The sequence below is a fragment of the Diadema setosum genome, chromosome 13, assembly GCF_964275005.1.
Source record: "Diadema setosum chromosome 13, eeDiaSeto1, whole genome shotgun sequence".
Taxonomy (NCBI): domain Eukaryota; kingdom Metazoa; phylum Echinodermata; class Echinoidea; order Diadematoida; family Diadematidae; genus Diadema; species Diadema setosum.
The window spans coordinates 29965251-30109429 of NC_092697.1; the positions used below are offsets into that span (position 1 = coordinate 29965251).

A 144179-nucleotide genomic window follows, 5' to 3' on the forward strand; every position below is an offset into this window, starting at 1 on the left:
AAATAATCATTGCTGAAAAGTCGACTGGCAGTCAGTTATCTGGGTTTAACTCGGTTTGACTGACGGTACAGTATGTATGACAATGGACAGTGAGGTGTGTAGGAAGTGGGAGCAAAAAAGCATATAGTACCAAAGTACAAATTGTACACTGTATAAGCTGTCATTTTCGCGAGGGTGTAATTTTTGTGAATTTTGCGAATCACAGTTGGATCGCGATTTTATCAACACGCAAAAATGTCTCCATGTGCTTGGGTGATAAGGCATTCACGTTAGCATCGCTGTCAATTTGCAAAAACAACATCCAGCGACAAATGTCTACGACCTCCTCCTCCGCAAAAATATCTATACACGAAAATAACAGTGTATACAGTATAATGTAAATCCGAGCACATATTTTGCAAATTAGTTATTGCAAGAAATTCTGCAAGTGCCAGAACTTCATGGTAAAAGACTGTCAGTGACAGAATGGGAAAATAAGTTTTTATCCCTTTTGAAGTAGTGAAATAAGCACTTTCCAACCTTGGAGATGATTATATATTGCATTTGTATTACGGGGAGGGGGGTAATTTTTTTGTAGTTGACTCACGGAATATATAACCACCACAAAATATATGGGGTATACAGTAGAATCATACATGTACGCCTACATGAGAAACGGGGTACAGGTACAAATTCTACATTCTCCCTGAGAAAGTTTTTATAGTCAAGGGGAACTGCTACATGAGATAGACAGATATATAGACAGATAGATAGATAGATAGATAGATAGATAGATAGATAGATAGATAGATAGATAGAGATTTGTCGTTGGACAGAGAGATAGATTGATATAAACAAAGAAAGAGACAGAGAGAGAGGGGTAAATTAATGTAGAAAGAGAAAACTGTGAACCACCGGGAACAGTCAAAGTGCATATATGGTGGCATACATTTTCCTTTGAAATTAGGACATTGATTTGGAACAATTTGGACATCTGCACATCTTTGATATCTAAAGTAGGACACTGACCCATCCTTTTGCTCTTCTTATACAGAATTTTATTTTCTCATTATCTATCTTTTTCACATTCTGATGTGAGATTTTCACGGCTAGAAATTCACAATGGAACTACCCTTCAACAGAAAAAAAATGCTGTTCTAGAGGCATCCACATTAGAATCTTCCTAGATAATACAATCCACAGAACATCTACCACGCAATTTAAGATGACATATTCTCGTGCATCAAAATTTTGTGTACTGGAACAAACAAGGGTAGTTAAAGTGTACAATCTCATTTAAAGGAACCACTGTTAAGAGGAATATCTGTGGCATAGTAGTCGTTTGTATTTGCAAAAAAGCAATACCAAAATACGTAACTTCACTTTATCACAAGTTGATCAGGAGTAGTGCTTATACCACTCGCATTTCCACGGCACGTTTGCTATGATGCTCGATACTCGGGATGAAATACAACTGTACATGGTGAGTCTCGCATATGTCATTCATTGGTCACATCTGGTGGGTGTTTCATAAAGCTGTTCTTAAAGTTACAAATGACTTACGACTGACTGCAACATGTTCTGATGTGCTATACTCATCATAATTTCAATAATTCAGCATAAGTATTGATCTTAAGTCGTTCGTAACTTTATGAAAAAGAACCGCTTTATGAAACAGCCCCCTGGTATGATTGTGCTGTGTATGCAATCATATTAACATTTTCTGCACACCATTATCATAATATGTGAGTCTGTTGCAAGAATTTAAATTTCTTGTATGGGAAGAATAACTGCTGAAATCATATCTATGACTTCCACAGTGTGAAAAAACACAATAAAATGCTACGCACTGAACTGCAAAGTAATACAGACATTTCTTTTCGCCGTACTGCAGAGACCGGGAATAAATTACGTGTGACGAGTGATTGCACTTAATACGCTATCTCGCTTGTCATCTTGGGGTACAAGTACATGTACGTTTCAATGGAATGCTAATCTATGTTTGGTACTTGTGGAACTGAATATGTCTTTCGAACGTGCCGAAAGGTCTACGGGATGAAATGTCGGGGACATATTACATCTCTGTATGGTTCTGTTGAAAAGAGACGTGAATTAGGAAATGGATTGATGACACAAACGGTAGGAGTTGATTTATTAATTTTTCCACATTTAACCAGGAATTTGCCATTCTTCCATCGAGAATGCATACAGATGGTGTGCAAATGAAAAGACTAGACATCACATGCAGCTACTGATGAGGACATGAACACTTCTGAGGGACCACCCACTCGATTGGTGGGTCGACCTAAAAAATTACCGACAACCATTTCAAAATTGATTGGCATTAGCACATACATGTACAATGTCATGACTCTGGAGCGTGAATGGTTTCGACGTTACACAAGCTGCAGTGATACACTGCAACAAATTAAAACAATACACACTTTTAGATATTCGACACTCCTCAAATTTCTCTCCACTCTCCTAAACGATGCGCTCCTCGAGTTAAATAAAATATACAATTCTGAGCAAGTAAAATCTTGAGGTATGCTATATTAACAATTCTTTTTTTTCTCTTTCTTTCCTTTTATTTAAACTGAACTAAATCTTGGCATGAAAATTGTATGGTGGGCAACATGGTTTTTAAAACATCTCTCCTTCTCACACACACAATCACACACACAACTGATATTTCCACCTGTACAGTGAAATAATACTGTACATCCACGAAAAATATAATTTGCCTGGTTAACGAATAGCAACCAAGGCGTGCGAGATGGGCAACCGCGAGATCAATAAAAAGGTAAAAATGCCATGATTTGATACGAGAATTCTGGGATACCTTGTACAGATCTAGGACTAAAAAAAGTACGCAAAGACAAAAGTTAAAGTTGAACTTCTCAACTCTGATCTACTAGACTGTACTGCCTTCGTCCAAGACGGACGAGGGTGAAAAAGTTAAGTGTAACCGTGAAAGTTTGACAAAAAGTATTGCAAACAACAAAAGTCTGTACATAAAACTTTACAAAATGAAACAAAAAAATATAGATATATATATATTTGTATTAAGTATATATTTTATCTGTGCAGTCCGAGAGAGTAAATTAACATAACGTGCTACATGATGATATTGCTGTCGAGGACACACAAATTATCTACAGTAACTGAAAAGTCCATTAAGTTGTGTTAAAAGAAAACATCCTACAAATATAAAGTTCTGTAACAGACAAGAAAATAAACATACTGTCTTCCACGTGTAAGAGTGTGGAAATGGTTTACTCCCCAGAAAAATTAGCAGCTGCGTGCACCCTTTTCTGCAAACAAGTACATATACGCATAGCATCATCATATTATGAAATTCCAGCAAGCCTGGAAAAAAAAGAAGAAAACAACCACCCACAAATGACAAACAAACATAAGAAACATAATGTTAACTAATCCATCAACCATATCTTCGCATCTTCGCACATAGACTAACACATAATACACACAACACCCAGACACATGCACACACACACACACACACACACACACAGATAAACATACATATTTCTCCATGTTCATGAATGTTCATTCACAACATATAATCAAACAGAACGGCAGTAGTTTCATGAGGAAAATAAAAAGAGGATATTATAAGAACATTACAGAATTTTGATGCTCGACAAGTTTTCAAACAGCGTTCATATTCCCCAAAAGGCCAAACAACCACAAATACGCAAATTCTGAGGAGACGATATCATCTCTTCCAAAGGCTCTCCCACTGACCCTCATCCAAGTCTTTACTGAATTGTTCCAAGTTTGAATTGAAATGAAAATGAAGAATGAATTGTACTACGGCATTACACCATTCTACAGATGTCTTTTAACTTGGCATCAATAACTTTGTAGGGGAGAGGTAATAAATGCTAAAGCTCTTCACAAACCCATGATTTTTTTTAAAAATCATTCTCCCCCCCCCCCCCAAAAAAAAAGAAATATTATGCCAGTGGGTGAGATGGTGGTGGTAGCACTACCTCATAAAATTTGCATATACGGTTGGTTGGCAAAAAAACAAAAACAAAAACAAAAGCAGAAAACACTGACGGTGAAAATATTCCTTTTAAGATTCCTGTAGTTTTCTTCCTTCATACCTGATTTTGAAAAATAAAAAAATCTGTGATTATTTTCACAAAACTTTATCTATGACACCTATTGTTTTAACTTCAAAATGCACTGTAAAAAAAAAAAATGCACTGTGACAAAAAATTGTGCCATTATTTTCACAAAACTTTATCTATGACACCCAACGTTTTAACTTCAAAATGCACTGTAAAAAAAAATAAAAAAATAAAAAAATAAAAACAAAACTGTGTACTGGTGGCTAAAAAACATACTGGTACCCTACTGAATCTATAAAAGTATTGAAAGTTCTTGTTATGAAAGTCCTTATGACAACTGACAGCTGTTATGACAACAACCAGGTGTTAAACAATCAGCAGTTCTTAGGACAAGCATCAATTGTTATGGCAGAATATTACAGCCAAATATTGGCCAGCCTGTACATGTGTGATACGCAGGTACTTCAAAATTGACTTGAACAGAATTCAAAATTTGACTTGGAAGTCATTTATACTTATACTAAAATGTCATTTCTTTTTCTTATAAAATGATAAGAATAGCATGGGGGGGGGGGGGAGGCTAAAAAACAACAAACAAACAAACCTGCCAGAGTTGTTACTGCGCACTGACAAGTGACCAATATTTGTTTTTCTGCCTTTCACAAGGCAGAAATGAAAGCTAGAGGTCGGGCTCCTTTAATAAAACTAGCAACTCTGATGATTATCGTCATCTTTGAGCAAATTGTTGTGAATGGTACAGAATTTGATGAACGAAGAATGTTAGAAATTCATGTCAAAGAACGATTCTCGAATGCAATTGACATTGTTGATTTGTAACCTGCGACTAACCTTCTCCAAAGGTCAGAAAAATAGGAAACAAAAATGCCATCAAATTTGCAAAAACCAGGACCTTAGTTAATCCTGTAATATTGCATGAAATTTGACACATACACATGCACACGCACAAACAAACAAACAAACGTAAACTACTCTTTCACCGGACTAAAACTTAATACGGACAAACATTTGTGAGCTACAAGGGCATGGCTCTATAGCTTGCAGGAGAACATACAAGCACATGTCCAATCAAAGCGGAACGAACACATACGTGTACAGGAGTCGTTTTTGCATATACGGTTAAGTAAACATGTCCTACACCTTCACCGGCCGCCTGGGCACCAGAAACAAGACTTACGTACTCACGGACACACTTTGTTCGTGGCTAAGCTGAATGTATATAGTACAATATCCTCTTTGTACAGGTCTGAAGCAATGCGAGGCAAAATTTAAGTCTCTTCTTCTCAAATTACAGTACGCAGTACGTGTAGATCTCACAAAGAAGAGAAATTGACATAGACAAAAATATTTTCATTCAAATAACAATGAAAATGTTTTCATTGTTACATTTACATTACTTTTTTTTTTTTAAACCTCCAACTCTTAATGAAGAGCCTGGCTCAAACATCTCAACACTACACACTGTCTCACAGACAATCAATAAAAATTTGTCTTGACACCATTTGAAGGAGTCGGTTTCAAAAAAACAGAAAGAGTTGCTTATTGCACATTAACGATTCGATGTCTGTTGGCACATTTTCTTCTCGCGGAGGAAAAAAAACGAACGGACCAACAAACCAGCAGAATCAGACACATTCAACGCGACAAACATTTTTCCCCCGCAGTGTCTCTGTACACGACATTGGTGATTAGCACATCGAGGAATTTTTCTGCTTCGTTTCCCACTTCAAAAATCGGCTCTCTTGGCGAATGTCACATGATTGGCTGAGGTCATCAAGGGATCAAAGGTCAGGGAATTGGGGGAGATCAAGGGTCAAGGGTCAGAGGTAAAAGGGGAGGGGCTCAGGTCTGGGCTTGTATCAGGAACCTGAAGAGCTGGATGGACTATCACTACTCTCTTCCAGACCCAAGATCCGCTCTGCCTCGTGGTGAAGCTGGGGTAGGGGAAGACAGACAAGACAAAGATGGAAATATCATTTAACTTCAAGGACAAGTTCAACCAAACATCTGAGGTGTAAAACAGTGTATGGTAGTAAGATTTCACACTCAGTGGAGGGTGAGAGACCCTACAAAACTTGGTTTTGCCCGGCTGAGTACAGCACCTCCTCTTTCATCTTCGGCAAAATCTGTTCTTCTTTGTATTCAAGTGGGCATTGATATTCACATATCATAAAGGGATTGTATAGTTTTGGTTGAGACCTAACTTCAGGTTTCTAACATTTTTTTGCGAGATAATGAAAAACCTCTTATAAAATGTGAAAGAGGATGTAATTAAAAGAGGGACTCAATGTTTACTGTATACCCCATATATTTTTCGAGTCTAAATTCTCGCGAATCGGGAATTCCCAATGATTTCGCGAGTGGTTAAATTCGGGATCGTGAAGTCCTGTACTGAACGGAGAAGTGTACATGTGTACGTCTCATTCACATCGGGATCAGAGTCAATATTTTCGCGTGTCTTTAATTTCGCGAATAGCACCTGACTCGCAAAATTCGCAAAAATAAAAACCTCACAATATATTCGGCGTATACAGTATTTGATGAAAATTGGTTTTGAAATGCCCGAGATATCCAAAATAGAGAGATCCTAATAAAAGGCGGGACCCACCTCTTATTACGATTGCTTTGATTTACTCTGTTTTTGAATGTTTCAACCATTCCAAAACTGATTTTCATCAAATAAACTTTGAAGCCCTCTAAGAATGGTATGCTCTGTCCTATTTCATAAGTGGTTTCTTGGTATCTTGCAAACAGTTAAAAGCCCCACCCTCATCTCTACCAATACTATATCATCCCTTTAAAACTGAGTACCCCGTGGATCAAGAATATGTGTAAGTCAATGTACTCACTTGCCCTGACCAACTATAACTTAATGTTGGGCAAGTACATATGAATGGCCACTTGCCCGTTTAACCCACTGTGGACTAGTCCAAAGTATGCTTTGGCAGGTGTCAGCAAAATTGGCTCGTCCTCAACAGGTTTATGTATGGCGCTGTTGCAAAAAATGATAAGTCACAATAGTGGGACAAACATTTCTTTTGCAAACAGTTAAAAGCCCCACCCTCATCTCTACCAATACTATATCATCCCTTTAAAACTGAGTACCCCGTGGCTCAAGAATATGTGTAAGTCAATGTACTCACTTGCCCTGACCAACTATAACTTAATGTTGGGCAAGTACATGTACATATGAATGGCCACTTGCCCGTTTAACCTATTGTGGACTAGTCCAAAGTATGCTTTGGCAGGTGTCAGCAAAATTGGCTCATCCTCAACAGGTTTATGTATGGCGCTGTTGCAAAAAATGATAAGTCACAATAGTGGGACAAACATTTCTTTTCATTCATCTATTTACCCCCTAATTGTTGTTTGATGAATTTGTGGTAAGGGAACCAAGCAAAGAAGCCAATGTTTCGTTTACTGTCAATTGGTCAAGCCCATCGAAATCGAGAAAGCGCCAGACCAGCTACATGTGTTTACTAGGGGTCTGTTGGTTGATGCAGCAAGTGTCTCACCTCGTGAAAGTGGACGTCCTGGAACAGCTCCTGGATGAATCGCCTCGCAGACAGCCGGTAACTGCTGGTGGCCAGCAGGTTGGCGATGTCAGAGAACAGGCACGTCCTCTCAAAAGCTCGCGGGAACTTTTCCCGCAACCTGTAACAGAGGCAAGAGAAAGACAGTGGACATTGATAAATGATAAATAAATATCAGATTAAACAGGATGGACAACAAATTTTCTGTGGCAATGTCTAGAAACCAACTTAATTTTCATTTCCTCATCACTTACAAATAGTCTGACAAATCAAAGGTATAAAAATATGACAACACAATATGATATACAATGCGATGCTTTACAATATATGAGTACCAAACACAGTGTACGTACATAGTGAGAATTGAAGAGACCTCAGCTACACCTACGCCTGTTAGAATGTATAAAGTTTTTTTTTAGTCTTTTGACAAATGAGGGACAACATCTATGATCTATATTAGTAATACCATTGAAGTAGATGACTTGCACAACACTCAACCTAGCAACCCCTCCTCTGGCAAAAACACTCACCCTAGCAACCCCTCCTCCTGGGCCTTGATGCCCACGGAGCTGCTCATCTTGATGACGAGGCGGATGACCTCCCGCCGGATCAGCTCCCGCCCCCGCAGGGTGTCGTCCCGCATCCGCACCACTTCCTGGCTGCCCTGCGAGAGGCTGGTCTCCGTGCTGGCCACGCTGGTGGGTGTGTTATTCTCCATGCTGCTCCCAAATGGGTTGTTGGCGCTGGCCGAGCTGTTGCCACGGGAACGCATCAGCAGGGGTTGGATGGGCTCCACCGGCTGGAAGATGACCAGGGAGGAGGGGTCATCCAGGTGCGGTCCAGAGCCGGTATCGCCTGCGCGGACAAAATGCATGGGGACATCGGCGCATGAAACAGAGGTTATCAAAACAAATTGACAACTGTAAATATAAGAACAAGCCATGTCATTAAGGTCTACGTGGTACTTAACCCCATCACAACTTGTTTTAGATCAATTTCTTTGGGAAGTTTGACATTTCTGTAGGCAGGACACCCAATACCAAGCTCATCTCATTTGGCACACCTGGTACATTGTACGATGTGCTTATTTTTGTGGGCCAACTCACATTCATGAAATTAATATGTAAAACTACTCTGACCTCGCCTGGGAGATTATGCTTCTGCCAGCATGGATGGCTCTTTTTTTCTTTTTTTTTTGTGGGGGGGGGGGGGGGGGGCTAAGTTGCCTGCCTGACTGTTGTCAGTGTTATTCTAAAACTGATAGCCAGATTTTGGTGACATTTACAGGGTAGATATGTGGTGGGAAAGGGAACAGGTGACTAGTTTTAGGTGGTGATTCAGATGATAATCTAAATCCAGGATATTTTTCTTGAAGGATGCTTGCACAGTTTAATGGGATTAGTGATCCTACCACTCTGGCAGGGGTCTGTGATCTCTGAGTATAGTATTTCTGGGTTATTGGATCGATTGGCTGAAGTTTGGCAAGGGTCCCTCACCTTCGGTACTGCCCATAGACCTGGTCCTGACTTTGGTACAGGCCAGGCAATGTTCTGGGCAGTGCATGTTGTTGTCTGCGTTTTCCTGGGTTGCTGCCGCAGCTGCCACCACCACCTCCTTCAGCTGCCCCTCCCTCAGGGCGGCTATCTCCTCCTCCCCATCCTCCACCTTGGACAGCGTGGAATAGCCCTGGTGGGCCTGGGCCCCTGCATCCTGGTGGGCCACTCCACTCTGCTCCGGAGGATGCGGGCCCGTGGTGTTGCCCTGGAGGGATGCCGAGACAAGTTGGCTGGTGGGGGCAGCCCCTGCTGCGCTGCTGGCCGAGGTTGACCCGGAATCCGGGCTGTAGACCTGGACTTGAGGTATGTGAATGTCGGACAAGACGCCCGGGGACACCGCCTGACTCGTGTGGTCGCTGTGTCCACCTTTGTATTGGTTCTCGTCGGACTGAAAAATCAACACAGGAGGCACGTACAGTATATGTTTAGGTTCAGCTCCTACACAGGCATACCAACAGAATACCAACACTCTGACACGAGTTTACGTAACACTTTGGAAGCAACGAGAAAGGAGTCTATACAAAGGTAAGTCACTGCAAGATACACTGTACCAGCAAAGTGATATACATTGTACTGATATCTTGCCAAGTTTATATATTTTGAAAAAACACAACAACAGAAAAGTTTTCAGTTTAAGATATTCGATAGAGATGACTGATTGAATCACCATGTTTTCTTTTGGCACATTTTACAATCATTTGTTATATCAGCATCACTGTCATTCTCATCAACATCACTGCCACCATAATCGTTGTCATTATCATTGTCATTCTTATCATCATTATCAATACCATCATTATCTCAAACTATGGCAGATGAAAGTGAAAGCTGAACGCTTGCAAAATCATTCAAGCAACATAAAATGCTGTCAGCTGCATGATTTTGTCACGTTACCAAAAAAAAAACAAAAAAAAACTCACATGAAATATGAGGGTGACGTCCACGGGCAGACAGAGGCCGATGAACTCCATCTTGGAGCTGGTTGAGGTGCTTGGATGGAGCGACTTCATCGAGGGGGCCTTAGATAAGACACTCGCTCTCTCCAGGCAGCTCATGCTCACACTCCTACAAGTGTGCAGAGGGGATTATAGTTACACAATGTCAATGCCCTTTTTAAAAGAATAAAAGTATGACCCTGACTATCTAGCTATTTCTTATCTGGACTCATTTATCATCTGGACTGTTTAAACACACATTGAAGATGCAAACAAAAGTAATTTCAAACTATTAAGTCCTACAAAACTCACACAAGTCATCTATAATATTCCCAACAGAAACATGTTGTGAACTATTTATGATATTTTATTTTCTGTAAAAAAAAAATGGACTACAATTTTAAGCAGGCTCTGGATAGCATAAATAACACCATTGTTGCAGTGTACACTGCCTACCTTGCTACCACTGGGTAGACAGCTATATTTTGAAATACATACACATGGTTTCTCCCATATCTGACCACAATCACTTATTTGGGATAGGTGCTGGTCCCGACATGGTCAGATATTAAACAAAGGGCGGACTGTAAGGAACGCTTGCATCAAGTCCTTTCTATTGGAAATGATTGACAGATTGCCCTTCCTCAAAGTAATAAGCACCGATTTTATTAGTAGCCATGATAAAAAATAAAATCATGGGCATACATACTTGGGATGGACTTGAACCAACAATCTCCTGATCAGGAGACAGATGTCTTATCCATTAGACTACCAAATATCCGCTGGACAGCCAATGCTGGTTCTAATTCTTAAATGTCAATGCCAGTTTTGTGGCGCTTGAACCACACGCTCACAAAAGCCCCTTTAGTAGACGATGTTTGCCACTCCCCCCTTTTTCAAACTTTCCTCCACTGCCTAACAATAACTGCTGCTTTTATGTTCATCTTCCAAGACTTTTCACTCTTGATGTTTCCAGCACATTTTAACACCATATTTGAAGAAATCAGAAGAGGAGTAAAATTACTATAACAAATTGCACATACATCAAAATAGGCACAACAGACCTTTTTCTCTGTGTACAGCAATACTTAACTTCAAACTTGATATGATGTCCAATAATCATTTGTGCATTCATTATTCTATTTGTTGCGATATTTTCAGTCAATAAAATAGCTACATTGTAGCAAAATATATCAGAAATTAAAAAGAACACGGTAAGTGCATGGGAAAAGACGGGTAAAAAGAAAGCACAAGGGTTTAGAATATATGACAATATGTTTGCTACTAATCCAGTTATGACCAACTACAAAGCTATTGTGCATATTCAAATGATGAATATGGACAGATATGAAATGTAGTTACATGTTGCAAAATATGCACAAAAGAATGCATACCACACAATACAAAATTCACAAGAAATAGATAGAATGTAATATTGCAAAATTAATTCATGCACTTATACCTTACGTGGCAATAAATGAGGGTGCCGATTTTCACACACGGAAACCCATCATGCAAATTCTGATGTACAAGTGATCTGCTCGTACAACCGATGCAACCGATGCAACTGCTGAAAGAATCAATTCTGCAAGTCTTAAACACCTCTTAAAATGATACAACACAACAACAAGAAGTACAATACACAAAATATGACAAAAGCCATCTTTCCACTTACTCCACCATTCCTGACGTCTTCCTAAACCTCGGGTCTCCTTGGTTACCAAAAGAAGACGCCCTCCGCATCAAACTGTCTGCCTCTCCCTGACTCAACTGTCTGTGCTGGAGCTTGAGGGCTTTCAGGGTGGCATAGCCGTGGGCGTCTCTCGCTGACGTGAAAGCCGCGTTGGTCTCAAAGAGGTTGGAATACGAGCTGAGGTTGGGGGAGAGCGTCTTGGATATCCTGCGCACAAAGCTGGGAGTCCTTTTCAGGTTGTGCCGCTTTCGCAGCGTGTCCGAGGAGTGGACGCTCTTGACGGTGTGCGAGCTCGTGACGGTGTTGACGCTGGACATGGAGGACTCCACTGGCGGGCTGGAGGGATTGGAATGCATCGACCCCACGCCACTCGTCTGTGAGGTGTCTGTGGCGAAGCTCTCGCTACGGCTCTTGGACCCCATGCTACTGTTGCCACTCTCGTTGCTGTCGCAGCGCCGCTTGAGGCTGTGGCTGCGGTCGCGGGACTGCGCCCGCGAGCGCTCGTGCACCTCCTGGTTGAAGCGCACCCCCTCGCCGCCGCCTTTGTCTTTGCACGTCCGTGAGCTCGCGTCGCTATTGCTGCGCAGTTTTGTGATGACCGAATCAAACGGAGGGGGCTCGTCATCGTCCTGCCCCTCTATCATCGGCATGGTTTGGGCCCGCCTCAGAAGCGGCGTCCGCGACACGCGGTCCAAAACCGTCCTCATGCCATCAGTCACTTCCGTGATGCCCGGCAGCTGCTCTGTGGCGGAGTTCACCCTATCCCGCTTGCTGAGTCGCGCCAGCGGACTCGGCGAGGGGGCCCTCTCCTCGCTACCCATTGGGATCTTCCCGTCAACACTGGTATTCACATCCCCGGTGACCTCCAGGAAAAAATTTGGCGGCGTTCCCATGGTCATCGGGCTCTGCACGGGACTGGGCTCTCCCGCAAAGAACTTGACGTTGGGGTCGATCTTTGGGCCAGCGTCTCCCGGCGTCTTGGGACTGTCCATGCTGTAGGAGCTGAAGTTGTGGAGACTGACAGGGGAGGACAGCTCGCGGTGATTGTGGTTGTATTCCTCCGTAACTGGCAGTGTCACCGTGCTGGTGTCTCGGTCCTCCTGGACGGGGAAGTAGTCTCCACGGCAGTGACGAATGCTCTCCCAACCTAGGGAGCTGAGGATGTCTGCACCTTGTCTTGTCTTACTGATCAGTCCCAGCACATAGAAACAAGTCCTGTTAACATGACAGAGAAACAACAGATCTTACAGCTCGTAACCTCACTGGCAAACCAATCACAAAATGTCAGTCACGGTGATACTGTTGTAGTGCATGATATTTCTCAAATCAGGACTTATGTGCCACTGTCACAATGATTGAATTCAACGGAATGACAAACAGGTTGTATTCCTTCCTAAGAAGCAAAACTCAGTATTTCCCACCTTGGTGATGATTCATACATTGCATTAATGATACAACAGGCAACAGTGTGGCGCATTACTACACTTTATAACATCACTTGACTTGAGGAATATGTGAAATACATATTGTACATAGCAGTCAGCACAAACTTGTATATGGCATGTCATGTACAACCATAGTCCTCGCAACCAACCACTGCCAAGAAATCTACATGACCTGTTTAAGTACAGTCTGACTTATACAATGTATATTGTATTTTGTCACCTGCCTTGCAGAAGGGCCCTACCATGATATTTCGACCACTCATTGAATTTTGGTTTGTGACATGATTCAACAGAGTTTGAAAGCTCTTTTCTATCAAGTAATCATCACCGATTTGTGATTTTTTCAGTGCGCAGGCGTTAGGGTCCTTCTGCCGGGCAGGCAACAATTATTTTCGTCTTATACCAACGTACCCTCTGATTGAGAAGACCTCGCACTCCTCGGCGAGTCTCAGCATGTCCGGAATGATCCCTTCTTGCTGTAACAGCCTCAGGCCCCACGTTGTGCTTCCTGTGTGACCCTGAGACATGGGACGGACAAACAGACAGGTGCACAGACAAAGAGAACAGTGACAAATTAAGAAACATACTTTGTAACTGCCTAAGTTGCAAGGGACCAGACTTGCCCAGCATTCAAGCTATTTTCTGGTTCCTATTATCATTGCTTTTCTATGTAAGTATGTTTTCATAAGTGTACAATGATAATTACTGCATTGGATTATAATTTCATTCGTTCGTTCATTTGTTCGTGCATTCATTCATACAACCATTCATTCATTCACATACAACAGACAGACAGACACATAAAGAAACAGACAACAACAGCAACAAATAAGCATGGATCTGTACAGGCATGGAAACATACAAACAGAGAGAATTAAAAAAAAAAGCAAAAACAAATACACACACTAAGGTCAAAGGAAATATTCTGTCAGACAGTTGAAAAACTGAACAAACAACAATACCCACGAAGTGGCGTACGATGTGAACATACACAAACACATACAGACATAGATGTAAACACATGGAAAAGCAGACATTTTCATTCAAAGGAAAAGTCCACACATGAAACATAGATATAAATTTCAGAGAAAAATATTTTCCATCTAAAAACACATCTCCCCTGTACATCTTTTGGATGACAACAAAATCAAACTTAATATAAGGAAAACATACAAGTTGGCAATTCTGTTGTATCTGCTTAATTTTTCTCTGCCTACAGCACTAAAAGCTTCATAATCTTGGGCTCAACATGAAGTCTGTATTATTAAGCAAGACTGCCTCTTTGTTTTGACTCACCACTGCCCACAGCGCCGCCTTCAAGTTGAGGATGTTGTCCATGCTGTCCACATCACTGAATCGTATCACTTCGCACATCTCTGGTATGTGACTCTAAAGAGAGATTTGTTTAACGAACATCGAGCAAAATTACCTCACTGACAATGTGTGTACATCAAAGACAATGTGACATCCACATTAACACATCTGTGTTCATGTTGGAAGGCTCTTTCAAAAGTTTGCATAGCATTATAGTTAACACTTGGATAAATGGAGCAGTATTCATCCTCAGAAGTTGGAGATAGACAGATATCAAAATCTATCATGCTGCAAAAGGAATAATAATTTTCTGTTTTATGCATGTACAATATATCCATATAAATGCAGTGGTACACTGCGCAAAATGACAACAGTAATTACGCTTCTTCTTCATCTTCATATGCTGGGTGATATCATTTGCTGACCATTGCTAGTCACCTGGGGCTTATCATCTGTTTCTGGCCTGGCTATGTGGGGCGGACCACTCCACTGGGTTAGCACCCTGCTCTTTGCGAGGAGGTGAGGTGGGATCTTTTGCGTGCGTGAGTCACGACTCTTATCACACAACGATCCTTCATCTAATGTCCTATCTGAGAGACTGAGTGTTTTGCCTTTTTCTAGTGGGGACGACGGCACGATAACACACAACATTGCTCACCTAGACTCAAGCTCTGGGCCTCGAACCCGAGCAATTTGATTGCAAGGCAGACATGGTATGATAGACTGAGCCATATCACTGCCCTATTCAGTATCTACCTGATAATACATATCATAATGGCTTCTATTGTAATTGACAAGGTTATTGAGGGAACTGAAGGGGAAAATCCCCAAAACTGCAACATCTATGTTTTGGCACAGAATGGCTAATGTTTCTACAAAATAGGCAAAAACTAATGGACTGTACTATATAGCTTACATTTGAAGGTCCCTGTTTCAAGGTAAGTGCAGTGAACGTACTAGCAGTCTCAACCATCCACACATAACGATTCAGGTCCTTGCCTCTGTACATGATACACACAAATGAGCAATCAATTTGACTCCAGGGCGGCAGTCTCACCTGCTTCTCTATAAGTTCGCAACCGCCACGATGCCTAACCAGCTGACCATACAGGTGGACGGGAACGTACACGTCCTTCTTGTGCCGCCGCTCGTCCTTTGACCGGCGCGTGAAGCCGCCCGAGGGACTGGGACGGTGGTAGCACGTGAACGCCTCGTTGATTTCGGTCTCCACCAGTGTCACATACTTGCGGTTGAAGTACGTGAACCAGCGCTCGAGCTCGTGGGCGACGTAGTTGACATCGTGGAGATACTTAAAGCCCTTGGTGGTGGACATGAACCTGTAAAGAAGAAAATCTCAGCATTAGTCTCATCATCTTCAGAAAAAAAGATAACAAAAATTGAACATTTCTACGGTCATGATCCAAAAAAGTGCAAGAACCTCTGAGGCCATATTCTTATGATATATGTAGCTAACTGTTAGACAATCTATCTACAAAAATTTGTTTCAGACACTAATGTCAGTATTTTTGACACTCTAATGACCATCAAGACTTTATTCATTGTCTTTTCTCAATGAATTTATTAGCCTCTTCCAAGACCTCTCTCTTTTTATTTTGCTAGTAAATCTATCCTCAATGTCTGTCTCCCTGCTTACTCATCATGACCCATTCCTCAGCTAACTACAGAGCAAACTGGATCATGAAAAAAATGTATGTTAGATCATTCTTGTGCGACTCTTTTTTGCAAGTCCCAATCACTCATCACATGAATTGTGTTACTGTAAACATAACAAATTTTAGAATGCAGAAAATCTCTTGCATTATTGGCAATGCAATACCAACATGTAAAATAAATGTGTACACACATGGTGTTTACTACTTTTTTGTTAATCTGAGAATTTTGACAATCATTGATGTACGTTAACAGCAAATCTGAGGGTATGCTAAAATCATCCCTCTGCACTGAGCATGAAAAATACTTGTGCAAAAATGTCCCCCTTCACAGCACATACTAGAGCTTGAACAAAAGAAAAAGACTGTTGTCATGACTACCATACCTTGTGAGGAGGAGGGCACCCTTGTCCCCCATGTGCAGCAGCGGGGGCCTCATGTGCACCAGGCTGTGGAGGTTGGCGTCGTCCTCGCACGCCTCGTCCAGCACGTCGATGGCCAGCGAGCTGATGGCCCGAGACTTGTCGCTCAGCTGCGTGATGAGCAGCTCCATGCCCCACGTGTGGAAGAACGGGGCCTGGGCCCGCAGCAGCACCCGCAGGTGGTTGGTGGCGTACAGCCGCATCGACTGGATGGCAAGGGGGTGGGAGTGGGGGTTGTGGGTAGAGAAAGAATCATTGATAAGATGCATGCAGATCCCATCACACACTAGGGGAAAATCAGATGCACCATGTTAAACCGTTGAGGACGAGTCCCGAGTATACTCAGGCAAGCGACTATGGGAAATACATGTTGTAGCAAAATCAAACCGTCCTCAACGGGTTAAGGTACAATACACATTGGAGTACACATTGTTCTTGCATGACACTTGCATATTCACAACCTGAAACTCTGAATGACAAAACTAAAAAAACATGGATCCCAAAGTCATCTACCTGTAGCTCTAACTGATTGCAAAAGTGTGAGCACACTTTTAAGCCACTAATGAGCATTCAAGAAATGTTTTTATCTTTGTGATTAGTCAAAGAGCTCTGGTAGTGATACAAAGGCATTTCTTCTGTCATGACACCAACTTCTGCAGTCCTTAGCCCATTATGTTGGGCACATTTTGCGACTTGATCTCCCTTCAGGGGGCCTGCAAAACCATGATAGCTCAACCTAAACGACGATGACGACACTCACCTCGGCTGCTCCAGCCAGCATCTTGCTGAGCACTGTCCTGGCCAAGCCATCCCTCTTGTAGTCTAGACAGGTTAGGACCAGCTTCTGTAAGGTCTCGTGGTGCGGCATGGAACACACATCCAGGAGGCTGAAAAATACAGGGGAAAAAAAAGATATATTTAGTGTGAACAGTATGCATCTGTGCATACATGTACATCTTATTGTACAATCATTGTCTGTTGTTTGCGCATGTTGTTGCATGCCTGTGCTTGATGTTGTTGTTTTTTTGTTTGCCTTTCTTTTCGATGTGTGTGTGTGTGTGTCTATGCGTGAGGACATCCATATTGGAATACTGACTAGCATTTTAAAGTATTTATGTCCAAGCCATGTGCCTGTGGTGGCAGAAACTGACTGGCATGACTATGATTTGGTGCAGAATCTATCAAAGACAGATAGTCAGAGGGATCCTCAATAGATATTCATGACAACCTCTATATGCACACACGCATTACACCATTACACAGTCTTGTGCAAAAGTACATTGACAACTCATCATCAGCCATGACTCAAAAACGCCAACCACGCCTCTGGCACCCCTGCAACTAGGAAATGAGGGGGGGGGGGGGGGGGGGAGGTACTTACTACTGAAAGACCCCGGCCTTCTCCAGTATCTTCTCCCCCTCGTGTGTCTGGGAGAGTTTGCCCACCAGGAGGAAGTAGTCCTGGCTCAGTGTTGTCTGGATGCTGGCGGGACTGAAAACAGCCTGGGGCGGGAGTTCATTGCGCGGTGCCATGCTGATCTCCAGCAGACAGTCACCGATGTCCACCGCCAGCTCCATCAGCAGCTTCTCAGCGTCCGCCTGATGAGGTTCGGAGAGGATTACCATCAGTATGTGGGCTGTCATCGTTGCCATCATCGTAATCATCATCACCATCATCCCCTTCTCCTCTTCATTATCATCACTGTCATCTCCATCATCAACATTATCAGCATTACCATTATCATCATCATCAACCTTATCAGCATTACCATTATCATCATCATCATCATCACCATCACCATCATCATCATTACCATCAGCACCATCATCATAATTATCATCTCTATCATCAGCATCATCACCATCATCATCACCATCAACACCATCATCACCGTTGTCATCGTCATGATCATCATGATGATGATCTCTATCACTATCATCATTATAATATTCATTAAGAACACTACCACCACCACCACAATTTCTATCATTCATGCTATCTCTTAACAACACTGAAAGCAAAACTGCCACTTCAGTCTCCATCAAAATGTGATACTACCTTATTTTCAACCGCCATTAGCATGATGGCAATTATAATTGTCGACATTATACCTTGACCTTTGCCATCATCAGTGGTGGGGACTCAACAAATTTTATCAACCTCAATATCTTTGCCATCATCACCAATCACCATCAACAGTTTCACTTTCATCTGCAATCATTAATATTCAGCCCTTAAAAGACTCCATCATCATCACTATCATACTTAGCATTATCACTTTCATCATCACCATCACCTTCACTACCACTAACATCACCACCCTCATACTAACCATAATTACCACTATCATATTGCACGCCCTGTTTTTATGCAAGGACTCAAAATAGGTGAAACAGGTCAACATAGTTAATCTTAAGTTTTTACATTTTCTGAAAGAGCAATTCTTATACTTAAGTTTGGATTCATAAAACGATCGGAAAATTGTGTCTTAAGCAGTTTTTCTAGAACAATTTTTTGTTGTTGTTGAAAGTAATGCGATTAGGCATGTCTTAGAGGCCCCCTTTCATTTCTTAGAAACCTTTTAATACCCACTCTTCATTTTCAACTCTAATACCTTTTGAAAGGATAATGCTACTGCTTTGAAACTTGGTATGGGTCAGTGATAGAATGTGTTAATAGGGCATGCTCAATTTCAGCCTAATCTCATAATCCCTTCATTGTTATTCCTACCCAGTTCTACATCCTGTTTTTTGTCCCATTCACTGAACAGAGCATGGCTTTAGAAATTAAGGGCTTGAATAGACCCTAAACATCAGAGCCTCTTTTCTCAGTACACTCTTTCCCAGAGTGTGTGCTTTCTTTCCAATATTGAGATAGGTAATATGAGAGTCTATTTGAACTGAGTTATACACCATTTTAAAGCTCTAAGTCTGCACTTTCAGAATATGCACTTTTACACTACAATTCCATGTCTGGCGACTCTTTGCCGGTTTTGTGGTGCAGGGTGACATATTAATCCTCGCTACCAACCCCACCATCACCATCACAGTCACCACCACTTCCATCATGTTCACCACCATCATCATCACCATCATTAAATACTACTCTTACTAGCATTGCAATCTTACTACATGTACCACCATTATCATCACCACCATCCCACTCACCATTACCATGGCAACTGTACAACACCAAAGCATTGTTGATGTGACCACTGCCAAATTAAAATTTGCAAATACTGACATTTCTCTCTGATATTATGGCATTATGCACACAAGAAATCCAAAGAATAGCTCAAGGTTGATCAGCTAGACTACAGCTTCACTCATTTTTTGGGATTGCCTCTATAAAGCCCTACAAGGTTAAAAATGCCCAACCATGACAGCATGGTTGCAGAGTCAATATGGTAACCACTGACATAAAATATCGATGAGGCAAATTTCTTGTCATGTTTGTACCCAAAATCAAATTGTGTCATACCTCGTCGCAGTTGAGAAGGAAGTTGAGGAGTTGGCAGCCAATGATGGTGTATGTCTGGAGTTCGCTGGTCCGCCCCACTTCACGGCCAAGACTGATCACAGAGTACTGCTTGCTCATCGGCTTGTAGAACTCCACCAGGCGACGGAAAAATCTAGGGGGGTGCAAATGTTTAGAAAATTTGCATAAGCTATTCTCTTATCAACATCATAACAGTGCTACTTCAATTCGCACATAAAAAGACCAAAACTATTTGTAAATTGTGAGTATTACAGTAGGATGCACTATTGGGTCATTTGATGATTATTTCATATTTCATATCTACTTCATTGTATTACCTGTATCATATTATGCTTTTTCACTTGCTTCTGCAAATGATCATTGTTACACTTACTTTGTAATAATTTTGTATTACTTGGATGTGGAAAATACAGTGGAACCCCGTTATAACGAGGTCCGTGGGACCGGCGATATTACCTCGCTATAACCGGTACCTCGTTATAACCGTACGCATCAAAAACAAAGAAAAACATAAGCACGACATCGGAATACTGGAGTATACCCATCAATGAAACTTAAGAACATCCGTTGCGTTGTTATTACACAATTATGGATCATTATTATTGAGATAATAAAGGGAAATTATTTGTGAATTAGACGAAAAAGTAGGGGTTGAAATGAGATAATTCTTTATTGTTATTCTTGTTTGTTAATTTTTCCTAACACCAGCGCAAATAGAGTAAAATACAGGCGTTGTCTACCATAACTTGCGAGGTATTTTTACGCTGTTGGTGCCCAGCGGGAATGCGATGATTTCATGAATCATTTCGGCTGTAATCTTGTACAATATGATCGTTGCGCTCGAAGGGATTAAAAATGCGTTCTTTATTTTCTTCCGAAAATCTCTTCGCGTTTTGTACATCCGTTCTTGAAAAATATGCGACAGGATTGAATGTGGAAGGTTAAGGTGTGATCCTTTTTACGCAAATCTGTACCTCTAGACCATTCTGAAAGAAAGAAAAATCTTCATTGTGAAATGCAGTGTTAAAATTGTGATAATGAACAAACCCAGATCTATTCAAACTAATAAATACGTTTGTTTCTTTTTCTGATTTAGGTTAACATGCGTTATTCAACTATTTTTTTTACGCTACTGTCACCTGGCGAGATCGCGATAATTTCAGAGTAACCTACATGCGTTGTTTATCGTTAACTTGAGAGGTATTTTACGCTGTTGAAGCCCAGCGGGAATTCGATAATTTCATGAATCATTTCGGCTGTAATTTTATACAATGTATGATCGTTGCGTCCGACGGGATTAAAAATGCGTTCTTTATTTTCTTTCGAAAATCTCTTCGCGTTTTGTACATCCTTAACTTTTAAATGCGTTTGTTTCTTTTTCCGAACACCGATTAAGTAGGTTAACATGCGTTATTCAACTATTTTTACGCTACTGTCACCCGGCGAGATCGCGATGATTTCATTAATTATTTCGGCTTTAATCATAAGTACACACTCATATTTAAATTATCATTTGTTAAATGATAATGAACAAATCCAGATCTATTCAAATTAATAATGCGTTTGTTTCTTTTTCTGAACACCGATTAAGTAGGTTAACATGCGTTATTCAACTAGGCCTACTTTTACGCTACTGTCACCCGACGAGATCGCGATGATTTCATTATTTCGGCTTTAATCATACACACTCATATCTAAATCATCATTTGTTAAATGATAATGAACAAATCCAGATCTATTCAAATTTATAAATACGTTTGTTTCTTTTTCTGAACACCGATTAAGTGCGGACGGGATCGCGATGATTTCATTAATTATTTCGGCTTTAATCATCCACACTCATATTTGCTAAGCAGCAAAAGAACTGGAAGTCGGAACTAAAAATGGAAAGGGTATAATAATGAGTTGCACACGCATTCCGATTGTCCCATCTTTGGCCACAAGTGTTGCTACATGAAAAGTTTTTGAATGCGTTATCTTTTTTTTTTTTTCTCTCGTTGCGGTGTGGTCTGCCCTAATATCACGCACGCGTATCTTGCGGAAAAGAAAATTGAATGATTATGTTTAATGATTTAGTAGGAACATCGGAAGGCATTCCTGTGTCTTATCGCGTGATTTAGAAGAAAACATGGAAGGAACGGTTCTCTGCAAAACGGAAAAAGACGTGGATAGCGTGAATTCGGTTTTCAGCGTTTCGTTTGTCGCGTGTTTGAAAGCGGCAATTTAGTCAAGAAACGGAACCTCGTTATATCCGATCAAATTGCTTATGTTTTTCTTTATCATGATGCACCGAAATTGTCCTCGTTATAACCGGAATCTCGTTATAACCGAACTCGTTATAACCGATTCGTTCTGCCATAGGTTTACACGCAAAGGAAAACGGGACCGACGCGATCACCTCGTTATAAGCGGTTCCTCGTTATAACCGAACTCGTTATAACGGGGTTTCACTGTAAATGAAATGAAATGAAATATCATCACTATTAAAAAAAAAACAACTGTAACAGAAGTAGGGTCCGAGAAGAAATAAACACAAAATCTATCGGAAAACAAGTGTCATTATATTCTGGCATAATAAAATACAATCTTTTGGCTAAATGAGCACTACAATAAGTAAATGTGAAAAGTTTCATAATCTCTTCCTATATGAAGTTTATATTTACTGTCAGTATGTCCCTTTCTTTTTCTTTTCTTTTCTTTTGTGTATCACAGTGCACAGTCAAAAGAGGGTGAGTAGTGAGTATGGAGTAGGCGCTATCCAAAAATTTGTCCAGTAATTCAAATCAGTTGGAGCAGTGCTTCAATAAATCATGGGAAAGTTTCTCAAGTTGGCAGTTGCTATTCCACAATGTACACTTTCAATTTGATATGCATTTGGCATCATGTCACAAGCATTATCATTTCAACTCAGCAGTCGGTGAAAACGAAACAAATTTGTGGTAATTTCAAAAGAGGGAGGTGTCGGCAACTTGAAACCCATCCCAGAGTTAAATTCTTCTGGCAAAGAGATTTGTTTACTTCATAAGGAGAGAACAGTGGGATGTGCCAAAGTAGAAATAGCCCTATATGACTCATGGTGAACAGATGGCATCGGAATTGGTGGCTATGACATGTTCATGTAGGAAATTACTCAGACCCTTAAAAGCAACTGAAAGACTTCTGATATGAATGTAGAATCCAAGAGAACCTGAAAAACATCGAGATGACACACCACATTGCAAATCTTGGAGGTAATTCCATCTGATTTTGACTCAGACTCTTATCTAGGCCCAAATGGCACCAGAACCGTAAGAAGCGATAAAAACGACTGCATCTTTGAGAGAGTGGTTACAAAGACGAGCTGCCAACAGATGGAGCCGACAGGACTAGATATGCTGGCAGAGTAGATTCAAAACAAGATTACAATGAATGCGCATAGGTCAGATTACTATCGCCATTGTGAAGAAAACACTGGAAGAAAAAAAAAAATCTGCACAAAAAAGAACACACCTCAATGTCGACAGAAATGCCAGTAAACAGGATGATGAGAGAGAAAAATAGGAAGATGGGACAACAGATACTGGCAAGACACTAATAAAGTCACATGATTTCAAACACACCTGTTGATGTTGGCATCCTCAAACTTCTTCAGGTTGGCCCCACCCTTCTGCAGAGGGATGGGTGTGGGAGGAGAGGGTCGGTTGGAGATGAAAAAAAAGACAAAACAAATAAGCCATCATCATCAGTCTTCATAGTACCAACATGCTACTTTGGGATTCCATCAAAGAGAAACAATTACCTCCGCCAAGGAGGTTACATGTTTTTGAAAGCATTTGTTTGTCTATCTGTTTGTTGTGTGTGTGTTTGTAAATAAATCAAAAAGTTGTGAATGGATTTTTTTTAGTAGATGAAACTTACAGGAAAGGTTGAGAATGACACAAGGAACAGATGATTAAGGTTTAGTTGTGATGCAGGAAGTTTTATGGATCTTATGAAGGATTTTCAATATTTTGGGAGTACAAGAATAATTCAATAGCATAAGAATAATATGCATCTGCAAATTTCATCAGCACAAAATTTTATCCTTCACAGGCCAGGCCAGAACAGGCCAGGCTTTTTTGGCTATGCTAAAGGGGCCTGTTTAAAATTGCCCAATGAAAGATCCAGCATGGCATTTCACAAAATATTTGCTGGTTCTAGGTTTTCTGTGCTGGAGAATGGGTACACACATTGGTCCCAATCGGACTCCTGGGTCCTGGTCTACCCTACCTTGATGGCCGCTCCAATCAGTTCCCAGTTCCAGACTTTGTGGTCCTTGGTCGTCAGAACCAGCGTCTCTTTGATCATGGTCTGTACTGCTGAATCCTCGTTCTCCTACCGAAGGGAAATCGGGCGAGGAGAACTTCAAAATAGAGATAAATCTGTCATATCACTATTGGTGTTGTACCACCATAGGTGCCATACCACCATTGGTGCCATATCGCCATTGGTGTCATACCACCACTCGTGTCACACCATCATTGGTGTCATATCACTATTGGTGTCGTACCACCATTGGTGCCATACCACCATTGGTGTCATACCACCACTGGTGTCATACCATCATTGGTGTCATAGGCACACTGTATATATCTGTAAAAATCTTCCCTCACATTGCTACAACTGTGTGTGTATTGCGGAAGGCAATGGGAGTATCCCTTTTCTCTGACGTTATCAAGAGCAGCAATCTCTCTTAAAAAATGAAATCCAATACCGTTTATTATACTCCCATGATTGCGTTCAGCCCAATGACCTTTGCCTATCATCGTCATCATCATCATCATCATCATATCATATCATAATCACCTTAGCCATTATCAATTACAACTTCTATGACATTTATTACAATAATCTTCAGTGACTAATGGGAGAGCCAGGCACAGGTCTAGTCTACAAAATTGAATGAATACATATTCTAGGTTTTCTTTTACAGTAGCAGAATGTAAATGGCCAGTTAAAGACCAGAGTACAAACACAGATATGGGCATGTGGGACTACTATAATTATCTGTCTTTTTGCCTGCATGTAAGATCTATTCTACAATGTACTTTTATGAATGGCACGCATTCTTGACAAATGTTTTTACATGTGTTCTATCTCCATCATTACACACACAATGAAGATTGGATACATTTTTGAAGGTGATTTGAGCAAACAATAATCAGGTTTTGTTCAGCAAATGCATTCTTTTCCCTCTCTAATCACTGATTTCTGTGTGATTTTACCCAAGTATCCACTTAACATTACTCAATATGCTAGGATGGATCAGTTTTCTTTCTTTCTCTGTTTCACGTGTACATGTATGCTAATTTATGATGATCTACTTTTGGTGACCTGTCTACAGTTAGTACATAAACCTACCCTGCCAAACAGTAAACTACCAGTACACCATTCCACACTCATTTAATCCAACTGCATTCAACTTTGATTTGAAAAAAAAAAAAAAAAAAAAAAAAAAAATCCTTAAATGATAGTGAACTACAACAAAGGGTTTCAAGACCATAAACTGCAAATGCAAAGCAAGATCACTGCAATATGTCCTTTTACAGAGTCATCACTCAAACTCCTGAAAGACGTTCACCTCCTGAAAATCTCAATTTCCCTGCAGCTTCAGCAAAGCAAGAATGTTTTGATTTGTGGGCCAAATCTACACAAGAGTTTTATAGGTTAATACATGTATGTGTAGTGTGTCAATGAGAAAGGCCATTTCTGAAGGTTAGCACAGCATCGTATTCTCTCAGTCCCCTGCATACAATTTGGCGTATGTGAGCATCATTGCACATTTTCCGGCACGTTAGCAATTAATGATGATACAGGAGTGTTTAGGATATAATGCAAGCGGACTAAATTTCATGCGAGGTGAAGCAAGCAATGAGCTAATGTTGAGCAAGCATGCATACAGTATTTAGAGAGAGGGAAAATATCTGAAATGCACTGCAAACATAACAAAAGATGTGCTCTGTCATAAATTATTAAGCAAAGCAAAAACACAACACACTACATATTTTACCCCAACTCATCAACCCCAATATATCATTAAATCCCATAGAAGAATTATCACAAAAATAGGTGTAAATTTGATTTAATTTTTTTTTCTTTCTTTCCTCCACACTTCATAAAAACCAGCCCCTAGAAATCATCAAACAAACAAACAAAAATCACACAAATAAAAAGCGAGAAGGAAAAAAAAATCATATTGGAAAAATTAGCACAGAAATAAATAGTTCTTGATAAGTTATATGAAAACCTAGACATGAAGGGGAAGGAAAAACTTATTGAGTTCACTGAGGAATTTCTCTGAGGAGCTTCTCCTGTATCAGTAGATGCAGTCTACAGGTAGAATGGGTCTTGTTTGCTTTTTGTTTGTTTGTCTGTTTGTTTGTTTGTTTTTTTGCTTGAGAGAGTTGCTAGCATAGCCATTTCAGAAAAGGACATTTTCACTGAATGTACAGTGAAACACAAATGACGGAGTTGCTGCAGCCATTTAAAATAAATAAATTGATAAGTCGATAAGTCGAAATATAGATTATGTGGATAATTGCACGTGTGACAGCAAAATATGAATTTCAGCACGAAATAAGAATCAAAGCATTTGGAAACATTCGGGAAGGTAATCTGTTTTGCTTATTTCATTTGTTTTTGCTTGTTTGGGTTTTGCTTGGGTTTTTTTTTTTCAGGGGAGAGGGGCAATTTTGAATTTTGAGATTGCTATGAACATGGTAAATGATAGATATGCAAATGAGAATGTTTCATGTTGCTTTTAAAGTGACAGGAAAATGGTACCATACAATGTACACATACAAATATTATTGTTGGCTGTTTTTGTTTTTTTATCCTCTGGGGAAACAAAATAAGGCAACATCACTTCGACAGGGGCCCAGTTTATTTGAATTGCATATTGGGCAGGTAAGAAAAACAAAACTGGGAGTCAGATTGCAGAATATAATGTATTCAAAGTATGTGTGTACATTATGAAAGACATTTTTGAACTGGAGGAAGAAAAAAAAAAAGGATAGTCCACAGCAAATCGTAATGAAAAACAAAAATTAAGAAAGAGAAAAATAAAACACCTGTGCTACTGCTACATTATTTTTTTTTAAACATTTGATGTATCTTGGGCGTGCTCCTAGTGGTGGCAACACGTCCCTGACTATATGATTTTAGATGTTTAGTTGTCACGCAAAGTTTCAACAGACCTGAGTTGACCGATTGGTAATCTTGTCCCAAGACGCAGACACGCCCAAAGCCGAGGAGAAAGACCTGCTTCTTGACTTAACATGTCATTGAGTTCAGAAGAGAAACAATTTGAATAAGGCTTGTTAGGTCTCCCGCAAACCCACAGGGGAGTGACGCTCCTTGCGCATCGAGAACGAGTCATTCACGTATGTATATGCAAGTCGTTCACAAACATTTCATACACAACTCAAGTCTACATTCCGAAGAAGCATACAGTATAAACAGAGCTCCAGGGGTCAGGGGTACATTCTGAGAAAAACTATATACAGGGGGAAAAAAAAAATAAAAGCACATTGTATATTAAAAGGGTATACTAGTTGTAATATCTACAACAGGTAGCACCTGACAATCAGTCTGTTAGTATGCAAAACGACAACACAGGTAGTGAGTGCTTAACTTGAAGTCACATGCATATTGGAAAAAAAAAAAGGCGTGCATGTTAGTCGTTCTGCCACATGAAGTGCCCAATTCACATCGCCTTCAATCAATGTTAGTGATGTTGTTTGTAATTGACTATTATTTCATTGGATGATTTCCCATTCACGCATGAATGAATCCTGGTAAATGACTAAGGAGCAAGGGGGGGGGGGGTGATAAGACAGGACCCTGATATAAGTTAACACGGATAGGGTACTTCGAAGAACCATTTGTTTGTTTTATGACAGGTACGTGTTCAAAGCATGAAGTAACCACCGGACTTGGGGATTCTATACACAAGGGCTACCCAAGCAACAAAACAGTGACTACGGCTACAGCAACAAAAGTAGCCACAGCTATGATGTAACGGACAGGAGGAGGGGGCATGGCATATCATAAACATACTGTTGTTGCTGCAGTGATTCACCACACAAGCAAATTCAGACCGAAGATTTAAAAAATTGCTTGGAAATAGGTCAGATATGATTGCACTGCTCCGAAAAAGTATAATCAAGTTTGAAAGGAGAGAAAAATCTTCAGAAAAGTGAATAACAAACCAATCATCAAGGCTGAATACTCTTCAGAATTCCTATTAGTTTGGTTTTAAAACCAATTTGTGAGATGTATTTCCACACACGGGTACAGAATAAAGAAAAAAATATTCAAATGAACATGTTACCTTTCATAATAAATCTGCCGCAGCCATCTTACAAAACATTCCACATGGAAGTGACCAAGAATATTTTGATTCATCTATATACCCAAGTCATGGGCATATAATCTTGAAAACTTTATTACCAACAGTATGCTCGAAGCGGACATTTGAAATTTGAATCTAAAACTACATCATGACAAGGGAACACTACCTAAAAGACAAACAAATCCTTCTACAAACTACATCAAATATCTGATACAATTTTCACATTTTCAACAATAAACACAAAAGAGCAGATAACCTTTGACTGACCAGACAAAATCACGTGTGATTTAAAGGCTTTGATGTTCAGGAAGCCTGACCATAATCGGACTATCAAGCTCACTATATATTCTCCTTGTGGTTTCTTGGTGTATGTTTGTTTATATCCCATAGGATAAAACTCTACCTAAAAAGAAACAAGTTCAGATGAAAAGAAAGAAAAAAATGTATGTTGGAAGCTGGGTAAAATTGATAGATGAAGTATGAACCCAATAACCTCTGTGCAATGATTAAAGCGCTGATAAAGCTCACAGCAAGTCTACGAATTGGCAATCTGTTCAGAAAAGCATATTCACACACCGAATCATAGAATACTATATACGCCACATATTTCACAGGCTTCGTATTTTGCAAATTTTGCGAATCGAGTGCTTTTCACGAATTTTACGCCACGCAAAAGTAATAACTTTGATCCCAACGTGAATGCAACATGCACGCATCCACTTCTCTGTGCACCACTGTACTCTACGACTGCGATTTCAGCCACTTGTGAAAATTGTCAGGAAGTCCCGATTCTTGAAAAATTGGACTGGCTAAACATATGGCGTATACAGTACTCTTTCATGTCTCTTTCTCTATCTCTCCTTCTCTTTCTCTCTCTCTCTCTCTTTCTTCCCCTTCCTCTCCCTCTCTCTCGCTTACCCTAGACACGACGGGTGTGTCTCTGCTCTTGTCGGCGACGACTCGCTGATGCGAGACGAACGTGTCCGTGTTGCTGAGGATGTGGTCCAGGTAGAGGCTGCACGGGATGACGCCCCGCTTCTTCAGCTCGTGGTGGCGCTCTAGGTTTGTGACAGCCGCGCTCGCACGACTGAGAAAAAAACATTTGAGAGCAAGGAGTGAAACACTGACATTCTGGTATTACAATTCATATAAATACATCTATAATAAGTAGCTGCAGTGGCAGTAGTGAAATAGTAGTATTGGTAGTGGAAGTCCTGTAAAACATTATATTTTACCAGCACGAAATTTTCGCAAATTGGAGCCGACGGCCTTTTTCACGGCATGAAATTTTCACAAAGTGCCTCTGGCATTCAATGCATATAGTGTAGACAAGAGCCTTCGCGTGCATTTTAATTTTGCGAATCTTGGCCCTCGCAAAATTTGTGAAATTAAAATGGACACGAACATTCTTCGTTTTAAAGTAATAGACTTTGTAGTAGTAGTAGTAGTAGTAGTAGTAGTAGTAGTAGTAGTAGTAGTAGTAGTAGTAGTAGTAGTAGTAGTAGTAGTAGTAGTAGTAGTAGTAGTAGTAGTAGTAGTAACAGTACTTGTGGTAGTAATAGCAGAAGCAGTAGTAGTAGTTGTGGTAGATGAACTAGTCGCAGTAGTAGTAGTAGTAGTAGCAGTACTAGTTGCAGCAACAGTGCCTAAAAAGTACCTTAAAACAACTACATACATTGTATGCCAATGATTAGCAGAGAGTAAAAAGGCACTGCTGCTATACACTACATTCTTTAGGAACTTGTGCCTTTCTGCTTCTAAAATAATGATATGACCCTGAAATTTAACTCACTGACAGAACTGCATGGGGGAAAGAAAAAGTTTCAGAGGGTATTAACATCATAGCTGGACATAAACTGCATACACGTAGAGACTACTTCCAACAATGGGTGTGGTCATAATACCTCAATACAGTTGCATGTCTGATCCTGGGAAAGCATGTCACCCTTTTTGTGTCCAAGCTTGGAACTCTCCCTCCCCCTTCCTCACCATGGGGTGTGGCAGATTGCTTACCCATAAATTGCCAATATCCCGTTATCACTACAAATGCTGGTAATTCAGTCACGATAGTCTTGTATCGCTACAAATGCTGGTAATTCAGTCACGATAGCAATGATGCCCAAATGAAATTGCCAATCTAAAATTGTATTACACAAATGAGTTCTTTTCAATTGAAATAGTTAGTGGAAATAAAAAGGATGCTCTAAACACAGCCAATCCCCTTAGGGTTCTGAGAGGAGTGCTAGAAGTATATCGTTGCTGAGGCGACAAGACCTCGTATCTACAAAATGTTGAATGTTCAGAAGAGCAAAAAAACATGGCAGCCAAAGCACTATATCATATGGGATAGCCTTTCCTTTGACATGCCATGGTAACTTCATTAAAGGGGTAAAACAGCTTGGGTTTGGACAGGACATTACTTAACTGATTATCTGACCATTAATCCAAAAAAGTAATTTTCACCAAAATTTGAGAGACAAGGTCTTGTTGCCCCAGTGACAACATGTAAGAACAGAAAGAGAGAAAGAGAGGAAAAGATGGAGACAGACAGACAGACATACAGACAGACAGACAGACAGATGAACAGCATGGACATACTTTCTCTGAAGCAGTGGTACGTCAAACGATGCGGCAAGGGTCATGAGCGTCGGCAGGCAGTGGTGGTGCTGTTCACACTCAGGGGGCAAGATCTTGTCTGCCTGTGAGCCAAATTCAACAAAAAAAGGGGGAAAAAAGAAGACCAAGATTAAATGTGCCCTACTCTACTTGCTCTTGAGCCAAAGGCTGAAGTAAACATATCAGATAGTGGCAAATTTGGTTGTACATCTATGAGTACTATAGGGTTTTGCTTCTTTCCAGTAAAGGAAGGTGATGCGAAAGTTTATGTCTGGTACACATAAACTCACAGAAGTTGTTGAGACATACTCTGTAACATTAACATGGACTTTTAATCCTCAAAGTAAGACGCAGGAACTGAAATCGACTCTACTGTGATTATCATCAAACAAGAGAAAAAAAAAAAGAGAAAAAGATTATATTCCAAGGTTCAATTCATTTCTCCTTACATCATTCTTTGAAACAAATTAGTGTTTTGTTACCTACGGATACATTCTGATTTGTTATCCTTTTTTTTTTTCTTTCTAACTGCCATGCTGACATGCGGAGTTGATCCAAAAATATAAAAGTCACCACATTAAACATAGTTATATGGGCTCGCAGGCTCATTTAGGGCTAAATGCACTGATTGATGTGACACTTACCATGTACAGTAATTCTCCAAGCAGAATGGTAGCTTGGATGGACAAATTCTCGTTGTCGGATGTTACCACTTCCACCAGACTCTGCCAATGGGACAACAAAAGTGGGTGGTGATAAAGAGAGGGTCATACACCATTCTATTGTGATCAAATCATTGCATGCAAGTTAAAATGATGATTGTTCCTCCTCCCCGTATGCAAAAACAAAAACCAACAACAACAACAAAAAAGCAAACAAACAAAAAACATTCCTGACAACTTTAAAAAATTCTCGAGACAACAAAAACATTAATTGAGCAGCCTGGCTGTCAAGAATGATCAACCAGCAACCCTGTATCAGGAGCTTTCATTTTGTTGCTGGACACAGTGCATCATATTCAAATTTGTGCTCATTTGCATAGATGACCGACCCAATTCGCTTAACAAACCAAAGTTCCTGTGATGTGTGTTCTGGTAGAACATGATCTGGGAATACACATTCTCAGTATTCCACATACACAGTGCTAAGAAGACATCAAACAAACTCCCATAAATCTCTGAAATAATTGGAAAATGGGGAGGGGGGGGGGGGAGAGAATGGGAGGTAGGGGAATGTTGGGTACCACCTTTTTATCTTTATAACGTTTGGTTAAAATAGGGGAGTGCATGAGGGATGGAGATGAGATGGAGATTGGGTTGAAGATCCCATTCCACTCTTAAGCCGCAGTCACACTGACAAAACATTACCAAGTTTCAGTTCTCAAAGGTCAAGTTCTCAAAGTTTTGACAGTGTGACCGCAAACTTCCCCCAAAACTTCTCACAAAACTTCCCACTCTAACTAAGCAAATTTCCTGAAACCCCCCCCCCCCCCGAAATCTTCTCGAACTTAGTGCAGTCTAGATCCACACAACTAAAACTTCTCAAAGTTTGTCACATGACCAGTCCACCACCTGTTTGCGGGCAGTGCCTCCGAAAAGCGCGATCATTGGGATGTACGTGTCCGCACTGTTATGTCACAATCATTAGCTGCCAAGACGGTGTGCACTTATTTCTATGTTACACCTGTGCACCAGTGATCCAAACTTAGAGAAGTTTGGCCGCCAGTGTGGATGGACGAGCAAACTTCGCAATGTTCTGCCAGAGTGACAGAAGCTTCAGAGACTCTGGGACTCTGCAGTGGACCTTACCTCAAGGAGTCCAGCATTGATAAAGGCTAGGAGCAGCAGGGCCAGGTGGTTCTCGGTGAGGTTGGGCCTCGTCACGGCCCGGTTGGGCAGTAAGTCTAGGGCCTCGGCTACTATGAACCCCTCCTGCAGTGACCAGCTGGATTTCATTTGGCAAGAGTCTAATCGTCCAGATGAATGCAAAGATGGAAAACAAAACCAGAATTTAAACTAGAAATATAGCGACTGGTATGCCTCCGCCATAATGCATGGTTCTCCGAATAGGTCTATAGCACAATGCCCTGACTAGTGTATGTGATGACAGTTTCACATAACTAGCAAAATATCAAAATGACAGGTTTGTCACAAATGCATTGAGTGTTCACTTTCCTTGAACTAGGTTTATTTGGATTAATGGCTATACTGTCTAAGAGTGCAGGTATTTGGGGATTTGAGGATTTGTACCCAACTTTTGACCCTTTTATAAGTTTAAAGAAGAAGTGAAATTAAGCACTTTCACTTGACCTTTTGGCAAGAAACTTCCAAGAGAATCTGTATTGGGTAATACATGCATACACTAAGTTTCAAGAAAAAATCCTGCAGGCATTGCAGAGATAAGAGAGAAATAATGGCATTTGGATGAGTTGACCTTGACCTTTGACCCATGACCTTTGACCCATGACCCTAAATCCCCTACATGATCACTGCCAGACAGTACATGCATATATATACTAAAGTTCCATGAAGATACCTTGAAATATTTGTGAGATATGGAGAAAAAAGTGAAATTTTAACATTTTCACTAGACTTTTGACCTTTGACCTCATGACCCAAAGCTCTCTCTGGGGAATCTTTATTTGGTATTTCATGTATACACCAAGTTTTAAGAAAATACCTCCAGGCATTGCATACACATAGGGGAAATAGTGAAATTTTGAGCATTTGACCATAACCTTTTGACCTTTGACCTTGAGCATGTGCGCCCAAAAGTTGATAGGCACAACTTCACCCACTCATACATATACATGCCAAGTTTCATTAGGATACCTCTAACAGTTTTTTAGATATGCTGTCCACAAAATTGATTACGGACGGAAGAAAGGACGAACGGATGGACGGACAACCCGAAAACATAATGCCTCCGGCGACACTTCGTGGCGGAGGCATAAAAAAAATACAGATAAACAAATACAGATCTCAGCATGTTTGCTTGCCTTCACCATGCCACTCATAACAAGGAAGCTGTTATCATCTGCCAATAGGATCAAACAAAACAGCCTATATACTATGTAGCTTGAGTAACCTTTGCAAGCTTAACTGTGGCTAATAACAAAAATACAACGCATCTCCCCCCCCCCCCCAAACAAACAAACACAGAAACTTGTGTATACAGAGGTTTATTAAGTATCTAAACCCTTGGCAATACAGCAAAATGCATTGTACCAAAGATGTCTACCAATGATATAGTTCCATAAGACTGTGGAACTATTTCATATTTGTAAGTCTAACACTCAGGAATCTCTGACATTGGACTCCTACTTTCATAACATTTATGTGAATTGCTGGACAATAACACTGAAACTACATGTACATTCTAATTAGACTGTTTACATTTGCCCACTACTAAAGCGAAATGTTCAATGTTCCTAAAAACACAATATGATGCCAAGTTATGAGTTGATGATAATTAAGCAATTTGAAGGTTTTTGATAATTTTGTAAGCCAAAAAAAGGCATGTGATCAAAACAGGGTTCAAGGAAAACATAAATTTGAATTCTACCTCTTGAAATATTACAAGCTTCTAATGATGGCTGGTAAAAATATTAATACAAATAATACAACATATAAATGAAAATGTGTTTTCGGGACTTGATTAATTCAATATCTTAAGAAAGCTTACCTATGCTTTGAAGGGCTTCTGGAAAGCTGCTTGTCCAATCAGGAATTGGCAAATAGAAAATGTCATAAAGTACTTCTAGGAGGTATCTCTGTAAGGATGATACAGAAATAAAGATAGAGAATGAAAATGCCAAAGGTATCATTATTATTATAATGAAAAATTGTCAAAAGGCATTCAATGCTTTTCACACCATTTAATTTGACAAAATACTGATGATAGGCTGGTTTTGCTAGAACACGCATATTCCATACCTGCCAACATATCAAGACGAAATATCTTACTCGTGGATTGCAAAAATCTTATTTTATATGCAAACTGAAGTTAAAAATCTTACTTTCGGTCAAATCTTCAGAAAATATACATGAAAGGTATATCTAAATATTTTTCAAAAATCGGATTTCTCTGACAGAAAATCTAATTTTGCTATTTTTAACGTTAAAAATCTTACTGAATCTGATGAAATCTTACTAGTTGGCAAGTATGATATTCCATTGAGACCTGCCTGAGTATGCTTGGGATTCGTCTTCAACAGGTTAAAGGGACTGAATAGTACTGGTTCTACTGAATCAAAAGTTAATTTGACGACAATTGGTTTTGAAATGACTAAAATACACTTGTATCTAAAAACAAGGTAAAACAAAGAGATCCTAATAAAAGTTGTGGCCTGTCAATTTTATTAGGATTACTTTTTTGGAAATCTCCGTTGAATCCTTCTTAAAATTACATTCTCTTTCATATTTTAGAAGAGGTTTTTCATTATCTTACCAAAAAATGTTATAAACCTAATGTTAGGTCTCGACCAAAACTATACGATCCCTCTAATACATGAAAGAGGATGTACATGTGATGGGTATTCTTTTCAGTCCATTATTTCTTAACAATATTGCTGAAACAGTAATAAACAGAGAGACAAATATTATGGCATGGCGTGTAATACATCAGACTAGTAGAGTTGTAGACTATATGAATTTAATGCAACCGTTTAAAAAGAAGCATCTAGCACATAACAATTCTCACTTATCATGTAGGCAGAGTTGTGCACAGCTACTCAAAACGAGGTTTTTTGTGGAAAGATTTGTTTTATATGCAAGTGCGAATGGGGAAACAAGATTAGAAATCCTTGAAAATGATTGCATTCACTTTTGATAGAGAACGTTTGTATTGTCTTTATCAGCTTGACGTCAGAGAAGGCCCTTAAGTCTTTGACGTAACATAGGTAGAGAATTTCAATTACAGTTGGTATGTGACAAACAGGCCTGAGATGGGTAAACTCACTCAGGATGCACCTGTGAAACTGGTGTTTACAGTTTTGCATGGTCTCTTGCTCTCTCGTTTTCATGGTTGCTCTTCCTCTTTCTGTGTGTGTGTGTGTCTGTGTGTGTGTGTGTGTGTGTGTGTGTGTGTCTCCTCTATATTGGTCTCTCATTCTGTTTCTCTCTCCATATATTCATCTTTCTCTGTATATCTGTTTCTCTCTTTCTCTATCTATCTATCTATCTATCAATCAATCTATCTATCTATCCATCTATCCATCTATCTATCTATCTATCCATCTATCTATCTATCTATCTATCCATCTATCTAGCTATCTATCTATCTATCTAACCATCTATCTGTCTATCTAACTATCTATCTATCTGTCTATCTATCTATCTATCTATCTACAATATTTATCTATCTATCTATCTATCTATCCATCTATCTAGCTATCTATCTATCTATCTATCTATCTAACCATCTATCTGTCTATCTATCTATCTATCTGTCTGTCTATCTATCTATCTATCTACAATATTTATCTATCTATCTATCTATCTATCTATCTATCTATCTATCTACAATATTTATCTATCTATCTATCTATACATTGTATGTATGTAAATGTATCTATATGGGCATTTACACAGTAAAAGGGTAAATTTCAGGGATGCCGCTTCATTTTCTGTTTCCAATGTGGATTACCCTCAATACAATGCCATGATGAAAGATAACTTCGCCCAGAATTGCTTCAAAGAAGCAAAGGTATTCAAATTTTTGCTATGATGAAAAATACAGGGGTAACATATGAAATGCTGGATACGGAGCTATATACTAACTTAACAGTACAAATGTCAAATAATGAATGTTCGATTAAATTTTGTTGTGTTTAAACTAAATGGCCTAATATTGATTACAAAACATAAAAACAGCTCTAAAATTCTCTTGAACATTTCTAGAGTTAGTGGTGAACGTACAACATGGACAGACAAGACTGTCACAGTTTTGTCGGTCCATGATACATACAAATGTACGTCCACGTTACAGTGCTTTTGATAGTTTTTGGATTGGCCATTTAATGCTATTTAAAGGACAAGTCCACCTTCACATACATATGGATTGAGTGAATGCAACATATTAGTAGAACTTATCAGTGAAAGTTTGGGTAAAATCCGACAATTCGTTCAGAAGTTATGAATTTTTAAAGCATCTGCGCAATCACTGCAGAATGAGGAGACTACTGCAGTGTATAATGTCACATGCGTACAACGGTATAAGGAAAATAAAAAGAGAATTTCACAAAACTTTGTTTTTTGAATAAAGTGCACATTTCTTCGACTCGTTACTGACATATGTTAAGGGAAATATTATTCCCCTTGCCTTCTGAAAGAGAGAAGTCAAGTGTTCTTTTTTTACGCGAGAAAAGTGAAAATATGTTGAATTTTCTTTATATCGTTGTACTCATGTGACATCACAAGCTATAGTAGTCTTCTTATCCAGCCGTGACTGAGTAGAAACTTCAAAAATTCATAACTTTTGAACGGATTGTCCAATTTTCCTCAAACTCTCAGTGATGTGCTCTACTAATATTGCTGCATTCACTCGACCCACATGTGTATGAAGGTGAACTTGTCCTTTAAGGACAATACATTTTCCTCCGCCGCGTGAAGACGAGATGGACAAATGACCAAAGATGACCGGGGTTGGGGTGACGGGACTTACTCTGTTTTCGTCGTTGTGAACACAGAGAATTCCGAGGAGGGATTGGAGACCTGTAGCATCTGACCTGCAGAGTCGAATCATACCTGGTGAGTGAAAGAGATGAGAACAGAACCGTTACAAGTCACTCCAGTAATCCACATCCTAGGCCCATTATATATACGAGACCATGCATCACAAAACGTCACATGAATCAAATGTCCATGTCGACCCGAAAATACAGTGGTTTTTGGTCGAGAATAGGACAACTTCATATAAGGATCAATCATCCTTGAATGTGAATCTTAATATTGAAATCACAAATCCGAAAGGAAGAAGAGTCTTTTTCACAATTTTTGAAGTAAACTGTCACTTATATTTACATATATATATATATATATATATATATATATATATATATATATATATATACCATATACACCATATATAATCTTTTCTCTTTTTCTTGCTATTCTGCTCCATCCAAGAGGCCCACATACATTAAGTCTAAAATTACCTGAAACCCCTGGCAATATAACTTTTTTTTTCCACCATGCAGCAGTACCTCTGATAATCATGACTGCAGAGTGCATAATGAACAAATAACATTCAGTCAAAGTTTCAGGATAATCTGATTATCCCTTCACAGTGGATGTTGCATGGAGTTAAAAATCCCTGTCTGCATATTTTTAACAGACTTTTATAACTTCAAAATTTTTTCTAATTTGTCAAATGTTACAAAAGATTGAATTTTCACTCTCTTTTGTACAGCAGTAAGGAACATCCAGGGGGCATTTCATGAAGGAACTTGTCGGATAAAATATCTGACAAGTCAATTATATCCGACAAGTTTTGAGAAATTTTTTAGTCTGATTGGCTGATTTCTCTGAACTTGTCGGATATAATTGACTTGTCGAACATTTTATCCGACAAGTTCCTTCATGATATGCCCCCCAGGTTTGGTGAGTTATATTGCATATGTCAACTTAAAACAGAAAATATGATCTCTTCTTTCAATTCATGAATCTTATTTCAAATTAATACAAATATATTGCACTGATGTTCAATACGAGCTGTCAATCATCACACATACATTGCAATTATGCAAAACATAATATTACAACATTTTTTGGTTAAAAAGTCAAATACCGGTCAATGATGAGATCGTACATGTATCAGATGATGGTCAACAATTGGTGATGTTTCCCTGAGGGCAGAAGAATCTTGAAAATGTTCACTCATGGGATAACTTTTCGTTGTTGATGTGGGTAAGCAGCGCATAATTAAATCAAGGCATGCCATTGGGTAAGGACTGCGCATACATCGTGTAAGAGGTGCAAACTACAAGCTGCACACAGTATAGATTTGTTTGTGGCCAGCTAGCCACGCACTTGTCGATGATGCTGCAAAAAACGGCTACCACAGATAATACAAGTTCAGGTAACAGTGTACACTGTATGTGTTACCCTCAAAGCACTCTGACTAATCCATATGTGACATAGCATATGGTGACTTTTGTTTAATTGGAACTACACAGACTGTTCTAACCTCAGGGTTGGGAATACTTTTTTGGGGGGGAAGACTTTAAAATAAAAAAAAAAAACCTCGATGAACTTATGACCCTCCTCAAAAGCAGATCAAATCCTTATGACAGATCATTCTGTAATTCCCTCCCACATCAGTCATCACCCACACAATGCCGTTAGTCAGACACACTAGTTGAAATGCAGGAGCACCTTTTCTTTGGAATTGTGTGATATACTCATCATCTTGAATCCTGACCATTCCATGTATGCATGTTCCCTCTCCATCACACAGTTATCATTTTGTGCAACACACTCACACAGAGGAAACTCAGAATGCACAAAATATCACTGAAACCATATCATTTCATATATCCTTCATGATTTTAATACAAAACTCTTTTAAGATCTGATTTCCTGCACCTGCTACACTCTACCATTTAGGATGGCCTCCACAATAAAACACGAGACGACTTTACTCACATCCATAGAGCAAAGATTTCATCCAACAAGAACACAGTTTTCATTTAGATGACAGATGTGAAACAGGCTATCCTTCATTCAGTATATCACAATAAAAGGTTTCATCCAACAAGAACACAGGTTTTATCAAGATGACAGATGTGAAATGGGCTAACCTTCATTCTTATATCAGAATAAAAGGTTTCATCCAACAAGAGCATAGGCTTCATTTAGATAACAGATGTGAAATGGGCTTTCCTTCATTCAGTATATCGGAATAAAAGTTGAAACTTTTTTTTTTTTTTTGCACCAAGTTAAATATTGTGAAATTCACTTGCATAAAATTTGCAACTGAGAGTTATCTTGTGCATGACTTGACATCCCCCAAAAATAACAGCGAGTTCTTTAAATATTGTGCTTCAACTGTGCTTCAGTAGAGCGTGAAATCAAGAAAATTTCAAAACCATGAAATTCTACATATTTGCCACAAACATTTTCATAATGGATGTCACTTAGTTTGATCTTGTCACAATGCACTAATCCAAGCATTCTTGTGTGTATTTTCTGACTTTCCTGTTTGGGCCATTACAACAGTCACAGTCATTTCCATTATTATAGAAAAAAGTAAGAAACAAGGAAGCGAGTCACATTTCGCGGGAACTGGGAGGGAGATGCTTTTCAGAGTGGACCACATCACCTCAAAGTTCCCAAAAGCCTCCCTCTTTGCCGACTCAGAGTTGAGGTTTCGGGAGTCACCACTGACTAACGTCGGGATGAGCTATAAATACTGTCACTGCCCGGCGTTTTGTGTAAAGCACAATTTTTAAGGTCTGACCCGATTGCGGATTTCAGGGGCTAGCTAAATATATGACGTCATCCCACCAAAACGCAGACACGTTTCACCACTGTGCACAATACCCTGGTCAAGTTCACCACAGCTATCTTCCACAATTTTAGCTGACATGATTCAAAAGCTTAGTCATTACTCTTATCTTCTTTCTTTTTTTCAGTGGAATGACTGGAAATTTGATAGGAGTCTGTAGAGACAGGTGGCCACTAAAAGCAAGTTTGAGTGTATATCATTTTCAACTTGGGGCATCTGAATACGGGCATCAGTATGATCTGATGCACATCATAGCATTGCTCTATTTTCTACTTCCATAGCGCCACCAGCAATAAAATTACCTGCAATACTGGAATAAAATGGTTATGATAATGATAAAATAATTTGTTGAGCGCAGAAATTACATCCACATATTCTCCTACACTGCTAGAGCTCCTTCATACTTGTTTTTTGCTGCACTTTACTAAATGACTTGAATATATAAATATCAAACAGATAGCAAATCCATAAAACATATCAATCTACTATATCATATAAATATCAAATCCATAAAACCTATCAATCTACAATGTACTATATACCATTAAAAGTATGGCAAAATGACGAAAAAAATATATCCTCATGGAATCCCATTTTCTCTGCTCATCTTTCCACGTATTATTCTAATGACCTACTGACTTTGATTTATAAAGAATGATCTGAAAGTGTGGCTTTGGATTATGTACTGTTCTAAAGGCAAAGGAATGAGGAGGGGAGGGGCATGCTCTGATCTACAGTCAGGGTGACAAGATCTGGGCCATTTTCTGATGGCTGCAACTTGCAATAATTCATGCATCAGGGATCAACCGATATACCTTTGGAGCATTATTACCATTGCCATGGTAACTGCGGGTAATTGGAATGGGCCCCTGATGTTCATCATGTTGCCATTAGAAGGCATACAAAATGTTGATATCATTGATCTCCCAGGGATCTAAAAATCCATGCTATAACTGAAAGGAGCTCACTCCAAGAGTTGCAGCAAAGAGTTGAGATCCCACGGGGCAATAAGATCACCACTGCCCCAAATAAAAGTAGTCAGTATCTGCTTTACATACCGAATACAATTGGAAAAAAATGTTACATTTACATTCAATATCTGTCACATGTGAGCATGTGTGTGTGTATAACATGTTACTACTCCTGGCTGGCATACCATTGGCTTGATGACATCGCTCAGTCAAGGTGGAGAAGGGGGAACCCCCTAGCTCGGCTCCTGGCCCACTTCACTAGTTGGCTCAGTTTCACTGGCACTGGTCCAGCAGAGAGCATGGGCTTTATACCCCCCCCCCCCCCCATCCTTGCCTTGCTACAAAACTGCGGGTAATTACTCTATCAACCAATACACTGTACTAAGTCAAATGAAAGCATCAGCCTACAAAGACAGGAATGATCTCCATATGATGTGCTCATTATGTAGAGCTGATGGGTACATCTGTGTGTCTGCAACCTTAAATGGATATAATTTAAATAGAAATAGGCTTGACTTGAGACTAAAGTTTGTGCAGACTGTCACTTTTATACATGGGGGGGGGGGGGGAGAGGGTACAAAATGGACTGCCTTTAAGGAAAAGCTGGTAATATGCCAAGGAGGGACCATAAGCAGTCAGTTGGACCGTCCAGTGTACTTCACATCAGGGTCCCCACTGCCTCATGGCTTAAATTTCAAAGATACTGTATGTATTGCTTTACTTTAAAACCTACAGGCACTGTACTGATAAATCCTGGACACAAGTGGCGTAGACTAATACCTCACAAAAAGCATCCCTACAAACTGTGACACAGTTTCATATTCTCGTAAACTATTCTTTCAGACACATGTATGCACTTGAAAACATTTTGCAACGACACATGACGGTAAGGTTCAACCGAGGTTTTGCAGACCCACTCTGGACTAGACCACTTGTATTATACTTCAGTTTGTCATCTTGATCTGAGATTTAGAATCATACGCTCAACGTCTTTTCCTCATGTGATGAGACCTTGGGACGAAACAAAATCCAACAGCTCTGATATCAAAACATCTCTCTCAGTTAACAACCGCAGTTTGTTTCGACTTGCTTGATGTGATGGTGATGAGAAAAGAATCGATAATGTTTGATGGCTGGTATGAAAGTGATCTTACTATATAAAGACATACCAATCAGATTCTAAAGACACAAGCAGTCTATTTCTAATTTACAGCCCTGTTGCATACATTTGGGCCCTGTTGCACACATTTGGGCCCTGTTTCATAAAGCTGTTCCTAAAGTTAGGAACGACTTACGAGCGACTGGTGATCAGTTCTGATGTGCTATACTTATCAAAATTTCCATAATTCAGCACAAGAACTAATCACCAGTCACTCGTAAGTCGTTCGTAACTATACAAACAGCTTTATGAAACACCCTCCTGATCCTGGGTATGACAGACTAAGATATACAATGTTGTGCCATGAGAAATCTTGGTAGAAAATCACTCTTTTGAGACTACTAATACAAAACTTTGTATCACTACGAGCTACCCTCAAAATTTCTTCAAAAAGAAATGAAACAGAAATTTCAGCTAATGTCTGCATAGTCTGGTATCTCAACTTTTACGGAAGCTCAAATCATATGGGGTTAAGGCATGATGAAAAAAAGATAAAATTTGTTACAATTTGCAAATTTTTTATTGCATATTCAGCATATCGCTTATATAAAGCATTTGGCTCAAATACACAATTTCCTGACTTGTTCTCTTCTATAGCAGTGGCATTTTGAAGGCAATGTCATTGAAATCGTGGAGTATAGCACTTTTGAGGTAATATAGTCATTTATACTTAATATGATACGAACTTTTTTGAGACTTCAACTCATGCTGGGCAGGTAGATGCAGCAGCATAAATATGGAGCTGCAAGAGACGGGTCTACTCGCTGTAATATTCAAATTCTATCCATCTCTCTACCACAGACAACAGAAACTCTGCCCCGTGACTGCCTGGCATACCAAAAAACTAAACGCATGCAGACTGGATTCCAAGCACTGAAATGCATTTGGTCTGCGCACTTTGACGGAATATAGAGAAGCTGGATATTTGTTGTTGTTGTTGTTGCTGCTGCTGTTGCAGAAAAAGGCCTGAAGTCACTCTGTCTGTATTGACTACGGTCTTGACATATTTTGAGCTCTCTTGACAATAGAGCCCCTTCTTAAAAGAAAAGTGCCCCTTTAAAGAAAAGTGAAGTTTGTTGGCACTTTAAATCTTTTTTAGTTTACAAAGAGCACATATTTCCTCAACTTGCTTCTGACATTTCTTAATTTTGAATGGATTGTCATATTATACTCAAATTTCACTAATATCCTCTACTAATATTTCTGCATTCATTGAATTCACAGAATCAGGCCTCGAATTAACCGACGGCCACCGACGGCCATGGCCGTCGGTGCCCCTCTCGTTGGCCGCAATGCCTTTTGTTTTTTGATCAAAGTTACGGCCAAAAAAATGTTCCCTTTTTCTTGGGGCCGTGGTGCCCTTTCAGAATGAAAGTTATTATTTATGACGTATGATATGCCCTTTCTCATAGTCTCTTTAATAAGCTTGAACAACTTTCCTGATCTCAAATATCATACCTTCAGTTCACTCGCGTCCCGATATATCTGATTCAAACTCAAAGTATCTTTCCGAGATACGAGACAACATGTACGTACATGTACGCCCGACCGGCTTTAACCGTCCCAACTGCCTCCGCAGAGCAGCGGCCGCGAGTATGTACTAGCTAGGCAGCGCATATTCAGATAGAGTAGTAAAGAGTGAACTCCAAGTTCACCAAGAAAAAAGAAAAATCCCACGATGCTAAGGTGTGCCAGACTGGGGAATGGGGAGGGGTGGAGAGAGAGAGACCAATCAACAGAAGAAACCGCGCGTACTGGCGCATTCTTGGAGGTCATGAACTGTCTGTCACAGGTAAATCATAGCAATCTACACGCGCGCAAATTCCTTTGCCTTGTGGTTTTGCCAGCCAGCTGTCGGAATGTGCTTTGAAGTTTCATGGCAGCCTGGCCTGGCTGGCCTGAAAGGTTGTCGAGTTTCAATCAATACCTAGTGTTGTTTTATTCCCGTTTTAAAAAATGTCATTTCACTTGATAGAAACGCGGAGATCGGGAGTGTGTTACAGCTGTAGGGAAGAGGTTTTTGTTGTGTGTTGCACTTTGTGTGTGTGTGTGTGTGTGTTTGTTTTTCTCGGTTTGTTTTTCTTCTTTCTTTTTTCATAAACACCAAACATGCCCTTTCCAATGTGGCCTTGGTGCCCCTCTGACTGACTAATACCCCTTTCATAAACTCAATAATGCGGATAATATCCGCAACATTTGGTCGTAAAATCGGAGCGGGGAAAGAATAATGCGCTTTATTTCGACCCTTCTATTATCCGCATAATAGCAGCATCGGGACCAGATTTGGAGTTTATGAACGCAAACCCAAACAATGTGGATAATTGCCGGGGTGCGGTCAAACGTCACCTGTCTTTCCTGCAGGAGGGACGTGTGCAGTCACCATGACGATTATCCGCCTTTTTCAGGACGGGCGCTCGTAAAAATAATGCGGATTATTTTCAGAGTTTGTGAACGCATTTTTTATTGAATTGTCCGCATTATTCTTATGCGGATAATAGGAGGATGAGTTTATGAAAGGGGTATGAGTGCCCTGGCCTCTTGGAAAAAGTGCCCTTTTCTAAATGGCCTTGCCCCTCCAAAATCCTATTTCGAGGCCTGCAGAATACATACTTGGCATAAATTCTCCTTTGAGTGAAGGCACTTTGACATGTCCCAGACTTCTACTTCTTAGAAAGATACGACGTTAGTAATAATTTCCTTCACAAAATTGACATTTGTTTGTTTTTGTTTTTTTGTTTTTTTTACTCAAGTGAACCAATTTTTGTATAATCAAGAATTCACTCTTTCAGGTACTTGTATAATATCATGACAGAAAGGCTTACAATGTATCTTGAGAGACAGTAGTGATATAATATCAACCGTGGTCATATTTCAACAAAACTTCTCTGATTCGCTCTTATAATTTCATGTCTTCGTATTCGGATATCACAATTTCTCATTAAAGTGGTAATAATATCCCATAAAAATATTGACAGGATTCACAGTAAAGAAAAAAAAAGGGAAAATACAGGGAAAAAAATAACAAGTGCATGGATTTACAACTTACATAAACTTGCACAACAGGAAATATATTATATGGCGTGAAATAAAGAAAGGAAATGAATATCGTTGACGCGGGAATGAACTTCAATAAAAATCCAGGTTGTGTTACAAGAGTATTGCGCTGCCGTCTCTCTATTACAGCATCACTCAGGAATCGTCTGCAGTCAATGCTGTTGCAGTTTTAACAGCTTTTTATTGATATGGCCTTGGTCTATCACCTTACATATTATTTTGCTCTATCCGTTTTGTTTTTAACTACCGCAAAAATTCTCAGAATCGTAAGGTGAGCAGTTGCATGTGACTGCAGCAAAGCTGGTTTGCCACGTGCGGCACTTTGCGAACTCCAATAATGTCTGCGAGGCAATGCTTATCGCTTTTCCTTTTCTACTATTGATGTTGTTTTGTTTTGTTCTGCTTTTTTTTTGAGGCTGCTGTCTAGCTTTGCTAGGCCTTCAAATGGATGTGGTGCAGTGTAGTCAAAGGATCAGCAGGTGAGATGCACCCGTATGATAGGGACTGTGACATCAGAGTTTTTGCCACAACCAGGAGATGTGCCCTAAAACACTGGATTGGCACGGCGTGGTATAGTGTAGCATGTTTCATCCGATTTAATAATTGCATTTGGCATTTGAAGAGTGTTGTCAAATTTCGCTACAGACTGCATCACGCGCGTAAGATTCACTAATCCCCATCTGGCTGTGAGAGCAGACTCGATGTCTTTCGATCTTGCTCCAGTCATTTACACAGATGCTGTGGCATCTTCTCAGTTTTATCACCATGACGACAGAACAATTATTTTTCTCTCAAAAATGCCATGGTCATGAATCCACTGACCTTACACAATTTATTTTCTACAGGAAAACATTTTTTTTTTTTTTCTGAAAACATTTCCTAAGCCCCCAATCCCACTCGATAGATCACATAAAAGTGAATGAAATGGAAAATCCATTTCTACGTGTACAGTGTACATTCATGGATCAATAATGTCCCTTCATTGTGTACATACAATCATAAAAAGCCTGGCACTGTACATTTACTCATGTCCACTTTGTAATTTGTATGACGATAATGGCACTGACCTATTACACTTACACACTGTACTATGGCTTCTACCTGTTCTTCTTTCATCATACGACTACGTGCTCATTAGCACACTTTCTCACCAGTACCAGTAATCTTTTATGATGATGATAGTGGCATATCCAACCACAGATTCCACTTATACGAGCAACAACATCCTTTCTCTGTACAACATAAACAGTGGTACCCTTTCACATAATCTTGCATGATGGATTTGGCATACGATGGGATGCCCAAGCCAACTTTAGCTTTCGAGTGGAATACAACACATCAAGCTAATCAAGGTTATATCGTATACTCCTTTATATTATTCTCTGTTTACGTACACATCACACACACACACACACACACACACACACACACACAAACACATATACACGTGGGCTAGCTATTTGTTTATGGGAAGGTTATAATTTGAATTTTTTTTTCCTCACTTGCATGCACAAGGCTATTGAAGGTCATTTATGATGAAGACAATTATTGCAAGTAACACACGAAGTAAAGGATACTTGTCTAGTCATGTGTAATCAATGGACAAGTGTGAGCTTTATATAGATACTTGGCAAATACATATATCAAATTAGATAAATATGAAATAGGGCAATTGGTAATGTTAGAGGTTTGAGAAAGGGATGGGGTTGTATGGGTATAGCAACTGATATATAAACAACACTTCTCAGTGGGGGGGGGGGGGGGGGGTATCTGAGAGATAAACTAACCTGGTCGAAATGGTTTCTAATGCTGATGTTCAAAATTAAAAAAAAAACATACACCCCAGTATAGTGTCTGTCATATGGTAAGTCACATAAAAGTGAAGCAATTTGTGAGGTAACCCATAAAAAATCTTGGAGTAATCTTACTGCAGATTGTCCTTTACTTATCCTATTGTCAACACTAAATTTTACTGAACATTCTACAAGGGTGAAAGATTTAAAAAAAAAAAAAAAAAACTTCTATGCATTTCAGTGGTTACTTAGCTAAGATCACAATATGGCAGCTTATTTCATGCACTTCTTTTTAATATGCACATGTGTCCATTTTAGAGCAAAAATCTTCAGTGTCTGCAGGTGCATGGAAACTACGTTCTACCTTTAAAATATCAATTTTGTTAATGCTATGATGTGCGAGATTTGGGGAAGATATCTGGTTATCTGGATCAGCCTGCGTCGAATGGGGATGCATAAAGTATGAACACGTCAGTAAATGGGTTAATTTCCTTCGTCAAAAAGATTATGACCAGAAGCTGGACTATACCTGTCTACATCTATAGGAAAAAATGGCAAAGAGCAGTGTTTCATCACGAACATCGCTCTCGTTGCTGTGCCGACCATCCTCGTGAGCTTTTTTTGCGGATGAATTAAAAAGGGGGGAAAATAAACAGCAACAGCTCCTGGGTAGCTGCAGTCTCCTGACTCATCATCAGATGACCACGCATAAACACTTTTCAATTACAGTCCCCCAGCAAACTACAATACAGTGTGTGTACCCCAATTTTTTATGACCCCTTCCCCTCACTACTACCCACAGATGCATAAATCACTACCAGTTTGATACCATGGTATACAACATGTAACTGCTACACATTAAAACTGTTCAAGTTACCATAGTTAGTATAGGATAAACTGACAAATGATGTTGTCACCTCATCCCTTCCCCTTTCTCTCTTTTATTCTGCCCCCCTTCCCCATCCCCCCCCCCCTCCTCACACACACACATTACCCTACGCCCAGTTTTGCCCAAATTAATCGCTTCCACTCCCCAGGTCAGGAAGCCCTGGCTCGCCCGCGGCTCCAGCTCTGGCTCCGGGCAATGCGATGGCGAAGCGGTCCACTGCCACTGAGTCACGCCACCCAAACAAACAAACAATTAAAGGGACACACCTGAGACCAAGAGATACAGACACAGACACACACAAACACATGCATACACACATGCACACACAACACACACACATGGGGGGGGGGGAGAAGAAACCCCATTTCCTGATACAATCAAATCTTTAAGTGGACACGCACGCAACGGCTCTGCACGACTTCACAGCACCAAGGCCAGTCACAGGACTTCCCTGCCACTGCACAGGGAGTGAGTAGTGCGATACCAAAAACTGGCCTACTGAAAACTTAACTCAAAGTTATTCTTTCTCTCCCACTGAACTGCATCCCTTATCATCTACAACAGAAAAACAACAAAGTGTACTGTTCTACTATTCCATGGTGACTGGTTTGAAGCCACAAATAAAAAGGATGATATTGAAAGTAAACCCTGATCCTACTTTCTCTTCGTTCTTACCATTTTGTAGCACTTTTTTTTATAAACCCTTTCAAGGAATTAAGAGGAATATCAAATGTAAATCAAAATGAGGACTCTCAAATTCGTCTCTATACACATCCATAAATGGCGGTATAAAGTATCTTCCTACATCCAACCTTTCATGCTGATGTGGTAATGCCAACAGGAATTATTAGTATTTCAGCCTTTGATATTTTTGGAGGCAAATTTGAGAGTTTGAGGGTTCATTCAATCATTCATTCATTCATTCGTTCAGCCCATCATTTTTTACCGTGTCACAGCCCATCACTAGTGAAGATTCTCGTCATGTGATCTTCCTACGCACAAAACCTACAAATGCATCTCGTTCCTTCTCCCTATCTCCAGACCACATGGCCATCGGTCAAGAGCAGCCATGGTAACAGACCAACTACACGAGTCACATCGTAGTCTCCCCCACCCCCGCCCCCTTGCTTCTCCACTGCCCTACGTTCTGCTATCTCGAAATGGCATGCGCACACAGCCTTACGTCATGAAATCATGAGACCAGAAGTGCGCCAGACTCTACATCATCAATCCGCCGTCCTCCCCCAGACCCCTATCACCAGTGGCCGGTCCCAAAGGATCCACTTCAAGTAAATGATATATTACAAACTTGAAAATCAGCTCTCGACACAACTCTAGTGTCACCAGACAACCATAAAAGTGCAACTACAGTCAAGTCAAGTTCAAAGTCCATAAAGCTTATAATGATTTTCTGGTTACATTCCAAAGAAAAAATAAATAAATAAAACCTCAGACAAACTAAAAAATCAAATGTTAAAGAAAGACTTATACAGGTTGTATATGTGTGCACATTCATGATTTGTGTTTGTCTATGTACACATGTCTGAAATGTAGAATAAATGATAATAACAATAAGGATAAAAGCAACAACAACAATAACAATAATAATAATAATAACAATAATGATAATAATAATAATATGCTAACGCAAGCAACAAAATTACATGGCAATATCCCTCTTAGTTGCTGTTGCTCATTTTTTTTGGGGGGGGGGGAAGAGGAGGAGCTGTACTATCAAAGTATAAGAATGTCTATCACCTTCATGATTTACATGTGCAAGTAATATTTCAAATCAACTGAATGTCATTCATTTCTTTTTTTCTCTCCCAAGGAGAGGGATAATGCTGCTTTAATATCCTTGCCACACGTCAAAGGTATTGAAACAAAACAGCTCCGACAAAAGGAGTGTGCATTACATACTTCACTCAACTTAATTATTGGCTGTTGGACAGCAGCCAAGCCACTATTCCACCTTTAATGACTGTGATTCAATGAACGCGATGCTCGCCATGAGCGGCCCTCAGACAAAATAAGGTGGATGACAGAGCGCTGGCTCGCGGCTTATCTTTTGTCTATGACGCCGAGTCATGCGGCCGGCCAGAGACAAAATGATGTGTATCTGTGACCTTTTGACAGTATTTTGTCTTTCACACCAATCTTGGCATGACTTTTGAAGCTTGGGTAGAAATATATATACAAAAACATTCAGTAGTACTCATACAGCGTAGTACTATGATACAGGTGTGTAATTCAAGTTTTGAATATATTTTTATATCTATGCAAAACAGCTCACCTTTTAATATTTGATTTTTATCATGGTACTCGTATGAGAACGGATATAACCATTGATACAACCTATACTTGATATGTACACTATAGTACAGGGAAGAAAGAGAATTGAAGAGAGAAAAGGGGAGAAAGAGAGAGAGAGAGAGAGAGAGAGAGAGAGAAGGAAACATATAAAAGCAGTTGATAATTTCTTCTCCTTGTATGTCCTGGTAGCCATAGAATGCTGGGAGATTGTAGCATGGAGCTTAGAAGTTGATGTCATAAGGGATGATGTCATAAGGGAGGGGTTGGAGAAAAAGAGAGAGAGAGAAAGAGAGAGAGAGAGAAGAAAACCGATCATCTGGCCAGAATGTATTGGACATACAATGTCTAATGAGCCTTCAAATGAATACCATCTAAAGATATCCGACACTGCGGTGCGCTCATGTCAGCTCCACACCACAAAACATGAGTGACCAAACTTGAATCACAGGTATGACAACATCGTTACAGAAGAAAGGAAACTCAATGGGGGGGGGGGGGGGGGGGGGTAAGGAGGGACAAAGAGAGAGAGAGAGAGGGGGAGAGACCAAGACAGAAAGAGTCAAATATCTCAAGGCAATGAAAATGAATGTGACTGAATTAAGTACATGCAAAATTCTCTGCTTTCTGTCAGGAAAACAACAGGAGGGATTATTTGGAGACGCTGTTCTCCAAAAGCTATTTGTACACCAAGCATCTTCTGCGCATGATATACCTCTGGGAAAATTCAGATACAGCTTTATGCACGAGAGAGGCCATGGCTGCTTCTCTTATAAGAGCTCAAGGAGGCCTTGTCCTCGGGGACCTTGGAAGCCGCAGGGGTACGCACTCTTCGAACGGAAGGGGGAAGCACCCTTCGAACACAGGGCGTCAGCAAAGGGGGATCTGAGAAGTGACTACCACGGTCTAGCAAGTTTGTTATTTTTTTTTTTCTGTTGCTCCTGTCTTCCTCCTCCTTTTTTGTTTCTTTAACAGCAATTGCACACAGGAATTATCAAGTTTTGCATTGCAATGCCCCCCCCAAAAAAAAATTATTTGCCACCCTTCACACACAGCAAAAAAAAAAAAAAAAAAAAAAGATGATTTCTTTGCATGTCCTTTACACATTCAATGCAACAAATTATCGTGAAAGTTTCTCCAAAAAGAAAAAAAAAAGAATCATGTTGGAATGGTTTACAAATCATGCGAGTTTATAGCCTTTGTTTTGTGTGTGTCCAAGCACAAGAAGTAGCAGTTTTTGCAAATGCGTCACAAAAATCTCTTTTCAAAAATCACTGAATTCTGGGTATGTGTGAACGGGACTTATATAAGCCTAATGTACTCTTGCTCATGGGAGTAGAACTAATCTAGTCATTAGTCATGATTCTTTATGTGTGAGCTCAAGGATTCTGACTCATCAAAAAAGGGTTTAATCAGTAAAGGAACCGCAGCCAATGCAGACTTCTCGGTATAAAGTAAACAAACAAATTAAAATAAAAGTAGAACCCCGAAACACAATGCAAATCTGTGCTCTTCTCTTCTGCTCAGGCAAAATAATCTAAGATTGCCGTCTGATAAAAAAAAAGAAGAAGACATGACAGTAGTAGTATATCTGTTGAGTTAAGCCCATCATGGTTCCAACGTGACATTACAGGGTGTCGTGCCATTCAGACTTTGACCAGATTAATCTCCTTTCAGTCCTACAAGCCGACAGGTACAATATCCAGCATACATTTTTCTTCTTTCTTTCTTTCTTTCTTTTCAAAATTACGATTTTGGAACACTTTGCAGATGCATGGTGTTCCAAACACATTTCAGATTTGGATGAATCTTTAAAATTCTGCTTTTATATGCAGTTTATCTGCTACACCTAACATTTTATGAAGTTTTCCTTTTGGGTCAATCTGGGTCTAAATAAATCTATTTTTTCCTCTTGAAATAATATTTTCACTTCTGAGGCTGTAGTGACGCTTGATGCATTAGGATTGAAAAATGGATTGCGAAGACGGATTGTAAAGACACTAAATATTAAAGTTTAAAGTCATTGTTTATTTGTTTTGTTTTGTTCTTTCTCTCTTTAATTTTGTTTAGCAAATATTTTTGTTTTTTGTATTTTGTTGAAACACTTTGAGTCTGTATAGAAAAGACGCTATATAAATATTAGTTATTTAAATATGACTCTTAAAAACCTTGTCTGACAACAACAACAAAATAATCATGCACTTTCAAAACTGACAATAATTCCTGAATTCATTGCAATCAAGCAAGTAACTACTACTCTTGTGAATGAATATAAGATAGCTACCTAATTCTCTATCCCTCTCTCTTTCTCTGTCTGGCGCTTGTCCACTCATCTACAAGAGGCTACAAACAACACTGTACTTGACTTGCAGTAGACACACGAGAGGACCACCATCAATACTGGGGTTGTAGATCATAAAGATGGGGGAGGTAAAGAGGAGAAGGGGTAGGGGAGTGGAAGGGGAGAGTAGGTGCGGGAGGTGGGGGGGGGGGGAGAAAAGGGTTTTGCTAGCTGATAGCAGAAATTTCAGAACACAATAGTCATCTTGCTGTCAAAAAGAGACATGATGTCATCCAGTCCCGAACATCGGATGGGATTTGCTGTCTCAGTAGGCGTCCTACATACGTCCAGACTGCAACAATGTCAGTTGTTAAGAGGATTTTGCCCATACGGTATTTTCAGTCACAATGTCAGTACTGTACGTGTCTCCGGTGCACACACACACACACACACTTTTTTTTTTTTTTCCGGCAAGGACAGGACCAAATCTTGCAAAGGTCATTACACATGAAAGCTACCAAAGCGTTCACATTCATTCACTCTACTTGACGTAAAATACCCCCCCCCCCAACAATGGACTGGGATCGTTTGCCCCCATTGAGTACTCACCCGGCCATGATCTTAGTAGAGTAATGATGGCCATGCGGCTTGCCTGGTACAGCGCCTCCTTCTCACTGCAAGTTGAGTGGAAATGGTAAATAAATAAGAACAGTGACAAGAGTAAGTATGGTGTGCTAGATCATGGCAATAATTACATGCTAAGAAAACAGTGTTGATTGATGTCACGCAATAAAAGTTAAGGAGCAAGGTAAAGACACTAATTTAAAATTTGAAATAGATCATTCATTTTCAGATAGCACACTTGCAAGAATTCCTAAAATGAAGACAATGAGATTTCTAGCAGCTTAAACAGATTTGTATGATATGACCTGCAGAGAATAGTATTACAAGGTAAGTACAGGCTAATACATAATGGGGAGGGGGGGGGGGAGGGGGGAGAGGAAGTATAAGATCTATGAATGGCAACATGCACTCCTATGGCCTTCTACAAGCTTCTGCAATAACTAAAAGGTGTTACAACTACGCAAGGGCAATCAGATGGAATGATGGAATGTGTGTGATCTGAAACTGACAGAGAGATTCTCACACTTTCAATGCCAGCTTGTTTATTTTGTATGCAATATCAGTCAGACAAGACATAACCCAGGGCTGCACACTAACCCTTTTTTTCTACTGGTCTGACCTGTCTGTCGGACCAGTAGGTACCCATTTTTTTCCCCATTTTTACTGGTCCATTCCTGAAAAAAAAAAAAAAAAAAATCACTGGTCCGACAGTGACTTTTACTGGTCAGGGACCATCGGACCAGTACCAGTGTGCAGTGTTGCATAACCAATCATGACTGCATTGTATGAAACTTTATAAAATCTCAAATTGGTTAGACACAGAGCATGATACACAGCTGCCCACTTTTGACGAATGAGTGTCCTGACTACACCCCAATAATGTCCAGGTTTAAGGCATCCCAGAGCACAAGAATATCTTGCAAAGGTACATCCTAGCTTTGCTACTGGGAGAAAGGTATTATAATGGAAAAGAAAGGAAAGAAAAGACAGACAGACAGATAGACAGACAGACAGACAAACAGAGATGGAAAAGGAGGGGAGGGAGAGAATTGAGAGGGGGTGGGGGATGTAGGGGGGGGGGGGGGGAGAGGGGTACCTCACCTGGCTTGAGATTCTGGGGATTCCCCGGTGTGTCTGTAGTTGAAGTCTGTGTAGGGAGCTATCACTTGCTGCATGGAGAAAAAAAGAGAAAGAGATGTGTAGTCACAAACCAAACTCAATACAGGCTGCGATTCTCTTGGATATGATAACCTACATGTACAACTATACACTAGGCTGCAATGTGAAATAAAAAATGAATGCTCACATCTGCAGACAGAGGCAAGGTATTGCATATTTGTTGCACACATCAAGAAATATGAACAGCTTTACTTATCATGTTTTCAACCACAAGCATTCTTCTCTTTAACTCCTACATGTAGCAACCAAAGCAGACCACACTATAAAAGCTGGAGAGGTTGGGATCATCAGCAAAGAATGCTTGGTAGCAATCATACAAACATGCTGATATGTTTTATGCAGGATCGACCAGTAGCATCAACCATGGGTGGGGACACAATGTACAGTAGGATTCCTCATGATTACGTCACATTACAATTTAATATTTTGTGAATGACTGCAATATTTGCACACATTTGATCACAGAAGAATTTCATGTAAACACATTAGAAAAAACTATGAACAACGTGTTTAAGTCTTATCAATTGATCTACTCAATGTAACCCATTCAGAAATGAATTCATACAGGGGAGAGGGTTACATTACAGGAGATGTACAAGTGTATTACTTACTGAAAAGGGATGGTTTATGAATACCCCCAAGCTGCATTGTATGTGGTGGTGACTGACAGGACTAATTTCTGACCTCTTACTGTGTACAACTTTCATATATTTTGTAAGATTTCATGGAAACTGTTACTACCCTGTTTTTTAAACTTCATTGTTAGAATTTTTCATTGTCAAATGTCAACTTATACACAGCGTGCAGCTTCCCTTTAACACTGTCTATTTCACAGTCAATTGCCGCCATTGAATGAGAAAGTCAGAATTCCGAGAAGAGGAGTGTTCTTCTCCGTAGGCCCAACAGACGATGACGGGGAAACGGCGCCCTCGTTCGGGTGCAGCGTTCCCCATCACTCACCTCGAGGTCGACCTTGAAGCGGATGAAGCGGCGGCTGGCGGGGTGGTTGAGGAGATGGAGCAGCGTGAGCATGACGGCCTCGTTGATCCGCAGCAGCTGCATGTCCAGGATGTTCCGCACGAGGGCGCCCAAGCCTCGGGCAGCAGCGAAGGCGGCGGGGTTCAACACGGCTATGGGCGGAAGGGACAAAAGTCGCAAGAAGAAGGGAGAAAAAGAATACACGATGGGGTTAACTCTTCCTGTGCCACAGACACTAGATAATGTGTACAATGCTATAGGTTTTTTTGTACCAATCATTACTCATATGTAGGGTTCTACCTTTTTGTTATAGGTAACCAAGTAAAAACAGACAAACCCTTTAAATCTCCTTATTCCTATAAAGCAAAGTACTATGTCTATGTATGTTACTGTTTGGTATTACTGTATTTGCCAGACCAGGGGCCCGTTTCATAAAACTTGTCATCAGTGACAACTGCCACATTTCTATGACAAATTTGCTCTCAGCCAATCAGATGCAAGGATTTCAGTAGCTTGTCACATCTATGATAACTTGTCACTGATGACAAGTTTTATGAAACGGGCCCCAGATCTACATCCATTTTACTCTACTGAAATCAAGAAAACTTTCTGGACTATTCTAACTCTTTGTTTCATTTAAATACCTGTTGTATACCTCAAATGCACTGGGGTGGTATTCTGAAGCTATTTTGTCTCTGTTTTAAAGTCTGTTGTAACAAATTGATATTCTGAACACCGTTTTAACTCTGTTGTAACTTCTGTTGTAACTGCGTTTTATCTTGCACTCTCTTTGCCTGCGCATATCATTGTTAGTTTGTGCACACACCACAGAACATGTGTTTGTTAAAATGCACATAGTTAAAGCAAGGTGCCTTTTAAAGAAGAGAGCAATCTTATTGGTTAGAATGCCTTTGTTGCTACTTCTAACAACATTTCCTATTGGATATGATTATTGATGTGGGCGTGGCTTTCAGGACTTACAACACTGTCAAAACAGTTCTCAGAATACTGATTTCAAACTGCTTTAGCAGTGTTGTAACTGGCAGACTCACAACAAAAGTTACGACAGAGTTATAACAGTGTTCAGAATACCACCCCTGTACTTCATTCAATGGCACACATGGACAGGATATTGTCCTAAATTATGAACTACAACTCTCTGTCAAAGCTATTGGGAATGTATTCATGGACATGTAAATATCCTGCACATAATAAAAGTCTCCTTCCTATTGAGCAATAATGGCAAATTGAAAGCAAGCATGATCTAACACTGACAGCATTTATCTTTTTCCATTGTTTCTCTACTTGAATAAATGGCCACAATGCCTATCAACATCTTTAGCTATAGAAAAAGGAACAGGATATATATATTTTTTTCATATTTTTCTTTGTTCCTGTCTCCATTTTATTTGGTGTGTTTTTTTTTTCTTCCTTCCAAAGAAATAGTTTTGATGAAAGTGAGATGAACATTAACGAGCATGTCAGTGAGTTTAGCAAGTTCTGATCAAGCAGTCCATAGGCAACTGCAGGGGATATCTCATGTAGTAGCCCTTGATGTCCAAAACTGGACTATTGGACATCATGATATCAAATGCTTAATTTCTCACTGACCTGATTTACATGAGACCACAAACCTACTAAAATATATACTCAGTGTCATTGTACATGTACAATGTGTATCATGACGATGCAAGAGAATATCAGAGCAAACACTTGCATACTACCAAAACACACTGAAACGTGCGGCGAGGCCCCAACATCTTCTCTGAATCATCAAAATGGAAGTCACGTTCTCTAGCTACATACACATACAGTGTAGATGTGGCAAACTCCCTGCTTCACCTCATCCCCGTATCTTGCCCTGAAATTTGGTCCTACCTTATACCTATCAGGACTGTGCAAGCATCAGAGCACCCTGGACTGCCGAAAGGCATGCACTGGTTAATGGCAGGAAAGACACCTAATTAAAGCTAATTACAGAGCCTGCTCCCCTTGTTCGGAGCAATCTGCGACGGGGACCGATTTGGCATATGTGGTTGATTAATTACGAAATATTTGATGGCTGCAAGCATGGGTTGACCAGAACTCAGTTAAATTTGATCTTAAAGGAACACCTTGGTTTAGAAACTGGATTGGGTAATGCTCTGCAGACAATCTTATTCTAGTACTCAAGTCATCAATGTACCTCAGCAATAATGATGATAATAATAATAATAATAATAATAATAGTAATAATAATAATAATAATAACAATAATAAACTATCCGATGAATAAAGACAATATTTGATATCTAGATAATCTTTATTCTATGTGCTACAAGAGCTAATCAATGCTACTTTGCTACACTGTCCTATAAATAATTCACATAAACAGATATCAGATGAAAAAGATAACACAAATATATAAATCTAACTGTATTAATTTGGTCAACAGAATAAATGAATAAATACCAAGGAAATAACTTTTTGTCAAAAAAATAATATCAATCTGCCTTCCCAACACAAAACACAAAAGAAAAGAACTGTGGAGTTTTATGATAGCAAATCTGACAGTGAAAACATCAGATAGAGAACAGAGATAATCAGAATGTCATCTACATGTAATGTTTACTATCTGGAGAATGACAAGAGCTCACTGTCTCAGTGAAAAAAAAAAAAAAAAAGATGATGGAGATGGACACAGACAGACAGACATGACAAGAAGACAAATTACAACTTACTGACCTCTCTCCCAATGTTAATTTGTTTTTTAAAGGTATAATTTACCATTTGCAAATGAAACAAAAACCCACATTAGTGCTTCAAAATAGTTCTAAAATGTGAGTTAGAATTTGAAACCACTGTAAAAATGTGTATATTTTACAACTATAGCAAACATATTACTCAGGGTATTGATATACTTTTTAAATCTCCCTGAATCTGGAAGTGTTTTGCCAAGTGAAATGCATGAATTATTAAGTATGAAGTATTGTTAAATACACAAAATATGAACAATAGTTGTAATAAAAAAATGTTTCCAGACTGAACCGTCTACAGTTATGGTTTATTGAGAAAAACAGTGATACCTCCTTATAATTTCAGGATTTATTGCAAAATTTTTATATGGTAGGAGGATGTTTTGTGATACAACTGACCTACACATGGTGATGCATCAAATGTGATATCTTGAACATTTTAAAAATCATTGCTCCCAAAGGTAAACAGGACCTTAATAGGATTACAGTTACTGTATTTCCATACCGTACCTCTATTGGATCTCTTTCCCTCAAAGATTTACATTGCACGAATGATTGAAATTTGTTACAGCCACACCCTGTATTTACCCATTCAAACATACTGAGAGTAGAGAATGTTTTCCCAAATTGATGGACCAACGAATGTTATCAAACTCCCGTCATCACTGTTGCCATGGCAACTTGGTGTGAAGTGTATGTACCGGCAGTACTGCAGCTTCTCAAAAAAGGAACATTTCTGCAGCTCCTCAAAAAAGGAACATTTCAACAGCTTGACGTTATTCTTAGAATACTTCCACTGCAATGGCCTGCGAAAAAAAATCATGTCAAAACATCTTGTTTTTGGTTACAAGAGCCAACTTGTGCTTTCTCAGCCTTTTATAATTAGTAGCTCTTAAAGCTCAAAATAACCCCTTGACACAAACAGTGTACATGTAGGGTACATGTACTCAGAAGAAAAGCTTAGCACAAATAACATGAATGAAGAGCAAACTTCCAATCTTGGTGGGGATATGGGCATTAAAGTTTTACTACGGAGATGCCGCTCATGAAAAAGAAAAAAACAAGGTAACCCCCGCATCCTGGCCTCCTAAAATGCCTTTCCGACAGTTTCTCAAAATACACTGAAGCGCCCTCATGACACACTTTTCGCTGATGGTTATCACTGTTACTCCTGTAGGCTCGTTCACGTACACGGCAAAAGTTTGAGTCATTTTCTTTCTCGATTTACCTATACTTCTGTTTTTAAAGATATAACCAGTTGGTTCTTGGAGACTAAACTTCATGTATCTCAGATGGTGTACTTTGAACACTTATCCATTCGAACCCACTGTGCACAGCCATAGCATGCAAAAGAAATTGTCAAGTGCTCACGATCAAGAAAAACCTGAAGGGGATCGTAATCGTTGTGTTTAATGAACAGCACTCTTGCACCAATTGTTTAATGAACAGCACTCTTGCACCAATGAACAAACTCACTCCTCAAGAAGCAAAGGATTTCCAGCTTGTCAGAATGCATGCAAAAAAAAAAAAGAAAAAAGAAGAAAGAAAGTGATGCACCACCATCTTTCACACTTGGAGAGAGATCTTTTCGACCATTTTTGCACACCTGTTCTTTATAGATAGCATCATGCATTCGACCATCACCCGAAACCTCGTTTCACGACTGAAATTGTAGGTTTGAATGGGCTTTGCATCACGAGATTGTGACAGACTGTTTGGCCTGCTTTCGAATTGTAACTTGATACCGTTTGTGAGTATGTGTGCCATAATGATCTGTTTACAATACATGTGCAAGTTGAGCATTCTATTTCTTTTTTTCTTTTTCTTTTTTCTCTTTCTGCAAATGACCTTGCCCCTTGCATAAGCTAGGAATCTGTTCAGAGCACTACATGCAACTTTGTAGCCATGGTTGCGCGATTCATTTTAATCTCGTAACTGTGCCATCCATTCATGTTTACTACAGCTCCCAAAATCATAAACACAGATCACACAGTCATAAAAGAATATCATTTTTCACAAATTAGATCACTTGAGAATCATTAAAAGATAAATCTGAACAGTTTCAGAAATGTCTCCAGCATTCCTTTCAATTTTAAAACACTTGGCTAGATTTTGTATGGTGAGCATGCTTGAAATACTACAAATGAAAAAGGATACCTTTTAGCAAATGTGGTCTTATTCATGAACAATAATACAACATCTACAGATGCATATTCTGCTCATAAACACCTGACTATTTCACTTATTTTTGCTCCCACCTCTTATCTCTTCAATCAAGTATCAGAGCCAAGAATATTGCATCATTTGAAAACTACCCATGAATATGACATTGTTACATCATGAAATCACATCCCAATTTATTGTTGTTGTTTCTTTCTGTTGATACCACAGCACCATATTTTTCTGTATATTCATCAATATGTCCAGTTTCCATGAAATCTAGATAAAGAATGAATGTATGAGCATAGATTACATGTGACCCGCTACAACAAAAGGATCCGAAAGTCGGGGGAGGAAAATTTTCTGAAAATGGAATGATCTTATTCCCGTACTCTTCTACTTTAATTTCATATGTCTATAGCACAACTCATAAAAATACTCGGTTGCGGAGATATCAATGATTTCATCAGCGCATCGAGTGGCTAAGGAAATCAGAGTTTCGAGAAAAATGCCTTCAAAGTTGTCCTTCCAATGCTATATGGTCATGGGGAGGCGAGACAGTTTTCGTCGCTGGACAATAGAAGGCCCGCTCCTAGCGACCTCCGCCATGTTCAGTCAAGCTTAGCACCAGCGGTCCACGCACGACCAATCGGTAATCAGGATGCCACGCACTGACCAATTCGATCACTCCTCGTTGCTAGGGGCGGAGTCTAGCTGCGGTGCTAGATCCAAACCTTCGGACACGTTTCCCTTACATTGAAAGTCGGAAAATCATGGCCCAGAAAAACGCTAATTTCTTGCCTTTCCTTTGATCATTTAGCTTCGAAATTTCGGCAGATGATGGATAAAACATTACACTACAAAATTATGCCAAAAACAGAAATCCGATTGTTTTAACCAATTTTGATGATATGACTTAAAACTCGATTGTCTCGGCTCGGCCATCAGCAACTTTAGGACCCTTTTGTTGTAGCGGGTCACATATACCAATTTGATATTGAATTTCTCACAAATGCTACTCTATACCACCTGAGCAGCCCCCTCACCCCCCTTCAATGGCCGGGCCATTCATCACACCATGGAAAGGGTGCAGGAAATGGTATGCGGTCTTTCAGTCTATGAGCAACATCCATTGGGCTGCCGTTTCTATTGTCGTTTAATAATTATAACTCTCTGGATGATGATGAAGGGTGTCATCTATTTTGGGAGTAATGCGATTTCCTCCCACCCCCACCCCCTTTTACCAGCAATTGCATGCCTCCCCCCCCCCCCCCCTTTGATGGCTACACACCGTAGTTATCTCCTCCCTTTTGCACATATCAGGAAACATGTGTAATAGGAGAGAGAGAGAGGGAGGGTATTGAAGCAAGAGCGACTGCATGTGCGTGTGTGTATGTGTGTGTGTTTGTGTGTTTACAAGAACCAGCCCCATGACGGGGAAGTCACTAAATTTAGAGTGCTGTGGCCGCCGAAAATAGAAAAGCAGGGTCTTGAATTGGCCAGCTGGGCTCACGTCCATAGTTGTGCTGGGCTGCGGAGACTATGTTTTATTCATATCTCTGCCTCCCCGAGCACCGGATGCCAAGCCACATGGTACCAGCAGCAAGTTTAATCTCCTTGCAACATTCATTTCATAATTCCTTCCTTCCGAAGAAAGGGACAGATTTCTGAGCAGGCATCACGAGGCCGACACAAATTACCGAGGGAGGTAAAAAACCAAAAATCATCTTGTGTTTCGCTGGCCATTTCGGAGAGTCATATTTCAAAGTATAAATCAATATGCTTTTCCGCAACCTTAGACATGTGGCCTGTGCCTACTGCAAAGGTGGAGGAATCTGCTGTCTCCATAGGGTGAACTTTGTCACAGTAAGTCATTTGATCTATAAAAATTGCACTTCATAAATCAGCACTGACGCACCGAGATTGTGCCACCTGTGTGCAGTACACCCTGTACACCGACTTGAAATCGATGCAAGAAAACAAGGGTTTGTGACTCTGACAAATCTCCACACGACATTAAGCACTAGATGTGTTTTCTTGCGCTATACAAAATGCACCCCAACGCTGATTTTGCTCTATCAGACAAATAAAGAGATGTTGCTTCGAGCTTTGATTTTTGAACATTCGCCTGTAATGGCTAAATTCAATACGATCTAATGCAGGCTAAGAACCTCAAGGATCAAGCATCTATCATCATCTAAAGATTGAATACCAAAGCCATTACAGTTCCTGTCTGTTGACAAAAGAGACAGTTAATGTTACTTCCCTTCCCTTTCAAACTGGTCCAGAGCAGCACGTTTACTGTACCGGTACACATCTATGTCTACATGAACACAACACTTTTTATGCAGACATGCACAACTGATGTATCATTTGCTACCCTAAAATTCTGCAATTCCCTACCCCCCCCCCCCCCCCCATTTCATGATTGGGGGGGGGGGGTTTAGCCTAGTTTTATGAGTTTGTTTTCTTTTCTTTTCCAGCAATTAACATTTCAATTAACTTCAACCCTTCTTCTATTAGGAATCACAAGGTAAAGCGGATGATTTTACAGACTTGTCGCTGCTCTTGGGAGACACGACGGTCACTCACATGTAAACTCCGTCAACTCTGTAACGAATATCACTGAAGACCTGCCAACAGCTTTACCTGTAATAATCCAAAGACCAATCTCTTTTGCTTCGCAGAAACAGTTTCCAAGCTGAAACATCTTTTCTTTTCTTTCTTTCTTTCTTTCTTTTTTTGTGGTTAATTCCTGTTATTGTAGTCTTGTCAATCTGTCACATTCTCATGTCTTCAGCTTTTCAGAGCTTCCTCCCCCCATGCCAACAAAATAAATTTGACCATGTCACATCAAAACGCAACAAGCGATGCGGAAATAACAGAGCCATTCCATAACAACATGTTTTGCGAGTCCAAAATATCCTTTTCGCTCATCACAAACCATTACATCACAGTGCTTTTATGAGTATCAAAATGAATTGAATCCAAGTTTCCATTGAACACTTCAGACCAGTTCTCTAGTGGGGTTTTCATTCAAAGGTCATGGGGTCACGTTGGAAGATCACATTTCCATAATTTGCCAGATGCTGGATGCAACTTGGCATCAGCCTTGCTTACACTCACTTTAGATTGGATCACAGAATATCTAGCTTTGGCTGCAAGTCACAAAAATGATGACACATACAATTTTGAAAAAAAAAACCCAAAACAAACACAAAATCTTATTACCTATTCACCCAGATTTTGGATCATTTGCTGAAACCGACACAAGAGGAAAAAACAGAAGCTTTTCTGGATCATGGCCGCACACAAAACGTTATGACACAGTGACTTAAACCTTTACGACTTTTTAATCCTCTCGTTGAAGCCGATATCCTCCTTTTGCAACAGTAATATCCTTCAGAAACTCTGTGTCGTTATGTATACCCTGCTTCCACATACATGTTGCCTTGAAATGTGTATTTATTGGCTCTTTTCGGCTCACACAAAAATCATTCAGTCAGAATTTCTTTTGGAGACCTTCCTCGGTTGGAGAATGCACAGGCTGCCAACATTCACCTACTGAAATCCAGGAGACTCCACAGAGCAATAAGGGAGAAACTTGCTCAATTCATGCATTTCACTTGGCAAAACACTTCCAGATTCAGGGAGATTTTAAAGTATATCAATACCCTGAGGAATATGTTTGCTATAGTTGTAAAATATACACTTGAGACATGCCCTCTGCCAAATATTATTTTTTTTGACACTCCAATTTTTTTTTTTTTTTTTTTTTTTTTTGGAGTGGAGTATTTTGACGATACTCACCAAGTTCACATAGTGTGGCCACACAGGCATTCCTCATCCGATCTCTCTCCTTCTCCCCATTGTTGCTAATGGCAACAAGAACATGGACCAGTGACAGTGGGCAGTATGCTGGTGCTACCGTCAGTATCTGAAGAATACAGGGCGGCACAAAATGAAACAGAACAAAGGTACTTTAAAGTAAAAACAAAACCATGTGAGAAAAAAAAATGGAGGCCTGAGATACACATGTATTTAATTATGTAGAGAATTCATGACTTCCCCTTTACACACAGTACCCAGCAACATCCTTCTTACAACATTCCCAAGTCAATCCTTTGTTTTGCTCTACTGATTCAGAATATTGAATGTAGACTTCATACACCTTCTCTCTGTGAAAGAAAAAAAAAGACAATAAAAGGGGCTTTTGGGGGGGGGGATGTGCATGAATTATTGTGATTAGAAGGAACCATATGCCATGTGGTACAATGAGAAATCAATCTTTCTTGTTTTTTCTTTTGATTAAAAAAAAAAAGCCTTTGTTATAGCTGGGTAAGATGCCATGAGGTACATTAACTGTTTTTTCCTTCCAGAACTTTCTTCAATCTTTCAAGAATTTCAAATGCATGAAAGATGAAAAAAAAGGCATAGGCAGGAAAAAGAAAAACTGATAACAATGTGCACAGCTTCATTATCACATTATCAAGAATCAGTTCACTTTATTAGTGAATGTCTTTCGATTTTCCTTTCCACCAGCATCATTGTCTAGAAATTTCAAGTCATTTCATGTGCCTTACCTTTAAAATCCTTTTAAAATGAACTATTCCACAATTGAATATTAAAAACAAAAAAAGGCCACAAAAAAAAAAAGAAACGAACCGAAAACAAAACATCTTTACAGTGCACTTAACACCCACTTATGGTGGGCGGAGCCACTATCGATACTTTGTAGTCTCTTGCTTTGCTCCTGAAGTGTTTTGGTGTAAAGTAGCCGGGGCTGTTTCAGCAAAGTTCATGGGCAAAATGGGTCAAATTTACTCGACTATCTGCCAGGTGCATGATCTATAGTAAACCAAGAAGTGTTTTTGATACACCAGTGAGAATGTGATCAAAGATGCTTGCAATGCACACATTATAAACAGATGGGCTTTTTAATTACACTTGTAGCAAGCTTTAAAACACTCATAGTGCACTGTTGTGATGTGTGTATTGGAAGGATGGGATGACATATCTCAAGATTCTTTGCTCCAGCTTTCACGCGCCATGACGCAAATCATCGCACTATTTCTCAAATCATCCGCACCCCCCACCTTTACCCTGCATGCACATACATGTACAATGTATCTCATCTGTAATATACTGACAGCTGTGCTGTGAATTTTTGAGTGTCATTCTGCATAGATTCTGGTTGAAAGCTTCTACTGTTTACAAATTTTAAAGGGATCCTATAGTTTTGGTCGAGATCTAATTTCAGGTTTCTAACATTTTTTTGGTGAGATAATGAGAAACCTTGTATGAAATATGAAAGAGCGTGCAATTCTATGAGGAATTCAACGTTTATTTGATGAAAATAGGTTTCACACTTTATTATGGTCGCTTTGTTTTACTTTCTTTTTGGATGTTTCAGTCATTCCAAACCCGATTTTCATCAAATAAACTTTGAATTCCTCTTAAATTGGTATGCTCTGTACTATATCATGAGTGTTTTCTTGGTATCTCGCAAAAAGTTAAAAACCCAATTCTCATCTCCACCAATACTGCACCAACCCTTTAATAGTCTTCAAGAAGCAGCAGCCCTTCATAAAGTAAATAATTTACTGAAAAATGGTAAATGGTTTCAGAGCAGTTGATTTGTAATACAATGGTTGAGAATCTGGTGAACATGATGCAACAAAAACTTTATCTTCTGAAACAGTTTTATGTATTTGTACAACGCACATTATATGGAAGGGCTGTGGACAGCACCAAGACATATTGGCACTGTTTCGTGAGACTGCAATGTTTATTTTTGGCAGCTGCAACATCCTGCTCATCAATTAACCAGTGTCTAGTTTTCATTCCACACGAGCCATTGTCACAGTGAACTGTGACGTGAAATTCGAGGAAGAAATCATGCACCATCCCCACACAAATCCCCTCCCCATCCGTGTTTGTCTAGTAGTTTCAATCTCAGGAAAACTTGGGGGAGGGGGGATGAAATAAATGGGTCAACAGATCCTCAACTTTGAGTTCACTGCCAGGTTAATGTTATTAATATCATCAAGCCATGCCAGAGTCCATGCTAAAACTGATGCCACATTATGTGTTGTTTGATATCCCATTTTAATACGGGGCATTTTTAGAGCACTCAAGGGGCCCATTTCATAAAACTTGTCATCAGTGACAAGTTGTCATAGATGTGACAAGCTACTGAAATCTTTGCATCTGGATTGGCTGAGAGCAAATTTGTCATAGAAATGTGGCAGTTGTCACTGATAACAAGTTTTATGAAACGGGCCCCAGGAGTACTCCTGAAGCGTTCCAAACACTGTATGAACAGATAATCGAGCCCTGAATTATTCTAAAGTAAGTTATGCCCCTCTGGAGGCTACGTTCAGGAGCGCTCCTGAAGCACTCTAAAACTCTGTATCGGTTGTCACCAACGTTTTGAGTGCTCTGGACATGGTATGCGGCACTCGCTATGCACACATCTTACATGTTACAACTGTAGTTCTTCAACACATGTAGGTCATTGTGACAAAAATCAAATGTATGTCCTTCTCAGCCACTATGCTTGTGGTCCGGGCTAACAGTGATTCTCGGGTATGAACAATCTCAGGGGGCCATAAGTCAAGGTGCTTCAGGAGCGCTCCTGTGCCCAACTTTGTGTATGAATGGGGGGGGGGGGGAGTTTGCGCCTTACACTCTCTTTCAGACCTAAAACATTTACCCCCACCTATGCGACAATTCCAAGAGTTGCCACACCTGCTAACATCTGCACAGAGTTCAGGGTGAAACTAGGAAAACAACAGCAAAGATCTGGGGCAGCACGTGACAAATAGCCCTCACTGACTTGCTTGGAAATAAGTTTCAGATTTGAGGCAAGTGCACACAAGATGAAGAAAAATAATCACAATACATCACACTTGTTGGGTGTGTGTGTTTGTGCGTGCGCGTGTGTGTGTGTTTACACTATTCAATAGATAGCCAGGCTTAAACTGCCCTCTATAAACTGTGAGAAACAACAATTTTCTCCATCGACATATATTTCTTCATAACAATGTATGATGGAGACCACTGATAACACAGTCATCTATCTAGAGAGGCAGCCATTAGTAAGACTCCTGTACAGCAAGAGCACATCAGACATGAAGCAAATGGGTTTATTCCTGAACAAATATTTACCTTTCTGTTTTGTCATCAATCCTGCCATGTTCTATGCACAGTAAGAGCAGTTCTTGTTCCCCCCCCCCCAAAAAAAAAAAACCAAAGGTGGTCCTGAAAAACTGCTAATATCTCAACTTCAGTATTGTTTAAGGGGAAATCCAGTCTAAATATACGTTTGTCTGATAAGAAAGAGCAAAATATTATGAGTTCAATGGTAAAATTTTGATCGAAATTGGGTGAAAAATAAGGAAATTATGACATTTTGAAGTGTCGCTAATTCTTCAGGAAACAGTTCTTGAATGGTCAATATGAATATAAAAATGGCATAGTGAGCATGTCATCCCCTAACAACTTGCCACATAGTTTGTACATAAAATTTTGAAATTTCCAGTTTTTCATTCAAATGAAATTATGCCCGAGGCTTAAATCCTTCTATCTGATCACTATTCTGAAGTTACTCAACCAGGAATAACATCATGATTCAGACTTCAATGACAGAAACATTGAATTGTCATTATCTTTTTTTGTTCACGATCAATGGAAACTTGTGAGGTTGTGACATGGTTTAGCTCACTCATTCATATCCACTGTACAAGAACTGTTTTGCAGAAATTAGCAAAACTTCATAATGTCATAACTTCCTTATTTTTCATCCGATTTCAGTCAAATTTTTACCGTTGAACTTGTCAGATTTTATGATTTTTTTATCAGACCAACTCATATTTGCACTGGATATCCCCATTAAAGCCATCAAATTTTGACAGATAGTTAGAAAAAATATCACTCTCCAAGATGAGACAAACTTTAAAAATTTGAGTGGCACAACCAAAATGTCATATTTGGTCCCATTACAGAGAATCCTAATCTGCAACTTTTTGCAGGCTTTGAGCTGGGCAGCCACAAATGGCTTTACAGTATTTTAACCCAGGATCCCTTTCTCTGTACTTTTATAAGCATAAAAAGGGGAAAAAGAATGGAGAAAGTTTTTCTTTTCCTTCACGATTTGATTTGAACTCACCCGCCGGATGAATCGCAGGGCCTGGATACGCTCCACGTCGTTCTGCTGGCAGATGTCCAGGGAGCGCACCAGGAGGCGGTCCACGTGCAGCGCCACCATCGCCTGCACCGCCGACTCGTCCTGGATCAGGTGGCGAAGGGCCCGCACCCCGGCCCCGCGCACCTCCTTGGACGGGTGCACCAGTGCCAGTCGCAAACTATTTTGAGGGTAAGAATTGGGGAGAAGGAGTGGAGGAGTTTTAGAACAAATTCAGACATGGACACAGTGATTATGAATTGTTTGACCCATTGAGAACGGACTGATTTTGCAGCAACACGCATTTCCCATTGAAATTGCCCGAGTATACTCAGGACTCGTTTGAGAGGCTCTGTTGTACAAATAGTGTAGTACTATCTGCTGAAAATTGGTGACTTCAATCAGCAAAGTATTAAAAAGGACATTAAAGCTAATTTACCTCATATGCTGAAGGCCTTTGTACATGTAAATATGTTTGTGGGCGTGTATGTGTTTGTGTGAGTGTGTGTGTGTGTGTGTGTGTGTGTGTGCTTTTGTGTGGTTGAAAGAAAGGCAGAAAAAGGGAGAAAATGAATTTCTTTACCATGAGGTAGAGCAATTCATAGCATGTAATTCTCTGATCTACAGCATCAAAGTTCACATAATTTACATCTTTTTACAGCTCAAGTTAAAGACCATAATATATAGAAATAGATAATACTTTTAAATTGTTCGGGTGTTTTTTAATCTTTAAATATATTAATATTCCAGACTGATGATTGCACAGAGAACTGTGACAATTGTTTCCCACTTTAATAAATCTGAACATTGTTGGTCAAGTTGGCCCCAGAATTCGAAGGTGGTGAAGCAATATCCTACAAGTAAGCTTGGTATAATTCATTACGACAAATGACCAGTTAATTTCACCACACATAGCTGGTGCAATAGTACCATCAACACCCAAAACATTTACAACAAGGAAAAGTAGAAATTACGCGGTGCGTAATATATGTCCCCGCCGGAAGTAGCATTTAGTAGCAAAATGTACAATATAGGTAAAAAGATCAAGGTCAAAGGTCAAAGAAGTCAAAGGTCAAAATTCTATGTAGAAGTTTTGAAGCCCTCACCTAGTGCCATCACATAAAGCAAACGGAATCGAAATCGGGTTAGAAATGGCGAAGGAGTAGCATTTTGTAGCCAATGTACAATATAGGTAAAAAATCAAGGTCAAAGGTCAAAGAAGTCAAAGGACAAAATTCTGTGTAGAAGTTTTGAAGCCCTCACCTAGTGCCATCACATAAAGCAAACGGAATCGAAATCGGGTTAGAAATGGCGAAGGAGTAGCATTTAATAGCAAAATGTACAATACAGGTCAAAAATCAAGGTCAGAGGTCAAAGAAGTCAAAGGTCAAAATTCTGTGTAGAAGTTTTGAAGCCCTCACCAAGTGCCATCACTTAAAGCAAACAGAATTGAAATCGGGTTACAAATGGCGAAGGAGTAGCATTTTGTAGCAAAATGTACAATTTAGGTCAAAAATCAAGGTCAAAGGTCAAAGAAGTCAAAGGTCAAAATTCTGTGTAGAAGTTTTGAAGCCCTCACCTAGTGCCATCATATAAAGCAAACGGAATCGAAATCGGGTTAGAAATGGCGAAGGAGTAGCATTTTGTAGCCAATGTACAATATAGGCAAAAAATCAAGGTCAAAGGTCAAAGAAGTCAAAGGTCAAAATTCTGTGTAGAAGTTTTGAAGCCCTCACCTAGTGCCATCATATAAAGCAAACGGAATCAAAATCGGGTTAGAAATGGCGAAGGAGTAGCATTTTGAAGCAAAATGTACAATATAGGTCAAAGGTCAAGGTCAAAGGTCACAACTGAAATTCTTTATAGAAGTTTCAAAGCTCCCATGTAGTGCTATCATATAAAGCAAACAGAATCAAAATCGGGTTAGAAATGGCGAAGGAGTAGCATTTTGAACATTTTGATCACACACGGACGCACGGACAGACGCACGGACGGACACACGGACGCACGGACGCACGGACGGACACACGGACACACGGACACACACACGTACGGAGCCCGTTTCATAGTCCCCTGCTCGAACTCGTTCGGCGGGGACAAAAAGTACTTTTATGTGAGATATAAGCTACAACAGGAAAATGAGAATCAAGGAACATATTAAATACTTTCAGCAACATTTATCCACCTAACCACAGTTCACTCGAAGACATCACACTGAGCTCACTATGTTCTTATCAATCGACATTAACTACAACATCAAATCTTTGTCAAGTTGGCAAATAGGACTTCAATCCTAAATTAAACCACCCAAAGTTCTACATAGACTTTGGATTGAAAATTCAGAGATCATTTACAAAGGACTTGGAACAGTTACAATTATCCTGTGTCTGTATTCCAATGAGAGTGACATGTGACCTCATTTTAAAACAGAATTCAACTCCAATAAAAGAATCAAATAATAAAAAAGGAATGCAGGATTTTTGTTAAAAACCAGATAAAGGAAAACAGACAGCCATAAAATACACATAGTACAGTTTCGTATGTTTTCATGAATCATGAATGTGTTTGCACTGTGCAGCTAAACGGCAATGCACATTGTACACAATCATTTCTATTTACAGCAGCGACAAAACAGATAATGTTTAAAGAAGTCACACACCTGTGCTACAACTTTATCTTCTATGAGAATCTCTCTGAAGATGACATTCAAACTAATTATAAAAAATCCATCAATTCAATAAAAGAACAGCAGATGAGTAAGAAAAACCACAGAATAACAATGCAAGACCAACTGAAGAAACCTATCAAATGTCAATTACTGAGACTTCACACAGATAAATGCAAAACAACTCTCAGCCAAAATGAACACCTACAATAGCAACAAGAATAAAATCAAACTCTGTACAAGAAAAAAAAAAAAACTGATGCGTTTAATCATTTTGTCCATTTGTATTCCAAAGGATTCAAAGTGGAAAAAACAACAACAACTGCTTCCAGCCAGATGGAATGTCAAGACTTTGTATGTAAAGTGCTGAAAGAATGCAATGAACACGACAACAACACGCATTGATTGATCGATCACAAGAATGCCAGTAACTAACCACATGATACTATTTATATACACACACAATTTACACAAACATAAACACATGCATAGTGTGGTTATTGTCCCACCAAGAATACACCTGTTCCAAAAAGGCAACATCCTGCCTCTCTTTTGTCTTCCATTCTCCAACCACTTTGTTATGTCCCTCCCTCAGAATGCAACTTAAAATGTCACACCACACAGGTGTTTGCTAGAGTAGATTTAAAGGTCGCATATCCCTTTTTCACACGTCACAAAATTTTGCATTTCATAATGTCTCCCAATATCACATATAAAATTTTACAGTAATACACCTCAGTCTTAAAAAAAAAAAAAAAAAAAAAAAAAAAAAATTACCAAACCCATGTCATTTGAGAATATGCTCCCCTTTTGTAACAAGAATAACAGTTGGAATTTTTCAAGGTCTGAATAATTATATTCACTGGAAATCTAAAGTATTCCCCCTCCATTATAAAAAAAAAGTTTCCAATATTCATTGCGAGGAATGGTCTCGATTTTGTGCTTTCTTCTATAATGAATATACCATCTTATGAAAGGAATCTTAATTTTTCAGGTTGCAAAAAGGGACATACAAACTCTGAAGTGTTACTGTTATATCTCACCATGTTCCAGTTTACAAAAGATTTAAAAACAAACCATTTTTTTTTTAAGACAGGGAAAAGAATATTTTTATGAAAATTGGATCTATAGTAAGAAAGTTATGTACTTCTAAATTGTCATTCTTCTATTATTCCTGTTGAGGACAAGCTGATTTAGCTTAAACAAGCATTTCCCATAGAGAGATGCCCGATTATACTTGGGAATAGTCTTGAACAGGTATTAAACAGTGATTTTAACTGCAGCCACATATTCATATTTAGTGAGGTGATGTATATTAAAGTGTAAGTATCACATTTAGTCTTCTATTGACCTTGTATGATATGCAAATCTACACTAAATATCCCCTTTATGGAAAAATATACATTGTATACACAAAGGAATGTTCATTTATTCATTCATTAAATTTTTGTAGAGTTGCACTAAAGAGTGATGCCATGTAAGGGGGATACAGTAGTATATGTAGCTACAGCTCTGTAAGAAATATTCCACACCAAAAAAAAAAAAAAAGGAAACAAATATGATTTTTGTGAAAAAGTATTTTGACACTTTCAACAATATCACAATCCTCACACTTTCCAATACAGTGTACTTGTATTACTTGCAGCAATCAACAACTTGTTCTTTTTTTTCTTTCACCATGTACCAATGACTGCCTGTTATTACTGACCTCTACTGACCTGTGTAGAGCATTGCTTGCCAACAATGTCTAATCGCTGCGGAACCACACTCCTCTTATTCTCTGGTGAGAGAATTTAAAACACCTAGCCATATTGTTTTCAGAGTGCACATGGCACTCACATGGAAAGCTTTGGATGAAATGGGGGGGGGGGGGGGTAAACAAAGCTTATGTCCACAGCTTGTGTCTTCATATCCGCTCGCACTTCCTACACGTTAAAGCCCTCAACTCTAATCCAGTGTGCTTCATTCATTGGTGCTGAATGGGAAGGCATACCCCGCGTTCACATTGGTCCCCGCGACGCGGGGAAAGTCCCGAGCTGTGGGACTTTCTCCTCAAAAACCATAATGTGAACGCTCGCTGGGACTTGTCCCCTCGTCCCCGCGAAGCAAGTCGGGTACGGGGACAAGATTTGGAGGGGAGAGTGACCTTGGGGTGCAATTGATAGCGTCCAGCTGTGGTCATCAAATGTGCGCATGCGCTATGCCTGGATTCAAGTAGCAGAGCTCGCTCCAAGCCCCAAAATGCCCCCACAGCTCGGGGACAGATGAGATACCAATGTGAACGGTCAGTCGTAAAAAAGATAAGATCTCTTGTGGCTGTCCCTGCGTCGCTGGGACCAATGTGAACGCGGGGATAGATTATTAGAGAGGACAACCAGCTAAAAAAAAGAACTCTCAGAAATAAACAGACCAACAGACAGACAGAAACACACACACACACACACACACACACACACACGTGTGCAGCCAGTTTCAAGCACGTGTCGTCAAGCAAGCAAAGGCAGGGTCGAGGACATTCAATTGTACGGGTTCTTTTAACAGTCTCTGCTCTCCATCAATCACGCCCTCGATTCCTGGAATCACCACCAACCAGTCAAAATCCTCAAACTCCAACCTACATGGTAGTTGTACGGTTGACTCGACATACTGTACATAGTATCTACCCACTAGATATTCTGCATGGTACAATCTGTACATGTACACTGTATGAGAGGCTCTAGCTGTATCTTCTCAACTTACATATTTGTGAATGTAGCCTTGATTAAAAGTACACTGACACAACACATTCTACAGTTGTGAATGGGTCAGCTACTGGCTAGGATTACTACAATAAATGCTCAAGATTTTGATGGCATTGTATTGTAAAAAAAAATAACATATAAAAAAATAAACAACAAACAAACAAACAACAAACAAAAACAGGAAAACAAAAAAATCTGAATCTTCCGACAGAATCAAAAAGTGCTTTATCTGTTCCCACAATCCCAAATGCTCTCTGTCTTTATGTATGAGGGAAAAGTCCAGATTGCAATTTCACTGGCTTCCCATGGGGTTGCAATCTTTCCTGTTGGTACACGTGGATATCATGGGTTTTACCCTCTGCAATGATCTTCATGGGGGCTCAACGTGCTACTGTGTGTGGCATATAAAATGTATGCATTTCCAAATAAAAGTATGTAATTCCAAATAAACGTTTTGCAAATCAGGATGTATTTGCAACAGAGAACCTCAGTGACAATATGAGACAAAACATATAACCATTTTTCAAGAGAAAAATTAGCAATTTTTGCTGCAGGTACATAATGTACATTCCATTTCTATCACTGGTATCAGTGTCAGGAAAGGCAATCTTTTGGGGAATTGTTGACTTCAAGAATATCAGCTGACTAAAAATCATAATTTCAGGCAGTGTACAGCAACAAACATTTTGAGTGTTCAGAGATAACTGGTAAATCCAAACAATGTCATATTGTGTTTCTGTGGATCCCAACATCGCTCACATGGCCATCATATGGTAGGCACAGAACAGTCAATCCATTCTGCAAAGTGTCAGCAAAAACATCCTCTATTAAAGGCCCCACTTCCAATGATACAAGCAGTCATGCAGAGTTACGGATCGTTGAAATAGTTTGACCGATGGGCCGGTCATCACTGACCTGGGATTGATCAAGATGGTCTGGTCTGCGATTGTCCCTTTGTCACCGGGGTTCGATAAGGTACAACCACTTCCTAGAGGAAACAATCGCCTTGACAAAGTGCATTGTGATAAACAAGTTTGTTGATGGCCGTACTGTTGTGCATCGCTGCATGCATGTACCACTGCGCTAGGTGCAGTCAGGGAGGTAGAAGAAGTTTCTCTTCCACCTCCCTGGTGTATAATAAACCCATTTCAGTGGTTTGGATTAAAACACTTTTATTTCATTTTTTTATTGCACACCTTTGCTCAAACTTTTCTTACAGCGATTTGTACACATGATTACCTCAAACTGCTACAAGACTGGCTACAAGTTTTATGAGAAAAAGAAAATGTGTACGGTTATATCATTACAATTCTGTGCACTTGAGAAATGAATTTATCATCTGGGCATTCATAACACTAACAGAATACATGTACCTACAGTTATAGATTTTCATCTCCAAAACAATTCTCTTTCATTGGTGCTTGGTAGTCCTTGTGACAACTTCAGTAACATCTGACCACTTGCTATCATCCTCGTAAAAATCTGAAGTGAACATATAAACCTGCTGGTGCTAAATTGATATTTAATGGGCAACCCTCCTACAGTACATAACTCAACTACACATGAATTGAAAACTTCTGAGTAGTATTATCTACTCTTTTATTTTTGTATGGTACATGCATGTAATAAAAATCCACTCATTGTGATCAAGCCCAAGTGTACAGGCATTCAACAGAAAGAGAGATGGAAATAAACAAAGTGCATAAAAAACACTGTAAAGCAAGATATTTTCACAGCATGAAATCTTCGTGAATTGGAGCCAACGGCCTTCTTCGCCGCATGAAATTTTCGTGAATTATCACTGGCATTCAACACATATAAAGTAGACAAGAACTTTCGCATGCATCTTTATTTCACGAGTCTTGGTTCTCGCGAAATTTGCAAAATTAAAATACACACAAACATTCCTTGTTTTACAGTATCATCATGAGAGCTGAAGAGAAAGGGATATACTGTAAAACGAGGAATGTTCGCCTGCATTGGAATTTTGCAAATTTTGTGAGAGCCGAGTTTCGCGAAATTAAAATGCATGCTAAAGATCTTGTCTACACTATATATGCATTGAATGTTAGAGGCAACTTGCGAAATTTCATGACTGCGAATAAGGCCGTCGGCTCCCATTCGCCCGCAAAAATATCGTGTTTAACAGTACATAGAAAGCAAAGGAGAGAGACATATAAAAGATAGAGAGAGAGTGTAAAAGACAGTAACAGACTGAAAGGGAATATGATTTGACAGGAGATGGCTGATATAAAGGATGCACGTACCCAGTTCATTAATTTTTGCAAAAATACCACAGGATCAGATGCATTTTTGACCAACATCTACTTTCCGTTTTATCCATGCTGCCAGCCAAAGAAAGACACCGGTGACCACTGGCTATTATTAGCATACCGTCCGTCGGCGCTCACCGCATCTCCAATTTATCACCGTATCATGACGCATTCTCGCTCTATCACATTCGATCTCTCACCCGCAACGACGGTGGAAGACCATAATACATATATAGGCCAATATGTGGGTCGTCATAACACGCTGTAAACACCATTGACAAGCCAGCGCAAGGCAACCTGGGATAGGTGTCCTATGTATCAGCGACCATAACCGAAGGTCAAAGACGCCACAGCTCTTTCAAACTTTGCACATTTTGGTTTTGGACGTCAGAGCCAACCTTTGCAAGTTACCATTACTACCTTGACAGGTAATTATTTTTCTTGCAGATCGCACTGCACATGATCTTTTTATGGTCAAACAAGCTCATTAACCTTTGACATTTGGGCTCAAAAACATATTTTGAAGAAAACAGTGGAAATGCTTGGTCACAAACACATGATAGATAACACTGTGTTGGTTGAAGGTGGAAATGTACAACCATTGTAATTGGAAGTTCATCTACACACAACACAAGAAATTACAGAGGGTATGGTAGGCAGTTAAAATGTTGCCACTAAAGAATCATTTCTTCCAGAAGCAGAATTACCCTCTGATAGTAAACAGGAGTTGAGACAACATCATGATCATCACCAATCAGCACAGGAGAGCTTTAATAGAGAACAATACACGTAAGGAAATCACTACTACACTCTATCAAAACAAAGTAAAAGAAAGATAAATTATAATTTTGTATGCCATGCGTACACACAAAGTTCATCAATAACGATACTGATACGCTTGACTGACAACTACAGTAGGCCATTATACCAATATCCTGCATGAAAAGCACAGCAGGTCGCCACTGATTGCAAACATCTTGAGTCGCCCATTAAAAGTTGCCAATTTGCAGCATGGCTGCCCAAGTGAGACCGCCGCCATCCTCAAACAGTCATGTGTAAATAGGGTACATGTCACGAAAATGTCTCAAGCAATAAACAAAAAACACAGGGTGAAACAATGTGGCTGGCATGGGTAGAACATGTGAAATGTGTGCCTCCAGAACAAAAAGGACAGAGTACAAAGTATAATATGCTGTAAAGTCAAATATTACAGTATCCTCGGTACTATACAGCGCTGCTCTTTACGTCATGGAGTGAAACATGAGCCGTGTCAAATCTCTGAATTATTCACAGAGTCCTCTCTGTTCTTTCAACAACAACAAAATCATGTGGAAATCAGATCGAACAAAAGGCATGTGACTGAAATCTATGAATATATAATGCCCTTGGTCGCTTGTACAGGATTAAAATCGTGCATTGCATGAAGGCACTGAATGTTCTACCACAAAAAGAATCAGCCAGTTTTATAAAACATCTCATGCACAAGCATTTGGCAAGAATGTAGAGGAACCTTGCAAACACGCCAAAGTAGAAGAAAATCTGAGATCAGATTTCTGATTTTATAAGTGTCCTTCAATTTTTCAGATTCAATGTACATGCCGAATGTTTTTCTTCGTCCAAAAATGTACCTCCTTTCAGTAACTCTAATTTAACGGTTCTTTTGGCATTTTATAATTATTTCCTCTTATCAATTGTACGTAACACAAATTTATAATCTGTTATTTTTGTGTTATCTACTTCCAATTTTCTTTAAGAATATATATCGTATCATATTTGTTATACATAGATAATATCTTGTATGAGACAAAGTGACTGCTTTTAAAGCACATCTAGAACTATTTGCTATTACATGGGTAGTGCTGCCTCTTTTTTCCTTTTTTTTCCCCTTTTTTTATATCTCTCTTTTTCCCCGATGATTGTTCTTATTTACATGTTCATGTACATGTATGTATTGATTTGTTTTTTAACTATTCCAATAAAACACATAAAAAAAGAAAAAGAAAAACTCTAATTTTTCTGTATTAAATATAATTATGTGGTATTGATGCACAGAGCAAAACAGAATACAAAGGGCAACCCTCAGTGTGGGAGGAAAAGAATCAATGATCGAACCTTTTCCTTAATGTTTTACTGCCAAGCACCTCTTTGACCTCTAGGCCATTATTGGACCCATTCAACAGTCTGATAAGACAAAGTAAAAATGCCATTATCGCTGCCAACAGTTTTAGGATAACATGCCTCCTCCCAAACCCCTCCCTCCCCCCCCCCCCCAAAAAAAAAAAATGTTATATCAGGAATGAAAGTACTTTCACCGTTATTGTTGGTTCTTACTCAGCATTGCTGATAAAGTGATGACGCGTTGTGGTTTGGTTATCAGTTCTTTCAGCCACATGTATCTATTTCTGTCAGCCCATCCTACTTTAATCTTCTCAGAACCAACACCTGAAATATCTCATTGATAAAGTGGGCATGAAGCTCGTCATCAGCAATGAAAGAACTTGGTGATCCGACAACCTCGCCTCCAAAATCCAGGCTCTCTATTAGTCTCAATGATATGCAGAATTTATTTGTGTGATTCTGTGTCAGTACAACCATTATATCAATTCCACTGCTGCCTATCTTTTAGTAATACCTGCAGGTACACAATGATGAAATTGCCTATACTAGTATTCTACATTAAAGGAAATATCTAGCAAAGTAGAAGTGTAACAATCCAGAGCTTTTCACAGAAGAAAGACAGATTTCCAATGAAAATTAGAAATGTAAACAATTTTGTAGCCAGAAGCAAGTTCATCCTTTCCTGTAGTTACTCATTTTCTTCTCATAAACTACATAATCAAAAGAGTGCGTTTTGCACAATGTGAAATATGGCGCAAAAACAAAAGCACAGGAATCTTCTGCATGTTATACTCTGTAGTACGAAGTAAATACTATTTTATGTTTTGATTCAACAGAATTAAAAACATGCAAAATTCATCTTTACTTGGCTGAGGGCAAAAAGCTACTCGTGCAAACATTTCCACTTGTATGTGTACAGTAAAATCTTGTGATAAGTTCTGCTGTGGATAATATTGCTGTTGCAGTTTTAATGCAAACCGATCTGACGGGTTTGGAAGGAGTACATCATAGCCACGATGCACTTACATTCATGATGCTAATGACTTGCACGACAGGACTCCCTCACACTCTAGCGCTCTTTTCCCCATCCCTCTCTCTCTCTCTCTCTCTTCTTTCTCAATTCATCTCTCTCCCTCTTTCTCTATCTCTCTATCTTCAAAAGATATGACTCATCCCGTGGTAGTCGGACTCCAGTCAATGTCCAAATAACGCTGAATGAAAGACTCCTTCTTGAAATGGGGGATGGGGGAACAGGATGGCAGTGGAACATAGGAAGGGGTGGAGATGGGGAGAAAGGAGAAAGAAGGTAGAAGGACAGAAAGGAAGAAAGAAGAAAGGAGATGGGAGAAATTAGAAGTGGAAATTAGGAGGGGGGTCAGGAAAAGTTGGAAGGAAAAAAGGAGGAGAAGGGCTCTGAGAGCTGTACATGGGAATGGGGAAATGGGAAAAGGGACAAGAAGTGTTTTAAAAAAAGGAGAAGGGGGTCAAGGGGTCCTCAAGGAGGAAAAAGGAAGGGGTAGTGAAAGCAGGGAGGTGGGACCTCTTCCCACCTCCCTGGTGAAAGCAAGAGGAAGAGGAAGGGGGCATGGATAAGGAGAGTGAGAAAGGGGATGGGTCGACGGTGGGCAGTGGACAGTGGACGGTGAAAAAAAAAACAGTAGGAAGAGGAAGAAAAGGATGGGGAAGGAAGGGAGAAAAAGGAAGGAAGCAGGGAGTGGAAGGAAAAGGAGGAAGGAGAGAAGGGAAAACACAAAATGTGCCTGCCAAAAGTCGCCTTCATCATGGTGATGCATGTTGTGGCAAGATTTTGCTGCCGGAGCACGGCAGATGATACCTAATCTGCTCCTTCATGAATTTATCAGCAGAACAACATGCCGTGTACATGTATACATACTGCTCGGTACATCCGATGCAAGAGCTTTCAATACTCCGCTGTGAATCAAGCCAGTGCCACGTCACGTGAAAAGGAGCAAAATGAGGGGTACATGGGGGACCTCCAGACAAGACATTCGCCTTGCAACATTCAGTGTTTCATGCACGGGCTCTGCAGGCCGATGTTGAATTATGCAGTGGGGACATGCAGGGCATGGGGAACGCATACGAGCTGATGTCGAGAATACGCGGCGGTGGCGTGCATGCATGAAAGATAGAGAAGAAAAAAAAAAAATCCATCTCCGTCGGACGCGGCCTGGGTCCGGCAAGAAAGCCCTTTGTTCCTCTGGCGCTTCCCCCCCTTATTATCTCGCCAACCTCCCTGTCAATTCAGGGGCTTGTGTGGATGAATTAGTGGCCGTACGTGAAGGAAGGCAAGGCACAGTGCAGAGCACTATTTGATGATACCACTGAGGCTGGGTGAATGAAATGCCGGAAGGCATCCCTCCACCACATAAGAGTACAGATGCTCCTGTCTCCACTAGGAGTTGGGAGGCACAGAGTCTCCATCCCCACCTGTCCCCTTTTTTTACACAATTCAGCATTTTAGCTCCATGAATTCAAATCTAACTCGTACCTTTACAATCAGCACTTGGCTCCTGATAACCAGCGAAGCTTGTCATAGGCTTGCCAGACATAGCAAGGTGATTCCAGGGTATTTCCAAGGATTAAAATGATATCTTAAAAAGTAATAGGTATGTGGTATACAAGTACCTTATCATCCAGTCCTCACGAAGTACAAAACGAGATGCATGTACAATGTACCTTATTTTTACAACCATTATTGTAAACTAACCTTCTTTTATATAAATTTTTAGGGTAATATCAATTTAGTTGGATTCCTCTCAGTTGTAAGACGGTGATTTGTTTGTTATCTAAAACAAACATCTGACCTTCTCTCTACAATCATTCTTATGCCAATAGGAGGAAAGAAATAAGACTGAGCCAGAGATGTGGGTGGGTGGGGGGGGGGGATGTCAGTAGGAAGGGGGTGGTAGAAGAGCACATTATACTTCACCTATTTCTCTGGGGGGTTACATTAAACACCAGATTTAACACCTGTACAGGATACATCCTTTTATCTCTTGCACAGTTTGGGTTTCCCCTTGATTTTTTAGCATGGGACAGGAGAAGCAAGAGGTACATTTCTTGTCTTCTCCTTTTTTCCTTTTCTTTTTTGAATTGCATCTTTTGCTCCTGATGCAGCACTGGTTGTCATGGGAGGAGACGCTTGGCAATCTGCCAGGAAATTGCCGCGGGCCAACTCGAACGCGGGAACTAGGTGAGGAAATTGCTCTAAATACTAAAACTCAAATGAATGCATGGAACATTGCCTCGATCAATCATGTTCTGCAAGAAGAAAAAAAAGATGAACTGGTGGCCCCTCAATCACATCACACCCACTGGAAAAATTTAAGAAGCCTGACGATTCGCACATTGTGAAGCCGTTCCATCTTTCCCTGGACTGGTCCATGTATTATTAATGATATTAACACAACTTCTGGTGGTTAAGAACTTATACGAGAGGACCAGATTTTAGCTGCACTATTTTTAGATTCTCCAAAGAGCTATGAATTTTAGGATTTATCATGAAGTGCTATGATCTCAAGTGTCAAGTTTAGTTTCAGATTGAATGAAATCCAATGACTGCATGCTATTTCACTGCCAAACCTCAAGGCATGCTCACTTTCATACTTTGTCGAAATTGCTCTGAACTCTTCATCAAAACTTAAGTTAAAGAACAATTTGTACAAACTTAGATAGTTGACACTTTGCATCCCACAATTTCCTCCATCTATAAGAACTGTTACCAGAGGGGGAACACCTGTACGTGAATCTCTCAACCTTATAGCTCCCTCTTCATTAAGTACTATATACTTGAATAGATATACGGTACATGTATGTGTACATATTCTACTAATAACAATGATGATGATTACACGAATAAAGAGCATTTGTGCACAAAAGGCGTTTTATTTCCTTGTAGGACTTTTCTTTTATATCATACACAATATCATGAAAACATACCTTTGTTTCTTCTTTAAAATTGAAATTCACAAGGTTTTTTTTGCGAAGCAACAACAGGGCTCAACAGGACAAAATTGCCGATAAAATTGTTCATCATGTTTTCATATTTCAAACTCTGAACAATGGATGTACCAACACGATGATTTCAAGGATGTTCATACACAGCAATGTTTAAAGAACACTGGTGTTCACATTATCTAAAAAATTATTTTTTTTTTTTAAATATCACATTTTGTGTGTGGATCTATACACACACACACATTCATTTAAATACACAGAAGGAGACACAATAGATTTTATGTGGCATAGATTTCTACAACACATAAACAGACAAAAGTCACTGTGTTCATATCAGCACAAGATAGCACACATTCCTCCCTGTAAATTTCTGTTTCCTTCTGACAATTTACATGCCTACTGTAGTACTGTCACCACGAAACTCAGAATAAATCACTGTAAAGTCTGGGGGCATTTCATGAAGCCTGTTGTTTGATTTTTTTTTTTTTTGACAAATTTGCTCTCAGCCAATCAAATTCAAAGATTTCAGTAGCCTAAAACAGTTTGTCACAAAAAAAACCAATATCTGCCAAAATGCTTTATGAAATGCCCCCTGCTTACCAGTGCAATTTAAGATGAATGAAAAGAAGAACTTAATCAAAAATAGCAAACAGCATGTTACAAGACCATACTGTTAATAAAGTATGATTTAAACACAAAACAGTTATATCCGGATTCTCTTCCTAATGGATATGTACAATCACTTACACTGAAAGCAGTCACAGCTTGGTATCAAAAAGCTACTCTGAGCAACTTTGCTCTCCAGAAATACTTTAACAAGGAAGCGGTACTCAAGGAAGAAAACGTACTCAAATGAGACGCACAAACAGCAACTCCGTGAAGGTTGAGGAAAAACTGTATGTAGAATGATGATATTGTTGCTAACAGGTATTCAGTGGGGCATTTTGCCAGATAAATCAAATGTTCTGCAATTCACATTACTTATTTCATATAATCCACTGAAATCCAAGTTTCCGCAAGTACAGAGTTCCTCACTGCTCTGTTCACAATATATTACAAATCTTCATTACACTGTATGTCTTCACAATAACCCCCCAAACCTCCCAAATTTTTCATCACCTGGTAAAAAAAAAATACTAATAATGAAATAAAATGATAGTTTTGTTGACTTGTTTTACTCAGTGGATTTCAGTCATGTATAATCATAGGAAAGAACAATGTAATGTTACAGCTACAAACTTTTACATCTTTCTATCATGAAAATACTCTTATGTCTGTCTGAATTCCAAACTGTCTTAAATTTTCTGATTGTTATCTATCCTCTGTTTTTCTTCAAAAGTTAACTTGATAGTACCCATCTCTTTGAACATTTGTGTGTCTGTCTGTGTGTGTGTGTGTCTGTCTGTCTGTCTGTCTGTGTAATGTTTGTATGTCTGTGTGTATGTGCATGCAGAGTCAAGCTGATAACACATAATCTCATGTATGCACATGAGTCAAGCAGTCTGTATATCACATGACTTTTCACATTTGATACCAACTTATGTCGCCCAGAGTATGATCATAAAGGCTGCCTGGGTACAAAGAGGGAAATAGTCACACTTAAATACTCACCAGCACACGATTTCTGCAATGGAATATCCAAACTGGTCAAAATTTGGGACATGATTGATGAGCTGAAAGAACAAGGAGATAAAATCAAAGAAACATGTTTAGGACACATTGACCACGATATCATGAAGGACAGGATTTGGTGTAAAGCATACTCTAAAAAGCATCTAGAAGAATATGATAATTGTACGAACATGTGTGCTAAGAAAATGCTCTAGCACTTTAACAACACATTTATACACAAATACAACATATGCTCTGTGGCAGTGACCTCAAGGAAAAGCATACATGTACATGTAAGCCCTGTTTTTGGTCAACCTTAATAGACAAAGCAATATCATACAGGTAGATTCTTTCAAAATTGCATACAATACAGAATATACACAAAGAAAGCCTTAAAATGTTCCAAATTTCCCATTTCGCCAGAACAATGATAGCAATCACAGTCACATGTGCACAAGCTGGAAAGGGTGATGGTGTCATGACCTACAAACAGCTCAGCTGACACGACCTTTCCAAAAAGTGCTGGCAGTAAACAAACTATTCTTGGAAAAGCATTTGTGACAGAAAAACAGTCTCTGTGATCATGACTAAAATTGCATGAATTTTTCCAATTCATGATATCACAAATCTGTTTACAAAATTCCAGATAATCCACATTACATTTTTCTGGATACTTTTGTCTACAAGATGGATAAAGATACAGAAAAGTTCTTTTGATTTGTTTGTTTTGTTTTGTTTCATATGGTAAAGGTCACAACTATTCCTAGAGTTTTACACTGTATTGAATGCAGTGGCACCAGTGCTGGTATGAGCGGAGCGGAGGCAGGGTCCCATTGGGGCAGGACCTCCAAAGTCTTTTAATCAAACGCTTCCTCCTCCTGTCTGGAGCCAGAGGGGGGAAATCATCTTCCCTGCTGAAAGTCAAGGACGAGATCTGGAAATTCTGTCCAGCCCAACACCTGTAGCAGGTGGCTTTGCAATCATCGCAACCCCCTCTGGACCGGTCCCAGTTGGGGAGGAGGGGGGGGGGGGGATAATGCCAGAGGCCGGGGGGGGGGGGGGGAACAGAGGATAGGGGGATGAGGTGTTAGCAAAAGGAAGATCGCCATGGAAACTAATCCAGTCTGCACCCATCTGTCACAGAGCTGAAATCGCAACTTCCAGCACAACTGGCTCCCTACCAGGGAGGTTAACAAAGACCAAGAGCATGGGAGGGGTTGAGGGACAGGAACCGATTGGGGGGGGGGGGGTCACATTTTGGAAACTCTTCTTCAGCCTCTCAAATATCACCTGTCACAAAACTGGCTGAATATGTCATCAAAATCATGACTACTGCTTCTGTGGGGATATCACTTGAAAACAGGAGATGGTGCAATAGAGTTAATTTACAGGTAAAAAGAGAAGGGGGTACTGAGGAAAATCCCTCTTTATCGACAACACTTCTCTCCAACTGCCAAAGGCATAACTGTGAGCAAGGAGAAATGGGGGCTGGGGAGGTTGATGCTTGGGAGTGAGATGCTACATTATTACCACAAAAGTTCAGGAGTACACCAAGGCAGAGATACTTTTACACAAAGGCAGAAACATAATGTAATGATGTATGCATGCATGCAAACACCTACAACATGAGGAAGTGTGTTTTAAGGTGGTGCAGCAGTTTGTAAACTATAGTTTGGAAGGATGAAACACACGTTGGTGGACACCAATCAAAGGAAACTGTACACCACTGCACCAATCACGAGGAAAGTTCACACTTATGAGAAAACTTGCTTGATATCCATATTTCTGGAAGATGTTTCTACTCATGACTATACGAACAATCCATGAAGACAGTATTGAGTCTTCTAGCCGACTAAAGCCTGAAACAAGGTCCATGCCTGAAATCAACATTCTATACCACAGCTGCACAACAAACCCCTAAGGCCTGTTGATCAAACCAAGGAGCTTCAGTTTGAAGCTCCTTGATCAAATCATGGACAACCCTTGGTATACACATACATAGCAAGAACCCTTGTACAGTTGTACATGGCATGGCACTGTTGATAGTCCTGCCTTTGCGAATGTGTTTAAGTGGTCAAACTATTCGGACTTGAAATGCATCCCCGGAATCAAGTGTACATTGTAGTTAAGCTGGAAAGCTCCCGAGGAGTGTGACTCACCCAAACATGACTGAAGAATCAGGTTTGGGAAAGAAACACGATTGTAAGTACATAATACTTGTACTCTGTTTGCAGACAAAAACTCAGTTAGTGTGAAACGTGTTTCTAAACAGGATTACAAATGAGTTCTTCTGTGCGTCTGACACCCTCCTTGATGAAGTGACAATTAGGCGGCTGGAAGACTCGACAATGAATGATCCAGCTATCTTCTAGTCCATAAAGGAAAACCGGATACTATTATTCATTGTACTTCCTACAGACTAGCTTTAATTGAGCTTTCCATGTTTAGGGTTGTAGTTTGCACAATAAGAAGGTACACACTCTAAGCTGCACGTACTGTAAAACCAGAAATATTCATAGCATGAAATTTTCACGAACTGCCAATGGCATTCAATATATAGGCCTACACTGCAGTCAAGAACTTTTGCGTGCATTTTAATTTCACGAATCTTGGCTCCTCGCGAAATTCACCAAAATTTTATGAATGCGAAAATTTCTGGTTTTTACAGTTTATCACCAAAAAAAAAAATCCCAACAATACAGATTACCAGATGCTCTCTTCAAGAAACTCTGAACCTCTGTATCTTTAATGTACATGTACATCTCATTGATACCTGAGGGTGATTACCATGAGCTAATGATTATAAAGGTTTATGATTAACCTAAACAGAGAGAGAAAAAAAAATATACAGTTGGATGACTTGCTCATGTAGACCATTTTGTGCATTGATGTATGAACAAGGAGGGGCAGTGTGGTTTAATTGCTACGAGGTCTGTTTTGCGGACATGAGAATGCCTTGCACTGAGTAGCGTGTGTCGGCCATTTCTGCACAAAAGCAAACACTCCCAGTCTGCTCTGCGCAGCGATAGGGAGGCGGACTTTCCTCCGCCGACTACGAGCTCGGCTGTCATGCCGCGATGCGCCTCGTGATCCCTAAATGTCACAGAGGGGGCTGTGCGCAAATGCCAGCGATTGTTACGACCACTGCCACCACAAAACATTAATGTTTCTTGTTCACAAAGTACATCAGTATATCATCATGAGCATGCATCACCTTTTTAAAGGAATGGTTGGCTCCTTCGTACCACTGTAAAGCGAACAAAAGGGCATTGTAAAAAATTAATCTCTCTGTACAGAAGGCCAATTATTCTCATCAAAGCAAGAGATGAAACTGAATGACTTGCTTTCTTGGTATACCAGAATCAATCATACTGGTATCTGAACCCTTGAATGAATAATAACCCCATTTACAGTATAAAGGAACTCAAGGTGTATAATTGCAATCTATTTTCTTGTTATACCTTCTCAAGGTGACCACTTATTCACGTAATGGCTCGGGGGAAATTAATGGCTTTGTTTACTACTGTACAGCAGCATCTAATTCAAAAAGTTTTAGACTAGCTACCAATGGCATTGCATCAGAATAGAGACTGAAAGATAAAGTCGAGTATCACGCTATCATGTCACATGGTCCCTTTCCCAAAGATTAATGAATGTTTTCAATGATCAGATATTGATAAATTTTCACTAGGTTGCATTTAACCAAGAAAAACCATATTTATTTTTTAGACTTAAAAGTGGGTATAAATGAATAGAAAAGTCAGCATCACTGTCAAATACCATGCAAATATTAAGTTTGTTTGAAATCTTTCCTTCATCTCAACATCGTATTACTTGGAAAAGATGCAACATCAAAAAAAAAAAAAATCTGCCTCCATTTTACTGAGGAAAGAGGGCAACATTGCCCCTACTTTGCATGAAGTCATGACACATATTTTTACTTCAAAGGAAGCACAGCTCAAATCTATTTTGATATTCCACTGAAATTTGAACCATATCAATTGACAAGAAAATGTTGTAATACACAGAGAGAGGTTTGTTTCATGTTTCTTATTATGATCACATGATATTCTTTGAGATGTTTATTCACTGCTTTTTGTTCTTTGTAAAGCAAATTTCCATTCTGATTTTTTAGCATCCTTTGGACATTCTTGTAAAAACTTCTACACAATTAGCATGCGCACATGAAATTTGGGCTTTGTCATGCAGGGAACAAAAAAAGAAAAAGACCTGTTTGTTTCCTACAGAAGATTTTAGACACATTCAAAGTTAAGAAGAAAAAGGAAGAAGAATACATCTCCATACAATGTTTTGAAAAAACAAAAGAGAACATAAGAAGGGAATGCAGAAATAAAATCACACAGAAATCTAACAAAATATCTAAATAAGAAGATGATGATAGAAATATATGTGGTATAATCATGAGAATGATCTTAAATTCTGAGAATAATTTTTAAACACAAAAATTTCAACTTTTTTTCATTTCCACACATGTCTTCTTTAAGCAGTCCTGTCTGTATGCCCAAAGCCACAAAGCAGGGGAGTTCACCTCCAAAAGTCTGTCAAGAGCCCTGTTAGGATAAACAAGGCGGTCCGTGCCAAGTATGTTTTGGAAGCAATACAGAAAAGAGAAAGAATTACAGAGAGCGGCACTCCAATGCGGAATATTCCCATTGGGGGTAGACTTGGCCCACATTGTCAAGGTCACAACACTGTGAGTCAGTGACCACAATGTGTGGTGGAAATAAAGGGATGAGAGAGTATGAGAGAGGGAGAGAGACATGGAGAGAGGCAGAGAGGGAAAGAGAGGGTGAGAGAGGTTGATGTCACCAGAAGCAAGATTTTAAAGCCCACATGAGGTTGTGGCCCACTTTGTCCCCCTCCCCCTTTAATAAAAAGAAATTAAAAAAAAATACAAACAACAACCAAACCAATCAATCACACACATCGCAAGAATTGTGCTGGTAAGCACTATTTTGTTGTCTACTGCTAGATAAACATATTGCTTTCTACTGAAATATATCCATGTAAATTTATAATACTTGAATACAAAGATAGATCTTATACATTCATATATGTTTAGGTACAAAGATAGATAGAGTGATAGATGGATGGATAACTTATCCATATATTTCTTTCAGCATTCTTTAATCATACATTATGTTCAATTCATTGGCCTCTTTCCAGTGCACTACAATGTTCATGCCTACAAGTACTTCTTATTGTTTTGCTTTGCTGATGTTTTTTGGTAAAACTTGTAATCAATTTCTCCCCTATGAAATCACCTGTTACACTCTACATCTACTTAATTTCAATATTTCATGCCTCAAACTTGTGACAAAAAAGAAAAGACAAATATTTTGTCAATTATTGCAACTTCTGTATTCAAAAGCGAACGGATGGAAAAAACAAAAACAAAAGGCATTATATCTAATGTACCTCTAACATCTGCTGTCAACTTTGTTGCTGACGCTGAATATGACAAAGTCATACTGCCTAGTCAGTCGCAAACACAGTACATTTTCAATTTTTTACAATCAAAATAATTGCTGTCACATTCTCATGTGCATTCCACTTTTATAATATATGTTGCACACAGAATGTAACTCTGGTCACTTCAACATGTCTCGAAGACTTAACACGCTTTTTCCATTCTCTTGTCCCATTTTCTATTCTTATTTTCTCCTTTCTTTCTTTTATTCTTAAAAAAGGGCATCATGCGTGACTTCCTTGAGCTCTTTATCTGCATTGGTTGGCATTCCAACAGAGATCTCGGGGACACTATGATACAAGTCACACAACATTTTGAGTTCCACAGAAACTTGTTTATAGCAAACATTGCAGTGCTGTAAAAAGCCCAGGCCTTTCAAAGGCACCCTTTGATATTCTGGTGACTCAAATGTCAAAGGTTACGAAATTTTGCTGACTGAATAATACGGTGACATTCAGATGAGAGAGAGGAAAAAAAAACCAACAACAACAGCAACAACTTTAAGACAATGAAGTGTGTTTGTTTTTGTTTTATTGTGCTGCCAATATCAGGGAATGTATGAAAACACATTAAAATGTATTTTGTCAAGCTATTGTAGTAACAACTTCCAATTTGGTTTATTGCATTACAGCTGTACATCTTTATTGCACAATACAGCCATACAGTCACTCCCTTTGAGCCACAATTACAGTGTATCACATGATACAGTAACAAAACCACGGCAGCTCCTACTCCGGGTGAGAAAGAATGTATTTTGGTCCATGATTCTGCCAGGAACTGCTGCTGCTCATGACGCTGCATAAATGATTACAATAACCAAGCTCAAACAATGGACATAAAATGTATTCCATGCAGCATCTCTGGAGAACTAGAAACATGTTCATACCTCACAATACATTGTATGTATATGGTGTTTGATGATCTATGGTGCTTAATACAATGCTGATTCTTACGCAGTACTGTAAAAGTGGACATTTTCGCGGTGTTGAAATTTTCGCGCATTTCGCGCAACCAGAACTTAGAGCGAAAATAAAAGCACGCGAATATTTTTGCATGCCATATGATCCAGTAATTGATCACGCGAAATTCTTCTCACCTGGCCAAGCGCGAAAAATTAGTCGCGCGAAAATATCCACTTTTACAGTAACATTTACACAGAGCAGGGGTCAATGGTGACAAGGGCATCATTAATCAACCTGGAGATCAATAGATAAATAAAACAAGATAAATAAATGAATATCAATGAGTACTAAACACGCTTCATAATGTGTCGGCGAGGAGCTCAGGAAAGTGTCGCATCATTTTGTGCCATGTATGATGTGCAATGCGTGAGTCAGTCAGTACCAGAAGCAGCATGGGATGTGGGGAGGATGAGAGTAAACACTGCATCTGAGATGCGGGCAGCAGCATCGCACCTGTCTCTAGCCACTAGTCTTTGGGTTCAGACCCCCTTTGGCAGTTTGACCCGAATCGGGATGCAGGACCACTACACTTTTCAACAACAAAAAAAAAAATGCCATTGGCATTGCCCATAAACATAGGTCACCAAATGAAAAGGCAAAGTTTCGACTTCCAACGATTGTAGTGGCAGCTGAGTCCACAACGGGTCACCCACACAATTTGCACTCGAATGGAATGTAATATCCACGAGCTATGAACACAGATTTCAGTAACATCACATAAGATTTCTTTGAAGATTGGCAGCACAGCGCTGAGATATCGTTATTAGCCTCTCATTTTGGCTCAACTAATCAATGTATTTTCGATGACATTACATGTTTACTGTCCAATCATCGTGTCCTTGTGGTTTGATAAAAACAAGTATTGCATGACATGATCAGATTTAAGTTGAGGACCTCTATGAAACTAATGCATTCATTATCGACGTTAAATCATGCTACGTATTCACTAAAAGCCCTCCCCTTCATCCTTCATTTATGCAATGAAATGATCTCTCAAATTTATATCAGCCTCACTTTTTTTTCCTCTATTTTATTTCCTTCTTCACAATGTCTCTTGCATTTATGTGTATACACCTCTCCCTCCCCCTCCCCCCCCCCCCATATCCCGCTCTCTTCCAAGTAGACATTCATGTTTCATGCATATTTTTACGTCAATGCCTTTTTCCCTCTCTCTCCATATATGGGTACAACACTGTTTAATACATTTCTACTACTACCACTTCCTCTCCCTCTCTCTCTCTCTCTTTCTCCTCCTCTCACTTCAAAGGACCATTGCCAACCACACATTTCTAAAGATGAGTGGAGCTGGAGGTGGAGGAGAGAGGGAGAGAGAGCAGAAAAAATACATTACATCCACGGACTGTGGAAATGCGAGATTAGCCCTGGCTAAACACAATAATTTATTCATTAATATGTGATGACTCCGCCAAGCCAGCCAGGGAGGGTTCGTGTTTACGTCTGGCTTTGGCTCGCATTTTTTTTTTCCCGCGCCAGACGACGATGGACCGGGCTGGATGAGCTACCTGCATCCTTCCGCTTTGTCTCAAGGAGGAACGGGGGCGTGATTATGCATACGCTCTATCAAATCTTTACACTTTCCCCTTTTTGGCGGCGCTGCAGCAGCGCTCGGCCGCCCTTATATGCGGTGCATGTTGCGGGAAGGGGGAAGTCTTGTGAATATGGCGACTCGTTGTCGCCAGATATGACGACCTGGGATATATCCTCGAGCACATTATGGGCGTAATAATGCACCCTTTTGAGGGCAAATAAAATACCATAACTTGTCAACATGCATTTGAAAGATGTGCAAGGGCTTGAGATTGAGGGATGAAAAAGCTTTTGGACAGGGAATCGCCCATAACTTCTTGTGAATGCGTTCCGACTGTGCGGAGTTGCATCGTAAAAGATTTCATGGTTGATAAAATAAAAACAAATCTAGACATCTTCTGTAGACAAAAGCTGTGGAAGCTCCTACGTGTAACACAACACACATGTCAGTATGTGGGACTGAATGGAAGATAAACGTGAGTGCAAGACAAGAAGCACATCCATGGACATGTGTACATGTACACGTACAACGTGTCAGCTATGCATTTGCTCTCAAACCCCTAGATCCTCTTCACTGTTTCTAACAGACTTTTGTTTCACAGACTTCACAAAGCCTGTTTTATGGTACATCCGTAGCCTGCCTCTATTGTGACAAGGCTGAGACACCAGGGAATATTGCATCATTTTATTTTTGACTGTCTTTCCTTCCTGTTTCGGTGTGTGTGTGTGGGGGGGGGGGGGGTTCAGGGGTGGGTGGAGGGAGTGAGGCAGAAGAAATGGGGATGACTTTCCAAAATGGTACCCAATATATAATCCTGTTCAGTTTGGTTGCTGTTGTTTAGCAGGTCTAGGGCAATTACCCTGGATCCTTCCCCTGACCCTAACCCTAATCCTTACCCTAACCCAAACTCTAACCCTAAACCTAACCCTACCCTAATCTTTACTCTAACCTTACCACTACTGCACTGACCAGTATTTAGCCAGGAAGGGGGTGGGGGGGGGGGGGGAGGGGGTAATTACCCTGATACAGTTGTTTAGCCATTACTAGGGGGGGGGGGGGGGGAAGGGGCTTAGTATGCCAAACAATACATGTAATTGATTTATGCACTGATATAGCAATGCACCGAACTCAGTGTTTAACCCACTGAAACATCTTTTCCTATGAATTTTGGAAGTTCCCAGTTACGGCCAATACTAGTTGCAGCATTTTACAACCAAATATAGATATGTGTGTTCCATGAACTTCAAAAGAAATTCTGTTGACATTTTCATTGCTTTTCGCAATTAAAGAATGAGGCATTTTGATATGATAGAAACTTGCATTTTGATCATGAGCCATACTCGTGCCCAAGACCCTCATGCCAATGAACATTTTCGGTCGATAATTTTTCTGTTTCTCCTCCTTGAAATTCTAAATGTCTGCCGTCCAGAGAGAGTTAAGGCCTTTAAGGCTAGCTGTTCTCATTTTGCTCAATCCTAGAGCCCAGTACGAGGCTTCGGTGCGGCACGTGTCGAATGCCAGATCAATCTGCCGCTTTGTTTGGAAAATTATGCGCTCGTACAGTATGTTCCTCATGTTTGCGTGAGTCATCGTCAAGCTCGCATACTACGGGAGTGGATAGCACGGGCTGACATTCTCATGACCTGCTCTCGTACACACTCTTTTCCCCTGGTAGACACAAATCACGTTGTTTGCACAGCAAATTTGTTAGTATTAGTTATGTGTCTCTTTGTCTTTACATGCGTGTAATATATTTGATTTCAATTCCTCTGTGTCGATCTCCCCCCCCCCTCTCTAAACTCACTACTCATAATCATCATCCACAATATACCATTTTTCGAAGGACCAAACAGTGTACTGTACTCTGCCTTTCATGTTTATGGAATATGCAGCTGACACCCTGGCTATGACACAGTGAATTTTGGACTTTCATTCCCCATATGTGTGCAACATCTGCTTTTGGAAGATTACATGTTTACGCCAGTTGCACTGCATGTTATTGCAAAATCACGTCAGTCTTCCACACTCAGCGGGGGAAGTTAAATGTAACAAATATGTGCACAACGATTAAAGCCTACCCAAACATGCACAATGGCATAATAGCTTTCATATGAGACAGAGATTTTTTTTTTTGATATTTCCATGGCAACATTGACTGGTCTGCAGCTGTGTTGGGGCTGCCATGGTTACCAGATCTATATTCAACATTCCACGCCAAATGCAACAAAAGTATTTTGACTGTTCCAAGACAAGAAGAGAGCATAGTAGAAAGCTGAAAAGAGGCTTTATCATCAAAATTTGAAAGGGCTGTGTAAAATAATCTCTTTGGTATAGCCATGTTTCTATTAAGAGTGTTTGTGTATGTGTGTGTGTGTGTGTGTGTGTGTGTGTGTGTGTGTGTGTGTGTGTGTGAAGGGATTATCAGTGGGACTGCTTCATAATCGAGTTATTGATGTTGAAGGGAGATAATTTGCAGTATAAATTGAAAAATGGATTTGTTTGTGTCTTGAATTGTATTTAAGTATTGTTATTGTTCATGTTGAACCCAGAATGGGTTGATTCATGACTGATTTGAATGAAATCAATAAATATCAAGGAAAAACACACAAAATAGTGTGTCTGTGTCTGATCTCTTATTTGCAGCAGTTTTCTGCATTTCTATTTGATGGAATGATAGAGCTACAAATAGCTACAGAGTATGTGTACGCTGCATCAGAAAAGTAGTGCTTCTAACTAGCCATTACTACAAAATCACTTCAGAAAAATCTGTATCTAAAGTCTTGTAATCCATTCCAAAAACATCCTTTCTCAGGATTTACACTCAAGTGCAATGTTGTAGGAACACATTTGGGATAATAATGCACTGATGCAAGCAGTATACCTAGTGTCTTATTTGAATCAGCAGTAATGTATCACCAGGCTTTAGAATACTCTAGCACTTGCGATTTTTTAGCTGGCTGGACTTGACCCTTAAACTGCCAGAGGACAGTGCAGTAAAACTGGTTCTGTGCTTTGTTTTGACCTCCACCATGGAGGTAATGTTTTTGTCAGCCTTGGTTTGTTTATTTGTTTGGTTGGCTGTTTGTCTGTCTATCTATCTGTCTGTTTGCGAAAGAACTTGAAAAACTGTGTATGAATTAGGATGAAACTTACAGGAAAAGTTGTTAACGACACAAGGAAGAGATGATTAAATTTTGGTAGTGATCCTGATAACCATCTGGGTACCAGGATACCAGAGTGTTTTTCTAGTTTTTTATTTTGTTTTTCTTCTCTGGCAGGGCATTTTAGTTCATTGCATTATAGATTTCCAGCTACAATTTCTTCCTACCCTTTACTTCTTCTTGACACATATTAAAGGGAAGGTAAACCCAAAGAGCAATGTGGATTGAGTGAAAGCAGCAACATTAGTAGAACACATCAGTGAAAGTTTGAGAAAAATCGGACAATCGATGCAAAAGTTATGAATTTTTAAAGTTTTGGTGTTGGAACCGCTGGATGAGGAGACTACTAGAGGATATGACGTATGAGTGGACAACAATACAAAGAAAATATAAAGGATATTCAACAAAAATTCACTTTTCTAGAATTATGAAAGAGCAGTGGACCAACTGCTTTCAGAAAGCAGGGGGAATAATTGCTACCCTTGACATATGTCAATATCAAGTTGATGGAATTTGTAATTTTCATGAAAAATGGATTTTTGTAGTATTTTCTTTATATTTTCTTGATATTGTAGTCCACTCATACGTCATCACCTCTAGTAGTCTCCTCATCCAGTGGTTCCAACACCAAAACTTTAAAAATTCATAACTTTTGCATCGATTGTCCGATTTTCTTCAAACTTTCACTGATGTGTTCTACTAATGTTGCTGCTTTCACTCAATCCACATTGTTCTTGGGGTTTATCTTCCCTTTAAGAGTTAGCACTTGCTTGTCGGCTTGTTTGCTTATTTTTAGCCATGCTTTTCTGAAATTTATGGGCTTGTACTTTTCTGAGTAGTCCCAAACCATTTGACTAGCCTAATTTGGAACTTCCCATGCAGAAACTCCTGATGTAGCTTTTTTTTTTTTGCTTTTGCACAATACACTGTATACACACAAAAATGTGTTTTAAATAGTACACATGATGGCTTATTTTGTACACCACTTTTTTGTTACTGTTTATGACACTGGCAAGTATAGGTACACCTGTAAAGTAGGATAAAAGTAAGATTTTCCAACAACATAAAATGATGAAAGAAATGGCTGAAGTATCACTGTAAAAAAACAATCCATCTCAAACATTAACATCTGATTGTCCATACAAATACAATTTCATAAGCCTATATTCATCAACTATTTTGTTTTTAGTTTTTAAGTAGTTTATTCGCTTTTTATAATCTGCAAAGGAGTATGGGATATTCATCCATTTATTGCATAAAGTCATTCATAATACAACCCTATATTTTCAGGAAATTCCTCCTCACTCACCCCCACAAATATTAAACCACGAAAGCAAAACACACAAACACATACCTTTTCTGCAACTACATTTTACACAAGGCCTTTAAGAGCTAACTGACAGATCCCATCATCTCTATAAATAGACACATTTTTGGCATCCAATGTTTCTACCTCCTCCATGACTGTGCAATTACGATAAAATTTGAGCTAAATTAGCTACATTACATTAGGAGGCAATTACACATGGGCTCTGTCATCTCATCATTGTACTATCTAGAGCAGATGAGAAGACAACTCCATGACTACCCCTACCTCCCCCCCCCCCCCATTTGAAAAAAAAAAGAAAGAAACAAAGCAAAACAACAACCTGATTTACCCATCCCATGCTATACTATTGAATGGTTTGCATCAACACTATATCACTCCCTCTTCCTCATCATCTGGTGTGCCAACTCAAATCTTTACACAGCTTGACAATCTCCTTTTAGACTGGAGTGAGTTGTAACAGTTTAAACACATTGCAGGATCACACGACACATACATAGTACTTATAATAGTGTTCCACATAGCAGAGGAATTGGGAGTACTACAAGGTGAAATTATATCTTTGGTGATTAAATGCAGTTAAAACTGGTCTAATTTTGCATTGCATTCCGACCTCTATATCTTGCACTTCTATTTTTTATGTTTAAAAAATGTTCCAATCTCTTCAATGTACCATGCATGTCACAGTAAAAACAAAAACAGAAAACAAATAAGCAAAAAAAAAAAAAAAAATCAACAAGCAAATCTATGCACCTGTTGCAAAACAAGGAATAACTATAAGACATAGGGTCATTGACCTGAACTGGCATTAATCTGCATTAAAAAAAAAAAAAAAAAAAAAACGGAATACCTGTATGCTCTTTTTGTGAAGATAAGAATATGATACTCAATGTCATAAAACAATGTAAGACCACCTCACACAAGATGTCTGTACAGAATATTTTTTTTACAGCTTTCCACCAAATTGCAACATTTCCTACATTCTCAAGTGATATACAGAGTATATTTCAGTGCAGATTCTTCTCCCATCCCCCCCCCCCCCTCCATCAAGCTTCAGCATAATATGGCAATGACGTGGAAGAGGAAGTGTGTACATTAACAACAGACTTGTGCAGCCAATAAACACAGCACGTTGTGTTTTTGTTTTTCACAGCTGCTCGGCACACAGACAACTTCTGGGGGGTTCTCCTCTCAGACACGATTTCTGGTTCCCGTTTTTAATATGGAGCTACAGCAGTACTTTGCAGAAATGAGCAGAGGCATAAGGTGCATTTATCAACTCACTTTTGGTGCAGAATTAAGGTTTCCAAGCAACTTTCAGGGAGTTTTAGGCAGTTGATAAATTTATGTAAAGCTGTTTTGATCATGGGGTTTGAATGCATTTTTGAAACTCTAAAAAAAAAAGTGCAAAGACAAACACATTTGAGCCAGAAATGCATTTCAGTAGAGTTGATAAACACAAAGTCGTTTTGAAATATATTTATACACTGTAGCTTGACCTACCCAGGCTAACCATGCCAACTGCACATCTCCGCTCCTCAGGTCACACTACTCAATGGAGCTGTGTAGTGACAAGCCTCGAGTTTTCGGCATGTGTGGACACAAAAATCCCGTAAATTAGCGTGATCAGCATTGCGATGCTAATCCAAAAAAAATCTTGCACTTTTTTCTGATTAGCATGATTATTTGCCCCACGGTGTTTGTATGAATGCTTGACCAAATAATTTTGGTCTTATATCCCATCATTCAAAGTACACATCACAACAGCGTGTGCACCACACTACACTATGTTTAAGAACAATAGATTTATCGATCAGCAATTAGCGGGCTATTTCTGCCCCTGTGAACGCTTGCAAAAGATCTAGAGATTTGGAGCACAATCATCATCCTGCTATTTCTGACCATGTGAACGCTGGCAAAAAGTCGCGAGATTTGGAGCACATTTGTCATCCCTCTATTTTGCCAGTATGAATGTGGCTATTCATGCCTAACATCTGTTAAACCATGTGAGTTTTATCAATTAGCACCATCCTTGGGACATTTTGCCTGAATCATCTTTATTTGGTCACTGCAGGAATCCGGAGTATTTAGCTGGTATGTGTAGAATGTACGAGTGAGTACATCAAACACGTCCAACCTCACAACATGGAGGTAGCAGAATGTGAGGAATTTCATGAGGAAATGGAATCTTGGGCTGATGAAGAGAGTGTACACTCGCACACCCTGTAAATTTCAAGTTAATGTACAGATGTAGTATCAATCTGTACAACAAAATGGAACATCAAGAAATTATACACAACACAAAAAATAACCTAGATCAGCATCAAATCTTGTGTCATTGTTTCAATAGGGTTGCGCATAAGGACCTGACTCATAGAATCTGAAGCACCAGTTTCAAACTTTCAGGCTGGCTGGTAGTGCAGTATCTAGATGCATTTACGACCAGTCACTGATATCTAGATGCATTTGTGCACAGAATATTTGCAAAATGCAACATTTTGATTAGCAGCTTTCTAATATATTCTAGTGCATGTAGACCTTAGCCTTTGTATCAATCAATCACATTTCCATAGGCTATTTTTTTTTTTTAAGCAACAAAAAAAGCATGCTAACTCTTTGGGAAATAAGTAGTGGGATGGATGAACTGTTGCGACTCCATACAGCCGAAATGAAAAAAAAAAAAAGAAGAAAAGAAATGTCATCAATCAGGACACTCGGACAAGATCAGCTATAAAGAGCAGATGTAATGATGTGTGCTGAAAATGAAATGTTGATTGTTCAAGTGTGTACACGATGTTTAGCACAGGGAAGAAATACCCAGCAATGTCACTTAGCAGGGAATCTAAACTAGAAACCAGTTAACCCTCTGACTACCACAGTCCGCTAAATGTTTCCACACTGCCCGACCTGATGCGACTCGACAGTTTCCTTTTTCGCTTTTCTCGAATCGATTCTCCATCTTGCCTGCGATGGCGAGCCAGACCATGGACGTGACACTTGCGGTCTGTGGCTGCGACTGCCAATCCGTCAAGTGGGCAGAGTGGAGCGTTGAGTGTTTTTCCCGCTCATGTTCTCCTCATGTTTCTTCTCTTTATACTCCACAAAAGTAATATGTTGTTTTGAAAGTGAGAAAGATGACATTACGAAAAGGGGGAAAGACCTTCACTTTACACTTGACCGGACATTACTAGATAACAGTCACGCACGCTTACAAAACTCTTCGGAAACAATACTCGCTATAGAACCCTTTAATAGGCCATTACGTGGTTTTCAGAACCATCAAGACAATGGCCACTTAAAATGCATCCTCCTCATCGAGTCGGGACACCAATCCTAATCTAGGACAACCGCTTCCCAAACTGCCAAGTAGACTGTGCGAGAGGAGAATGGCAAATGGTAGAGAGTCAGAGAGTTGAAATTTAAACATCTAGATGTCCCTGTCTACTCACTGAAGAATGCAGTAAACTTTGCACACACACACACACACACACATACTTCAGGGGCGCCACAGGCAGTCCATGTGTTTAAAAGGGTTAAATTCTTTGCGTCACATGAAAAACACCTTGTGCACTGGAGTTTCCATGGACGTGACTGGATCAACAAAATCATTCCTGCCGCGTACCACCACTGTACCGCTCGCTTACACATTACTGTATACGCCATATATTTCGCGAGTCTAAATTTTCGCGAATCGGGACTTCCCGACAATTTTGCGAGTGCTTAAATTCGCGATCGTGGAGTCTTAAACCAAACAAAGAATACGCGTACGTCACATTCATATCAGCATTAGAGTCAATGTTTTCGTGTGTTTTTAATTTTGTGAACAGCAGCTGACTCGTGAAATTCGCGAAATTAAAAACCTCGCGAAATATTCGCCGTATACAGTAGTTTACCAGCTGCCATCTGGCACCTACCTTTACAAAGTTGTTGAGATGTCCAAGTTTCTTCCCTTTCGTCAGGCCACTCTGTCGGCACAGACTTCTCAAGATGTCATGAATATTGTCCCGGGGGGCTGTGGATGGGAAAATGAAAAAAGTTCACAAATTTAAAATATTAATATCTTCTGAGGCAGTTTCATATCAAAGCAATGCTCAACTTTGAGACAGGGGTGGATACTTCAAATTTATCTTTGCAACAAGTCCAAAGTAATGCTCATCGCAGTATAGAGGGGTTTCCCTTAAAGATATCATGCAATGCAAAATGGTGGCAGTGGTAACATCCTTGAATGATTGACTCCTGAATAATTAAATTTCATAGATCTATAGGAGTCTGACTTTCCTTTCTTTACTTTCTCCTTCAGTCTAGTACATTGAAATTAACAGTTACATTTACACATCCTGGGCCCTGTTGCATATTAAAAAAGAATGCAATCAAATATAAGTTTGAAAATCAAACATAAGTCAGGCATCAGCCAATCAGAAACGAGTATTCACAGACTTATGTTTGATTTTCTGACTTATGTTTTATCTGAACTTTTACAGTATGCAACAGGGATCAGGTATAGTACAAGAATCAGAGCAACTCTCATGATCCTTGTTCTGTTGTCGCTTGTTTTGTTTTGTTTTAATATGTGTGTTTCATGGATGGTCGCCTTCATGTTCCTTTGGTTGTATTAGGTTCACTTGGCGTCTGGCCATGTACAGTATAGGTCTTGAATGTGGTCAACAAAATAATAAAACTGTGTAGAGTACTAAGTGATTTCATTCCTTGACAATTTAAAAACAGTAGACAAGTCTGCTAAAAATGTGCAACAATTCTCTGATAGAAAAAACAAAAAGATGAAAAAAAAAATGTGCTGTTAAAAATGACTTCCATAATATTGTCCCAATACCGTGGTACAGATGTCAGCACTTATTTTGGTTTTGTGTTCAGTAAGTTTTGTTTTGATATTTGCTAACTACGTGGAGACAGCAGCCATAGAAAAGTCAAACCATACTTTGTATTACATAAGGAGAAACATACAGACCCACAATGAGGTCATAATGATGTCATGGGCCTAAATATCACACCATTTAACACTGCCTCGCTCGTGCCAGCCAACCGCAAGCAAGCCATAAATAGATAGGCCTTCACCCAGCTACTCCGTTTGAACAGGACTGCGTATCCATGCGCCCCCGAGATGTTCACAACCGGCGAAGGACAGGGATTATCACAGCCGAAATCTCTCTGGGCAAGAACTGTTCTATTTTAGTGGGGGTGGTTGGTTGGGGGGGGGGGGTTCTATTTACTCGCTGTGATAAGGAACTCCGGTGCTGTATGCCCGCTTGTATGTGATATATATACAGTGCACTCAAGACCTCGTGATTAGTCGGCAATATCTGTCGCAATGCCGGTCTGTCGGCTGCGTCAAACCGCAGGATGATGCTAATAACTACACATATAATATTTCTGGGTATTAGATTACCAATCAACCTTGTACGCTATAATTAATAACACAGTAATAAGTAATTTTTCATAATTCATCTATCTGACGGTCTACACTATCAGCCAGTATCATTCCCATACACATGTATAACCGACACTACTTTTAATACTATATAATGGCTGCCTAATGGTGTGCCAATGTGCAATATGGGGTGCTGTATTGTAGAATACAAGCTCCTATCACATAATGCAACTATTGCACACAAACTGGTTTCCTTGAGAACACTTGCTGTTGTTTTATGAATGTTCTCTTGTTTATTTCAAAGCCATCCTAGCTAGTCACCTACAAGTTGTACTTTCATTATCTAAATGTAAAGGGGAAAAAATTCATGGATTTCTTGCCAAGTGAAGAAGATACATGTGGAACATTGATCTACAAAGAAGATGCAGCGTGTAGTTTGGTGATACTGTACATCCACTCTGACTTTAAGAATTTTGTTTTCCTAACATTATAAAGGTCAGATGGCATTAGACGGAATCCATGGTAACCATGGCAACCACTGATACATGTTTTTCTGGACCTACATCTCACTCTATTCTTCTTCTCAAAAAATGTAATAGGAGGAGGACATCATAACCTTTGAAAAGAGACTGACGAACAGCTTTCACAAAAATAAGCAAGTCATGTACAGAGTGTTATGAGGCATGTACATGTACACTGTAGGGTGTCACAGAGCAAAAGAGCATAGGAACTACCCTACAGTGAGTGCAAGCATGTATGTTTATTATACATGTGCAAATGTGTCAAATGGGTTTTCGGGCAGGGGAGGGGGGGGGGGTGACATTCATGTACACAATTTTTTTTTTTTTTTTTTTTTTCCCTGGAGTGGAGGAGACTTTATTCAGCTGCATGTACCTTTTTTTTCATATACTTGAATATCACGTTTTGCATAAAATCTGTGGACTTTAAAGCTGCACAAAAAGCATGTCCTACTTTTCCCACAAATAGGAATGCTGCCCCCTGGATTATCACTGCATTGTGATACTAGCTTTTCAGCCAAATGAAAATCTATCTGCTACATCTCATCAGAGCCGACACTGTGCGTAAACGATGCTCCCCCCCCCCCCCCCATCCATTTATCGAACATACTTTTGTGGGATGCCGACAATCCGTGGGTGTCTGGGGAGACGATCTCCATTACGCCAAAAGCGCCGAGGGAACCATCGCAAAACCTCCCACTCGCAGCAGGCTATTAATGCTAAACTTCGCTAGGCAACGCCCTCTCGGCAAGAGAGAGCGAGGTACGGGGAAAAAAAAAGAGAGATGATGGCGTCTTTTGTCAGTCTCATTACCCGCCACTTTGCGAAAATCGTGACCTTTCATGCACGAAGACAGCACAATCGCACTGGAGAGGTGCATGTGATGTATAATTCAAGTTAATATTCACAGGGAAAAACTACAGACTTGTGAGCTCTGCATTGACAGGATAGAGTACTGAGTCTGTGCCGAACCAAACTCAAAGTACACAAAGAGATGTGCATAGCATTTGAATATTAAGTTAGTAGTAAGGTCTTTTGACGTTTGAAGGCTTAAAATACATAGCCAACTTCACACAGTTAGCGTATCATCTCCTACTATTTTCGTTTCATCTGAAAATATTGTTTGAATTCACTATCAAATCTAAGAACGTATTGAGTAGACCTACATTGAAGGACTTCAATCACACTTTGAAGAAGAAACCCACGGAATGTAAAAAACAGCTACTTTGCACGGAAAAAATGGGGTGAATTATCAAATTTGCTTACATTGTACACACAATGAATATCTGAAGATCATATGTACAGAAGGTAATGTACATAATTTTTCCCTCACCATGTATTTACAGTTTGTTTGTTTTTTGTTTTGTTTTGTTTTGTTTTTGTCTTTTTTTTGTCTTTTTTTTTGGGGGGGGGGGAGATATGACAGTGGTCTTGCGACAATATCTATGCTCACTACATTGAGGACATGCTTTCCAAGAGGCACTGGGTATGGAAAACACTTAAATCTTTCTCTTCACTTGTCACGACAATGTACTTCAGACACCAAAGTGGATTACTGTCATTTCTGGAAGCTACTACCTACAGTAAAGAGAGCAAGGTTCAAGCTGCAAATCCATAAAGATCTTGACAAATAATTGCAAATTCCTCACGGACGGTTGTTTCTTCAGTAACACACGGCAAGTCCTTCTACTGTTGTACAACGTATATTCATAGTAAAGATGATATACAGGTTGCAGCTTTTAAAAAAAAAAGGAAAAGAAAAGAAAGATCATTCTCTAATTTACGATTGCCATATTTGACCAAATTCATTTTACCTTTTTTAATAGTTTGCTTCAGAAAGTACACATGTATAGGCCAAGTGATATGGTTATCTGCTTACACTTGTAATTCAAAATAAACAAAAATACTCAATTGTAGTACTTTTTCAGGCTGCAACAAGCAAGAGCAAAGCATTTTTTATTAAATGTGTTCATGTGCATCATCCAATTGAAATTTCATAAATGTACATCTCTACAAATATCCAACGAAAATGTCCCAAATGGAAGTATTTTATACTTATAATTGATGAAACAATTTTTACAACATGTGGTGTTTGACTAATTTCTAGCTCCTTGGCAGTCCCAAAAGATGTCTGATGGACTGCTGACATTTCAATGCTTAAACAAAAAGTCCTCGATCAACATATAGCTCAGATTTTTTTTTTAACAATCCCAATATCATCAATACTTTATGTGATGATCCTAGCAATGCAATACTCTATTCCCAAGAGAATGAAGTAGCTTTCACACAAATGGATATGGCATGCGTTTTAAGGAATTGATTGGGCATCTAGATGAGGTGATACAAGATAATGATACTGTAAGATCCAGGCAAAGAAATACACTCAAATTCCACAAACTCACACCTCATACAATATTAATTTGTACACAACTGTACGTAAATTGTACGCTGGTGGCCTACAATTTAAGATCTGAATATAAGTACGACCCAAGTCCAATTTTTGGCCAAATTTAGTTTGACATGGGAAATTGTAGCTTATGCATGGACTCATCTTGTGTATAAATGATAAATCCTAATTACCCTCGGAAGTGCCTGAAATGAATGAGTTAAATCTTATAATATGAATGTAAGAATGAAGGACTTGGGTCATTCTTACATTCATATTATAGCGCCCTCTCTCATCCTTCTCTCATCTCTATAGCAGAATATCATGTATATGATTCAAAGAACGACCCAAGTCCATCACACAAAATGGCCTCTCCACAATTAATGTAAATGTTAATTGTCATAATAATATACGTTCTAATACAATGTTGCCTTCCCATCACAGTTAAATAGAATATTATTGGACAAATAAAAAAGATATGAAGTTTTTCCCTCGAAATGGTCTTCCATGGACTTGGGTCGCTCTTACATTCAGATACTCAATTGTATGCACCCTACTGTCGCCATGGGTGGTTCAGTGATTTTCACAAGGGGCAGAATGCAGTGACAAGTACGCCAGTTAGGAACTAAAGAGTTACTGTATATGCCATATATTTCGCAAGTCTAAATTTTCGCTAATCGGGAATTCCTGACGATTTTGCAAGTGGTTAAATTCGCGATCGTGGAGTCGTGTACTGAACGGAGAAGTGTACACGCGTACATCACATTCACATCGGGATGAGAGTCACTATTTTCGCGTCTTAAATTTCGCGAATAGCAGCTGACTCGCGAAATTCACGAAATGAAAACCTTGCGAAATATTCAGCTTATACAGTAATCTATTCATTGAATACATTTAACAGTTTTCATCTAAAAACTGTCTCTATTCCCATAGTGCAACACTCTCCTTAGAAGCACAAGGACTAATTCCAATGCAAACTGGTACCAAACACAAACAGACAAAAATGGACTTGCAGTATTGAAGTTGTACAAATGCTAATATGAACACTTCCTGTTGTGAGTTGGTATCAAAAGATTATGGTATTCAGAGAAGATTTCAGTTCAAATGCAATATGGCAGCACTCATTATTCTGTTTCTACTACACGTAGAGAAGTGTATGCTGAAGAAAAGAGAAATTCTCAAAATAGAGCTTTGCACAGTACTGTACATGACGTACTTGGGTTTCAAGGTCAAACATTCACCAGGGCATACAGTACATTATCCGCTATCAACATACAATTTTGGAGACTGCGCTAGCCTGACTCGGTTTGACAAGACATCTTGCCAACCCACCCTTGTACTGTTAACAATGTTTGTACCTTTAAGAAAACATTGTGCATGTTTCACTAAACAAAGCAGGCTTGTTTTTCTTGTGTGTATATAAATGTGTGTACCTGTGTATGTGTGTGGGTGTGTGTGGGTGTATGTTTGTTGTTCGATTTGGTGGAAACATTTTGGGAATGTCATTTGTATTTGCCCATGTTCGTGCCTTTCTGTGTTTTTTTCTTCTTGCCTACACTACAAGTACACTGTAAACATCCTCGTGCATGTAAATCCAATGTGCACAACGCTTCAAAAATACAAAACTTGTGTGCCTGGGTATCACATTCTCACAATGTTTCTAATTTATCTTCTGTTGTTGTTGTTTTTTAATTGTACATGCAGCTCATTACATGTATATATCACCAACAAATACGTTGAGCAAAACAATGACTAATGAATTCTGCTACATATATCAAATGTACATTTCAGGGAAATGTGTATGGCTAATACACCATAAAAAAAAAATAATAATGACAAAATAAAATAAAAATCCACTAGGGAATTAAACTGGTAGGCGTGTGGTGAGAGCTACAAGGCATGTAGGCTTCCCTATGCAGTATAATGGACACATCTCCAGGAGTCATGTGCCACTGTTGAATAATACTCACTCTTCTAGTAATGTCATTGCCCTACGAAACTGCCCTTTCTCCCAGACAAGACTTTGCACTAGCAGCCAAGACTTAAAAGCACAAAACCATTAATCTTAAAAAAACAAACAAACAAACAAACATTAATCATAGCAATCTACAAGTAATTACTTCTGTACCTGTGCATGTACACCACAGACTGAACACCCATATCACTGTTTCATACGAACATGGCCGACTTTTTTAAAGGGAGAGTGAATATACTTTGTTTTTAAAGGGACTGTACAGTACTGGTTGAGGTGGGGATTCATGTTTTGAACATTCCTAAGTGAGATAATGAAAAGCCTCTTATGAAATATGAAAGAGTATGTAATTTCAAGAAGGATTCAACGTTTATTTGATGAAAATTGGTTTTCAAATGGCTGAGATATCCCAAAAAGTGCTAATAATAAAAGGCGACATGCCACAACTTTATTAGGGTCTCTTTGTTTCACCTAGTTTTTGGATATCTCAGCCATTTCAAAACCGATCTTCATCGAATAAATTTTTGATACCCCTTAGAACTGCATGCTCTTTGACATCTCATAGAGTGGTTTCTGAATATCTCGCAAAACGTTAAAAGCTAAATCCTCACCTCGACCAGAACTGTACACACCCTCTAACTTTCTTGGGGAGGGGGAAGTGGGGACTGATTTCAATACAGTCAGGAAAATACTGTCGTGTACTGTAGCAACATTCAAAATCACAGAAATGTTTTAGTACAGCGTACACAAACTTTGTGTGCCATGGTAAGATGAACACTTACGTGCACTTAAACTGCTGATCAGCACACCTCACTGTCAAGAGTATAAAACCACTGTACACACAGCTAGCTTTAATAAGGGAAGTCTGGCATTCAAAATGTCACTCACATCATTTCAAAAGTAAAAGTTCTTGTCAAAATGTTATGTTTTATGACATCTGTCTGTCGCACGACTCCTATAAACATGAACATAAAGTCTGCAATAAGCTGTTCAGGTTTATTTCTGGCCATTTCCCTTCAAAAACTTGGCACGGAAGAGCATTGCAACAATTCATTCTCTGGCCACGTGAAATAATACATCAAACTGACTGTGGTGAGTGAACCACATTTTTATAGATCTACATATGTATAGGCCTATATGCCAGTAAATGAAATTTTTTTTGATAAATTTGCAAATTACTCATAACCGAACCATGGCAAATCCAATATGCTCACACTGAGTTGCAACTTGTGTGTGAGTGTGGGTGTGTGTGTGTTTGTGTGTGTGTGTGTGCTCAAGATTAAATGCAGATATTTGAAATGTTTTATTCCAACTTTGTCCCTCTATTAGATTCAATCATGGGAATCTCCATGGTCAGTCATTCAGAACATTTGAAATTTAGTCAAGTCCTTTTTCTCTCTATAAAAAAAAACAACAACAACAAGAAAAAAAAAAATAACAACAACAAGAAAACAAACAATCAAAACAAACCATGTTTGCTTAGCCATACCTAGAGCTCTTTTGAGGCTTTTGCAAGCAAACACTTTAATTTTATTTTTACACACTCAAAAAAGTTGCTATGGATCAAAGCTGCACCATACAGGGACACCATCACAATTGTACAAGTACCTGTTATTTAGGACGATGGGACTAAAAATTCAAAAGAAAAAGAAAACAAAACAAGATGAAAGAACCTAAAACGACAGTGTAGCAGAGAGAGAATGAATGGACTGGTTCCATTCTTTCACTCATTGACACAAAATTCAAGCAGAGCAACTCTCTCTCTAGACCATTTAAACAAAGTATACTGGGCATACATTGTAAGTTTGTTCCTCAAGCCCCGTTTTAAACAGGAAATTCACCCTCAAAAATGAATAGACTTGATTTGATTTAATTTTGATTTTTTTTTTTTTTGGATTTGATTGATTTTGATTGACTTCAAAAGAAAGAGAAAAAAATATTCCCTACAGAACGATACAAAATTGACAAAAATCGGATAAGAAATAAGGAAGATATGACATTTGAAAATTTCACATTTTTTTACAAAATTTCTTGACCAGTTCTTATGAATATTCCAATCAGCAAGTTGACAATGTCATGCTCTCATAATTTCTTTTTGCTTTCATAATTTTTTTTAATATACAGAAATGACAAAAATCTCATATTTCTGCAATATGAATAAAAAAAAACTTTGTCTTGAAACCACCCAAAATGAAAAAAGAAAAAATGATATTACTAAACTCTGACATATCTTGGTATGGGAACGCATGCTTTTACTTGTATTAGCTAAAAATAAAAAAATTTTCAAAATTTCATATATAATATACATGAAAAATTGGGAGGGTATGATATCATCAACTCACTCATTTGAATATTCATGAGGACTGGTCAAGAATTGTTTTGGGGAAAAATGTGAAATTTCAAATTGTCATATCTTCCTTATTTTTTTTTTACTGATTTTTGTCATTCTTGTATCATTCTGTAAGGAAAATTTTCCTCGTACATAGTCGCGATAACCTTTGCCAAATTCTGCCCTAACCAGCTAGAGTAATTACCCCAATATTACTCCTACGTTACCCCGACAACCATTCTATTAAAACGCTCCTGCAGTAACATTCCTGTGATACACTCTGCATGCATGTGCACTAGTTCAAACAGAATGATATACCGCTCGCCGATCACATGTGTGGTTTGTAACCAAACCCCCTTTGCGCATGAACGGGTAGGCTGTTATGGAAACCTACACAGAGATGGTTTTTCGGTATGTGTCTGTTACCCTTCGCTCTCTCCTGCAGTTTTAATGCCGAAACAAGAAATTTTGTTCTCACGACGTTGTCGGGTTACAGTTAAAAAGGGGTTTTAGATGGCAGCTTAAAACCATTTTAGATATTGTTTTGCACTCATTAACCCTTTCTGCACTCAAAGCAAACAAGGGGTCAAAGGGCATCAAGGCATCATACATTTTATAAACTACCTGTGGGGTGCGTTTTGATCCATGTAAAGCTTGTTACAATACTGTGATAAGCTGTTATTTTCGCGAATTTCGCGAATCACAGTTTGATCGCGAATTTAATAACACACAAAAATGTCGCCAGACGCTAGAGTGATAGAACATTTAAATTGGCGTAGGTGTCAATTCACAAAAACATCTCGCAAAAAAGTCTGTGACCTCCTCATTCGCGAAAATATCTGTACGCGAAAATAACAGCTTATACAGTAGTCTACTACTGTACAAAATTTGTACATTAAATCACATTGCAAAGCTGTTTCAGGTGTGTGCATACTGTACACAACATGATCATTTAGCAATCACTGATAAAAAGCAACAACACAATCGCAGTCAAAAAGTTGCCTCACCTTATTACGTGTACATGAACACAGTCTGACAAAATATTAATCAAAATCTGGAATCCTCTTCAAAAAAAAACTGAAACAATATTGGAATTCCACCTCAATTCCTACCATCTAAACCTAACAAATACAAGCTCCTATGACTGTCCTGCCATATCATATCCACAAAGCAAATTTGATGAAACAATATTGAATATCTCACATCATTGTGTAAACAGTATGACTGTATGACTTTCTTCACTTTATTATTGACCTTCTTACTGTGTTCAATTATTACTTATACCCGATATACATTGTGTGTCCCTTCTCGAACTTTGTACCACGGTTAATGAATATTACACTCTATAGGCAACTCTCATACAATGTACATATCAAACTAAACAAATAGGAATGATAAGTAAAATGAAGACAGATTAATGGATGACCCAGAAATCTACTGCCCCCTTTGAAGGATGATGCCTGCATGGGAACTAACATTGGTTTCTGTATTCATGCATTACAGAAAGCTCCAACTGCATGACTGCATTTTATAAGCTATATATTTTGCAAGCATACAGTACTATTTTGCAATCAAGTCATGGCTGACAATTCAACAAGTGGCTGATTCAAAAACCACACCAATAGAATAGAGAGGTATTATTTCTATTCAAGAAAAAATTTTAGCCTCCCCCCTCCCCCGAGAAAATTTAGACACATTACAATTTCTGCAACAATATCCTGACTCATTAACTGTACAAATATCAGTCAACGTGTTAAATTTGCTATCAAAAATTGAAATGTTCCAAACTTCATGGCATGTACAGGAACTGTTATCTCTGACAATACAATATGTGATGAAACTGAATTACGCGAACAACCATTTCTCAATTTCATTTTTTCTCTGAAAGCACCAAAAGCAAAGACTCCTAGAACGTGACCAAGTCTCAAAGCCGACGACAGAGATAGGGGTACCAGGTATAGTATGTGGGGCAAGTATAACGCCTACCCTTTTTATTAGGGTTTAAAAAATTGTCAACAGAAATATGATCATTAAATTTTCGTCCTGCAGCCAAACATTTTGTTTTCCCTTTCACTTCTTCTTCTTTTTCATTTCTCAGGAAGTCACATGATTTGTAACATGTGCATGTCTACACGCTTACAGAAAATCGACAAAGCCCTGCAATTTTTTATTTCTGGTGGTTTCAGGAGAATTACCCTCAATATATATGGCTTTTGACACTTCAGCACCTTACCGAGTATGGCAAACTTAGAAACTTCAACACATATATTTAGCATTATGGACACCAATAACATTTTATCACATCAGTTCAAACTGACATTAAAAAGTCATTTCACAACATTAAAAGGTTAAGAGTCAAGTGAAAGGGGAAAGAAAGAATGTACGCACAAGAGGAAGCTATTCACACATAAAGTGTCGATACACACAAATCAGTGGTGACAGGTGGCAGTATTACAACCGCTGGAATGGCAGTAAATGTATTAGAAGGTCCACATGTACAAAGTGTATGTAAGCTCACAATCAAAGCCTGGTGTACTGCAACTCTCTTGTGGATGTGACATCCACATCTCGAACACAGTGTTCCTTCTTCGGTTTGTTCATGAAATGACCAAGTTTTGTTTTTAAAAGACCAATGTTTGCTTCCTCTCACTTTCAAGATAACTTACATATGTAGCATAAAAAAGTGTCCTAAACAAACTTTGAATAGACACAGTGGAAGTGTTTATACAAACAAAACTACAATTAAAATCAATGGTATCTGAATTCAGACTTGCATTGATCACAGGATTAAATAAAGAAAAATCAACAATTCAGTTCTCGTGATGTTTTTTTGATGGCATACTGTAATCTTTAGATAAAATTTTGGTTTTTAGAAAGTCTTTTATTGGAAAGCTATTTCAAAGCGCTACCAATAATCACTTGCCCTTAATTGTCTGGGGGATGTGAAAATGAATGTCGGATCACTTGCCCAATTGTCTGGGGGATGTGAAAATGAATGTCGGACAACTGTTTTGGAACAATGAGAAAAAATGCTTGCCCGAACTGGCCAAGCAAAAAGATTTCAAGCGACCTTTTTTTTTTCACTTTTTCCCCTTCAATCCCACGAACCATATAATACAAAAGCCCAAAGATGACTGTTTTGTGATGCAATATGTAAAGAAGTCCCAAACTCATGTTTGGGCAAGTGATCTGCAACGATTCGAAAATCTGCTTGCTCAACCGGGCAAAGTGGTTTAAAAAAAAAAAAAAAAAAAAAAAAAAAAAAGTTATGTAGCACCCTGCTATTTGATTAAGAAAAGGGAACGACAGTATAAACTGGATTAAACTGGACTACTTTGCATTTATACTTCAAAGAAACAACCTGTCGACCGTGTACATGTGTATTATCCATAGCCTCAGAACTTTATAGCTGACTGCAGCACTGGACATTGTATTCATCCAATGGCCAAAGTTCAAATTGCATTGATGCCACCGGGTGGTGTTGCAGAGTACTACCGTTTCTATTGTTATCGCGCCGCCATCCCTGTCAAATGTGAAAGACAAGGGGTCAACATGTTTGGTTTTATAGATGACTGCCCTAATTTAAACACCCTCCAGATTTTTCTTATGGATGCCAATATGCAGGCTTGTGTAAGTATAATATTCTGTTGGGGGGTGGGGGGAGATGTTTGCTTTTTTTTTATGAGGCAGTTAAAGGATGCCACGCCATCTTGCTCAATGTGACTAGGAACTCTGTCCATCTAGACACCTATAAACTCTTGCAAAGAGATGTCATGTATGCAATTATGTAAATGTATTCTGTGAGATATATGGGTACCAGTCTTGCCAATTCATGGATGAGGAAAAGAAAGGGAAGAAGGGGGGGGGGGGGGAGGGGGGGAGAGCAAGGGGGGAAGGGGAGAAATTGCAATCAGGGACGAAACAACACATGCGCTGTGGTGGAAATCTATTCCCAGAGCCGACCGACCACCGACACTGGAGGGGGTTGAATCGAGAGCAAGTGCCGAGTGCTGTGGAGGAAGTGGTGATCTATATTTAGTCTAGTGACCTGAATCTCTCGTGTGGTGGGGGCAGGACTGCTTGGCCTTGTACCATCTAGTCTGTGTCTTTTGTGCTGTGGCTAGCCAGGCCGGGCTGGTATTAATCATTCAGTCCCGGGACCGGTTGGTCAGCTGTAAATTATGTTGCAAATTACTCTATCTTGTCCCCGCTTTTGCTCCAAGGACGTCGCAAATGCGGCGCAGCAAAGTACGGTGAAGCGAGGCACATCTCCCAATTAGTATTTTAAATGTGGCAGGGAGCATGTGAGCAATTGCAGGAAAGTCCTTAATAAAACAATGGCGTCAATTTGCCATGGAGCAGAAAATAAGGCATTGTTTGACCAGAAAGCCCGGGCATGTATGTTTTGGATAAAACAATGACCACGTAATTGGCACACCATCAGAAAGAATATTCACTCTTTCACTCAGCCACGATTAGGGAGCATTCAACAAAAAGCAAAGGGGTTTGAGAACGACAAAAGTCTACTTTATCCAAACCCTCATATTTTGTCTACCACAATAAATACTGTAGCTACTCTTCCACCTTGACCATCCCTGGCAGCATTGTATAACCGTTTTGAATGACTACTGAATTAAAAGCAGCTATGAAAAGGAGCAACAAGAATCCGCTTAATTGTAGGCCGTGTGAGGGTTGATCCATTTGATGCTTAAAGGCATAATTTACCATTTGCAGATGAAACAAAAACCCAGCATTAGTGCCTTAAAATAGTTCTAAAATGTGAGTTAGGGATAGAAACAACAACTGTCAAAATTTGAATTCGTATAATCGATGTTAAGTGTTGTTAAATACACAAAATGTGAACAATAGTTATAATAAAAATGTTTCCAGACTAAACCGTATACAGTTACGGTTTATTGAGAAAAACCCTGATATCTCCTTATATTTTAGGTTTTATTGCAAATATTTCATATGGTAGGATGTTTTATGATACAACAGACCTACACATATGCATCAAATGTGATATCTTGAACATTTTTGAAATCACTGCTCCCAAAGGTAAACTGGACCTTTAATTACAGTGATGCCCTTCTTCTTGACTGCTAGGTAAACCATGAGTCCCCTAAACACACATTTCCTAATTGGGGAGAGGAAAAAATATGGAGATACTAACTGGTAGTGGTTTATTATCAGTACCCAAGGTCGTGACACACAACCGGCATGTCATCCATGTTCCAAAAATGGAAGGGGGTGGGTAGGTAACAGTTGAAGAAGGTATTTCTAAAAACAGCTCTAAGCCTTTGTATAAAGAATGCACATTAAAGTTAAACATAAAGCGTATACATGAGGGAGCTGTAGCGTATAGGCCTACAAAGAATATACATGATATACATATGGCGGTGGACAATAGTATATCATTTTGTTGATTCTTAATTGTGAACAGAAACACTGAGGGCTATAGTAAGATATCCAGCTTCATTGGAAAAAAGTGGATAATATACATATCTTTCAGATCTTATCATAAGAAATAGAATTATGAAAAACATGAACAATGAAATGAATAAATAAATAAATAAATAAATATAGGGCACAAGAACTTGCACAAAGCATGGAAGAAAAGGCATGTCACTCCTGTTTGTAATGCAGCAAGCTCACATACAACACGTTCACTGTACAAACTGTCAATATCATAACTTTAAAATTTCCCTACTTCAGCCAGGATCACTACACCTTCCACCATCAAATACATACAAACAACACACATACACACACACACACACACACACACACAAACATACAGGAGTGTGCAAGGTACAATGCGAAATCCTATAATGGGTAGTAGTTTAGTACTGATTTGCTTCAGTCAAAGAGAAAATTGTCAAAGGCATATTAGACCTAAAGGTTTGCACTCATATGAAGAATTTCATGGTGACAACGAAGCCAACTGCTACCAGGTCAAAGGGTGCCATGGAGGATCTACTCAAAGACCATACTCATATCATAGACCATCCAAATAAATCAATAGGGCCTCTAGTCACAGGCAACTATAAGCTTTATCTTTCCAGGAGCGTTCAACCACCTTGAACCAGTGTGGTATGCAGTAAATCTCTTTTGAGCGTTGGAAAGAATGTCAATTCACAACTACAACAGAATCACACCAAACTTTGCAATGCATTTTATCTCTTCTTCTGGTAGTCTCAGATCTTATCTTTAGACTTTGCATTTAGACATTTGTACATTGTGTACAATGTGTGTCAGAAATACTGCACCTTTGTACATGGCACATAATAACCGGACATGTACAGTGTACTGAGTGTACTGTAGATGTTCTACAGTACAAAGCAAATGGGTAACATACATGTACAGTAACAATTGTGTACCCCCACCCCATAAACAAACAAACATGTAGGCGTCAGTCTGTAAGTACCAACTAAAAGTTCTGCTTTTCATAAAGACTTTTCCAATTATTACCTCTGCCAAGGAGGTTACATTCTAGTTGGCATTTGTTAATTTGTTGGTTACAATACAGAACCTCAAACTGTTTATGAGTTGTATAAATACACCTGTATGGGTAGTTAATATATTAGTAGAATAGTACTGGTATGAATGCATGGATATTGATGACATTTCCTGGACGTTTGCAGAAAATTGCTACTTCCATCATGTAAATTAGAACTTTCTAATTGCAAATATCTTTCTCATAAAAAGTCATACAGCTACAAACAAAGGGTCCAAAAACCAAGAACTGTGTTGGGGTGATAGCTGACACGAGTACGAGCACCAGCGCAGCGGCAGCAGTATTCGCACTTGAAGAAAGTAGACTTGAGAAGTAGAGCTTAATTTACATGTAGATCTAGATCTATATCAAGTGCAAATGGATATGTACCACTCCAAATGTGTGTAATGCATTATGTTACCACACTAGTACAGTGTACTATCAGGTAATTTCACAACACAGTTAGACAACATCGACCCAAATTCCATCTTCCAGAAAACAACATATCAAGGTACGAGGTACTCGAGAACATTCCCAGAAATTTGCAAAGACATGCTCTAGACTGGACGTAAGAAAACACTTCGGTTCTACAGCCGAGTAAACTCCCTGAAGATGTCATTCAATCACAGACACTCCTCATCTTCAAAATGAAATAATCTAAATTGGGTTATTAATGGGCTAAAAAGCTCCCTATACCCTGCCACACTTGCAATCTATCTATCGACTATGTGAAGATGGAGGTGTGGCACTTCAAGGTAAATTCACGGTAAATCAAAATAAGACAGGGTAGGTCTAGGTCTATAGGACAAAGAAAGAAAAAAATTATTCACCACTTACTGCTACTCACTGCAGTGTAGGATGTATCAAGTAATCAACTATAAATTACTAGACCATCTAGATTCTACACTTTAATGATCTGATGATAGGCCCTGTACTGTAATGTTAGGCCTACTAAAGAGGCCTAGAGGTCCACCAATTAAATTTACAATCATTAAAAGTGCAGACAAGCAGTCTAGTTATTTGACTCAAATGTGGCTACATTGATTATTACTGCCTTACAGTTGTACATTCAGTGGTGTCTGTCAAAAGTTATGGGAACTAGCCCAAGCAGAGTAAAGATCTAACATAGTAACAGTTAGTCATGGGGCACGTTCACTCAACCACACAGGTCGCCGACTGGGCTCTTAGCTCTTGCAGCCGTAACACGTCCATTGACTAGAACTCTACGTGAATTGAGCAAGCGGATGCCAGATGCATTGCGATCCAATGCCAAGCCTGGCCGGCAGATCTCTACCGTACAGCAAAATCGCACTGCAAAAAGCTCTTACCTCGATTTAAATCCAGTGGTACATCCGAATCTCCACTATCATGGCGGCCTGTAGTATCGAGAAAAAAAGAAGGAAATACCTTGAGAACATCTTTCTCTTTCATTAAATTCGTGAAAATCTCTAAGAAGACCGAAAATATAGGCTTACCTTTCGATCGTCGTAAGCTCCGTCCTCTGTACATGGTGGCCGCCATGATTAGCTACCCCTTGCTCATGCGCAGTTTATCCATACCGCCGGTACCGGTCCCGTGTGTGTGTGTCTGTGTGTATAATAATGACGAACTCGTTGAGGATGTGGGTCTTCGGAGCTTCATCGACGAGAAAAATGAATAAGGTTAATGAACTGTGGAAACGCCCATGGCCTGACGTGCGTAAGGAAAACTTACAGCTGATCGCGGGAAATGAATTAGCTTCAACTTGTCATAATGACAATGAAGTATAAAACACACCTCATTTTTAGAAAACTTTTCTTTCCATTAAGCGCAGCTTCATACCGAAAAGGGATAAAAAAAAAAAAAAAATAGCAGTCTCGCATCTTTTCTTGTTACGATCCTTCGTCAACATATCATTATCTGGACGCCTGTTACGAGTATTCCAGGAGCGGGTATAGAGGTACTGGTAATATCATTATTATGTAGGCAGGTTATTCATATAAAAACGAAAAAAAAAAAAAAAAACACGTGACACAACAGCGCGGCGTTCATAGAGCAGGCACACGTCATCAAATCTTCCCAGCGCACACAATGGTTTTCCTTGTAACTGCATGGTTTTCCATAGTTCTGCCTCCGAAAATACCATCATCTTCATTCCCTTCGCTTAAATTGGCGTTTAATCTTTGCAGGAGATAGCCTCCGGTTTGAATGTTAACAAGTAGAAACAAAAATTGGGTATTTCTACCAGGTATTTCGACTATCGTTAGACGCTCATTACAACTCTGGAAACTGGTATTGTTTTCATTACTGGGCGGCCTATGCATGTATATATTTTGTCGATCATTGTTTCGCTTTTTTTTTTCTCCTCCTCCTACTCCTCCTTTTTTTCCTTCTTTCATCATCATCCTAAATACTATCGCTATCATTATTATCATAAGGGTAGTAAGAGTGGGAACAAAACAATAACGATAGTTTCATATAGACCTATAAGGGGTTATTGCACAAGTAGAGTATATGTTGCAGTAGGACCCCTATCTAGTAGTAATAATGATAATGATGATGAAGGTTACTGATATTTCCCCATATCCACGGTGACACGACATTTTCTCACGCGACAATTGCTCTGGTCTTATTTTCTCCAAGGACTAATTAGGGTTAGGGTTTAGATTTAGTTTCATACGAGGATAGGGTGCCTGTGTGTATGTTTGGCTTAGCGTGCAGATATTTCATTGGAGCTATATAATTGTTGCAGGAGCATGTAATGTTAAGGAACCCATATCCTCAGAAGTGCTAAAAAGTGCTTGATAGAAGCGAAATTGGAAAATAAACAGATAGGGAACGATTCACACAAACAAGAAATGACGAGCAGTGGAAGTAGTGCAGTAGTATAATAGTGTGTAGTAAAGTGGTATAATAAGTTATTATTTTCAAGAGGCCGTCTGGTTTGTTTGAGTGTGTGTTTTTTAAAAGACTTTTTGGTAGTTGGTTGTGCATAGCCAAGCTCCAACCTTTACAGCCCGATGAATCAGATGCACATTAGGGTTTGACATGTTTCTGACCATAGAGGGCGACTAACATCAAAAGGGATCGGGTCTCATGCAGCACCGTCCGCATAGGATACGCCAACCTATTTATGAACAATACAGGGGCGGATCTAGGTTTTTATAAAGGAGGGGGTTGGGGGCGGTATGTGAGGGAGCGTAGCGACCGAGCCCGAGCGAGCGGAGCGAGCGAGGGGGGAGGGTGTGGGAGGGGGTGTCCCCCTCCCACAGTAGGGAGAATTTTTGAAAATCTGTGTGTGAAAATGGCGTTTTCTTGCATCTAAAACACCACTATTTTTGGTATAGACAGGGAGGTGTTACAGAGATGGAGAAGCAACTCTTCGTAATTCATGCAAACACATGCTTGGGTTCAAGGCGTTACAATGGGATGTCTAGCATTCCATTACGCTTTGAAGTCATGCTCGGCACCGCTCTGGTTTGCAAGACGAAGTTCGGAGACGAAGAACGCATTTCACCTTTCGTTGAATTACAAGCTTTATTTCACCGCAAAATTTTAAATGAAATACTCGAATTGATTTAGAATAGTTTAGGAAAGAATTCAATATTATTAACATGTATTTCTAGTTTCTTCGTAATTCGCAAATCGAAAGGAAATGAAAATTATGCCCTCATAAAAACTTAATTTTTTTTTTCTATAATGCGCACATTTCCGCATGTTAATTTTCTATCTGTTAATAAGGGGATATTTTGATCTTTCAAATAAAGTACTCCGTTAAAGCGTGTTCCAGCGTGTTTTTAAACTATTTGCTGTTAAAATTGTGAGTTTTACATTGCATTTTGATTCGCTGCTCCAATTCAAGGTACATTAATTCATTGTTGCCATCACATTGAAAGAGAGAGCGAATTGCAGTACGGAGCAAATATTTCTAGATGTGAGAGCGCTAGTCCCGATTATTGATGCTCTCTTTTGTCAAAGCACATGGGTAACACCTGTAGTTGAACGCATAACTTCTCGGCGGTGCCGCGCATGACTTCAAAGGAGAGCTTTGTTGCCTCTCCTTCTCTAGCACCTCCCTGGTATAGAGGTCATTGCCATAAATAGAAAAAATAAAATTACAAGTTTAAAAAAAAGATAAGATAAAAAAAAAATGGTCCCCGGATTTTTTTTTTTTTTTTTTTTTTTTTTGGGGGGGGGGGGTTGCAAACCCCCAACCCCCCTCTAGATCCGCTTCTGCAATATTAATGTCCAAATTCATGAAATTCTTCCGTCTAGATGTTTTCATTGCAACTGATTGACAAATTGCCCTACATCGACGTAAATATTTTATGCACTGAATTGATCAGTGTTTTTGTAGTAGCTATGATGAAAAATCGTGGGCGTACATACTCGAGCAGGATTCGAACCCACGACCTCCTGATCATTCGTGATCATTCACGGATTTTTTATCATGGCTACTACAAAAGCACTGATCAATTCAGTGCACATATTTACGTCGATGTAGGGCAATTTGTCATTCAGTTGCACTATTAATGTCGTTGATAATAATTCATTCGTACCATGGCCATTAATCTATTCCTGCACAATTTACAATACTACCCCTTCTTTTCTATGATTTTCGATACGACCCACCCCCCCCCCCTCCCCTGCCCCATAGATTTGCATGAGTTAGAAGTTGGGCTGAAATACCCGCATGCTGCGAGGGTGTCGATAAGGATAGGTATGGTCCTGCAGGTTCTCTGAATTATGACTTTTAAGTCACCTCTACCTTCATACGAAGGTATGCACTAGCAACGTTTACGAACGTCTGTTCGAACCTTGGACCTCCAAAACGTTTCCCTCGTCCAGCCCCACTTGAGTGTTGTGCAAATTTTTAGTTGTCATTGAGAATTAATAGTTTCACGGATTTTCTTTACTGCGTCTGCAGACAAAATGCAACAAAAAATATAATAAGGCTTCATCTTACCAACTGGCCAAACTACAGCGTGCTCAGAACTCTGATGCTCGGGTCCTCAGTGGAACATCTCGCTTCTCCGGCATTATACCCCAGTTCTAAAAAATCTTCACTGGCTACCAGTATCCAAGAAGATAGAGTTTAAAATTCTTCTTCATACACGGAAAGCAGTACATTCTTCAGCTCCAAAATATTTGCAAAACCTTGTTTCAGAATACGTCCCTGGCAGAAATCTCCGTTCATGTAATAGTAAACAATTAACGGTTATTAAAAAGAACAATCTCGACCCTCGGAGAAAAAGCCTTTGTTTCTGCAGCCCCATCTCTCTGGAACGCTCTTCCACTGAGGATCCGATCAGCAGAGACCATTGAAACATTTAAAAAGCTTCTGAAATCACATTATGTTCGCATCTTGTTTTAATTGAATTTTCAACGAATTGTTCATTGGGTGTATATCTCTATCTATCTCTTTCTTCTTTTTCAACCTTCTTATGTACACGCTACGATGTATGCTATTCTTTTTATAATTACGTCCCTCTGCGCCTCAGAATAGGATACTAGATCGAAGGCGCATTACAAATGCTGTACTATATTTATTACTGTACTGTATTATCATTATTGTTATTATTATTATTATTATTATTGTTATCATTATTATTATTATTATTATTATTATTATTATTATTATTATTATTATTATTATTATTATTATTATTATAACAAAACAGAGTTGGCCGAAGCTGCATTTCACTGTTGAGTAAGTTTAGATTTTCCTGACACTGGCGTCATCACGGTAAATGAAGCTTTCAGTCGAAAATAGGATATTTCCAGCAAAAACAAATGTATGACAGTGAAGATCTCTGATTGATGATTGCATAGTAATTGCATTTGAGCAGATAAAACACTAGCTATATCGCTATCTTGACGCCATTACTTATGGTGAATGCAATGAGTCCTGTGTCCATGAAGTCTATGAGAATTTCATGATCCCGACGGAAACAAGCTGATACGAAAATAAATGAATATTGGTGTTCATCATTATGCATGTTCTATCGATGGAAACCTCATCCATTAATTTACCCATCCCATCAAACTCATCATCGTGTACAACACGACCAAAAAGCCGAAATTGCCAATTCAGCAATTTCATCAAGTGAAGGTATACGTTTTTGAAAGCACATAGCGGAAAAGGACCCCATGGAATAATATATCTTTTCGCACTGTTGTGTTTCAAAGATACCCCTTTCTTGAATCAATTTCGTAATTAAGAATCAAAATTAGGACCAATCATCCGGTGTGTGTCTTTTTTGCTTTGAAATAAATGCAAAAACAAAATGTGTCTATATCACCTTCTTCTCATACGTGCAACATTAGTCACATAGTTTATACTTTTTTTTTTTTTTTTTTTTAATGAAGACAAGTGATCGTTTGGTGTTACCAATCGAGCCTCCAAACGTAAAATGAACGACGCCCCCTGCGTTGACTGCACGCATAATTATTATGCGGAGGAGTACGTCGCATTGCGGCGTTTCTGTCGTGCCAAAATCAACGATTCCATATAGTACAGTTGAAAGAGAAATAAAGATGGGGATGACATTACTGGTATTTTCTAAATTATAGCAACTTTTTCAGAGGTTTGAAATAAACAAAATGAGAATCTTATTATCTCACTGTCTTGGACGTTGACATGAATGAAATACACACAAACATCCTCGCCCATTTTCTGCCTGTATATTTCCCATGCTCATGCGTCTTGAATATCATTACTTCGTTTTGTACACTCGTGTCAAAGAATTAGGTCGAAGTGCGCCATAGAAGACATTAACGTTTTGTTAGGTAACTCAGGGTGCACAAGGGACTAACATCGGTTGGCTTTTTCGTGTCTGATGGCGAACCGTCAAGATTTCCGATATAGCCAAACAGAAATTACAAGGCAGTGTAGTGGCGTGTTTGTCGAGTCGCCGCGAATATTTGCCGTTTGCGTCCTACCTCGAGACATGCTCGAGCCTGCATGATATGTTTGATTTGGGGTGTGTGTGTGTGGGGGGGGGGGGGAGGTTCTTCTCACATTATAATTTTTTACTATGCATGTCGAGTAGATATTGGATTATCATTATGATAGTCTCGTGCACCCAGCGACGCCTGTACAACAACTCCACTTCATACAATATTCAAGCAATGAAGAAGTCGAAAAGAATTCATAATTGATACAACAGGGAGTGTTTTCGATGTCAACATCTGCATTCTGACACATAGGTTAATCATAGATAAAAGAATGTTGACCCAGTTTACAGCAAAAACTTTTCAGAAAAAAGAAAGAATTTTGTTAACATATTAGGTCCAATAATATCGCCAAGCTGCATTATTCGAAAAGAAAAGTTAAAAAAGCAAAAGCAAAGTCACAACAGTGACTCTTTTATGTTATGGTGCCATTTCGATGAAGAGACCGCTATAAAACTTAGCAAATATCTGTATACTGTCCAGCAGCTTTACACACTTGAATTAATGGTATTTCACGATGTGCAGAGATCTGATCAGAGAATCCATTGGGGGGAAAACTTTTATTCATCACAGAGGAAATGGCAGTGCAGAATTCATTGTAACAAAGACACACGCACGCATATGTAATTATTATTCTAATTCAAATTAATGAATTCTTGTGTAGATTATTGTTTATCGCAATACAGTATATTGTTATCATTTCTCATTCTACCTTATTCTTTTTATTTTTGCTCATGCACCTATTATTCAAGGTAGGGAGTTTTCTTGAACGTACAGAATGTTTGTCCTTATTCCAGTAAATTCCGTTTGTAGAAAACTACACAAACAATCTTATAGGTAGACTTTGCTCTTTTAGGTTGGCGATAGTTCACACATATGAACCAAGCAGTGGGCGTATCTTAATGTTTACCGTTCTCCCGATCTCAGAAGAACAATGGTGGTCTAGGAGTTCAGACCACCTTATACCCTATATTTCTTCCTTCTTTACTTCCTTCTTTCCTTCCTTCCTTCATTCATTCATTCATTCATTCATTCATTCATTCATTCATTCATTCATTCTTTCTTTCTTTCTTCTGTCTTTCTTTCATTCATTCATTCATTCATTCATTCATTCATTCATTCATTCATTCATTCATTCATTCATTCATTCATTCATTCATTCATTCAGTCGTCAGTCAGTCAGTCAGTCAGTCATTCATTCATTCCCTCTCAATAATTGCTCCTTCCCAATACCTCTTGTTGCTTTCTTGCCTAATACGTCTTTGTTTCTCCGATTGTTTGTGTGCCTCTGTGTGTGTGTGTGTGTGTGTGTGTGTGTGTGTGTGTGTGTGTGTGTGTGTGTGTGTGTGTGTGTGTGTGCTTCCTTTACTTTATATTTTTTTTCTTTTGTAAGTAACATTTTCTGAGGACCCCACATTTCTACAGACTTGTCTTTTACGTGGGTCTCTCTTTTACAAATAATACAATGATTTTCAGCAAATAGTTTCATAATGTATGTACTGTTATATACTACAGTTTTTTTACAACTGTCTTGGGAAAAAATGTGATATTGGAAATATATTTTGATATTGAAATGAATTGAATGTATCATTCCTTTTTACTCCCTCCCTTTCGTATTTCTTTATATACATTCAAAATGTGTATATAGAAATACGTCTTTCCCTAATACCATTATTCATGAAATCACACCTTCCCCTCCACACGAAGCAGTGAGCATTGAAAAAAAAAAAAGTCTTTGATGGTTATACTTTCTTGGCCTTGTGTCATCAACGTATTATGGGGCCTGTTTCGTAAAGAGTTACAATTGATTCTTGCGCTCGATTTATTGAGCGTAAATCGGCGAACGAGCATAAGATCAATCCTGATCGGATAAGTATGTTTCTTAAAGATATTCACGCTTGAGTTTAAAGCAGAGATCTAATTGCAAATCAAGCGTGACTTTTAAGAATCGCATCAAGCCGCTGAAAATTCGAGTCGAATAAACTCATTCTTTATTGGCAAAAAAAAAAATGCATTACCAGTTTATTTCTTGATTTTTCGTGGAGCCAATACGTGAATTCTCAACATGTTTATATATATATATATATATATATATATATATAGTTATATCTGTACTTTGAAGCACATGAATTGTTCTTAATATATGTATATCATATCCTTTTTTAGTGTTGATGAGGTAAAAGGGGGGGGGGGGGCCGACGGAATCTAGTTTTGCATTAGATTTGACGTAATCAGTCACCAATATCTTGACAATTATTGTGGAGGTAAGAAACGGAGCAAACAGACGTTCTTGTTGTTATCTTTTATTACTTCTGTCTTCAGATAAAATATGCACAGATTGCAAGAAAAATACGTAAACAGTATGAAGATACGGGGAATTGCCGGTTCAGCCACATTTGCAAAATACGACTGTTCTTCCATAGATGCTGTGAATGTGCAAACATTATTATATGAACTTGGAAATCAATTATAATTGGTCAGTGTTTCCTTAATATCACAAAAGATGCGATGCGGTTAAGAAGCGCGTTCGATTGCTGATTAATTCCTTTTAATTCTGTCATTTTATCTTTTTATTAACATGCTGAACTGCAATGTTTACATTGGTTTGTGTTTAACCAGAACGACAACAATGAGAAATCCAGAACATGATTTTGACTAGTTCTCTTCACTCACGACGACGACGGCAACAGCAACAACAACAAAACATTCATGGGTTTTTGTGACAAAAGAGAATTAGAATCAAAGCAAAATACAGAAGTTACAGACATTTAATATAATTTTCGTGCCCTTGTTGTATTACATGACTGAAATGAAAACTGGGTGTTAGTAATACATGCAAGCCATCGTAAAATAACGAGATTTACTGTTTTTACGATAATAACGTTATCAAATTTCCCAAACTTTCTAAGCAACTAGAAATTGGGCATTATGAATGTCAAAACGAAGGCTAGGTAACTATGTGTGGTACAAAAATTAGCAATCTAAAATTGTCATATCCTAGGACCGTCTATTTTCACTTCTTACCAATAACTCGGATGGTGTAAAACAAAAAACAAAAACAAAAACAAAAAAACACACAGCAGCACCAGAACTATGAACAAAACAAGTAAAGAGGGAAAAAGAATTAAAAGTTGTCTTGAAGAAGACTAATTGATTTGCACGCATGCGCCGTGGAGTGCAAACAAAGCGACAAATAAAATTACTGGCATGATGCTACCACCGAGAGCGCTGTGAGGCCGTACAGGTGTGTATGTCGTATAAGACCTTCCAGCGGATTGAACACCTAGTCAGAGATTGAGTGAAGTGCGTTGGGAGCAGGCAAGCAACGAGAGAGGAACGACATTAGCTTCAAAGGTCTGTCAAACGCTCACAGTCATCATCGTTTTGGTGTAAGGACGCATCGAGTGTGTCACGTACTCGACGAAGATTTCGATCACGACGTCGACAAGGACAACGACGACAAGGAGACCCGACATCATGAAGCTTGTCATCCTGGCCCTGCTGGCCTTGGCGGTCGGCATTGATGCCCAGAGTAAGTCAACCATCTCGAAGTTATCGAAAACTAGTTGTCTGTTTTAATCATAATATCTAACCTATGTAACGCACTGCACAATGTCTACAGATGGTGAATATATTATGGTCACCAGGCCAGGAAATGTAATAATTTTTCATCTTTTTGAGATTCGTTGTCAGAAAAGTTTTATATGTCACCAAACTCAACTTGGTTAATTCTTAGTGTTTTTTCCTGTTATTCTTTACTTCTAAACTAAATTCCTAAGGTAATATTTCGAACCGCTGTGTCATATTCAATCACCTTTTACCCATTGATAAGGAAGACAAGGTATATATGCATGTACATTTTTTTTTTTACTCTTCAATTTTATCGTTTGTGTATCTGTTCATTCATAATTATGTCCATTACATGTGAAGATGCAATTCATGGGATTTCCATCGAATGAATACTCAAGATGTATTACGTAAGTTAGGACAGAGAGAGAGAGAGAGAGAGAGGGAGGGAGAGAGAGATGTACATTATATGCAATGTATATAATTTCTTTGTTCATTTGATGGAAGTGAAAATAAAGTTGAATCTTGAATCTTGAAAGCTTGATGTGGAGTGAGGAAAAAAAAAGAAAAAAACAATACTGACATGTGTTTCCTTGATCGCGTTGTTACTAAATTGCCTTCAATCTCCGTTGTACGGGCAATACTCAACCGTTTAGTTTCGTGGACATCCTTTTCTGTGTTTACAAGAAACGAAAGATTCCTTGCCGAAAGTATAGGAGCCTGAAAAATATATCGCATATCGCAAAGACACAACTACTCGATGTCGTACGTCAAATTAAATTGGTTATCTGATACTATACATAGCAGACTGGACAAAACTGGACTCTGCCTCGATACTCATTTTATCGATTACTTCACATCGATACTTACATTTAAAAACACATCCTAGAGACAGCACACTATTTTACAGACTGGACATGCTGGGATGTAATCGTTCCTTCATCATGATCACAGACTTCTTTCTTGCAGGCATCGGAAACCGCGGTGGATGAATATAAATAAATGAAAGGGAATAGATTAGCCATAAACTGTAGAATAAGAAAAACAAGTAGTAATTTATGTTGTGCAATGTTCAAGTTTGTTTGATGGAAAAGGTGGACATGCAACAAGTCCATTAAATCAGGTATTTATGCTGAGGCTATATTAACCAGCACTTACGACGCATGTCAAATTAATGAATAAAGACATAAACCATTTAGATGATAATGATTATCAGGAAATGTGACGGTCTCCTGCTAGTTCATAGTTTTTGTTCAAAATAATCTGAGGAAGTATCTAAACTTTTTTTTTTTGCTGTTTTTATTTCTATTTTTGTCTTCGGAAGATAGACTCAGCATCACAGCAGTATGAGAGTTCCTAAAACGCCTATTGATTTCAGGCTATAGGTGACGGCAATTTGATCTCAAATTTGGCTCTTGCTTTCAGGGACTGCCCTTTATTCTATCGAATCTAGGAACGCTTGAATTAAAGACGACTGTTGGGATATTTCGGGAACTGCTTGCCCGAATGACGTGTATTGACACAAATTTACATCAAATACCTACACACAGGCTTTATTTGCAGTACATATACGATTTGGTCGTTAGAGTTAGATAATTTGGTCCACTCAAAGTCATTCCCCTATAATTTTTGCCGGGAGATAATTGAAATATCAAAGTGGTTGGAAAAAACCAACACTAGAACTTGATCAAGACAATTGCCCTCCGAATGTTACAGTGGAAATTCACCACTCAATCAACCAGGAACATCATGTTGTTAGGCACTAAAGTAGGCAAACAGCCGAATTAAATGCAAGGATAGGTGATTAGCAAACACTTACTTTTATGTCATTGAAGATAAGATGAAAACAAACGACTCTTGAAACCTGGGTTATGAAAGAGCATTGATCTTTGTTCTCTGTATCTTGTTAAAAAAAAACAAAAAAAAACAGGTTATCAAAAATCTGGGCTGTCCGTCTTGTTTATGATTGATCGCGAGATATATCATTCCATGATTATAGATAATGAATATCGAACTTTGCTCAGTTAGCTAATTATAGCTAACTTATTGATATGCATTGTAAAGATGAATTCCAAAGTATGTAAGAGGGAAAACGTCACATAAAACGTCACATAGGTAAATACGCTTTCAACTGCATATGTAATCCCATAATCAGATTTTGACTTTAAAGAGTGATGGAATAGTAAAATCTTCATCTAGGATCTTCTAAATCTATTAAAATTCTTCGGTAAGTACATTAGAATATCACAAAAATGTTTCCTTGTTTAATGATTCAGTACCTTTGACGGTCTTAACTAATCTAGAATGTCATAACATAGTTGATAAATCTTTGAAACTCTTGAGCAACATATTCAATGCCAAATATCAAAGTTCTTCCATGTACTTAAAAAAAAAAGATTGCAATAGAAAATAGTATGTGCACGAGCTGCGCAAAATTTGACACAAGGAAATTTAACAACAATCCCCCAAGTACCCCAGGTCCAAAGTTTGTGATCTGATTTATAATGCTGGGCCAAGATGGCCGATCTGAACCATGGCTATTATCTAAACTGTGGCGTTATCACGGAATACGATATTTACAGTACCGAAGTACAGTTTGCCGTCTTCTCCCAGTCCGAGTCGCACAAAAGGGACTCGTGTTGACGGAAAAAAAATTGAGCATATCATTATTTTGAAAGGACAACCCCCTCCTTTGGTCAATATTTGCAAAATCATACACAGAGATACATAAGACGTGATATTACGCGGTGGAAATATCTCGTGCACTTTAACCTCCATTATCTTCAACATTGGTCCATATAAAGAGCAAAAGCGGGACCATCACATAAAAGGGGTTAGTTACGCCCCTTTTTACAGTCCACCATCAAAACCATCCACATCATCGTCATCATCATCATCATCATCATCATCATCATCAAAATCATCAACATCATCGTCATCATCAAAATCATCCACATCATCATTGTCATCGTCATCGTCGTCATCATTTTCGTAATCACCACTTTTGCAATTCTTATTTGTCGTCATCACCACCATTACCATCGTCGTCATTGTGACAATCGCCATTGTCAGTCCTCATTGTCCTCGTCACCATTATCACCATCAACATCGTTTATAACCAATATCAATTTAGTTGCTGATTTCTTCTTTGTTACGGTCATCACAAGAACAAAATTGGAGGACAATAATAATATTTAGGGCCCCCCTTGCTTTGCAACACAAAAAGAAAAAGAAAATTCTGCATTTGCGTTACCACGAACTGCGTGGAGGACAATACAAATATGTACACAAAAAATATCATAATTAGGATGTAATTTGACTAAGGTAAGATGATAAAGAAACACATACACAGAATATACATGTAGGTAAGCATGCATAAGGGCGTTCACGGTTGCGATTTGCGCATGTGCAAAATAAAGGTCAAATGAGAATGTTTGTGTATTTGCCATTGACTTTCAAACGAAAAGAATCCTCAGGCAAATGAGGATTTGGAATGTTAAGTTGTGTGTTTCACCTTGTTAGAACGCACAGGCGAAATTGATTCATCAAAAATGTTTAACAAAAGCTGCACACGCATTTCATTGACATTGATTACAAAGGTGGTATGCTTCAACAAAAATGCTCTGTCACAGGTCCTTTCCATGTTATTTGAAAGTCTGCGGTGTAGGGGTCAAATGAGACATGCGCTAACCATGAACTCCCTTATCATGCAAGCCCAACTTAAAAAACACCATTTTGTTAACAATATGTCTATAAAAAAAAAAAAAAAAAATAAGTGCCCAATTACACGTACCCTCAACCCAAGATCAATTCCGAATAGAATATCATCACGCCCTAAAATAAAACTGCATCAGATGGGTCATGTACCGGTCAATTACCTGTTTGATTGCTATCTATACATTGCTATATGATATTTACTTTGTAAACGGGTCCAAAAATCCCTTACATAAGACTAGGTTAAAAAAAAATCCTGGGAATAGCTATCCATGATAGATAATGTGTCGTAAAGCTCTTAGTAAATAATCATTGGGGTATATTGATGTCAGAATCAGTTCATGTTTAGATAACTCGCAATGAAGACTTGTGGCACAAGCGACCCTACGTGCATCATGTTGCCTAAAAATGCCCCGCCCACTTTTTTTTAAAATCCCATATCAGTGTTCTCATCATTCTCAGGATCACCACTAAGAAACTGCAAAAACATCTACCCAAGTTAACAGTCGCTGGCAGAGTTAGTCATTTGCATTTCATTTATTTATTTTCACCTTACGAGATTTTCCTTTGGAAATGAAATAATCTCCCTTCCTTTCACTTATGACTATTCGAGTAATCTGTCGTTTCAAAGATATTTTGACCCCTTTCTCGAGAAGTTACGCTTTCGTAACGAAAACTTTACCGGGATTGTCAAAAACAAATTTACAGATACTCACGTGGGTGTTGATTTCCACATAGCTATGCTGATCAGGGCTCGTTCAACAAAAAACGTTTTGTAATTTAGAGTTCAGCGCAAACAACGCGCTCTTATTCGTGTCGAATGCACAATACCGTAAGGGCAAAATGCATGAACTGAGAGTCTTAATGTTTAATACTCTTGTGTCTGGAAAAGTCACCCCTGGACCAGCGGAGAACGGAAGATTTTGATCAAATTTGAGTTTGCCCCAATGTTAGAGGGAGAAAGACAGAGTGTGCAAATACCACTCTGAACCACTTTTGAGATTGTTTTGATTTGCCGCGATCACGCGATCAAGTCGTGTTCTTTTTCTCTTTTCCTTTCATTCTTTTTTTTTTAATCCCCGAGAAAAGTTTTGAAACTTTCGTGGGTATAAAGTGAGGGAGGAAGGGAGGGGGAGGGGCGCGTTATTCAATATGCACTTTGGTGCATTCTGCATCGGAGCACGGTTTTTGAGATGTTCACGAAATTCAAACACAAAATTTGTAACATCAACACCAAAGTCCTGGCTATAACATTTCATTTCATTTCATTTATTTCATTTATTTGTTTCCATATCCAAATAATACAAAACAATTGCAAAATAGATATTTTTCGAATGTTAAGACGACCAGACGGCAAAATGAATAGTCGCGGTGTTGTCAGAATACAAAGTTGTTTGAACAATGCATATTTTTTTTTTTTGTTTCGTCGATGATCTTCACACCTCTATCATCTCGATTAGAGTTTTTCTCTATGAGCTTTCCAGAAGAACGTACCTCTTGTTGACAGTAGCATTCATTGCACACTGTTAACCCCCTTTTTTCCTTTCATTTTCACGCTGCAATTTCACCAGTTTCAAACGACCCCCATCACTACTGTACTTGTAGGTTGTGATGAAGTTTCTTTTTATCACTCGCATGTTAAATCTAGAATAAGGCCTTGGAAAGAAATAAGTATTTTATGATAAATCGTTTGTGCGCCAACTTGATCTTTCCGTCAAAGTTCAATACAATTCGACGATCGAAGTTTTCTCGTTAAAAAGTCAAGCTCTTATTTGTGGCAGTGTGAGTTCAACGAAGTTTATTCGGATCAGACTTGTACTCAAAGCACTGGTTAAAAAAAAAAAACATACTTGAAGGGTTTGTAGATAATAACATGCAGATAATGATAAAGTAGAGTTTGAGAAGTCAAGTAGCAAGAATACCCCCCCCCCAAAAAAAAGTGAATTAAATTAAACCTAAAAAGAAAGACTTCGCGGAGATCAATCAAGTTTTGACGACTTAACAATATCCCAAATTCCCAACCTATACTGCCATTTTAGTACGTCTTCTTATTTCCCACTTTTTAGGGGAGAAAAAGAAAGAGAAGGAGAAAAAGAAAGAGAAGGAGAAAAAAAAAAGGAAGTCAGGGAGAGAGAGAGAGAGAGAAGCAGAGAGACGGAGAGAGTTACGGAATAGAACAGAAGAACGCTCACAAAGAAAAACAGACAAAAAAGAACAAAAAACAAACAAACAAACAAACCCCACAGCACACACGAAAGAGCAACGTCAATCACACTATGATAATTCTGCCTCGACAAATAACACTGAGGGCATAGTGAAGCCAGGCCACTGAAAGACCAAATTTCGATTTTCGTTTGAAAATTGTGAAGTAAAAAAGTAGCAAAGATTTCTATTTACACATGATGACTCTCAAAGCCATCTCCTTAGAATTCTAATGAAGTAAACGGCTTCTTTCTACTCTCGATAATCAAAGCAAAAGCAATCACATTCAAGTGTATTCTCTCTCTCTTTCTGCCTATCTATCTATCTATCTATCTATCTATCTATCAATCTATCTATCTATCTATCTATCTATCTATCTACCTACCTACCTACCTACCTATCTTATATCTATCTATTTATCCATCTATCTTTCTATCTGTCTGTCTCTGTCTGTCTGTCTATCTATCTACGTATCTCTCTTTCTATCTACCTATTTGTCTGTCTTTGTATGTATGTATGTATGTATGTATGTATGTATGTACGTATGTATCTATTTATTTATCTATCTTTCTATCTATCTATATGTTTGTCTATATGTATCTATATTTCTGTCTTTCTATATGATTATCTGTTTTTCATTCTTCCTTTCTTTGAAATGATAGGAAAACTGAAATCTCTGGAAATATGTTGAAATAAGTACTCTTTCAGCGTTCTATGCTGGGTGCATGTGTGATCAAATTTCTTCGATAAAAATACAACGCGAAAGAAACATAATCCATCGCCTTAAATTGGTTTCTTGCTATTATTTCGTCTACAGCAGACAATGTTTGGCATGTACCGGTACTGTGTTTTCTACACCTTTCTTATATGTATTGTGACTGGGTTGTAGTGCAGCCAGCCGTGCATACGATATTTCTCGCCGGTCATTTCATGGCGGTTGGCGCGAACTCTGCACCGGCGTGTATCCAGTAACTCTGTTAGCTAGGGCCCCTGGAAGTTCGTCCAGTTTTAGATTACGTCGGTCGTACCTGGTTACGAAATTATGTTTGCTACTGGTTAACTTGTCCCCCCCCCCCCCCCCCCCCAATCTCCGGCTATCAAACGACTGTTGTAAAAGATGGCCTGTCATATAAATGGACAAAGCACGAGATAGTCCTTCAAGTATATGGGCCTGTTGTGCTTTTTTTTTCTTCTCCCCTTTGTTTATTATAATTCTTATCGACTCTATTTACGAGAACTTTGCCCTGCTTCAAGAGCCCTTGATCGGTATTGGTATCAAGCTAAATGATGTAAGATACGAACTTAGAGATTAGATATCTATGGGTTCTGCTTTCCAACGATAACATAAGAAACTCTTTTACACCAAAAGCGTCTACTGAAGATATCAATTCCTTTTTCATCTATTTATTATTTATCAATATCAATTTTGCCAAATATAATTATATATATTCATGTGTGTAGCGTGTTTATTTATCTATCTATATCTATGTAGCTATTGTATTTGATTTACTGTTGATATGAAATAGCTATCCCTTATATACTGAAGGGATTGTTATTGATGGGGATTGTTGTCATGTTTTTGTTCTTTCATTTTCTTTCTAGCTTGCGATTTCAGTACTGGCCTGAGCCAACAAGAGGTAAGACGATGTGGCTACATTATTATTACTGGCACAATAGGCTACGTTTTGTTGAAAATTATTATTGATATTAATGATGATGATGATGATGATGATTTGATAATTATAATAACATCGTCATCATCATTATTGTCGTCATCATTATTATGCTGATATGCAAGAAAATTTGAGAAGCAAATACATGTATGTCTCCACTTTTTACGAGTTGATCATTGTCTCACAAAAAAAAAAAAAAGTCCACCACCGGATCAGATTGTAAGAATGAAAAGAAAAGAACTGAAAGAAAAGGGAATATTAGCACTTTCCGGCGATGAGACTTTGCTCAAGGCAATGGCTTAAATCAGCATGCTTTGTACTAACAACTCTTCACTTACCTTTTTTTTTTAAACAATGAGCATTGCCTGAAACGTTTTGAAAAAAAAAAAAAAAAAAAATATGTCTTTAGAATTGACAAAGAGGGCGCTGCAGGAGGAATGGGCAAAAAATTACGCGAAATGTGTTTCTATCATTGAAATAGGCGTTGTTAAAGTTACCGACGTGTCTGGCGAAATTCCAGATGAATGACGAACTATGACCTACTAGAAGTGCTTGACAAAGCATAAAGAGTCACTAGTAACACCTTATATCAAGTTGATGGTTCTGATTATGTTATGTCACTGTTAAGTCACTGCAGCCATACTTTCTTTTGTTCTCCACGAAATCATCAAAGATGTCCTCATTTTTCTGAATTTCAAATAGTTTTTTTTCTCTCTTTCTGCAATAAAAATTCTTGCATGGCTTTTGTTCTGTTTTTGTTTTTGTTTTTTATGACAGTGCGCCGAATACACCGACATGGGTGCTATCTACGTTTATTTCCCGGATAAAACGGAGTAAGTCTGCGCCATCACAGAGAAGACACAATTAATACTGCTACTACTGCATTTACTATTCCCGCTACTACTACTACTACTACTACTACTACTACTACTACTACTACTACTACTACTACTACTACTATTACTATTACTACTACTACTACTACTTCTACTACTACTACTACTACTACTACTACTACTACTACTACTACTCATGAATATGATAATGGTGCTAATAATGCTCATGGCATTTACAATGATAGACATTTATAAAAATCAATTATCTTGCATTTATATTCATATTATATATACACATAGACACACGTATGTACATATATATATATATATATATATATATATATATATATATATATATGCTTTACAGCATTGAGCACTTTTCAATCCTCAACAAACTATATATTTCCGACGGATATATACCCAACAATATATATATATATATATATATATATATATATATATATATATATATATATATATATATATGTGTGTGTGTGTGTGTGTGTGTGTGTGTGTGTGTGTCCATACATATGTGTGTGTGTGTGTGTGTTCCAGCCAGCGATACCTTATGAACAAAGCAATTGTGTTAGCATTTCAATTTTGATTTAGTACAAATGTCCTCCTTATACTTACTTCCTGTTGTATCATAACAGGCTCCACTGAATTCTGCAGAAATGGACCAGTTCAAGGAGGCCATTGCTAACATTTCCAACGAATACGTTCTCCTTGAAGTCGAGTGAGTATACCCATCTCTCTCTCTCTCTCTCTCTCTCTCTAACACACACAAATATATATACATATATATATATCATATATATAGCAATAATAATGTCACAATAGAGGAATGTATCAAATGCCAATTGCCTTGATTTTAATTCAAAATCCGAATTTTCGGGGCCTAGTCATACCTCACTTTTAACATAAGAAGGAATATTCTAGAAGTTATGATTGAAAATATCCCATATTTTCTTATTACTTTCTTTGGTTTTTAGTAGCTTTAATCACAAATATTTCAACTTAACAAGAATGCAGTTAGCTCGTTTTCCGATAGCATTTACATATATATATATATATATATATATATATATATATATATATATATAATATTATATATTATATATTATATATAATTCAGGGCTCGATACTATTTTTTTCCGGTTGCCTGTTCGCGCCACTAGAATTTTAATACCTGAAATTTTGATGATAAGATAATCTAATACTACCGTCTCTTTTTTATGTCTTCGAATATTGAAATTTTAACTGAAAGGTTGACTCAATACATTAGCTCAGATAAATAGCTTCTGAATTTTACAGTTTCATGATAAATGTGTTAACGTAACTGATCCATTGGTCACACTCATTCGCTAACTATAGACGAGCTGTTGGTGTTGTCCCCTCACAAATCCAATTATTGGCTGTCACTAAGTTTCTTACCTCAAATGAAATCGAAGACAATAACTGGGCATCAAATTATAATGATTAAATAGTGACATGCATTTAAGGTTCAGGACATGGCATAGTCGGCAATTTACTTGCCGAAAAACATGATTTGTATGTCACGAACATCAAACGAAGTGTTGTTACGCGAAGAGAATACTTAATATATATACATAGTATAAATCAGTCATGGTCGTACATCCCCGGCACAATACGAGAAAAAAAAAAAGAGGAAAAATCTGTCGGTTACGGTACATTCATTGACGGCTTGCTGTGTCAAAATTAACAACATGAACGAAACCGATGTTGGATTATCTTCACAGACCCGAGGATATCGTGGTCGTCGCGCACGGCAACAATGAAGAGACCGGCGAGACCCTGTTGCAGTTCTTCGTCCGCAACCCTTCGGGCTCGACGGTGATGCCTGTGGCCTTCCGCAGCCAGGAGCTCTACCTCGTCATCCAGCTCAACAACGTGTTGGTCGACATGATGGCGGGCCAGGAGGTGAATCCCCAGGCGCCGCCATCCAGCTACCCGCTGGCGGTCCCCGCCTGGGCCATTGCCATCATGGGCTACGCCGGGCTCGTTCTTCTCATCTACTGCGCTATGGTACTCACTGCTGACTGGCGCAGGTAGGGGGATTTTATATCGTTAGTTTTCCTATAATGCTGCAAATTTTCCCCACAAATTTTGAAACATTTTTCAAAAGCAAATACGCTATAATGTACAAGAGATCATCAATTAGACTGTATATGGAGCGCTATGGCATAGTGGACCAGACTCCGGACTCCCAATCGGAGGACCCGACTTCGATTCCCGCCCAGTGCTTGCATCTTTGGAGTCGATGTTTTTAACCCACCACGTCCTCTCGACCCAGGTGTATATCTAAACTGGGTACATGGCAACGCTAGGGTAATAATAATGACAGGGCCCTCTGGCAGAGCAGTCGCAGTACTGAAGAGACTACCCTGGATAAATAAGACCTTATCATCATTATTATCATCATTATTTTTACTATTGTTATCATTATTGTTATAATTAGTAGTATCATTATTATTATTTATTATTATTATCATTATCATTATCATCATCACCATCATCATTATATTACATTATTATTATTATTATTATTATTATTATTATTATTATTATTATTATTATTATTATTATCATTATTATTGTTATTATCATCATTATTATTATTATTATTATTATCATTATTATTATTATTATTATTATTATTATTATTATTATTATTATTATTATTATTATTATTATCATTGTTATTATTATTATTATTAGTAGTAGTAGTAGTAGTAGTAGTAGTAGTAGTAGTAGTAGTAGTAGTAGTAGTAGTAATATCATCATCATATCAATGATGCCGTTACGAGAGTCATCCTACAAAATCTCCCCCTCTATCTTTAGAGAGCGGGCTCGAGAGTTCGAAGAGAAGCTGGAGAAACAGTACTACGAGTCCGGCGATGCGAACGGTGTCGACACGATGGGCAAGGAGATTCCGATGACCAAGATGAACGGCAACAAATACGAGGTGGTGAGCGAGACCAAGCCGAAGATGACGTCGATCGCCGTGCAGACACCGCGCCACGTCGCCGTGCAGGTACGTCATCGACGCCGGGTTGTTACTTGCTTACGTTTCGGTGATGTTAGCTCATTCGAGGACGGATGAGATTGGCGGTTCCATTGATAATCGCTCCTGCGAGGATAGAAGGAGATATTGGCCTATACTGGTTTATTTCAATCAACAAGACAAAAATGGTACATCGCGACCCAAAGGCTGAATTGTGTGCCATGTACATGTAGATACAAAACGATACATTACATATTGATACGCAGTGAACATAACACACACGCATATAGGCTACAATACAATACAATTCTAGTTTGAAATGCGAGTTTGAATTAAAAACCAGTCGGACATGGCGTTGCGACTGAAAATATTGAATTTAGTAAAAATGCGGTATGAAAAATATAAACCTCGTGATAAAATCACGAATCATAATCAGGTCTCTGCTACATCATACAGTATAATCATGTTTTGTGTGATATGATTGTAATAGTATATCGCGCGTCAAACGACTTTCATGCAACTGTGAAATGATCCAAAATGCGATCAAGATAACCATGTTGCATACTTCATCCGTGATTTTTCCAAAGGTTGATCCTGGCGATATCGGAATCACCGCCGTGAAGCAGAATGTCGTCGAAGCGGTCATCGAGAACGGATACTCCTCCATCGACCACGTGCCGCCGCCGCCGCCGCCGGCTGAAGCACCCCCGCTAGAACCCGGCCACGATTACGACAGCGTCGACCCGCCTCCTGCGTCTTCGGGCGGCAGTACCAGCAACGACACCGATCAGCTCGTGGGCGACACGGCGGGGGCAGACGCGGCCGCGGCCATAGATGGCGCTGTTAACGAAGCTTTTGAGGGCGATGGCGGAGATGTAGAACCGTCATCGGGGCCTTCGACCAGCCTTTAGCATGGAAAGGGTTAATTCGGCCTCATTTTTACGTGCCTGACCATATGACATCGTCCAGACGTAGACCAACGTAATCTTGACCAGCGTTTAAAGCATTTTGTCCAGCTGCAGGGGAAGGACTTAAGGATACCTACATAATAATAATTTCTGAAAACAAAATAGGAGACATCAACATTAGAAGTGTTCTTTGGTGTTCATGACTAGTGTCTACTATCGTTCTTACATTCTTAGAATCTGAGTGGAAATGATTCTAGGCCCTGCTGCTTTGAATAAATTGGCAAATTGCAAGTAGACCTGTTACTGGTGTTTTGTTTTGGCATAGTTTATGGGGTGTTTTTAATCTTCATTGTTAGCAATATCATTTATCATTGTTAAACTACATTGTATATTGAAAATGCCGAGTCGTATCTTTGCTCACATTCTGTGAAGACGTTCAGATCTACAGAAGATGACAATAGACTTGACAGGCGGGGGGGGGGGGGGGGGGGAGGGGTTAAGGCAACCAGGATGAACCTTGAAAAAAATTGTATAACAAGAACTATCAGAGTCCTACTACGCTTTCATTCCAGTCTCACCCCAAACATGTGATACGGGATTTAGTGCCTGTGCCAAGATTTCGGTACCCACACAGCAAAATGACTGATCTCAGTTGTCTCTTTTTCCCATCCCTGTCAATCCATAATCTCTACAGCTCAGATTGCATTCTCCTTGCTCCTGTTTTAAAGATCTTGAGATATTGGTTTTGTTGTTTTCTTAAATCAACTTCCAGTCACTATGAACTATAATTAAGCAGTTTTTTTTTTTTTTTTTTTTTTTTTGAGGGTGCCCTTTTAAGGACAACAACAAAAAAAAGTAAAATAATTACTCGGGTAAAATTTTGTTGCTGCACTTTATCAAATTATTTGAGAGTTTGGATTTACCATGATGCCCACATTTTACCGGAAAAGTGATGACAGACTAATAAACATTGTAAATCAATCTGCTGTACCAAAACTACAGAGTAAGTAAAGATGCACATGATATTTATAGGAAAGAGATAAAAAAGATACACAGTTATGGTAAGTGGCAAAATTCTTGTTGCTTATTTTTCTACATTACAAAACTTCTTATAAGGGAGTATTTAAACAAATGTAACAGGATAATTGTTTTGGCAATAATAATTCTTACCAGCATGAAGTAGCTTGACCTCACCCTGAAGTGGAGAGTGCCATCTCTTTATACATTTTGGTTAAAACTCGCCAGACTTGAACAATAGGCTCTACTTACAGTATAATATAATACAATGATAGAATCAGGGAAATGACACTTATAATAATCAGTATGATTTCAAGAGATGATTCAGTTTCACTCGTTTAATGAATCAAGAAGCCACCCAGTCCCATGTCCATTAAAACTTTGTCCTAAGAAAGTATGTAGATATATTCCGTAATGCCTCACTTTATCATGTCCATGCTGGCACCTAGCTCGCTCTGGTAATGTTCACCATTCCCTTTCTCGACTATTATTTTACACAGCTTTGTGCGCTAGTGTGTAGGTAAACATTTGCAATTATATTCCCCCAGTTCCATTTTGAGTAAATCTGACGATGAAAAAGTCATTCTGAAAGCATGAACGAGAAGTAGAAAGATTTTTCTATTACAGATGAGTGATAAAATACCATCATGCAGCTGATTTTCATTGTGACAATTGACACATATGAATCAAAACACTGCCTTGCAGCTTTCATCATGAAGAAAGGTATTCAGCTAATTTGCGAGGTCATTGTGCTAATGTTTTTTCTGCATACAGCATCGCAACATATTGCTTCAGTGAAATGCCTATTGCACGTAGTTCATGATCATGCAAACATACTTGCACAATCAATATCAGTGGTAGTCTAGCATCAACTTCATCTGAAATAATTGAGACATTTGTATTCCTGAAACATCAGAGCTTGAATGGAAACCAAGCATACATGTAGCTGTGCGTATGAAAATGTCCTGAATGTTGTCCAAACACATTGGACAGTCATAACTTGGTTGGTCCCTTGTTGATGTCAATGTGCCAATCATTGCCCTTGTTTGTGATAATAAAATACAAATAGAAATTAATAGCAAGTTGTCATCTTCTCTGAGATTTTGTGCTTTTCTTGTCATATTTGGTGATATCTAATCGAATATCATATAGACCATTGAAGAGGCTTTGGTTACTTATGCCTGAGAACGAACCAACACAAGATGCATGTATGAGATAGTATTACGGCACACACGGGCCTGTTGCATAAAATGTTTTAACCGAGATGATGTGTGAGAGAATATGGAGTGCTGAGGAAAAAAAAAAAAGAGTGCAGTATAATTAATCTGATGGGTTCAAAGAGATAGAAGAGAGAAGGAAGATGAGGGATGGAGCTAGACAGGTACAAGAAGATAGATAGATAGATGGATAGATTGATAGAAAGATACACTAGATAGATGGAGAGATTGATAGAAAGATAGATAGATAGATAGATAGATAGATAGACAGAGATAGATAGATAGATGCATGATACATAAATAGATAGAAAGATAGATAGAAAGATAGATACATATATAGAAAGATAGAAAGATAGATAAACAGATAGACAGATAGATAGAAAGATAGATAAACAGATAGATAGACAGATAGATAGAAAGATAGATAGATAGAAAGATAGGTAGAAAGATATATAGATAAACAGATAGATAGACAGATAGATAGAAAGATAGATAAGATAGAAAGATTTGACTTGTTGAGTTACAAGAATATTTTTGGGAGTCTTGCATGGTCATTAATGATGAGTACTCACACAAACACTGCAGCACTATTCCTTCTAGACTACACCACAAAAAACAATCCAGAAATCAAAGATTCTCTTACATGGAGTAAATTTATTCATTTTCAGTATTCACACATCATTTACACTTGCTTATTGAAGACAGAAAAAGAAAATGAAAATAGAAAAGGATATTGGTTCAAAGAGTAATGTTAGCATTCTACTCCTGCTACTGAAACACTCTTCCAAAATTCTCAATGTCTATGTCAGAGTCAGATTCTTCACATGGAACTTTACAATTTTTTGTCCCTCATTTCTGCCAGCCCTCGGTCAGTCAGTCAGTCAGGTATGTGCAAAATGAAAGTGTTCTCATGTGTAACGAGTAATAGTACATCAAATACACTATTGATGAAAACTCTCTGACTCCCCACAGCACAAAAACAACAACTAGACTATGTGCATTCTGATCATCATGGCGAAAGCATATGTCATTCTGGCATGTATACTCCAGGGACATCAACAGTCACACATCGAAATCACAGAGGTTTAAAGGTCCTGTTTACCTTTGGGAACAGCAATTAAACAAACAAACAAACAAGATATGACATTTAATGCATATGTGTAGGTCTGTTGTACCACAAAACATCCTATCATATAAAATTTTCGCGATAAAGCCTGAAATATAAGGAGATATCTGTATTTTTTCTCAATAAACTGTAACTGTAGATGGTTTAGTCTGGAAACATTTTTATCATACCTATTGTTCACATTTTGTATATTCAACAATACTTAACATTGATTTTATCATTTCAAATTTCTACAGTGGTTGTTTCTATCCCTAACTCACATTTCAGAACTATTTTAAAGCATTAATTCTGGGTTTTTGTTTCATCTGCAAATGGCAAATTATGCTTTTGAGATGGGCAATCAGGGGGCAATAGTGTATGTGTGTGTTACATGCATTTCACATGACAAAAATGAAATGCCAAATCAGGGAGGGCTGCATATTCTCTTGTCGAGAAAAGAAGAAATGCTAATTTGTCAGAGGGCTTTCAAAGAGACAATGCAGCTTTAATACTTATTACCTTTTAGCTCTTCTTTTTGAAACATTTTTCTTTTGCTATTCAATAGATGATACTCCATAGTTTGTTGTTTCTACATTTCTTAAGAGTAATTCACACCATTACAGTGTGTCTTTAACTTGTCTAAAGATGCTAAGTTATAAACTGTACAGAACAGAAGAACAGCAGTTTCAATATGCATCTCTCTGCTCCTTTTCTACATCTTTTTTTTTTTTTCAACAATAACTCACTCGTCTCCTGACTCAAAGCTCCATAGAAGCCACAGTATCAACCAGATGACCAATTTGCGAGGCCTTCTGCATCCTGTTATGAACTTATTTCACTGTCTCACGACAAATTCTGCACCAGCTAGAGAAGAGGTGGGGCTAAGACTTTAAAACTTTCACCTCTTCCCCAACATTTTGGTCACACATTGACAAGCATGGAGGAGGAAGAGGGAAAACCTTCGAAATTCTCTTCTTAAAGATCTTGTCACCTCATTTGATATGAGACAACAACTTTTATATGAGAAAAAGGCCCCTTCTGAATCTTTCTCTAGTGCATGAGTGCTCAAAAACATGAAGCCAGATTAAGGAACTTTACAGTTCAATGCAAATTGTTTTGTGGCAAATGAGTATTCTTGTATGCAAACTAGATAAATCACAAATAATCTTACACTGTGTTCAAACTTGCAATACTTTGTATTAAGAGACATATATTTTCACAAAAGTACAATTGTAGTTGCATGCTAACTTCCAAGCCATGTCAATGTATATCCCTGACAAAATAACCAATACAATAATATACTTGCCTACACATGCGAAGAACGCGTCTCCAATGTTTTTGCAACTTGTGTTTAGAGATACAAGTTTTTATTGCACTTACATGCACTACACGACAGATATTACCACACTGACAAGTTAATATCACGCTCTTTAAAACATGACATGCGTGAGTAATTTACCAAACATTTCATGGACTACTACTATTAAGCTACAAGAGACTTTCCCACATTTGCACTGTGGCCACATAAAACATTCAAAACTGAACAATCTTTAGCGAGACATTTAGCATTAAGCTTCAAGTTCTAGCCTGTTCATCAACATCAATGTACAGACTTTGTTTGTTTGTTTGTTTGTTTGTTAATGGCCATATTTAGGGTAAGTCTTGTGATCGAGGTCTCCAGGGCTGCCAAAATTTACACATCATAGTCTGGAAGGTTCCACAGAGCAACCTGGGAGATACTCGCATGTTTCATGTGCCTCAATAAGTGAGAGCAACATTCTGAAAACCGAGAAGGCTTTAATTTTTCCCCACAAGGACCTTAATGAGTATTTAATTCTGACTGGAGCCTCATGTAGAACCACGGCAACTTGGCAACCTCGACGCTCATCAGCTTTTGGTTTTCTTCACAGTTAGATATATGGTGATTAATATTTAATAGGACCCTGTGCCTATGGGAGGAAGAGCTAATACTGTATGTATCTTTCAAAAACGTATGATGTTGGCTGGTCTTGATGGGGACACCAAAATGCATTGCCTTTTCCA

General features: G+C 38.9%; 1 protein-coding gene and 1 pseudogene across 1 annotated transcript; one reads left to right on the plus strand and one right to left on the minus strand.

Moving 5' to 3' along the window:
- Nucleotides 1-5045: 5045 nt before the first annotated feature.
- LOC140236664 (rapamycin-insensitive companion of mTOR-like) lies at nt 5046-117460 on the minus strand. The gene is made up of 31 exons (XM_072316583.1): nt 117415-117460; nt 117268-117315; nt 100767-100864; nt 84363-84424; nt 68962-69157; nt 64602-64728; nt 55879-56048; nt 54841-54908; nt 53725-53789; nt 37815-37897; nt 34836-34923; nt 32960-33117; nt 31796-31876; nt 31134-31234; nt 29454-29622; nt 27379-27453; nt 24413-24517; nt 23764-23810; nt 20147-20297; nt 18047-18264; nt 17426-17552; nt 16630-16871; nt 15631-15910; nt 14556-14648; nt 13671-13777; nt 11797-13029; nt 10107-10251; nt 9127-9574; nt 8161-8485; nt 7613-7751; nt 5046-6031 (listed from the first exon to the last, which is right to left on the minus strand). The coding sequence occupies exons 1-31, from the start codon at nt 117458-117460 to the stop codon at nt 5957-5959; spliced, it is 5370 nt and encodes a 1789-aa protein (XP_072172684.1). The 3' UTR covers nt 5046-5956.
- An 8874-nt stretch (nt 117461-126334) lies between these two features.
- LOC140237284 (uncharacterized) lies at nt 126335-138815 on the plus strand (annotated as a pseudogene).
- The last annotated feature ends 5364 nt before the right edge of the window (nt 138816-144179 follow it).

What these genes read in the sequence shown, in the direction of transcription:
- LOC140236664 (XM_072316583.1), bottom strand. Translation starts at nt 117,460, where the DNA reads ATGGCGGCCACCATGTACAGAGGACGGAGCTTACGACGATCGAAAG. An exon ending in TCCCCAGAATCTCAAGCCAG is followed by an intron (nt 53,790 to 54,840) that starts GTGAGGTACCCC and finishes CTCAACTTGCAG; the next exon opens with TGAGAAGGAGGCGCTGTACC. An exon ending in AAGACGTCAGGAATGGTGGA is followed by an intron (nt 10,252 to 11,796) that starts GTAAGTGGAAAG and finishes GCACACTTGTAG; the next exon opens with GAGTGTGAGCATGAGCTGCC.